Here is a 107,721-nt window from a genome sequence, read left to right on the forward strand (position 1 = left end):
CTCGGTCTGTCGGTCTCTCTCTCTCTCTCTCTCTCTCTCTCTCTCTCTCTCTCTCGGTCTGTCGGCGCCTCTCTCTCGGTCCTGTCGGCCTCTCTCTCTCGGTCTGTCGGCCTCTCCCTCTCTCGGTCTGTCGGCCTCTCCCTCTCGATCTGTCGCCTCTCTCTCTCTCTCGGTCTGTCGGCCTGTCTCTCTCGGTCTGTCGGCCTGTCTCTCTCTCGGTCTGTCGGCCTGTCTCTCTCGGTCTGTCGGCCTCTCTCTCTCGGTCTGTCGGCCTCTCTCTCTCGGTCTGTCGGCCTCTCTCTCTCGGTCTGTCGGCCTCTCTCTCTCGGTCTGTCGGCCTCTCTCTCTCGGTCTGTCGGCCTCTCTCTCTCGGTCTGTCGGCCTCTCTCTCTCGGTCTGTCGGCCTCTCTCTCTCGGTCTGTCGGCCTCTCTCTCTCGGTCTGTCGGCCTCTCTCTCTCGGTCTGTCGGCCTCTCTCTCTCGGTCTGTCGGCCTCTCTCTCTCGGTCTGTCGGCCTCTCTCTCTCGGTCTGTCGGCCTCTCTCTCTCGGTCTGTCGGCCTCTCTCTCTCGGTCTGTCGGCCTCTCTCTCTCGGTCTGTCGGCCTCTCTCTCTCGGTCTGTCGGCCTCTCTCTCTCGGTCTGTCGGCCTCTCTCTCTCGGTCTGTCGGCCTCTCTCTCTCGGTCTGTCGGCCTCTCTCTCTCGGTCTGTCGGCCTCTCTCTCTCGGTCTGTCGGCCTCTCTCTCTCGGTCTGTCGGCCTCTCTCTCTCGGTCTGTCGGCCTCTCTCTCTCGGTCTGTCGGCCTCTCTCTCTCGGTCTGTCGGCCTCTCTCTCTCGGTCTGTCGGCCTCTCTCTCTCGGTCTGTCGGCCTCTCTCTCTCGGTCTGTCGGCCTCTCTCTCTCGGTCTGTCGGCCTCTCTCTCTCGGTCTGTCGGCCTCTCTCTCTCGGTCTGTCGGCCTCTCTCTCTCGGTCTGTCGGCCTCTCTCTCTCGGTCTGTCGGCCTCTCTCTCTCGGTCTGTCGGCCTCTCTCTCTCGGTCTGTCGGCCTCTCTCTCTCGGTCTGTCGGCCTCTCTCTCTCGGTCTGTCGGCCTCTCTCTCTCGGTCTGTCGGCCTCTCTCTCTCGGTCTGTCGGCCTCTCTCTCTCGGTCTGTCGGCCTCTCTCTCTCGGTCTGTCGGCCTCTCTCTCTCGGTCTGTCGGCCTCTCTCTCTCGGTCTGTCGGCCTCTCTCTCTCGGTCTGTCGGCCTCTCTCTCTCGGTCTGTCGGCCTCTCTCTCTCGGTCTGTCGGCCTCTCTCTCTCGGTCTGTCGGCCTCTCTCTCTCGGTCTGTCGGCCTCTCTCGGTCTGTCGGCCTCTCTCTCTCTCGGTCTGTCGGCCTCTCTCTCTCTCTCGGTCTGTCGGCCTCTCTCTCTCTCTCTCGGTCTGTCGGTGTCTGTGTTTCTGGCGGGGGGGGGGGGGGGAGGGAAGAGGATGGGGGGGCAGGAGAGGAGGGAAGGGAGAAGAGGAGGTCAGGTCGGGGGGGAGCGAGGACGGGGAGGCTGAACGGGACCGGCCGACGAGAGGAAGCCGAGGACGTGGAGGGAGGGGAAAACGGCTGAACGGGAGGGAGGGGGAACGGGAGCGGACCTGAACCGGGTGTGGGGGGGCGGTGGGGAGCGGCAGCGGACCTGAATTGGTGGGGGGAGCGGTAGTGGATCTGAATTTGGCGGGGGGGAGCAGAAGATGAAGAGGAGGGGAGGCCAGAGTCCAATCTTCGCCGCCCCAGTGAGCCCCCCGCGTCGTGCTTTGGGCCCCTCCCAGGCAGCCTCGGCGGCCTGGTGCTACTGCATATGCGTGCACGCTCTAGCGCGTATGTGCAGAGGTCCTGGCACTATTTTCAGCGCCGGGACCTGGCTCCGCCCCCCTACAGCTTGTGCTGCGCCAAGGGCCTGCAACGTTCCAGCAGCGGCGCGGCTTTTCTTCACAACGCCGGCGCACCGCCGTTCTAAGCGGCGGGGAAAACTTGGGCCCGTTAGTTCTGGGATGCTGAGGCCAGTTATAGTGGCCCTACTACTGAAATCGGCTATTTAAGCATGAAGTAGGAATCCATCCTTACACCATTGAGTCTCTATGGCTCTGTATGGGCAGTGTCTTTAACCAGCTGGGCTGTCCAGGGAGCTGTGAAATCTCGTGTGTTAATTCTCGGCCTTTTCTTTTAAGCCTCGCAATTTAAGTTGCTATCACTGTTGAAGCTTAGTTTTAAGCACTGCATTTCATTTGTTGCAATGTGCCTGGCAAGATTTGAAAAAGTAGTGAAGGGGAGAGCAACAGTGAGCAAGGAAGAGAAGTAACTGTCCTTCAATTTGGGAGATATAATGGCCAGAAATTAACCCTAAAAATGTGTTCAACTCGGGGCTCCTGGTGATTCTGTGTGTATAATGTAATAGAATGCCTATTCTATAGTGGCTTGAAAGGTATATCAGGCAGCGTCGGCGGCAGTCGGGAGCAGCGTCGAGGAGGTGCGTGGAGAGGCCTTTTAAAGGCACAGCAGGGAGTCCGGGGCCCAGCGTCGGCGGCAGTTGGGAGCAGCGTCGAGGAGGTGCATGGAGAGGCCTATAAAAGGCACAGCAGGGAGTCCGGGGCCCAGCGTCGGCGGCAGTCGGGAGCAGCGTCGAGGAGGTGCGTGGAGAGTCCTTTTAAAGGCACAGCAGGGAGTCCGGGGCCCAGCGTCGGCGGCAGTTGGGAGCAGCGTCGAGGAGGTGCATGGAGAGGCCTATAAAAGGCACAGCAGGGAGTCCGGGGCCCAGCGTCGGCGGCAGTCGGGAGCAGCGTCGAGGAGGTGCGTGGTGAGGCCTATAAAAGGCGAGCCGGTGCAGCTACAGGGAGAAGGCAAGAAAGAAATCAAAAGGTGACATCACAGCCAAGAGGGTAAGTGATTGGCTGGATTGGTGAGTACTTTTTCTTTTTTCTCTTCTATATCAGTGAGTAACCTTTAACATTGTTGTTGCCAATTTAAGTGTATCTAAGGGTTAAGTCATGGCAGGAGAGCTCGGTCGGGTGTTATGCTCCTCCTGTACCATGTAGGAACTCGGGGACGACACCAGTGTCCCTGACGACTATATCTGCAGGAAGTGTATCCACCTCAAGCTCCTGACGGTCCGCGTTGCGGAGTTGGAGCTGAGGGTGGATTCACTCTGGAGCATCCACGATGCTGAGAATGACGTGAGTATCACGTGTAGCGAGTTGGTCGTACCGCAGGGAAAGGGTCCACAGCCAGATAGGGAATGGAAGACCAACAGGAAGAGCAGTGCAAGGAAGGTAGTGCAGGAGTCCCATGTGGTCATCCCCCTGCAAAACAGATACACTGCTTTGGGTACTGTTGAGGGGGATGACTCATCAGGGGAGGGCAGCAGCAGCCAAGTTCATGGCACCGTGGCTGGCTCTGCTGCACAGGAGGGCAGGAAAAAGAGTGGGAGAGCAATAGTGATTGGGGATTCAATGGTGAGGGGAAAAGATAGGCGTTTCTGCGGCCGCAACCGAGACTCCAGGATGGTATGTTGCCTCCCTGGTGCAAGGGTCAAGGATGTCTCGGAGCGGGTGCAGGACATTCTAAAAGAGGGAGAACAGCCAGTTGTCGTGGTGCACATTGGTACCAACGAAATAGGTAAAAAAAGGGATGAGGTCCCACGAAACGAATTTAAGGAGCGAGGAGCTAAATTAAAAAGTAGGACCTCAATAGTAGTAATCTCGGGATTGCTACCAGTGCCACGTGATAGTCAGAGTAGGAATCGCAGGATAGCGCAGATGAATACGTGGCTTGAGCAGTGGTGCAGCAGGGAGGGATTCAAATTCCTGGGGCATTGGAACCGGTTCTGGGGGAGGTGGGACCAGTACAAACCGGACGGTCTGCACCTGGGCAGGACCGGAACCAATGTCCGAGGGGGAGTGTTTGCTAGTGCTGTTGGGGAGGATTTAAACTAATATGGCAGGTGGATGGGAACCAATGCAGGGAGACAGAGGGAAACAAAAAGGAGGCAAAAGCAAAAGACAGAAAGGAGCTGAGGAAAAGTGGAGGGCAGAGAAACCCAAGGCAAAGAACAAAAAGGGCCACTGTACAGCAAAATTCTAAAAGGACAAAGGGTGTTAAAAAAACAAGCCTGAAGGCTTTGTGTCTTAATGCAAGGAGTATCCGCAATAAGGTGGATGAATTAACTGTGCAAATAGATGTTAACAAATATGATGTGATTGGGATTACGGAGACGTGGCTCCAGGATGATCAGGGCTGGGAACTCAACAATCAGGGGTATTCAACATTCAGGAAAGATAGAATAAAAGGAAAAGGAGGTGGGGTAGCATTGCTGGTTAAGGAGCAAATTAAGGCAATAGTTCGGAAGGACATTAGCTTGGATGATGTGGAATCTATATGGGTAGAGCTGCAGAATACCAAAGGGCAAAAAACGTTAGTGGGAGTTGTGTACAGACCTCCAAACAGTAGTAGTGATGTTGGGGAGGGCATCAAACATGAAATTAGGGGTGCGTGCAATAAAAGTGCAGCAGTTATAATGGGTGACTTTAATATGCACATAGATTGGGTTAACCAAACTGGAAGCAATACGGTGGAGGAGGATTTCCTGGAGTGCATAAGGGATGGTTTTTTAGACCAATATGTCGAGGAACCAACTAGGGGGGAGGCCATCTTAGACTGGGTGTTGTGTAATGAGAGAGGATTAATTAGCAATCTCGTTGTGCGAGGCCCCTTGGGGAAGAGTGACCATAATATGGTGGAATTCTGCATTAGGATGGAGAATGAAACAGTTAATTCAGAGACCATGGTCCAGAACTTAAAGAAGGGTAACTTTGAAGGTATGAGGCGTGAATTGGCTAGGATAGATTGGCGAATGATACTGAAGGGGTTGACTGTGGATGGGCAATGGCAGACATTTAGAGACCGCATGGATGAACTGCAACAATTGTACATTCCTGTCTGTCGTAAAAATAAAAAAGGGAAGGTGGCTCAACCGTGGCTATCAAGGGAAATCAGGGATAGCATTAAAGCCAAGGAAGTGGCATACAAATTGGCCAGAAATAGCAGAGAACCCGGGGACTGGGAGAAATTTAGAACTCAGCAGAGGAGGACAAAGGGTTTGATTAGGGCAGGGAAAATGGAGTACGAGAAGAAGCTTGCAGGGAACATTAAGACGGATTGCAAAAGTTTCTATAGATATGTAAAGAGAAAAAAGTTAGTAAAGACAAACGTAGGTCCCCTGCAGTCAGAATCAGGGGAAGTCATAACGGGGAACAAAGAAATGGCGGACCAATTGAACAAGTACTTTGGTTCGGTATTCACTGAGGAGGACACAAACAACCTTCCGGATATAAAAGGGGTCGGAGTGTCTAGTAAGGAGGAGGAACTGAGGGAAATCCTTATTAGTCGGGAAATTGTGTTAGGGAAATTGATGGGATTGAAGGCCGATAAATCCCCAGGGCCTGATGGACTGCATCCCAGAGTACTTAAGGAGGTGGCCTTGGAAATAGTGGATGCATTGACAGTCATTTTCCAACATTCCATTGACTCTGGATCAATTCCTATGGAGTGGAGGGTAGCCAATGTAACCCCACTTTTTAAAAAAGGAGGGAGAGAGAAAACAGGGAATTATAGACCAGTCAGCCTGACATCGGTAGTGGGTAAAATGATGGAATCAATTATTAAGGATGTCATAGCAGTGCATTTGGAAAGAGGTAATATGATAGGTCCAAGTTAGCATGGATTTGTGAAAGGGAAATCATGCTTGACAAATCTTCTGGAATTTTTTGAGGATGTTTCCAGTAGAGTGGACAAGGGAGAACCAGTTGATGTGGTGCATTTGGACTTTCAGAAGGCTTGAGACAAGGTCCCACACAAGAGATTAATGTGCAAAGTTAAAGCACATGGGCTTGGGGGTAGTGTGCTGACATGGATTGAGAACTGGTTGTCAGACAGGAAGCAAAGAGTAGGAGTAAATGGGGACTTTTCAGAATGGCAGGCAGTGACTAGTGGGGTACCGCAAGGTTCTGTGCTGGGGCCCCAGCTGTTTACACTGTACATTAATGATTTAGACGAGGGGATTAAATGTAGTATCTCCAAATTTGCGGATGACACTAAGTTGGGTGGCAGTGTGAGCTGCGAGGAGGATGCTATGAGGCTGCAGAGTGACTTGGATAGATTAGGTGAGTGGGCAAATGCATGGCAGATGAAGTATAATGTGGATAACTGTGAGGTTATCCACTTTGGTGGTAAAAATAGAGAGACAGACTATTATCTGAATGGTGACAGATTAGGAAAAGGGGAGGTGCAAAGAGACCTGGGTGTCATGGTACATCAGTCATTGAAGGTTGGCATGCAGGTACAGCAGGCGGTTAAGAAAGCAAATGGCATGTTGGCCTTCATAGCGAGGGGATTTGAGTACAGGGGCAGGGAGGTGTTGCGACAATTGTACAGGGCCTTGGTGAGGCCACACCTGGAGTATTGTGTACAGTTTTGGTCTCCTAACCTGAGGAAGGACATTCTTGCACTTGAGGGAGTGCAGCGAAGGTTCACCAGACTGATTCCCGGGATGGCGGGACTGACCTATCAAGAAAGACTGGATCAACTGGGCTTGTATTCACTGGAGTTCAGAAGAATGAGAGAGGACCTCATAGAAACGTTTAAAATTCTGACGGGGTTAGACAGGTTAGATGCAGGAAGAATGTTCACAATGTTGGGGAAGTCCAGAACCAGGGGACACAGTCTAAGGATAAGGGGGAAGCCATTTAGGACCGAGATGAGGAGGAATTTCTTCACCCAGAGAGTGGTGAACCTGTGGAATTCTCTACCACAGAAAGTTGTTGAGGCCAATTCACTAAATATATTCAAAAAGGAGTTAGATGAAGTCCTTACTACTAGGGGAATCAAGGGGTATGGTGAGAAAGCAGGAATGGGGTACTGAAGTTGCATGTTCAGCCATGAACTCGTTGAATGGCGGTGCAGGCTAGAAGGGCCGAATGGCCTACTCCTGCACCTATTTTCTAATTTTCTATGTTTCTATGTTCCTGTAAAAGAACACTCTGCACAAAAAACAATGAAGGAAGGGAATCTTAGTGGTATTGCATTGCTATCTCTATTGACCTAAGGTTAAGCAGAACAGTAAGTAAGTGGCGTTTAAGAACATAAGAAGATAAGAAATAGGAGCAGGAGTAGGCCATATGATCCCTTGAGCCTGTTCCGCCATTTAATAAGATCATAGCTGATCTGATCCTGGGCTCAGCTCCACTTCCCTACCCTTCACTCCCTTATTGCTCAAAAATCTATCTCCACTTTAAATATATTCAATGACCCAGCCTCCACAGCTCTCTGGGGCAGAGAATTCCACAGATCTACGATCCTATGAGAGAAGAAATTTCTCCTCATCTCAGTTCTAAATGGGTGACCCCTTGTTGTGAAACAATGCCCCCTAGTTCCAGATTCCCTCACGAGAGGAAACATCCTCTCCACATCTACCTTGTTGAGCCCCCTCAGTATCTTATATGTTTTAATAAGATCACCTCTCATTCTTCTAAACTCCAACGGGTATAGGCTCAACCTTTCTTCATAAGTCAACCCCTTCATCTCAGGAATCAACCTAGTGAACCTTCACTGAACTGCCTCTAATGCAAATATATCCCTCCTTAAATAAGGAGACCAAACCTGTACACAGTACTCTAGGTGTGGCCTCACCCATACCATGTACAGTTGTAGTAGGACTTCTCTGCTTTTATACTCTATCCCCCTTGCAATAAAGGCTAACATTCCATTTGCCTTCCTGATTACTTGCTGTACCGACATTCTAACTTTTTGTGTTTCATGCACAAGGACCCCACGGTCCCTCTGTACTACAGGATTTTGTAATTTCTCTCCATTTAAATAATAATTTGCTTTTTTATTTTTCCTGCCAAAGTGAACAACCTCACACTTTCCCACATTATACTTCATTTGCCAAATGTTTGCCCACTCACTTAGACTGTCTATATCCCTTTGCAGATTTTATGTGTCCTCCTCACAACTTGCTTTCCCACCCATCTTTGTATCATCAGAAAACTTGGCTACATTACACTCGGTCCCTTCATCCAAATCATTAATATAGATTGTAAATAGTTGAGGCCCCAGCACTGATCCCTGTGGCACCCCACTAGTTACCGTTTGCCAACCGGAAAATGAACCATTTATTCTGACTCTCTGTTTTCTGTTAGTAAGCCAATCCGCTAACCCCGTGAGCTTTTATCTTGTGCAGTAGCCTTTTATGTACCACCTTATCGAATGACTTCTGGAAATCCAAATACACCATATCCACTGATTCCCCCTTATCCACCCTGCTCGTTACATCCTCAAAGAACTCCAGAAAATTTGTCAAACATGATTTCCCTTTCATAAAACCATGCTGACTCTGCTTGACTGTATTATGTTTTTTCAAATGTCCTGCTACTGCTTCCTTAATAATGAACTCCAGCATTTTCCCAACGACAGATGTTAGGTTAACTGGTCTATAGTTTCCTGCTTTCTGTCTGCCTTTTTTAAATAGGGGCGTTACATTTGCGGTTTTCCAATCCACTGGGACCACTCCAGAATCCAGGGAATTTTGGTAAATTACAACCAATGCATCCACTATCTCTGCAGCCACTTCTTTTAAGACCCTAGGATGCAAGCTATCAGATCCAGGGGACTTGTCCACCTTTAGTCCCATTATTTTACCGAGTACTTGTTCTTTAGTGATTGTTTTAAGTACCTCCCTCCCTATTGCCCCTTGATTATCCTTTATTGGGATGTTTTTAGTGTCTTCTACCGTGAAGACCAATACAAAATATTTGTTCAAAGTCTCTGCCATTTCCCTGGTCCCCATTATTAATTCCCCAGTCTCATCCTATAAGGGACCAATGTTTACTTTAGCTACTCTCTTCCTTTTTATGTACCTGTAGAAGCTCTTACTGTTTTTATATTTGTTGCTTGTTTACTCTCATAATCTATCTTCCCTCTCTTTATTTTTTTAATCATTTGAACATTAATGGTGGTAATTTTGTGAAGTTGCATTACTGGCACAGGGTCAAGCAATAAGCAAGTACTGTAGCGGAGATGAGGCTACAAGTATGGTGGAAAATTGTGTGCCCCATTCATTGTTTTGCCTAATTCTGTGACTTAGTTTCAATTTTATTGAGAAATCCTGCCAGTTACTGTATCAGAATCTACTGGTAACTTTTACTTATCAAATTTCCAGTATTTTCACCGTGAGCATTGAGCGACTGATGCAGTTCTGTTCTCTACAAAGGTCCGCATTGAAAAAACAAAGGGCGAGATCCTTGGCCTTGTGATAGTGGAGTCGGGCTGGGGCTCAATCCTTCCCACAGTGGTGATCGCTAACCTCATGCACGGCGGGCCCACAGAACGGTCAGGAGAGTTGAACATCGGCGACCAGATCATTTCTGTGAATGGAACTAGTTTAGTGGGATTGCCGCTCGCAACCTGCCAGGGCATTATCAAGGTACTAAATTCCTGCTGCTCTGCAGTTTCTCAGCAATGCTCCATTTAAAAAAAAATCTCTTCTGCTTTAGGTACAGTTTCAAGGGCAGCAACGATCTTTGTTATCAATTATAGCTGGTCCCTCAGATCTAACTGAAATTATCCGAATGCAGCTTTGCCAAGTGCGTCTGTTGGTGGATTTCCTGCTGGGTGTGATACTGAGCCACACAGATCAGGAAGAAAGAAAGACTTACATTTATATAGCGCTTTTCACGACAGCAGATGTACTTTTGAAGTGTTGTAATGTGGGAAACGCAGCAGCCAATTTGCGCACAAACAAGCTCCCACAAACAGCCATGTGATAATGACCAGATAATCAGTTTTTTTGTTCTGTTGATTGAGGGATAAATATTGGTTAGGACACCGGGGATAACTCCCCTGCTCTTCTTCGAAATAGTGCCATGGGATCTTTTACATCCATTGAGAGAGCAGACCGGGCCTCGGTTTAATGTCTTATCCGAAAGACGCCACCTCCGACAGTGCAGCACTCCCTCAGCACTGTACTAGAGTGTCAGCCTAGATTTTTCTTTTTGCGCTCAAGTCCCTGGAGTGGGACTTGAATCCACAACCTTCTGACTCAGAGGCGAGAGTGCTACCCACTGAGTCACAGCTGACACTGCGAAGGTCTCGGGTTCAGTGTAAGTTCGGGTGACTGTAGGGGTACTACTATTGATGTTGGTACCCTCGAGCTAGGAATGGGCAATGAGCCACAGTTCCTGCTCTTGATCTGTATCCAGTGACCCACGCTGCTAAGTGCCGATGTCAGGCAAGGACAGGATTGTACTCATCAGATGCCTTCTGTGTTTGAATAATTAAATCCCATTCCATTGTCGAGGCTCGCAGATGAAAAATGTCCAATTGTGTGAGGTACTTGGAATGCATCTGGCACTTTTGGATTGTACTCTATCAAAAATCAATGCCCTAAGGAGGAGAGGAGAGAGAATTGAACAGACAAAAACTAAATAATCTGGGGAAAAAGTATCAAATTTTCAACAACTGCTTTAATGAAGATTCCAGATATGTTCTTCTGTGAAAGAAAAGTCTGAAAGACTGGTATTGAGTGTCAGGTTAAGTGGATCTGTGCAACTGTGAGGTGGCGTTTCAAATTGTTCACTTGACAAAACATGCTTGCACTCTTGGTTCACTTAGTCTTTATTTTGCGAGTGATATTGTTTACACAAATGGATGGAGTAAATATAGCTAGGGCGCATTTACACACAAAGGGTCATGAGAATGTGGAAACATAGAAAATAGGTGCAGGCCATTCGGCCCTTCGAGCCTGCACTGCCATTCAATGAGTTCATGGCTGAACATGCAACTTCAGTACCCCCTTCCTGCTTTCTCGCCATACCCCTTGATCCCCCTAGTAGTAAGGACTACATCTAACTCCTTTTTGAATATATTTAGTGAATTGGCCTCAACAACTTTCTGTGGTAGAGAATTCCACAGGTTCACCACTCTCTGGGTGAAGAAGTTTCTCCTCATCTCGGTCCTAAATGGCTTACCCCTTATCCTTCGACTGTGACCCCTGGTTCTGGACTTCCCCAACATTGGGAACATTCTTCCTGCATCTAACCTGTCTGAACCCATCAGAATTTTAAACGTTTTTATGAGATCCCCTCTCATTCTTCTGAACTCCAGTGAATACAAGCCCAGTTGATCCAGTCTGTCTTGATAGGTCAGTCCCGCCATCCCGGGAATCAGTCTGGTGACCCTTCGCTGCACTCCCTCAATAGCAAGAATGTCCTTCCTCAAGTTAGGAGACCAAAACGTACACAATACTCCAGGTGTGGCCTCACCAAAGCCCTGTACAACTGTAGCAACACCTCCCTGCCCCTGTACTCAAATCCCCTCGCTATGAAGGCCAACATGCCATTTGCTTTCTTAACCGCCTGCTGTACCTGCATGCCAACCTTCAATGACTGATGTACCATGACACCCAGGTCTCGTTGCACCTCCCCTTTTCCTAATCTGTCACCATTCAGATAATAGTTTGTCTCTCTGTTTTTACCACCAAAGTGGATAACCTCACATTTATCCACATTATACTTCATCTGCCATGCATTTGCCCACTCACCTAACCTATCCAAGTCACTCTGAAGCCTCATAGCAACCTCCTCGCAGCTCACACTGCCACCCAACTTAGTGTCATCCGCAAATTTGGAGATACTACATTTAATCCCCTTGTCTAAATCATTAATTACAGTGTAAACAGCTGGGGCCCCAGCACAGAACCTTGCGGTACCCCACTAGTCACTGCCTGCCATTCTGAAAAGTCCCCATTTACTCCTACTCTTTGCTTCCTGTCTGACAACCAGTTCTCAATCCATGTCAGCACACTACCCCCAATCCCAAGTGCTTTAACTTTGCACATTAATCTCTTGTGTGGGACCTTGTCTGAAGCCTTCTGAAAGTCCAAATATACCACATCAACTGGTTCTCCCTTGTCCACTCAACTGGAAACATCCTCAAAAAATTCCAGAAGATTTGTCAAGCATGATTTCCCTTTCACAAATCCATGCTGACTTGGACTTATCATGTCACCTCTTTTCAAATGCGCTGCTATGACATCCTTAATAATTGATTCCATCATTTTACCTACTACTGAGGTCAGGCTGACCGATCTATAATTCCCTGTTTTCTCTCTCCCTCCTTTTTTAAAAAGTGGGGTTACATTGGCTACCCTCCACTCGATAGGAACTGATCCAGAGTCAATGGAATGTTGAAAATGACTGTCAATGCATCCGCTATTTCCAAGGCCACCTCCTTAAGTACTCTGGGATGCAGTCCATCAGGCTCTGGGGATTTATCGGCCTTCAATCCCATCAATTTCCCCAACACAATTTCCCAACTAATAAGGATTTCCCTCAGTTCCTCCTCCTTACTCGACCCTCTGACCCCTTTAATATCTGGAAGGTTGTTTGTGTCCTCTTTAGTGAATACCAAACCAAAGCACTTGTTCAATTGGTCTGCCATTTCTTTGTACCCCGTTATGACTTCCCCTGATTCTGGCTGCAGGGGACCTACGTTTGTCTTTACTAACCTTTTTCTCTTTACATATCTATAAAAACTTTTGCAATCCGTCTTAATGTTCCATGCAAGCTTCTTCTCGTACTCCATTTTCCCTGCCCTAATCAAACCCTTTGTCCTCCTCTGCTGAGTTCTAAATTTCTCCCAGTCCCTGGGCTCGCTGCTATTTCTGGCCAATTTGTATGCCACTTTCTTGGCTTAAATACTATCCCAGATTTCCCTTGATAGCCACGGTTGAGCCACCTTCCCTTTTTTATTTTTACGCCAGACAGGAATGTACAATTGTTGTAGTTCATCCATGCGGTCTCTAAATGTCTGCCATTGCCCATCCACAGTCAACCTCTTAAGTATCATTCGCCAATCTATCCGAGCCAATTCACACCTCAAACCTTCAAAGTTTAACCTTTAAGTTCTGGACCATGGTCTCTGAATTAACTGTTTCATTCTCCATCCTAATGCAGAATTCCACCATATTATGGTCACTCTTCCCCAAGGGGCTTCGCACAACGAGATTGCTAATTAATCCTCTCTCATTACACAACACCCAGTCTAAGATGGCCTCCCCCTAGTTGGTTCCTCGACATATTGGTCTAGAAAACCATCCCTTATGCACTCCAGGAAATCCTCCTCCACCGTATTGCTTCCAGTTTGGTTAGCCCAATCTATGTGCATATTAAAGTCACCCATTATAACTGCTGCACCTTTATTGCATGCACCCCTAATTTCCTGTTTGATGCCCTCCCCAACATCACTATTACTGTTTGGAGGTCTGTACACAACTCCCACTAAAGTTTTTTGCCCTTTGGTGTTCTGCAGCTCTACCCATATAGATTCCACATCATCCAAGCTAATGTCCTTCCTAACTATTGCATTAATCTCCTCTTTAACCAGCAATGCTACCCCACCTCCTTTTCCTTTTATTCTATCCTTCCTGAATGTTGAATACCCCCGGATGTTGAGTTCCCAGCCCTGATCATCCTGGAGCCACGTCTCTGTAATCCCAATCACATCATATTTGTTAACATCTATTTGCACAGTTAATTCATCCACCTTATTACGGATAATCCTTGCATTAAGACACAAAGCCTTCAGGCTTTTTTTTTAACGCGCTTTGTCCTTTTAAAATTTTGCTGTACACTGGCCCTTTTTGTTCTTTGCCTTGGGTTTCTCTGCCCTCCACTTTTCCTCATCTCCTTTCTGTCTTTTGCTTTTGTCTCCTTTTTGTTTCCCTCTGTCTCCCTGCATTGGTTCCCATCGCCCTGCCATATTAGTTTAACTCCTCCCCAACTGTTGGCGAGAGGTGGGAGCAGCGTCGGAGCGGCCTATAAAGGCCAAGCGGGCGCTCGAGAGGCGTAGTTTATAGGCCCCCAAATAATAACTTCATGGTGGGGCGGGCAATAATCAAGGGAATAATGGAGGCATGTGAAAAAGGAACGGCAGTAGTTATAGGGGATTTTAACCTACATATCGATTGGTCAAATCAAATCGCAGGGGGTAGCCTGGAGGAGGAATTCATAGAATGCATACGGGATTGTTTCTTAGAACAGTATGTAACAGAACCTACAAGGGAGCAAGCCATTTTGGATCTGGTCCTGTGTACCGAGACAGGAAAAATAAACGATCTCCTCGTAAAAGATCCTCTCGGAATGAGTGATCACAATATGGTTGAATTTGTAATACAGATTGAGGATGAGGAAGTTGTGTCAGAAACGAGCGTACTATGCTTAAACAAAGGGGACTACAGTGGGATGAGGGCAGAGTTGGCTAAAGTAGACTGGAAACACGGACTAAATGGTAGCACAATTGAGGAACAGTGGAGGACTTTTAAGGAGCTCTTTCAAAATGCGCAACAAAAATATGTTCCAGTGAAAAAGAAGGGCAGCAAGAGAAGAGATAACCAGCCGTGGATAACCAAGGAAATAAAGGAAAGTATCAAATCAAAGACCAATGCGTATAAGGTGGCCAAGGTTAGTGGGAAAATAGAGGATTGGGAAGATTTTAAGCAACAGCAAAGAATGACTAAAAAAGCAATAAAGAAAGGGAAGATAGATTACGAAGGTAAACTTGCGCAAAACATAAAAACAGATAGTAAAAGCTTTTACAGATATATAAAACGGAAAAGAGTGACTAAAGTAAATGTTGGTCCCTTAGAAGATGAAAAGAGGGATTTAATAATGGGAAATGTGGAAATGGCTGAGACCTTAAACAATTATTTTGCTTCGGTCTTCACAGTGGAAGACACAAAAACCATGCCAAAAATTGCTGGTCATAGGAATGTGAGAAGGGAGGTCCTTGAGATGATCACGATCACTAGGGAGGTAGTGCTGGACAGACTAATGGGATTGAAGGTAGACAAGTCCCCCTGGTCCTGATGAAATGCATCCCAGGGTATTAAAAGAGATGGCGTAACTTATAGCAGATGCATTTGTTATAATCTACCAAAATTCTCTGGACTCTGGGGAGGTACCAGCGGATTGGAGAGCAGCTAATGTAACACCTTTGTTTAAAAAAGGGGGCAGGCAAAAGGCAGGTAACTATAGGCCGGTTAGTTTAACATCTGTAGTGGGGAAAATGCTTGAAACTATCATTAAGGAAGAAATAGCGGGACATCTGGATAGGAATAGTGCAATCAAGCAGACGCAGCATGGATTCATGAAAGGGAGGATTCATGAAAGGGAAATCATGTTTAACTAACTGACTGGAATTCTTTGAGGATATAACGAGCATGGTGGATAGAGGTGTACCGATGGATGTGGTGTATTTAGATTTCCAAAAGACATTTGATAAGGTGCCACACAAAAGGTTACTGCAGAAGATAAAGGTACGTGGAGTCAGAGGAAATGTATTAGCATGGATAGAGAATTGGCTGGCGAACAGAAAGCAGAGAGTCGGGATAAATGGGTCCTTTTCGGGTTGGAAATCAGTGGTTAGTGGTGTGCCACAGGGATCAACAACTGTTTACAATATACATAGATGACCGAGAGGAGGGGACAGAGTGTAGTGCAACAAAATTTGCAGATGACATTAAGATTAGTGGGAAAGCGGGTTGTGTAGAGGACTCAGAGAGCTGCAAGGAGATTTGGATAGGTTAAGCGAATGGGCTAAGGTTTGGCAGATGGAATACAATGTCGGGAAGTGTGAGGTCATCCACCTTGGGAAAAACAACAGTAAAAGGGAATATTATTTGAATGGGGAGAAATTACAACATGCTGTGGTGCAGAGGGACCTGGGGTTCCTTGTGCATGAATCCCAAAAGGTTAGTTTGCAGGTGCAGCAGGTAATCAGGAAGGCAAATGGAATGTTGGCCTTCATTGCGAAAGGGATGGAGTACAAAAGCAGGGAGGTGTTGCTGCAACTGTATAAGGTATTGGTAAGGCCGCACCTGGAGTACTGCGTGCAGTTTTGGTCACCTTACTTAAGGAAGGATATACTAGCTTTGGAAGGGGTACAGAGACGATTCACTAGGCTGATTCCGGAAATGAGGGGGTTACCTTATGATGATAGATTGAGTAGACTGGGTCTTTACTCCTTGGAGTTCAGAAGGATGAGGGGTGATCTTATAGAAACATTTAAAGTCATGAAAGGGATAGACAAGATAGAGGCAGAGAGGTTGTTTCCATTGGTGGGGGAGACTAGAACTAGGGGGCACAGCCTCAAAATACGGAGGAGCCAATTTAAAACCAAGTTGAGAAAGAATTTCTTCTCCCAGAGGGTTGTGAATCTGTGGAATTCTCTGCCCAAGGAAGCAGTTGAGGTTGGCTCATTGAATGTTTTCAAGTCAAAGATAGATAGATTTTTAAGCAATAAGGGAATTAAGGGTTATGGGGAGATTGTGGGTAAGTGGAGCTGAGTCCACGACCAGATCAGCCATGATCTTATTGAATGGCGGAGCAGGCTCGAGGGGCTAGATGGCCTACTCCTGTTCCTAATTCCTATGTTCCAACAGCACTAGCAAACACTCCCCCTAGGACATTGGTTCCGGTCCTGCCCAGGTGCAGACCGTCCAGTTTGTACTGGTCCCACCTCCCCCAGAACCGGTTCCAATGCCCCAGGAATTTGAATCCCTCCCTGCTGCACCACTGCTCAAGCCACGTATTCATCTGCGCTATCCTGCGATTCCTATTCTCCTAGCTCCTTAAATTCGTTTCGTAGGACCTCGTCCCTTTTTTTTTTACCTATGTCGTTGGTACCAATGTGCACCACGACAACTGGCTGTTCTCCCTCCCTTTTTAGAATGTCCTGCACCCGCTCCGAGACATCCTTGACCCTTGCACCAGAGAGGCAACATACCATCCTGGAATCTCGGTTGCGGCCGCAGAAACGCCTATCTATTCCCCTTACAATTGAATCCCCTATCACTATCGCTCTCCCACTCTTTGTTTTCCTGCCCTCCTGTGCAACAGAGCCAGCCACGGTGCCATGAACGTGCCTGTTGCTGCCCTCCCCTGATGAGTCATCCCCCCCCAACAGTACCCAAAGCAGTGTATCTGTTTTGCAGGGGGATGAGCACAGGGGACCCCTGCACTACCTTCCTTGCACTACTCTTCCTGCTGGTCTTCCATTCCCTAGCTGGCTGTGGACCCTTCACATGCGGTACGACCAACTCGCTACATGTGCTACTCATGAACATGCAACTTCAGTACCCCATTCCTGCTTTCTCGCCATACCCCTTGATCCCCCAAGTAGTAAGGACTACATCTAACTCCTTTTTGAATATATTTAGTGAATTGGCCTCAACAACTTTCTGTGGTAGAGAATTCCACAGGTTCACCACTCTCTGGGTGAAGAAGTTTCTCCTCATCTCGGTCCTAAATGGCTTCCCCCTTATCCTTCGACTGTGACCCCTGGTTCTGGGCTACCCCAACATTGGGAACATTCTTCCTGCATCCAACCTGTCTATAAACCCATCAGAATTTTAAACGTTTCTATGAGATCCCCTCTCATTCTTCTGAACTCCAGTGAGTACAAGCCCAGTTGATCCAGTCTTTCTTGATATGTCCGTCCCGCCATCCAGGGAAACAGTCTGGTGAACCTTCGCTGCACTCCCTCAATAGCAAGAATGTCCTTCCTCAAGATAGGAGACGACAACTGTACACAATACTCTAGGTGTGGCCTCACCAAGGCCCAGTACAATTGTAGTAACACCTCCCTGCCCCATACTCTCATCCCCTCGCTATGAAGGCCAACATGCCATTTGCTTTCTTAACTGCCTGCTGTACCTGCATGCCAACCTTCAATGACTGATGTACCATGACACCCAGGTCTCGTTGCACCTCCCCTTTTCCTAATCTGTTACCATTCAGATAATAGTCTGTCTCTCTGTTTTTGCCACCAAAGTGGATAACCTCACATTTATCCACATTATACTTCATCTGCCATGCATTTGCCCACTCACCTAACCTATCCAAGTCACTCTGCAGCCTCATAGCATCCTCCTCGCAGCTCACACTGCCACCCAACGTAGTGTCATCCGCAAATTTGGAGATACTACATTTAATCCCCTCGTCTAAATCATTAATGTACAATATAAACAGCTGGGGCCCCAGCACAGAACCTTGCGGTACCCCACTAGTCACTGCCTGCCATTCTGAAAAGTACCCATTTACTCTCCTACTCTTTGCTTCCTGTCTGACAACCAGTTCTCAATCCACGTCAGCACACTACCCCCAATCCCATGTGCTTTAACTTTGCACATTAATCTTTTGTGTGGGACCTTGTCGAAAGCCTTCTGAAAGTCCAAATACACCACATCAACTGGTTCTCCCTTGTCCACTCTACTGGAAACATCCTCAAAAAATTCCAGAACATTACCAGAAGTGAAGTCGAACCAATCAGAATATTTACACCAACAGCGATGTGCATTTATATGCCGAGGGTCGAATAGGATGTCAAAGCTGCAGAGGGTGTGGTTTAACCTGTATCAGGGACGGCTGGAATCAAATGGCAAAGGAACAGAGTTTATTGCAGGGGCCAAAGGCAATTCTTTGGTCTTCTCTGTGCTTAATTGGAGGAAATTCCAGCTGATCCTTGACCGAATGTTCGACAAGTAGTCTGACAGCACTGAGGTGGTGGAGAGGTCGAGCGAGGTGGTGGAGAGGTCGAGCGAGGTGGTGGAGAGGTCGAGCGAGGTGGTGGAGAGGTCGAGCGAGGTGGTGGAGAGGTCGAGCGAGGTGGTGGAGAGGTCGAGCGAGGTGGTGGAGAGGTCGAGCGAGGTGGTGGAGAGGTCGAGCGAGGTGGTGGAGAGGTCGAGCTGGGTGTATCAGTGTATATGTGGAAGTTGACTCCATGTCTTCGGATGATGTCGCCAAGGAGCAGCATGTAGAAGAGGAGAGCTCCAAGGGGGTGATCAGTTTTCTATCAGGTCATCTGATCTGTAGTGGTGTAAAGCTTTGGATGCTTGCTTGTGGTCTCTCTGAGCTATTTGAGAGGTACGTTTAGCTGTTCCACTTTGTAGATTACTATATAGCTGTCTGGAAGGCTCAGTTAAAAGGAGTGTGATGTTGAGCCATACAGATCAGAAAGTCCTAGATTTGATTAGATAATCTCAACTGGGTGAGCAGTTGGGGTGCTACAGATGTCCTATATACCCGAGTTAGGAAGAGAAAAATCAGCCAGAGATTTTTCATCACTACCCAGTGCTGCATTTGCTAAGTGTAGGTGTAACTGGAGGTCAGATAATGACACGACATCGTTTGGCTGTAACGCCCCCAACAATATAAAAAAAAAAAATCCTGTCATACAGTTCCTGCCTAGACTTGCATATGAAGAATGGATGCTATGCTGCATCCATGTAGTTGCACCTCAGTAAGTCAAATAAATCAGTTACTAAGCAAATGGTCAGTAGCTGCTGTAGGGTGCAAGGTTCTTCGGTTGAGTTGTGTGAGTCTTGATCTGTGTTTATCCTTGCTGATTATTCAGTGTGAATCCTGCTAAGGTAGGAATTATTAGCACTGCTGAGCGCCCTTTACATAATTTTTGTAGTGGCATTGCTACCAATTGGAAATCTTTCTGACGTGTGTATTTTAATGTATTGATTTTAAAGGACTTGAAATACCAGCCTGAAGTGAAGCTCAACATTGTGCGCTGCCCTCCAGTCACCACGGCGATTATCAAACGACCAGACCTGAAACACCAGCTCGGATTTAGTGTCCAGGATGGCGTTGTAAGTAAAATATTGTATATGGTTTTTAAACATGTTACGCGAAGTAGATTTTAACTCTTAAGCCCTAGGGAATTTCTAGTCTCCCAGGGCCTGCCATTTTGTAGAAAGAAGTTTTCAGTTTGCAGTGAAACAAGCACTAATATTACAGCAATCTCCTGATGTGAGAATCACTGTATTATTGTAAGTTTAACCATACTATAAAAATCATTTAAACTAAGCTTTTAAACACTTCTTACCTTGTCTTTCCTATTCCCATTCTCACTTCTCCTACTTTTATCATTTTAACTAAGTTGTCGCCTGAGACTTTAATTCTCCACTCCACTCCCACTCTGACCTCTCCGTCCTAGGCCTCCTACACTGTTCCAATGAAGCTCAACGCAAGCTTGAGGAACAGCACCTCATCTTTCGTTAGGCACTTTACAACCTTTCTGGACTCAACATCGAGTTCAACAACTTCAGACCCTAACCTCTGCCCATATTTGTTTTCCCTTTCCTCCTTTTCTTTTTACAATCCCCCCCTTTTTCTCTCTTTCCCATGGCAGCTGGTGATGATTCTGTCATTCACACCCCATCTAGATTCATCTTTTGTTTCCTAACTTGTGGCATTACCATCTCATTTTTGCCCATCATCCCTTTTGTCTCTTAAACCTCTCCTGACTTTCACCCTATCACAGACCTTCCCTTTAGTTCGTTCCTCCCCTCCCCCTTTCCCTGCCCCTGCATTTCCTTAAGAATTTGTTACATCTCGAACTTTTCCAGTTCTGACGAAGGGTCACAGTCCTGAAATGTTAACTCTGTTTCTCTCCACAGATGTTGCCTGACCTGCTGAGATTTCCAGCATTTTCTGTTTTTATTTCAGATTCCAGCATCTGCAGTATTTTGCTTTTGTATATGTTAATTAAACTTTTTTCAAAGCCTTTTTAAAGTTTAATATACTTATTTATTTGTTTTGGATGCTGGGTTCCACGGTTGGTGATAGAGCGGGGAGCATTGGATAGTGTCCGTCAGCTGAAAACTGGCACCAAGCAGAACCAGTTGTCATTGGTGCTGGCAATGACATTGTATTACATGGGGTAATTTGTCTGGGGTACAGAAAGGGTTAAGATTGATCTTCAGTTTGCAAATCAAATCTAATTTATCTGCATGATGTGTAACTTAGAATTCATCTGAATTCCCAAGGGAAATTAAGTGGCATTAACCTTTCTGTCTGCTGCATTGATAAGTTAAGATATCTCTGATTAGTTAAACCAGAAGTTTGATAACTCTGTTGAGTGTTTAGTTAAACCAACATCATTAAAACAGATTATTTGATCATTATCTCATTGCTCTTTGTGGGGCTTTACTGTGTGTAAATTGGCTGCTGTTTCCTACATTACAACAGTGACTCCACTTCGAAATAAGTACTTAATTGGCTGTAAAGCACTTTGGGATGTGGTCCTGAAAGGCGCTATGTAAATGTAAGGTCTTTTAAAGAGGAAACCTTGTGGGGTACGTCCTAGTTATGGTATGTACATGTCCCTGTGTGAATCCTAGAATATTACTTTAAAAGAAAATCTCCTGAATGTGTTCAGGCAGTATTAATTTTTCCAATCTCGAGCCATTTCCTTCCAGAAAATTACTACATGTACAATGAGTTACTTTACAGTAGCAGTGACTATTGTGTTGTCATTTTGTATTCAGCTAGGCCACATTAATTGCCATGAGATGAATGACCAGTTAATCTGTTTTTGGTGTTGGTTGAGGGTAGAATGTTAGCCAAGACAGGAGAGTGCCCTTCAGCTAGTGTCATGGGTATTTAACATCCACCTGAAGAGGCTGACAGAGCCTTGGTTCAATGTTTCATCTGAAGCACAGATCCTCTGACAATGCGACACTCTAGAAAAGAGTACTTTAACTTTTTTTTTAAATCTTGTACTCTTCACAGTCCATGATGGAAGTGGAGCGAACACTTTCCCATTTCGGATTCAGCAGCACCTTGAGCTTCATTACAGCACAGGTTAAATGCAGAGTAGGGCACTCTGCTCTACCATTTATTGTGCCTAACATTTTTTTTCCCATTTCTGACATCAGCTGGCTTCTCTCCGGTTACTAATGGGTGTTGAATTAAGGACAATTTTATGCTGTTAGTCCGTGCCCACTAGGAGCTGGATTGACACTGTCCAGACTCAATTCTTAAGACCGTTCGAGCAAGCAGTGTGTATCTTTGTCATTGGATACAGCCGGTTTAGATATCAGATGATTGCTGGGAGTGCGTTACAGGAATGTAACCCAATCCAGACATTGAGGTCAGCGCTGACATCATCCGAACCTGTCGATCAGTTCAGTCTTAAACTTACTCCTGAGTGACTTGTTTTATCGAATAGGCACTATTTTATTCAAAATTTCTGCCACCTGTTGCCCTAAATTATCGCTCATCTGCACCTTTGTTACCTCTGGACTTGACTATTCCAACGCACTCCTGACTGGCCTCCCACATTCTATCCTATGTAAACTTGAGGTGATCCAAAACTCGGCTGTCTGTGTCCTAACTTGTACCAAGTCTCGCTCACTCATCACCCCTGTGCTCACTGACCTTTACTGGCAGCGCTTCGATTTCAAAATTCTCATCTTTATTTTCAAATCTCTCCATGGCCTCGCTCCTCCCTATCTCTGTAATGAGATGTCTGCACTCCTCTAATTCTGCCCTCTTCAGCATCGCTGATTTATAATTGCTCAACCTTTGGTGCCTTCTGTTGCCTAGGCCCTAAGCTCTGGAATTCCCTGCCTAAACCTCTCCGCCTTCAAGACGCTCCTTAAAACATATCTCTTTGACCAAGCTTTTGGTCACCTGCGCTAATTTCTACTTATGCGGGTCGGTGTCACTATACTCCTGTGAAGCGCCTTGGGACGTTTCAAGTTGTTGCTGTTTGCAGTGACCAAGTTTACCCATGCTGGCTGCTGCTGAGTGAGCACATTTCCTGTTGTGACGCTCAAGAAGGAGCAGAGATTGACTCTGTGGCCATGACTCTTGTGGCTTTTGATTGGCTAATCAAAACATTTTTTTGTAAACTTGATTCCCGCTTTCGAAGGTGGCCCAGAGGAGGAAGAAAGATTATCAAAAGGTTTTTACATTTATTTTTGAGAAATAATGCATAGAAAAGTGTAGCCAGGTAAAAAGTAACTCACAAAGGACTTTAAAAATGGGAAGGGAGGAAACACAGGGAAGGGGCTACAAGGTGAGCAGAATTGGTGTGTAAAATAGTTTTCATATTAGAGGCACTAGGCTTGGCCTTGATGCAAAATCAGAAGAGCTAACCAGTTAATGTAGCTAAATATTCTCTTGGCTTCTTGACTTAGATCTGCAGCCTGATGAGAGGTGGGATTGCAGAACGAGGAGGAATTCGAGTCGGGCACTGCATCATTGAAATAAATGGACAAAGTGTTGTTGCAACTCCACATGAAAAGATTGTGCAAAGACTGTCGAATGCCATTGGTGAGGTAAGTGGGGAAAATACCGAGCAGTTTATTATAAAACAGCTGTATAATCTCTGCTTATTGAGAAGTACCCAGCTCACCGAGGTGGGTGACTGCATGCACAGCCTAGTGTGATACTGAGGCATACAGACCAGGTTCCATCTCCAGCCCCTACTGATCTCAACTGGATCAGTGTTAGGGTTGCTACAACTGTCCTTAACGCCTCTGGGTCAGGGGAGGCTTCCTGCTCATGGTCACTATCTAGTAGACCTGCTATAACCTGCACCTGTGTGGATATTGTGCAAGGACAGAGCTGATTTCAGCTGTGATTTTCCCTTCCACGGTTAAATAACCTGCCACTTGGGCAAGATATCGTGGAGCAGCTGGAGCCTGTGGAACTATGCCCTCGAAAGAAGCAGCATCTTCAGGAATGACAGGCAGCCAAAGAGCCTAATAAAATGATAGGTAATACATAATCGACTTATTACTGCTTCTTGGATGGAGTAGCTGGGATATTAGATGAGCAAAATACATAAGCCACTTGAAAGCATAATATTTGTATCGTACTTGTGTTCGTCCCTGTGCCAAGAGCATTGCTGCACCAAATGTTTAAGACCACTGTTTTAGAACTCTCAATTATCCTCCAATTTCCAATATTCACCAGAGGGCTTCCCATATGATGGATAGTTGCACTGCACTAACTGTTACAATCAGGTTTCTGTGTACTTTAAATTCTACAATTTAACATGTACCATTATTTTATTCAGTTTTAGTCTTCCTTTCAAAATATGCTCCCAAAGTCAAACTCCTGTGGAGGCACTTTCATTTCTCTACCTCTCCTTTCCCAAAAACACCAAGTGCCTTCTGGTTTCTTGCTCCAAGTGACATTCTTCATTAATGAGCCTGAACAGTGAGTGTTGGTCAGCTATTCAACTTCAGGGAGGCATCACAGTCCAATCTATACACAAAGATGCTGCTGCATTTGCATTTTCCAGCAGGGGTCACTGATGGCTGGTCTCTTCTCTTTCCCCCCCCCCCTCCTCCTAATCCTTAAGCAAGGGCACTGAGGCCAATTGTACTCCCCAATTGCTACCCTGGCTCACAGTGCAGCTGTACTCGACCCTGGGCCCTCTGCTTATTGCGGTCGTGATCAAACCTGAGCCCTCTGCTCTCTGGCTCAATACTGCCTGAGGCAGTGTCTTGTGTTTACATGAAGACAAGAGATTTGGAACCGTTATGGAGTATTTATGTCATGGTAACTGTTTTTCTTTTCTAGATACACATAAAGACGATGCCAGCTGCAACATACAGACTGCTAACAGGACAGGAGCAACCAATATACATATAAAGAAAGGATCATCGCCATTAGCCATTTCTGACATTATAGGGTGTATAGATTCCACATTAACACCGCCTGCCCCAACAGTATTACAACACCACTCTTCATCGGCACGTTCAAGCGATGACTTAGCACAGCCATTCTGCCCTGCACTAAATTGGCTGCCATCTAGGGGCTAAGAGTTGCAACAGCACAACAGGCCAGTGTGTGAGAGGGAGAAATAAGTCAACCTCCAGGGCAGGGAGGTCTGCGTGCTACATATGGAAGACTCTGCCACTGAGATGTGTGTTTCATGGAAAATAATTCACATCAGGCTTCGCCATATCACCAGCACAAGCTAGCTATCATGGCATCTGCAAGCAGCTTCACTGTTTTATTTAAGTAGAATCCCACGTGGATTTATTTTATCAATGATAAGGGCATGAGTTTGACACATATTTTAACCAAGTGATTTTTAAAAAAAAGCAAAGAGAAAGGAGGTCTTGTATTAAGCAGATCAGTGTGCCACATTGAATTTTTTAACACGCTCGGGATAATGGTATGTATACAGTCCCAGAGACCATGACATTACACGGCCCTGTCCCATGTTCTGGAAGCTGCTCAGTATTGTTTTTGTAATTGGTGCCTTTCCAACTACGTGGCTTCCGGGGATAAGGACTTCAGATTCAGCAGACATTCTCCAGTTTTGCTCTGGAGTTTTCGAAAAGCAGTTTACAACTTTCTGTTCTGTTCTTTAAAAATTCAGGACAAGATTACGGGTGGTAAAATTGGCCCTAGTACCTCTGAATAAGGAGACAGAAAATCAGCCTGGGTATCCTGATCAGGGATTCTTGCTGGAACATGCACGAGTAAAAGATGGGCGAGGGCAGGATTAGGTCAGTGGAATATCCTGCTGACCCTTATCGTCTAGTTTTACACAAATGTCCACTTTGATACGGTGCTGAAGGGCTGCTGGCACTCTTGGAACTGCATCCCAACAGAGTCAAGGCCCATGAAAGCACATCCCCAGCAGGGTCAAGGCCCATGAAAGCACATTCCCAGCCAGGGTCAAGGCCCATGAAAGTACTTCCCCAGCAGGGCCACGGCCCATGAAAGTACTTCCCCAGCAGGGTCAAGGCCCATGAAATCTCCTCCTCCCCTCACCCCCCGCCCCCGCCAGGGTCTGCACCCATGGAACTGCATCCCTGCAAGAGTCAAGATTAAGACCCATGAAACTGCACCCATGGGACCACACCTCCCTAATATAAAGTACTGGAGCCTGAATAATAAGGAATGATGTAATATGTATATTGTCCATATACACAGTTTAGATTTATACATGCTGGAGAGCTCTATTTTTGTTCACATTTATTCACATACACACTGGAATGTAAAGTATTACAGGGTATTTTAAAACAGCAAAGCTTTATCTAACTCTGAGGAGGAATTTGTGTCTCAAAAGTTTTCAAAAATTCTTGCTAAATGTTCCAAACTTTATAAATCACAATTCTGGTCCCTATCCAGTGCCTCCTGCTAGAACGTGTGTGGACATCAGATGGGAGCAGGGTTGGGAATGGCTGTGATGCTGGGCATGGTAGAATAGACTGCCGGCACTTACTGTCTAGGCTCACACATGAAGAATGACCACTTGGACGAAGTCCTGGAGGGTGATTAATACCCGTGGAAGTTAACCCTTGTGTCACTTGCTTCTTTCAGTAGAAAAGAGATAGAAAGTAGTGTTTGGAGGATGGGGGAATTAAGTGCATTGAAAAAGATTCTGAGAATACCTCACTTACAAATATTTGCCTTGTTGGTGCCTTGAAAAGCACCATTAAGCTAGCCGTAGTATTTGGCATGCTTAGGGTGCTGATTAGTGACTATTAACTCTGACTTGACAAATGCATACAGCAATGTTTGTAGTGTTTCATATATTCACAAAGACTTTACTGTTAACTGTTGAGAAAAGGCTACTCCGCTGGTAAATGCACCATCTGATGTGTAACTGATCCGTACAGTCCAGAAGGCCCCAGGTTCTGCCATTGCTCTGCTGAATTAGCAGATCTCAGCTGAGGACAGTTGTGGGGAATGTTACAATTGCCATCAGCGCCCATGGGCTAGGGAACGGCAAATAATAGCCCAGGGCTCCTACACCTTATCACTATCAAATGACTCCTGCTGGAAAATGCATGTGTGGGCCGTGAGTTAATATTGCCTGTTGTGGCACTCGCTGGGCGAGATTCCCGGATCTGTGGAACTGTACTCCAGCAAGAGTCCGTGTCTTCAGGCAAGGAGGAGAGGGAATTGAGGCCAAGGAAGTTCTGCAACTCTCAGTACATCTGGAACTAATCTCTAGAACTATATATTGCTTATATTAATTACATCGGAAGTTAATGACCGGTGTGGATAGCGAACTGCCGTGATCAGTGTTTGATCCATGTAGTGTTTAACCATACAAGTGTAAGCTGCCTTTTCTGCATGGGTCTCTCCTGAATTCTTCCAAAGGAATGTGCTATTGACATGTGATATTCAGGTGTTTGAAAATGAGAGAACCCGATTAAGTAACTAATACAGCGCTTCCTTCGTGTGGTGCTCATTTACACATTTCATTGCAATAAATAAAGTTATTGTGGCATAAATGCTTTACTTTTTTAGTAAAATGTGGGATGACACAGGTTTCCATCTGATGTTTTCTATTTAGCTGAATTCTAGCAAACACTTCATAAAATCACGAGCTTCATCTGAAAAAGAGCCTTCAGTCATGTGATCCCATCCTTCCAGAATACCAGCCCTACTGCATTCCAAACTACAGCATTAGCTGTTTCCTAAACAAGGCCAGTGTGCTGGCCTCAACCACACTTCCCAGTAGCCCACTCCACCATCTGCATTTAAAGAAGTACTTTTGGCATCTGTCCTAAAACTAATCCTTTTCAAGCCTGAAGCTGGGCCTGCTGTGTCTGAACATATTGTTCTAGTCTTAACAGAAAGTATCACAATTAACCTTTGCCTTCCTGTTAATGGAATGCATAGGTTGATGTGTGTGCGTATGGAATGGGTCAGAAAGTGTCAGTGATGCACATTGCGATTGGGAACAGTGTGCTACAATTAACGGTGTGCACACTGCATATCGACTCCATGTAGAATTGGGTTGTTGGGGAACCAGAATTTGATTAGTTCATCACTGAAAATCAAGAGGGAGAGTTGTCTAATCTGAACATTACATATAAGACACTATGGTATAGATTTGGAAAGTGAACCGAATAATAGAAGCTGCATACTCAAGTCCTTTAACTTGACGGAATGCTTTTCAACCCACTTTATACCAAGTGTCTGAACAGCAACATCAGAATTAGGCCAGGGAGAGGTGAGAGATCGAGTAAACTTGGCAAGTACTTTGGAAATAGCACGGAAAGTATTTGAATTCTGATGCAGTTCCGTCTGAATGGGAGCTTATTTTTTGGTGGGGGGGACTCTTTTGGTATCCAATCCTCCCTTCCTACCCATTTATATTAAACCATTTCTGATGGTTTTATTGCTTGGTAGCCTGTTGGGCTGTTGCCATGTTGGATAACTTTTTTTTTTAGCCGAATTAGCAGCTCCGCACCAGGCACAACCTCTAACTGTTGAGACCCAAAATGCGACTTCCTCCTTTCACCATCAATCCCTAAAGTAATCGGCCCTTGAAGGTGCTGACTTCAGCAGGGTTAGTATTAGATGTTGGTGACTGACAGATTTGCAGGTGGGTTAAGTAGTTCTCACTTCAGTTAGTTTGGGACATAGTGGAATTGAACTCAACAGCTGCAGATGAGCTTGTGGCCTTCAAATCTCACGTTGAATTCAGAGTGAAAGAGAGCGCCCCCTGCTGGCCCAGTAGATGAAGGCCCAAGCTGGTATATCAGAGGGAGGCCCAGGACTCCAGTGTTAATGGATCTTAAAAGGCAGCAGTCAGGGTGCTGTAATTTGGAGATGAAATTAAGCAGGGTTCCTGCTCCTGGTCATTATTATCTGACCCTGCTGGAAAGCGAATACAAATACATGGCATGAAAGGTTGTGAAAGGACATGGCCCTCGTCAGCTGAACAACAACTTGCACTTATACAGTGCCTGCAACGTCGTAAAACATCCCAAGGCGCTTCACAGGAGCGTTATTTAACAAACTTGACACTGAGCTGCATAAGAAGATATTAGGACAGGTGGTAGATTTCAAGGAGCATCTTAAAGGAGAGCAGAACAGTAGAGGTTAAGGGTCCAGGCAGCACACATTGTCCGAGAAAGGGATATTGGTGCTCTCTCTCTGCCCCACTCCCATTCTCTGTCCCTCTGCCCTCCCCGCTCTCTCTGCCCTCCCCCCTCTCTCTCTCATCCCTCCCCCCCCCACCCTCACTCTGCCCTTCCCCCCCCCCTCTCTCCCTCTGCCATCTGCCCCTCTCTCTTTGCCCCCTCCCCTCTCTCTGCCATCCCACCCCACTCTCTGCACCGTCTCTCTCACTTTGCGCTCCCCCCCCTTTGCGTGCTCTCTCTGCCCTCTCTCTCTCTCTGCCCCCTCTCTCTCTCTGCCCCCCCCCTCTCTCTCTGCCCCCTCTCTCTCTCTGCCCCCCCTCTCTCTCTGCCCTCTCTCTCTCAGCCCCCTCCTTCTCTCTCTCTCGGCCCCCTCCCTCCCTCTCTCTCGGCCCCCTCCCTCCCTCTCTCTCGGCCCCCTCCCTTTCTCTCTGCCGCCCTCTCTTTCTCTCTGCCGCCCTCTCTTTCTCTCTGTCGCCCTCTCTTTCTCTCTGCCCCCCTCTCTTTCTCTTTGCCCCCCTTTCTCTTTGCCCCCCTTTCTCTCTGCCCCTTCTTTCTCTGCCCCCTTTCTCTCTCTGCCCCCCTCTCTCTCTCACTCTGCCCCCCCTCTCTCTCTCTCTCTGTCCTCTCTCTCTCTCTCTCTCTGTCCTCTCTCTCTCTCTCTGTCCTCTCTCTCTCTCTGTCCTCTCTCTCTGTCCTCTCTCTTTCTCTCGCCCCCTCTCTTTCTCTCGACCCCCCGTCTCTTGCCTCCCCGTCTCTCTCTGCTCTCTCTCTCTCTCTGCCCCCCTCTCTCTCTTTCTGCCCCTCTCTCTCTCTCTTTCTGCCCCTCTATCTCTCTCTGCCCCCACTCTCTCCCTCTCTGCCCCCACTCTCTCTCTCTGTCCTCTCTCTCTCTCTCTGCCCCTCTCTCTTTCTCTCACCCCCCTCTCTCTTTCTCTCGCCCCCCTCTCTTTCTCTCGCCCCCCTCTCTCTTTCTCTCGCCCCCCTCTCTCTTTCTCTCGCCCCCCTCTCTCTTTCTCTCGCCCCCCTCTTTCTCTCGCCCCCCTCTCTCTCTCTCTCTCGCTCTGCCCTCTCTCTCTCTCTCTCTCTCTCGCTCTCGTTCTGCTCTCTGTGATCGAATGACAACTGTTGTTTCCTTGGATTTGGATCTACCATTTGTTTTATGAGGGCACATTTTATAATTTGTACAGTGCGCTCTGTCTGCACCATTCGATGCAGGATGGTATGATGGAACCTTGGTATGTTTCACAACATTTTTGCTCGTGAATTGTGCAAATTCTTCTGAATGAAATTGTGGTCCATTATCTGAAACAATTTCTTCAGGGAGGCCATCTGTAGAAAATAATTTTTGCAAAATGTCCAATGTTTTACTTCTTGTTATTTTCCACATTGGAAACACCTCAACACACTTCGAATGGCTATCAATCACTGAACAATTGTTGTCCTTCTAACTCAGCAAAATCAATATGTAGCCTTTGCCATACCCTGGGAGACCATTTCCATGGCTATAATGGTACTGGTGGTAGTTGCTTGCTTGCCGATTGACATGTCGTACACTGACTCACGATGTACTCTATATCTTTATCAAGACCTGGCTACCATAAATAACTGCGTGCAAAACTCTTGGTCAAGCACATTCCCAGGTGCTGGTCAGAGAGGTCTCCTGAATTTATTTGGTATAACCACTCTTGCACCCCACATGATACAATCTTTATCGACTGATAATTCATTCCTATGAATGAAGAATGGATGTTTATCTTTGTCTGTTACCTGGTTTGGCCATCCATTTGCAATATAATCATACACCTTTGACATCACTGGGTCACGTTTGGTTGTTCTACCAATCTCTTCAGCTGTGACTGGCAGTTCATCAATGTATCGGTTGTAACTTGCATCAGCATGACTGATCAGCTCATCGTCTGTATTCAATATCATATATATATGCTGACAAAATCAAAGCCCATCTCTGCATTCGGGCTGCAGCTAATGTTGGAACTGGGGACTTTGGATGGAGGATTGCTGTTAGGGGCTTATGGTCCGTAACAATTGTAAACTTACGACCATACAAGTACTTGTGAAACTTCTTGACCCCAAAAATTAATGCCAAAGCTTCTCTTTCAATTTGCGCATAATTACTCTCACTGGCACTGAGAGTGCGTGAAGCAAAAGCAATTGGTCTCTACTCCCCACTACTTAATACACGAGAGATTACTGCCCCAACTCAATACGGAGAGGCATCACATGCTTGCTTAATCTCCTTAGATATGTCAAAGTGAACTAACATGGTGCTCTCTACCAATTTGCTTTTGCACTCCTTGAATGCTGTATCGCATTCTTTTGACCACTTCTAATGGACCTGTTTTTTCAAAAGTTCATTCAGTGGATGTAATATTGTAGCCAAATTTGGTAGGAACTTCCCATAATAGTTCAAAAGACCCAAGAATGAACGAAGTTCACTGACATTCCTGGGAGTGGGTGCATTTCTGATCGCATCCAATTTTTCCATGGTTGGATGTAAACCATCCTTGTCTACTCTGTACCCTAAGTACTCCACTGAGTTTTTAAGTTACTCACACTTATGAGCAGACACTCGTACTCTGTGCTTCTTTAGCCGTTTGAGGACTTCATTTAATATGTTATGAATTTGCCTATTTGGTGCTGAAATTAGGATGTCATCCAAATAACATACTACCCCTTCAATACCTTGCAAAATCTGGTTCATCACCCCTTGGAATATGGCAGGGGCGGAAGACACTCCAAACGGTAGCCTATTAAATTGATATAGGCCTAGATGAGTATTTATAGTCAAACATGACTTGGACTCCTCATCTAGTTCAAGCTGTAAGTAGGCATTCGTAAGATCCAGTTTTGAGAAGATCTGACCACCTGTCAGTGTTGTGAACAGATCTTCTATATTCGGCAATGTATTGGGGACATTACCCTCTAGAACCTGGTTTACGGTTACTTTATAATCACCACACAATCTTACTTTACCATCAGACTTCGATACAACAACAATGGGTGTAGCCCAATTACATCGATCTATCTTACAAATAATGTTCCCAGTCTCTAGTCTTTTGAGTTCTTGCTCAACTTTCCCCTTGAGTGCATATGGTACGGAACGTGGCTTGTAGTAAACCGATCTAGCGTCCTTCTGTACCCTGACACTCGCCTTGAAGCCTTGGATCGGACTGCCCGTTTCGCAGAACACCTTCGGATACTTCTTGATAACCTCATCCGTTGATGAAAATCTCGCTTCCACACAGAAAATCTTACTCCAATCCAGCTTCAGTGAGCTCAACCAATTTCTTCCTAGTAAACTAGACTTGTCTCCTTTCACTACTATTAGAGGCAAGTTCTGAAATTGATCTTTATATTTCACCGGTATGGTGATATGACCTACCACAGGAATTTTCTCTCCCGAGTAGCCTTGCAGCTCTATCTTGGATTTCTCCAGTTGGAAATCATGCAATTTGTCGAGGTACAGTGACTCCGGTACTACACTCACAGATACACCCGTGTCAATTTCCATTGGTATCTTGAATACCGCAACATCTATGTGGATTTTGATGCTTTCCGAATCGCTGTCCGTTAACCTCGTGCTCCTGATGACGTGTAACTCTAACATCTCCTCGTCCTGTTGTTGTTCTTCATGCTATGTAGTCTCTTGGGATTTCTACTCATAGCTTTGAACGCTAGACTCATAGCTTTGGAAGCTGGTTTACCCTTCAGTCGGCATGCCTTCGCAAGATGCCCAGTCTTCCTGCAGAAGAAACATTCTGCCTTCACGTATGGACAACTTTAAGCAATGTGTTGTTCCAGGCACCTATAGCACGACTTTGACACTCTCTTAGAATTTCCAGTTTCTGAGACTTTGGGCCCCCACCGTCTTTTACTTTGAATCTGCAGGTGATTTACCTCGGTTGACTGCCGACTGTAATTATTATTTAATTCTCGGGAATATTGTTCGGCTATGCCCATCGACCTCGCTGTCTGACAAGCAATCTCAAAAGTCAAGTCATCTGTCGTCAATAACTTCCTTCTGATCGCATCATTTTTCACCCCACAAACAAAATGATCCCGTAATGCTTGGTTTTGAAAGTTTCCAAAATTACAGTGCATTGATAGCTTTTTTAATGCTACGATGTAATCACTGAAAGTTTCATCAGCCTTTTGATTCCGAATCCCGAAACGATAGCTTTCAGCAATTTCTAACAGTTTGGGGTTATAGTGCTGCTTCAGCTTCACTAAAATCTCTTTAAGCATTGTGTCCTTTGGCTCGTCAGGCACCAGCAGATTTACAAGGGTTTTGTACAATGCTGGACCCGCCTCCGATAAGAAGATCGCTTTTTTACGTTCCAACACAGTCCGGTTCTGGACTGCATTGTCTGGAACTTCGATTATGTTATTTGCAGTGAAATACATTTCTAGCTGATCCACATACACTTTAAAACGTTCCCGGTCATGTCTATATTCCCCCAAATGTCCCATTACACCTGCCATTTTAATCTCTAGCTGTTCACACCGTGTGCTGTATTTTATCTCGGATTTTTGTAGCTTTTTCCAAAGACACAAACTTCCAATGTCTCTCTGCCCCTCCTCTCTCACTCTCTCTCTCTCTGCCCTCTCTCCCTCGCTCTCTATGCCCTCTCTCTCGCTCTCTCTGTCCCCTCTCTCTCTCTGCCCCCTCCCTCCCTCTGCCCCTTCCCACTCTCTCCCCCTCCCTCTCTCTTTCTCTCCCCTGCACACTCTCTCTCCCCCCTACCCCCTCTCTCTCGCCTCCTCTCTCTCTCGCCCCCCCTCTCTCTTGCCCCCCTCTCACTCTCGCCCCCCCCTCTCTCTCTCTGCCCCTCCTCTCTCACTCTCTCTCCCTCGCTCTCTCTGCCCCCTCTCTCTCTCGCTCTCTCTGTCCCCTCCTTCTGCCCCTTCCCTCTCTCTCCCCCTCCCTCTCTCTCTCTCTCTCCCCTGCACACTCTCTCTCTTCCCCCCTAACCTCTCTCTCTCTCGCCCACCCTCTCTCTCTTGCCCCCCCCTCTCTCTCTCGCCCCCCCTCTCTCGCCTCCATCTCTCTCTCGCCCCCCCCTCTCTCTGCCCCTCCTCTCTCACTCTCTCTCTGCCCTCTCTCCCCCCCTCTCTCTGCCCCCCTCTCTCGCTCTCTCTGTCCCCTCCCTCTCTCTGCCCCCTCCCTCCCTCTGCCCCTTCCCTCTCTCTCCCCCTCCCTCTCTCTCTCTCTCCCCTGCACACTCTCTCTCTCCCCCTATCCCCTCTCTCTCGCCCCCCCTCTCTCTCTGTCCCCCCCCCCCCTCTCTCTCTCGGCCCAACCTCCGATTTCCTCTGTTTCTCAGAAGTCTGCGAAAATGTCCATATAGATAATCACAGCAATGACAGCAGCTCCAGGCTCTCCCCATTTCCGGTGCGCAAAAGTGGCGGGGTCCACTGCACACATGCGCAGAACAACACAAAACGTTCGTGCAGATAATCACTTTGTCAGAGTTACAGGTGAAACTATCTGGGTTTAAATGGATTAACTAGTTGATTGTTAGCACTTTTTCAGGCCTCCAGGTCAAAGGATCCATTATGATGAGGCACCTTGGGCATAAATTACAAATGGCCTTTTAATCAGGTAACAGTGGCACAATGAACTTCTGCTTGGGTGGGCTGATGGTGCCAGGGCAACCGAATCCCATTAAGAGTCAGCAACTTAAGGAGAGGAGGGGAAAAATGGAGAGACAAGCAGTTGGTTGTTTGCCTTGGTCCCAAGTCCTACAGCAGTGCAGCAGCCTGTGACTGGTGTGCCTCGACCTGATGCTGAACCCAGAAAACATTAGACTGGAGAACCTATGAAAACTGCTATGTGAAGGTTGTACAGAAATGGTAAATACCAGTAAGGGAATGAGTCCCATATCGTAAAAACATACATATTTTATTGAAATATATATATTGGTAATCTTACAAAAAAACAGTTGTTTAGCATAAGAAATTGTCAAGACAAGAAGTTCCTTTTATTACAGGGCCTCAAATACTGGCAGTATGTGATCCAACACCAGTCCCCTCCAGGCCAATTTGGAGTAATTAAAGTTGCAATTGGAATTCTGCTGTCCCCACCCTCCATTTACTGCACACAAGATATTACTGAGACAAAAGGTTAATCCTTATGCTGCTGGGCAGATGATATATATATATAACTTTAACATTGTGTTTGTGAATTTTGTGCTCAAGGCACTATGCAATGGAGCACGCTCCCATTTCAGACACCAAGTGTGAGTATCAACTTCTCCTGGCTCAGCTGAAGGGCAGAGTAAAGCTCCCTTTACACTGGCCCAACAATATACCTCAGCCCTAACCTCAGGAGTGTGCTCACTGTCTCAGAGACACTGAGGACCAATTGTGGTGTCCCAACTGTTGCACCCAGATCGATCCTGGGAACTATCCACCGTTAATTGCCACCAATTGGGCAGATGGTGTAGTCACAATTGTTAATACAATTTTTTTAAATGACCCATTCCTAAAACACATCCTTAACTGTGGGTAGGTACTTGCATCTGGCAAATGATTCAGTCTATCACCCCAACCATTTCACAATAACAAGTCCGTTTATCCAGCAGAAAGTTCACGACTTGGTGAAAAATACGATCACAAACACTCTGGAAAAAAACCTGGGCATTTAACAATATATATGAAAGGGATTGTGAAGCTGGTTCGAATGATCAGAGAGTGCCAGCTTCAATCCCTGGTCTGTGAAAGCGGCAGAGAAGGAAAGTGACATTCACACATACATTCACTTTCCAGCATTCCCCACACCAGCTGTCCTGTGGCCTCTGAAGAGTGAGAATGGTAGTTTAATGCTGTGGGCCTATGTCCACCAGTGAGAGAGGCCAAGCTTATTTCACATAAGCAGACTGTATCAGTAGAATTTCTGTACATTTTAAGATTATTTGTCCATTTTTGTTCTCAAAATGCAACGAAATATGTGCAAAATAACTTCAGCTATTGTAATTCAACACAAACCGCTCAATAGAAATACCACCGAGCAGAGACTAGTAACCCACATAGTGGGTGTTTGGAATGTTTCTGGTCTGGATGCTCAGTTACGTTGGCATACCTCACACTGTTTTCCTCCAATTGTCGCCCCTCCTCGCCTGAATGTATTTATTCCTGCTGGTGTTCAGTTCCATGGGCACGGTCTTCTGGTGTGAGCCTTGATAGTGCACGTAGACTGGTCAACAAGAAATACTTGTTTTACATCAGTGGTTCCTGGATAACGATGAGGAGCAGAACCCATGCTGGCTGTTCTCCCATCCCCAACCGCAGGGGTGCTAAAGACACCTGTAATAACCCACCTTCTCCTATGGTTAAATGAGCTAACGCGACACAATCATTATTGGTACTGAAGAGGGATAAAGCCACCAGGATATGACAGGCAGCTGATGGCATTGAACTTTCACCTTCCTTCTTTACAATGCTCCCAGAAATAAAAGGTTGCTATGCAATTGCCGTTGTCTGTAATTGCCCAGCTAAGTGTGGACCGAGCTCACTGGCTTGAACCCACTGAGCCTCAGCATACCTGGTGGCTCCTTGTTAGAGCTTAGAATGTAATGGCATCAAATTTCAGATCAAAGTGGACTGTCTTTGGTTGTTTTGGACAAAAAAGGTGTGCTAAATTTGGAAGCAGTAAGATAAAGCAAGACATTGTCTCATTTGTGCTCACCTACCTCACTTTACTGAATGAAATACACTGTGCATCATTAGCATTTAGAATTCATGATTTTTTTCCTGTCTCTAGTTTTCTCTTTTCTCCTAAATGGAGACTTGTTGGAGTACAGTTCCCTGGACACTGATTTACGTGTGTAAGTTTAGCCTGTGAATGTCAGCAGGCTGTTTAACTGTGAGAGTATCACTGCTGAACCCATTCCCTACAGTCACCTGACATGCCCTTTCCAGCAGAAGTTGCTGGATAGTGAGAGTCTGCCTAGCACCGAGACACTGAGGGCCAATTGTAGCGTTCTAACCATTGCGCCAGGATCAAACCTGTATCACCAATTGGACAGGTGGGGTAGTCACAATGTTTCGTATAATGGGGAGCTTTTGAAAAATTCCATTCCTAAAGAAAAGTCCTTAACATTAGATAAGATCTGCCCATCGACTCAATCTATTACTCCAACCATTTCACGGAAGCAAGTCCGTTTATCCAGCAGAAAGTTCCTACTTGGTGAAAAAACAATCACAAACCCTCAGAAAGAAAAACCTGGCCAGCAGTACTTGTGATTCTAGAGTTCATTTGTTTTTAATAAAAAATATATATGAAAGGTATTGTGAGGATGGGTCTAATAATAAACGCAGCAAGGGTCAGAGTCCCATCTTCAATTCCTGGTCTGTGAAATCGACAGAGGGCAAAAGTCATTCACACGTATAGGCACTTTCCAACAGGAGCTGCTGAATAACTACGGGTTCAGTGGGTGATACTCTTGCAGTCAAACAGCCTGCTGACATTAACAGGAATCCTCCCGATCCTGGGAGCCATGAAGCCAATTATAGCCCTAAAACCACCCCAATGATCAGTTCACTCCACACAGGCCAGGGATTGAATGAGGAACCTTGCAGGCATGTACCACACTGAATGATACATTGACCCATCAAGTCTTTCAGGAGGTAAGCTATCACACAGAGGCTTAATGCTAAAGCCCCTAGCACTTCACCTAATTACAGAGAAGTGAGAAGGGTTTACAATTAAGGTGTAACAATGTCATGTTTGCATTTATTTTAAAACAATCATTTATGAAGGAGTTAAAAACAAATTTGGTTACTGTTTGAGAGCAGCTAAACTGTCCTTTGATTGTTTGAACACTGTTCCATTGCAGGAGTGGTTGTTGTTGGCGCTCCGTTTACAGTTCAGTGGCTGGTCCATTCCAATCATCGTCATCCTCGTCTGAACTGTAGATTGGTTCTCGGCCGTACTTGACTGCAATGTGGTCCCGTTCATTTGGCCTATAAAAGGGATCAATAAAGAGAGAGTGCTGGTTCTAAAGTCGTATATGATCAACCACCATCTTGCCCGTCATCCAGTGAAAGGCAGGCTCGGTCTAACAGAGTTCGTAATGATGAAGCTGTGAAAGGTCATGAATCAGCAACATCTGACTCTTCATCCAGCATCTTATCTGAGACCAGATATATAGGTCAGTAGGTTTCCAAAGAACATCTAATATACCACCTCTTTCGAAAGAAGATGGAATGATTCCATAAAAAGAAGTGATTTAAGATGTGTCCAATCGTCACTGTTTCTAGCTTTTGTAAAGTTGGTTGTGCCTGTGTCCAACCTATGATTAGCATGGCTCGGGACATTAGAACTGGTTAATAGCTAGTTTATTTTTAAATGCTTGATTTATAAAAAGTGGAATTAATTTGTCTGTCTATGCTGTTTATCGATAAGAGTTTGTTACATTTTGCTTTCTGTACTGAAAATCTGGTGGAGTGCAAAAGCTTGAGTGGCGAGGTGTTCAGGCTGTACGGAGATCGTGTTTCCTCCTCAGTATTGAGAAGAGAAACACTTTGGGCTAGAAATTCGGTGGCGGAGGTGCGACAGATGAGGGCACGGAGCCCAGAAGAGCCAAGAGCCCAGGGACGCAGGGACCAGCCTACACTCCGATATGTGCGCACTAGGTCCGTGCAGCAGAGCAGGTCTCCAGTCATCCTGGTTAACCCTTGCCACTGGACCAAGACCTAGCTCTGTCAAGCCCGTGTGGTGAGTGGTGTGCAACGGCCACCACACGTTAAAATAATTCACGCACAGGCATCCTCCACCCCCTCAATTGGAGTTCAGGACTGGAACATCGGGTCCTTTATCGAAACACCTGTGAACTCGAGAGCAAGTCATCCTCGTTCGAGGGACCGCCTATGATGATGATGAAAGAAACAATATGCATTCACACACCATATTATCAGATCTCGGGCTACTCCCAATCATTTCACACCCAGTGAATTATTTTGAAGTGCGGAGACCATTGTGCAGCCATGATCTTATTGAATGGTGGTGCAGGCTCGAAGGGCCGAATGGCCTACTCCTGCACCTATTTTCTATGTTTTCTATGTTTCTAAAACTCGCCACAGCCAGTCTGTGCACAGCAAGGTCCAACAAATAAAAATTCGACGAATGACCAGTTAATCTGCTTTTCTTTTTGCCAGCTGTCACACTTCTGGAGTTTTTGACCCGTTTTCCACAGAAAGGAGTTGGAAAGCATGACTTTTCATGCTGGGTTTTTCAAAGCAATGTACATTCTCACAAATTAAAAAAAATAAACACCGAGATAAAAGGCGGTTAATGCGCTAAATGGAAGCTGCTGCTCCCAGAGATTAAACATTAACAACAGCAACAACTTGTACTTATATAGCGCCTTTAACGTAGTGCAACGTCCTAATTATTAGTTTGTGTATTGTGAGAGGCACCTCTCTCCATTGTGTTGGGAAACTCTGTTGATGTGTGAGGGGGACATACTTTTTGACACAGAGTAAAGGTTTTTCAGAACAGAACACAGATACCAAGGGAGGCAGTCGGGCCTTTTAGGAACAGGATGCTGCACAGGCAGGCAGCAGAAGGACAGGATATAGTCGGAGGGTGCTTCTGGCCTGGGCTGTAGGACAGGATGCAGAGGGGTTATTCTGTGTGAATTAAGTAAAACCACCCAGGTGTACTGTTGCCTATTCTTTATTTTGTGTTATTATGTGAACATAAGTTGCAGCAATTGAACTAAAGAACCCTGATCATACCTGCTGCTCTGTACCTTTCCTCTTACTGTGCAATAAAGCAGCTTACAATTCGGATCAAGCTTCACCTCATCCAGTGTTAGCTCAGCCTGCTTTCAGAGAGAGTGGAGAGATCCATGTGTTAAGACATAGATATCTGGGCCGGATTCTTGGTTACTCGACGCCTCAGTTAGCAGCCAGGGGGAGTTAATGGGAGTGGATGAGGTTACCGACCGGGAGCACAGCTTTTAGCGCCCCGACCGAAAATTCATTAGAGGCTCACAAGGAGCGCCTAGCTGCTGACAATCAGTGCGATCCTGACCTCAGTCCACGCTTGCAACCCGGTCGGTAAATTCAGTGCCGCCGCCTCATTGAGCGGCTGCCAAGAACAAAATCTGGAAAAACAGTGGGTCCAGGCTTGCAGAGTCGTTAACTGGTGGCTACTTAAAGGGATAAGGAAGCGTTTCCCTCGGAGGTCACAGTCAACGCAACATTTACACACAGCACGGTGCGTGAGCTTCCGAGTTTGCAGCGGCATACAGACATACAGTGCAGGTGGAAAACAAATGATTTTGAAAACTTTAATGGGTGCATTACTATGCCACGCCTTTAAGACTTGGCTTTTCCCGCGATCTGACTCAGAGTTCCACGCATGCGCAATGAGTCCGCCAAATTTACTGCCCAAACTTTCGTTATGCCGCCCCCCCACCATCCCCCCAGCTCTGGTGTGCAATTTATCGCCCCTGTCAGCTCTTCGGCCGATTCTGTCGAATTTCTGGGTGGGAGATGCAAGCTTTTTCAAGGTGCTAAAATTACCGCCCAGCCTGGGTTACCGCCCCAAATGAGGCACGACCGAATTTCCACCCCGTGCTCTAGATAATAAGGAGATCCTAGTTCTACATCCCAAGTTATGCTGCAGTACAAGTAGGTATAGGGCAGTATAAGTCAACTCCCATTAAAGGAAGACACTCAGACTCCTTAAGGGATTGGCTGATGCCACTGAACCCAAGAAGGTATCTACGGCAGACCTGAGGCAGAATTTAGGGAGCTAGGAGCTAAATTAAAAAGTAGGACCTCAAAAGTAGTAATCGCAGGATTGCTACCAGTGCCACGTGCTAGTCAGAATAGGAATCGCAGGATAGCTCAGATGAATACGTGGCTTGAGGAGTGGTGCAGAAGGGAGGGATTCAAATTCCTGGGACATTGGAACCGGTTCTGGGGGAGGTGGTACCAGTACAAACCAGATGGTCTGCACCTGAGCAGGACAGAAACCAATGTCCTAGGGGGAGTGTTTGCTAGTGCTGTTGGGGAGGGGTTAAACTAATATGGCAGGGAGATGGGAATGCATGCAGGGAGACAGAGGGAAGTAGAATGGGGGCAGAAGCAAAAGATAGAAAGAAGAAAAGTAAAAGTGGAGGGCAGAGAAACCCAAGGCAAAAAGCAAAAAGGGCCACATTACAGCAAAATTCTAAAGGGGCAAAGTGTGTTAAAAAGACAAGCCTGAAGGCTCTGTGCCTCAATGTGAGGAGTATTCATAATAAAGTGGATGAATTAACTGCGCAGATAGCTGTTAACGGATATGATGTAATTGGCATCACGGAGACATGGCTCCAGGGTGACCAAGGCTGGGAACTCAACATCCAGGGGTATTCAACATTCAGGAAGGATAGACAGAAAGGAAAAGGAGGTGGGGTGGCGTTGCTGGTTAAAGAAGAAATTAATGCAATAGTAAGGAAGGACATTAGCTTGGATGATGTGGAATCGGTATGGGTGGAGCTACGGAATACCAAAGTGCAGAAAACGTTACTGGGAGTTGTGTACAGACCACCAAACAGAAGTATTGAGATTGGGGACAGCATCAAATAAGAAATTAGGGATGCGTGCAATAAAGGTACAGCAGTTAACATAGGCGACTTTAATCTACATATTGATTGGGCTAACCAAACTGGTAGCAATGCGGTGGAGGAGGATTTCCTGGAGTGTATTAGGGATGGCTTTCTAGACCAATATGTCGAGGAACCAACTAGAGGGCTGGCCATTCTGGACTGGGTGATGTGTAATGAGAAAGGACTAATTAGCAATCTTGTTGTGCGAGACCCCTTGGGGAAGAGTGACCATAATATGGTAGAATTCTTTATTAAGATGGAGAGTGACACAGTTAATTCAGAGACTAGGGTCCTGAACTTAAGGAAAGGTAACTTCAATGGAATGAGATGTGAATTGGCTAGAATAGACTGGCGAGTGATACTTAAAGGGTTGACGGTGGATAGGCAATGGCAAACATTTAAAGATCACATGGATGAACTTCAACAATTGTATATCCCTGTCTGGAGCAAAAATAAAACGGGGAAGGTGGCTCAACCATGACTAACAAGGGAAATTAAGGGTAGTATTAAATCCAAGGAAGAGGCATATAAATTGGCCAGAAAAAGCAGCAAACCTGAGGACTGGGAGAATGTTATAATCCAGCAGAGGAGGAAAAAGGGTTTAATTAGGAGGGGGAAAATAGAGTACGAGAGTAAGCTTGCAGGGAACATAAAAACTGATTGCAAAAGCTTCTATAGATATGTGAAGAGAAAGAGATTAGTGAAGATAAACGTAGGTCCCTTGCAATCAGATTCAGGTGAATTTATAATGGGGAACAAAGAAATGGCAGACCAGTTAAACAAATACTTTGGTTCTGTCTTCACAAAGGAAGACACAAATAACCTTCCGGAAATACTAGGGGACCGAGGGTCAAGTGAGAAGGAGGAACTGAAGGAAATCCTTATTAGGCGGGAAATTGTGTTAGGGAAATTGATGGGATTGAAGGCTGATAAATCCCCGGGGCCTGATAGTCTTCATCCCAGAGTACTTAAGGAAGTGGCCCTAGAAATAGTGGATGCATTGGTAATTATTTTCCAACAGTCTATCGACTCTGAATCAGTTCCTATGGACTGGAAGGTAGCTAATGTAACACCACCTTTTAAGAAAGAAGGGAGAGAGAAAACGGGTAATTATAGACTGGTTAGCCTGACATAAGTAGTGGGGAAAATGTTGGAATCAATTATTAAAGATGAAATAGCAGCGCATTTGGAAAACAGTGACAGGATCGGTCCAAGCCAGCATGGATTTATGAAAGGGAAATCATGCTTGACAAATCTTCTAGAATTTTTTGAGGATGTAACTGGTAGAGTAGACAAGGGAGAACCAGTGGATGTGGTGTATTTGGACTTTCAAAAGGCTTTTGATAAGGTCCCACACAAGAGATTGGTGTGCAAAATTAAAGCACATGGTATTGGGGGTAATGTACTGATGTGGATAGAGAACTGGTTGGCAGACAGGAAGCAGAGAGTTGGGATAAACGGGTGCTTTTCAGAATGGCAGGCAGTGACTAGTGGGGGGCCGCAGGGCTCAGTGCTGGGACCCCAGCTATTTACAAATACATTAATGATTTAGATGAAGGAATTGAGAGTAATATCTCCAAGTTTGCAGATGACACTAAGCTGGATGGTGCTGTGAGGAGGATGCTAAGAGGCTGCAGGGTGACTTGGACAGGTTAGGTGAGTGGGCAAACGCATGGCAGATGCAGTATAATGTGGATAAATGTGAGGTTATCCACTTTGGTGGCAAAAACAGGAAGGCAAAATATTATCTGAATGGCGGCAGATTAGGAAAAGGGGAAGTGCAACGAGACCTGGGTGTCATGGTACATCAGTCATTGAAAGTTGGCATGCAGGTACAGCAGGCGGTGAAGAAAGCAAATGGTATGTTGGCTTTCATAGCTAGGGGATTTGAGTATAGGAGCAGGGAGGTCTTACTGCCGTTGTGCAGGGCCTTAGTTAGGCCTCACCTGGAATAATGTGTTCAGTTTTGGTCTCCTAATCTGAGGAAGGATGTTCTTGCTATTGAGGGAGTGAAGAGAAGGTTCACCAGACTGATTCCAGGGATGGCTGGACTGTCATATGAGAAAAGACTGGATCAACTGGGCCTGTATTCACTGGAGTTTAGAAGGATGAGATGGGACCTCATAGAAACATATAAAATTCTGACCTCATAGAAACATATAAAATTTGGACAGGTTAGATGCAGGAAGAATGTTCCCGATGTTGGGGAAGTCCAGAACCAGGGGACATAGTCTAAGGATAAGGGGTAAGCCATTTAGGACTGAGATGAGGAGAAACTTCTTCACTCAGAGAGTTGTTAACCTGTGGAATTCCCTCCCGCAGAGAGTTGTTGATGCCAGTTCATTGGATATATTCAAGAAGGAGTTAGATATGGCCCTTGCTGCTAAAGGGATCAAGGAGTATGGAGAGAAAGCAGGAAAGGGGTACTGAGGGAATGACCAGCCATGATCTTATTGAATGGTGGTGCAAGCTTGAATGGCCGAATGGCCTACTCCTGCACCTATTTTCTATGTTTCTATGAATTCATAACAGTAGCTACATTAGTTGAGTAATGTTTTGGTGGTTGGTTGAGGAAGAAGAACCCCCTGCCCCTCTTCAAATGGTGCCATGGAATCTTTAACATGCAGGAGCTCATTTTAACGTCTCGCCTGAAGGAGATGGTACCTTTGACAATGCAGTACCCGCTTAGTATTGCAATGCTGTTAGTTTAGATTATGTGCTGAAACCATGGAGTGGTGTTTGAACTCATAATCTTCTCATTCAGAGGCAAGGTTGCTCCAAGCTGACACCTGTAGTCACTGCACAGAATAGTATTTCCAGCCCCTTCCCCCACAACTGAAGCCACCTTCCTTCTCGTTAAAGTCAATAACCAATGCTGTGGGTGTGCCGGGGGAGTTACCCTCCAGCTCCATGCCCATTCTTCATGTGTGCACTTGGGAGTGTCAGGCTTGCCTGTATGTGCTTATGGTCAGTTTCAATAGATGCCTTGTTTTGAATTTGTGGATTAGGAAATCTTCAGTGGTTTGGATCATGGGTGGTCTGGGGTCTGGAGCCCAGTTGTAATGTTTAATTGCTAAGATGGAGCAGCGCTTCGCCAAAATTAACAACCCGCTAACAAATCACAGAAATATCCGAATGAGCACGAGTGATGAACAGTAAATCCTATGTTTCAAAGTTGCACATTCCCAGAATTTCATTAACTGTCAGTTACAGAAACCCCCCCAAAATTCCTCCCTTTTCTGTTATCATTTGAATGTCACCTGTTTCCCTTATAGAGAAATCTGGTGAGAGTTGTGATTTCACACTGGCTTAACCAAGGGTTTTGGTTTCATGGAGCAATTTGTTGGAATCTGCGTGCACAAGGTAATGAAGTGGCTTGGGAAAGGGATCCTGAAAATACTCACCTTGTGTATCGAGGATCCCTGTACTGACCCTGAGGCTGGACCTGTTGGAACAGACAAACAAACTGAAGTGGACCGATTGCACCAAATACAGCGACATAAGATAGGTTTACATTTAGTCCCTCTGTATCTTAAGTTATAGGGGAGTGAAGCACTTATGCCAAATCCGTGCATTCATTGTTAAAGCTGGCTCCGAGTTAGAGCCTTCTATTTGTCATTACCTCTTTGGAAGATAACTTCAGGGCCACATCAGTCATTGGTCAAGAACGTTGGCTACTGGAATGCAGACTTGCACCTACCACTGTACTCAACTGTAGGCTCCAATCCCCTTGCTGCACAGGTCTGATTGTTACTGCTAGTGCTATTCTGACAGTGTGGCCACACTGACCCCTGGTGCCACATCTGCAATGTTGTTTTCACTGGGACTAGATGGAGACTACAGACTTTAAATGAATAGATCCAGGAGGGCTGTTGTTACGATCTCTGTGCTAATATTTCCCAGTTTGTTGGTCAAGAAATTAAGTTGAAGCTTTTCATATTTGACTTTTCAAAACCAGAAATTGACCACCTTGAGCAATTACATGACTCCAACTATTCTTCGGTTACCGTCTCTGAAGTGGCCCCACCACCTTCTCAGGGCGCCTAGGGATGGGCAATAAATATAGCTTTGTCAAGAACAAATAATGAAAAGGTTGACATGGAATTCATTGATAACTCATCTAGTAAAAGGGCCTTTTCTTTAAATGCTCTCTTTGGCACCAGAAAACTTTCAGATTTTGCAGGGTGTAAAGACTATCATGGATTAGTTGTTTTTTTATAATACTTGTTTTAATATCTTATAATCATCAGTAATGGATTTATAATCGTATGTAAGAATTACATTTAAAAATCTGTAATCATCAATTGTATGCAATGATAACCTGAATTATATTTGACATGTAACCCTTTTGATTATAATTAAAAATCTGTGAGTAAGCTGTAACCAGTCAGCCTTGGGTGAGAAAAAAGGCTCCCATGGTCGAATAGAGTCAGCTAGCCTGGGAACCAAGGTTAAGTCCAGCTGCCACTGTGTTGGAATGTTATAACTGCAGTGAATTAAATATATAGGCCTCTCACAGCGAACAGCATGGACACCATGGGGACACCTTCCTTTTGTATTGCCATAACTACCCCAGATATGAGTCTTGATGCTCAACAAAAGATGATGTAAGGGTGTCATAAGACCAGAATCTGCGTAAGCCAAGGTGCTGCGGTTGTGGCATCTTTATGATTGGTGTTTGAGTTTTGGGTGTAAGCCAGTGATTGGTTCAGGAAGACACCATAGAATTTGAATGTGAGTAAGGGTATAAGAAGGGGGCCTTAACAGGCACAAATTGTAGAAGTTTTCAGGAGTAGAAGATTTTGGAAAGAGTAGAGGAAATATGAAGGAGACACGCAGGAGACAATGAGAGACAAGAGCTGCAGGGTACAGCTTACTCACGGTTGCGGCTTCTACCCAGAGTATAACGAGTAATATAAGCTTCAATTATACTCTGTAAATACTAGCGGGAATAGTGTAATGTATTAAGTCTTGCTTGTGCTGAATAAAATCAAATCAGTGTCCCCAATATGGGTAAACATTGAATCATTGGAACCAGGATCCCTCTGGCATCTTATAAGGGGGTTCCATTTGACTCAAGATTCCAGTTCCCTTTCGTTGGTTAAACTTTAACCATCCATCGCTTCGCATACCTGTGATTGTGAATAGGCCTTTGGTGCAGCATGGACTGCTGCCGAGGAGATTTGGGATGCTTCAGTCCTGATTGGTTCAGAGGATCTAGTGATTGCAGGCCCATCTAGCCTGTCATCCAGTTCATTATCTGTGTAAGCCCCACCTTCTCCATCTGTGTCCTCATAATCACTGTTTGCCCTGCTCTCATCACAGCTGAGATAATCCATGCTCACACTGGTCGATCGGTTCAGCAGCTCCAGGTCTTCAATTCCTACTTCTTCAGTCTGAAACATAAAGTACAGAATCAGAAAAGGCCACTTGGCCCATTCATCTTAGTCCAACCCCACCCATTTAATCTCCTTCTACAGCCCATGTATAATTTACCCTATCATAGACTCCAACCCACCCATCTAATTTCCTGCAACAGTCCATGTACAATTTACCTGATCACAGACTCTACCCTGTTCATTCGATCTCTTACAGTCCAGGTACAATCTACCCTGTCATAGATTCTACCCCACCCATTTAAACTTCTTCTACAGCTCATGTTCACTTTACCCTATCATGGACTCTACATGAATACTCATAGATTCCAACGGTAATCAAGCAAAACTCTATAGAATAGTTTTTCATCCTCACATCTCCATTATTCCTGCTGTTCCTGCAAGTAACATTTCATTGCTCTCCCTCCACCATTCAAAGGCCCAGCAGCAGGGGACCCATTGTGTCACAAAATGAAATAGGTTAAGAATAATGCAACAAAGTTTCTTTGATAGATTTTCTACAAAATCTTTTGAAAAAGACTCCACATAAAATCCTACAATTTTGGTGATGTTGCTTGAGCGAGGAATCTTAGCCAGGACACTCGGAGATCTCCCTGCTCTTCTTTGAACAGTGCTCCCAGCTGAGTCAAGCACACAAAAGAGTGCTGACAGGCTGTTCTTCATGGGTGGCATCACTGCAGATCCTGAAGTGCCCTCAATTGATGTCCACTTCCACGCACTTTCTAGTGATCAGGAGTCGGAATTGTTACTGATTTTCCCTTCTCCAACTCAAGATTACTGATGCCAATTGCAGAATGGCAGCTGCTGCTCTGGCTGGAGTCGGATAACTCAGCACAGAACCTGGGACCTTCCTGGTGTTTAGGCTCAGTACAGTTCAAGGTGCTCTTCTAACTGACTTATTGAGGAAGCTTAAGGTAAACCATCTGAAACGACATGCTCCACAAGAGTCGGAATATATTTTTACCGCTGGCATTTGGGCTTTGTTCCATGGAGTACAATCACTGCAAGTTTCAAAGAGGAAAAAGTACCTTTTCTTCAGGAAACCACACGGGTTGAGTCTGCTGCTCCTTGATTGTTGCTTTCAGGGCTTCATACCACGCACTAGAACCAGAATTCAGATTTATTTTACCTGTGAATAAAATCCATAAAATTAAAGAATGTATTTATTCAGAAATCTATTCAGAACAGACAAAGGTTCTATTTGGACTCATATCTGAACCAGAGTCGGAACAAACTGGGAATTTGCATAGATGTGGAAGGGCATTATAGAGGCCACCCTGTGAGGCTCCACTGATGGCACAGAATGGTGACCATGGGCCAGGGTTATGGCTGTAGCACTGCAGCCTAGACTCTCACCCACACTCACTGCTAGCGAGGCTGTCAACAGAGCTTTGCAAAATGATCCCTTATATTGTTATTTGAGAAACCCAGGAGAAGGGCTGACAGCCACAGTACAGGACGTCACTACGGCTAAAAGAGACAACAAGAATCAAGAAGAGATAAGTTGATGCCTAGTGATTATAGGAGGAAAGGAAGACAGTACTTGTATGCCCAGTCTTTATCTGTGCTATTTTAGTGCCGTGCTGCTGTGTTTAACCGATTGTAAGCTGGTCACGAGGCAAGCTCGGGAATCGCTACTATTCAGTCGGGCCCTCATGTATTTGAGGACCAGCTGCCAGCATTGCTGAGGCCATGTGCAAGATTGAGCGAAGCAGGCTCGAGGGGCCGTATGGCCTACTCCTGCTCCTATTTCTTATGTTCTTATCACACGATGAAGAAGGCCCTTCATCCTGTTTGATCTCATCCTTCCAGAAAACCAAGCTCCATTACAACATCCAACTGTTTCTTAAACGAGTGCAGTGTTGAAGGGTTCCCAAAAATTCCCATGAGTCCCTCTCCCTGAAAATTAAAGAAAAGCTCCTTTTGGACAGTTAAAAATGAGCTTTGGATTTTTCAAGTGGAGATCTAAGTTTTAAAAGGAAAAAGGCAAAAGGGGGCCAACCTCATGGAAACTCCCCCAGTGTTTGGACTTTTTGAAAAGAGAATTCAAAATGGACCTAAATTACAGAAGCCTGAGATCCCCTAAACATCGATGGGAAGGAGCATATCAATTTTAAGATTCTACAACATTTTGACTGCGAAAAAGAGTTACCGAATACAGGAAGTAGGGCTAACCTCTGTGAAGCAAATTTGTGTATTAAGGATCCCAGACTGTCTGGGGGAACTATGCAGCACCAATTCACCTCCTAAGAGATAATCAAATTACCAGCCATTATCTAAACTACAGAACTCAGCCAAAATATGCAAGAAGCCAATCAACCACAATGGAAATCATGGGCCCAACTAGATGGCCAGGAAACTGGACAATCCTAAAACAATGCAAAACCAGTGATAGCACATTATCACACCCTAATCGAGTTACTGCTGACTAGCCCACCAAAAACACTGACAAAGGAGACATTGAAAATCAATGGACAGAACAGTTTAAACAAAGCCCAAGAACTAATTTGGCTCGAAGATAAGGAAGCCTGTTTTAGTATAATTGAAGGCCTGTTCTGGCAGTTAGGGGTGCTTCTAGAGACACTATTAAGGTAGCAGTCTCGTTACACAAGTTTAACAACAGCCTCGAAAAGTGGGACCCTGAAACATCGGCGAAAAGAATCTCTAAAACCCAGAAGGACAACACCACGACAGCAAATAGGCTTTCAAAACGACTATCGGAAAGTTTTGGACCATCGCGCCCAATCAAACAGTCAACCGGAACCAACCCGACAAAACCGAAGAAAAACCGAAGATTTTTCCACTCTTCAAGCTGGTCCTACGCTACCAAGGGGTAAAACATTACCTAACGGAACTTTTAAGACTACCCTGACCAAGGAAAAGTGAATACTCACCCCACAAGTCCAATACGCACCTTACCGCATCAGCGGACTCAGCCCAACTGAAGAAGTGATGCAGGTTGAAGTCCCCAACGAGGTCCGGGCTACAGACTACAGAACCCGGACAACTAAGGCGAACCCCAGAGTTTGGAACAGGACCAGGTCAACTGAGGCGAACCCCGGAGTTGGAACTGTCAAAAGGGAATTGGTGAGCATGGTCCCTGAAACCCCAGAATTCTAACCTAGCTAGATAGTGGGTCTGGGAGGTTGGGTTTTTTCTTACTGTTCTGACCTGTTGATGTTCTTGTGTATTTTCCCCTTCCAGGTTTAGTGCATAAGTATTTTGGGAGATGGGAGGACTGTGTTCTTTTAATCTGTTATATGTGTTATGTGTTCTTCCCAAATATAGAGCATTTGAGTTGCCATTTCTCCCTATTTATACCTGATTACTGTGATTATTAAAAACGTGCCCTTTTACTCTGTTTGAACACAATAAAACCAATTTTGCATCCTACCCAACTGACTCTGTCTTAGTTTCTCACAACCCCCAAATCAGCCCACAGTCTAGAATCCAGGATGTGGGATGCCTCGAAAACACCAAGGAGTCAGGGAAACTTGACCAAAACACCACCCTCTACAGTGTCCTGACCTCAACCCCTTCCAGCTGTTGATTACCCTCGATGTAAAGAAATATTTCCTGACATCTGTTCAAAACTTGCTCTCCACAGCCCTGACCTTGTGCCCTCATGTCCTGCTGGCTTGGCATATCTTAACAGACTGTTCTGGGTTTACTTTCCCTAACCAGTTGAATAGCTTTTTTACACCTCTATAATGTACTCTGTGAGAACAGTCTTTGAGGCTGACGAGCCCCAGTTTATGTAGTCGTTCCTCATAGCTGTCTCGGGGGCCACCATGACTCTGATTGGAGGGGGCTGCAGACCATGAAACATAGCTCCCTAAAATAAATTACATTAGCTGAACAGGAGCCAGGGCCATACACATACAAATTATAGGGGTGGGGTAACTGAGTTCAACTAATGTCCCGCCCCCCAATTCTCAGATAGAAGATGTTTTCCTCCCCATCTCTCCTGAAGGTGCTCCTGCTGAGTTCAGTTTCACAGAGCTTGTGGCAAAGTACCTTACCCAAGTGTCTAAATTACATGGAATTACATTGAAAGTACAACACATTTGGCCCAACTGGTCTGTGCCAGTGTTTATGCTCCACACGAGCTTCCCCCCCCCCACTACTTCATCTCACCCTATCAGCATATCCTTCGATTCCTTTTTCCCTCACGTACTTTTCTACCTTCCCCTTGAACTTAAATTTAATTATTGTGGACTGTAGGTATTGACCGGTATTTTAACTGCCGTGTCCTAATATTAATGTGGGGATAGATCAGTTCTCAAGATGGCATTCCCATTAAACACAAAGTGGGTAAATTCAATCACCACATTATGTGCAATATGGAAATTAAGCCACAGATCAAATGTAGCCAACAAGTTAATTTTTTGAGGTGTCCAATAGGTTTGAGCTACCTTTATTGAAAACATTCCAGGAATTTAAGAGCTGCGGCAACAACAGATAATCATAAATCAATCAATGTAAGGATGCAGGTGAAGAATGACTGCACCGAAGTATCTCGTGTACTGGAAGCTGAAGCGTTTACCTGTGAAGAGGTGAGACCAGTACTTCCTCAGTTTTACAGCCTGGTTGTAGAGACTCTTGGAGCTTTTCCTTGACTGAGGGTAGAGGTGCTGACGCATGGCTTTAACTTCCTGTTTGTTCTCTGGGTTGAAGAACACCACAATCGGATACCACTTGACGTAGTTTAGTCGCTCTATGGCTGAAGGTGTGATGTCAAGCAGGCCATGTTTGTTCTGTGAATTGATTAACATTACATTTCACACCTTGTGTCATTTCGCAGAAAACTCCAGCATTTTGCCTCCTTAAAAAATTATTATTTTCCATTGCCTCCCCTCTCCTAAAGCTGTTAGGGTGCGCTTCTGCGCTTCTACGTGCCTTTGGTTATCCTCCAGTACCTTCCAAAAATGGCTCTTCTTTAAGTGTGAGCATAAATAGTGAGCGTGAGAAAGTTATTCAACCAAAGGGAAGTATTACAACCAAAACTGCGGCCCTTTGAGCCTGTTCCGCCATTCAATTAGATCATGGCTAATCTATGTCTTAACTCCATCTACCCGCCTTGGTTCGGTAACCTTTAATACCCTTGTCTAAAAAAAAACTATCAATCTCAGTTTTGAAATTTTCAATTGGCCGAGCCTCATCAGCTTGTTAAGGGAGAGTTCCAGATTTCCACTTCCCTTTGTGTGAAGAAATACTTCCTGACATCATCCCTGAACGGCCTGGCTATAATTTTAAGGTTAAGGCCCTTTGTTCTGGACTTCCCACGAGGAAATATTTTCTCTCCATCTATGCTCATTGATGTCCACATTTGCACATACAGGATTGGGTGCTGTGGCTGATTTTCTCCCTTTCTAATCCTGAGGCACTAAGACCAGTTGTATTGCCCCAACTGATCTATATCTTTTCTGGTCTATATCTTTGGAACAGAGGAGGCTGAAGGGAGACCTTATTGAGATGTATAAAATTATGAGGGGCCTAGATAGAGTGGACAGGAAGGATCAATTTCCCTTGGCAGAGGGGTCAACAACCAGGGGGCATGGATTTAAAGTAATTGGTAGGAGGATTAGAGGGGATTTGAGGGGGGATTTTTTTCACCCAGAGGGTGGTGAGGGTCTGGAACTCACTGCCTGAAAGAGTGGTAGAGGCAGAAACCCTCACCACATTTAAAAAGTACTTGGATATGCACTTGAAGTGCCGTAACCTGCAGGGCTATGGACCATAAGCTGGAAAGTGGGATTAGGTTGAATAACTCTTTGTCGGTCTGCCCAGACACGATGGGCCGAAATGACCTTCCATGCTGTAAAATTCTATGATTCGATATTGCTCAGGCCATGCATTTGCCCACTGAGCTATTGATGGGCTGCTTGTTAAGAAATGTGCACAAGGGATGATTAACTGTTACACAATCAGCAGACTTCGCCTCACCTTTTGAGAGATAAGCCGCACAGTTTCAAGTTTGATGATGGACGACGATCCCTCTTCTGTCATATCCCTCTGTACCGTTTCTAGAATGGACAGGTTGTAGGATTAGAGAGCGCCCAGTACATCCATGGTGATCATAATACAACCCAGGTGCAGCAGTGAATGCTAGCGGATAACCTGGCCATTGATCTCAAACACTGTTTGTGAGATCTTGCTGTGCACAAGATTTGCCTACATAACAACACTGACTACATTTAAAATGTAATTCATTGGATGCAAAGTGTTTTGGGACATCCTGAGAATGTGGTGAGGCATTATACAAATGCAAATTTTTTCTTTCTTATTCAGTGGCTATTTATGGGATATAATGGGCCCAAGTTTCGGGTGGAGTTGCTCCTAGTTTTTTGGAGCAACTAGTTTAGTTTGGAGTATGTTAGAAATTGCAATTCTCGGATATTAGTTTGCTCCCGTTCTAATGAGTTAGTTTAGGTTGGCTTTAGGTAAGGTACTTTTTTTTCAAAAAGGGGGTGTGTCCAGCCACTCAGGCCTGTTTTGCAAGTTTCGGCAGTGAAAACTTACTACAAACTAACTTAGGATGGAGTAAGTGTCCACTTTTGTAAGTTCTGAAAAACCTTACCTAGAGTTAAGTTTAGTGCAGGCACAGCCAGAGACAGCGGATGGGAAACATTAAACACAAAGGACATATCAACATCACCACAGGGCGGGGGGGAAGGGAAGTTAGAGGATTTTCCATAAACACCTTCACAACAACATTAAAGAAGCAAAGTACATTTAAAGCACTAAGCACTAAACAAAGCAGTATATTTAAAGCAACAAGCACTAAACGAAGCACAAAAAGTAATAAGCAATTAATTAATAAAAAGTAGAAGGAATCCTGCACCTAAAGCACCAAGACCAAAGTAATAAGCAATCAATCAATTAAAAATAGAAGTCCTACCTTTATGTGAAGGGAAGGTGTCTCTGTCAGTGTCTCTCTCTCTCTCTGTATCTGACAGTGAGGGGTGGGGGGGGTGATGTGTGTGTGTGTGGGGGGGCTGTGTATATGGGGGGACTGTGTGGGTGGGGGTGTGGGAGGGTGTGTGTGTGTGGGGGGCTGTGTGTGTGGGGGAGCTGTGTGTATGGGGGGACTGTGTGGGTGGGGGTGTGGGAGGGTGTGTGTGTGTGGGGGGGTGTGTGTGGAGTGGGGGTGGGTGTGAGGGGGGAGGCTGGAAGGAGGCACCTCTGCTCTCTCCTTCAATCATTTCGAGTGCCCACCAACCCACGCTCCTCCATCCCTTGCCATGCTCCCCCTCCCCATCCCTTGCCACGCTCCCCCCCCCTCCCCACCCCACCCCGGTACCCACGCCACCCCCCCTCCCCACCCCCCCACCCCGGTAGACACGCTCCCCCCCCTCCACATCCCTGTTGCCACACTCCCCCTCCACCCCGGTACCCACACTCCCCCCCTCCCCACTACCCACGCTCCCCCCCTCCCCACTACCCACGCTCCCCCCCCTCCCCACTACCCACGCTCCCCCCCCTCCCCACTACCCACGCTCCCCCCTCCCCACTACCCACGCTCCCCCCCTCCCCACTACCCACGCTCCCCCCCCTCCCCACTACCCACGCTCCCCCCCTCCCCACTACCCACGCTCCCCCCCCTCCCCACTACCCACGCTCCCCCCCTCCCCACTACCCACGCTCCCCCCCTCCCCACTACCCACGCTCCCCCCCTCCCCACTACCCACGCTCCCCGATCCATTGCGCAGGCGCGCATGCTCCAACGCGCCTGCGCAACGCTGCCGGCACTGACAAGAAGGCATGATCCCTAGCCCCGCCCCCCCCCTGCAGGCTGCGATCGGCTTGCTCCACCCCCGGGAGACTGCGCTGCGTCACGCCACGCTCCAGGAGGACCGGAGAATTGCTGAAGAAGATTCCGGCGCACCTTCGAGCCCAGGCAGGTCACATAAGTCTCAGAGGTGCGCCGTTTTCGCCAGAAGCAGAAGCTTGGGCCCATTATGTGGATTGGAATTAATCAGTACATTAAACTACGGCATGGTACTAAGTTCAAAGTACATTAGATTCCTTTGTGGAAAGAGGCTTGCTTTTGCAAACTAAAGCACAGGTTCAATGCACAAATTATGGATGTTCACACTGAGGAATATGTGCAAGTGTTAAGACTGTAGAGGAGTACAATCTTCTGCAAAAAGATTTAGATGCACTGGGGGAGTGGCAAATCTAGATAAATGCAATGTGATGTATGTAGGCAGGACAAACTTACCATTTACAGGGAACAATACTGAAATTGTTCGAGAGAGAAAAGGATCTAGGTGTTATTGTGCACAGATTACTTAAGTTTCACAGCCAATGCAGAGAAGCCATAGCCAATGCAAACAGGGTATTAGGTTGTATTAATAGAACCATTCAATACAAGTCACCATTCTGTCCTTGTGCAGGGTATTAGTTAGACCGCATCTAGAGCATTGTATCCAGTTCTGGTTCCCTCACATGCTGGGTGACATAGTGGCCTTGGAAAAGATTCAGAGGAGAGCCAGATGAATGATTCCCATCTTAAACATCCTAAATTACTCAGATAGGCTTAAAGAGCAGTGTAGACTTAGAGGTTACCTGATAGAAGTATATAAAATAATGAAAGGCTGGATTGTTTACCCATTGATGGATTATTTCAGTTTGACAGATTGGGGAGGACCAGAGATCAAATATTTAAACTATGCAAGAGTAGGAATAGGCTAGATGTTGGGCAGGTCTTCTTTTCCCAGAGAGCAGTGGTGATGTCATTGAAACATACAAAATTCTTACAGGGCTTGACAGGGTGGATGCAAGGAGGATTCCCTGGCTTGGGAATCGAGAGCCAGGTGTCACAGTCTCAGAATAAGGGGTCGTCCCTTTAGGACATAGAAACACAGAACCATAGACATCTACAGCGCAGAAGGAGGTCATTTTGGCCCATCGTGTCCGCGCCGGCCGACAAAGAGCCACATGGCCCTCAGTCAGCAGCCCTGAAGTTACATATAAACCTATGAACAATGAACAATGGCGGAAAAGTAAAGAGCATCCGGCCCAACCAGTCCACTCCACACAACTGCGACATCTGTTGCACCTAAACATTCTACACTCCACCCCAACCCGAGCCATGTGAGAGGCAAAAACCAGATAACAACCCAGGCCAATTGGGGAAAAAAATCTGGGAAAATTCCTTTCCAACCCATCCAGGCGATCAAAACTAGATCGAGATGAGAAGAAATTTCTTCACTCGGAGGGTAGTGAATCTTTGTAATTCTCTACCACAGAGGGCTGTGGAGACCCAGTCATTGAGTTTATTCAAGACAGAGATCGATAGAGTTTTGGATTTTAAGGGATATGAGGATAGTGCAGGAAAGTGGATTGAGGTGGATGATCAGCCATGATCTTATTGAATGGCGGAGCAGGCTCAAGGGGCTGAATGGACTACTCCTGTTCCTATTTCTTTGGCCTTTGGAATAAGCTGTCACTTGTGTGGTGTGTGTTGACTCTCTGCGCACCTTCAGAAGAGAGCTGGGTTGTGCTATAGCAGAGACACCTTATAAAATGTACACAATGTACCAGTTACCACAAGTATGGCCAATGTGTCCTGGATTAATTTTGATCGCCTGGGGCGTGGGGGGGGGGGGTGGGGGTGGTGTCGGAGAGGAATTTTCCAGATGTTTTACCCATTTTGGCCCTGGAGTTTGTTCCCTCTGTTTGATTTCCTCTCCCATGAGATTACGTGGCTGTGGGGAGATAGGAAGCATCTAGTCTTTATTCTCCAGGCAGCAGGAATGTGGGGAAGGGTTAATGGACCAGCTGAGCTTTATGTACCCGTCATTTTCTATATTTACATGAATTGAAAGAGAGAGAGGAATACCAGAGGGAGTTGATCTCTCTTGGGTAGGGAATGACTTTTGGTTGCAACCCTGATCCCTGTTGTATTTCCAAAACAACCAACACTTGGTTCTCATTTCATGTTTTGGAATGATGAAAGGCAAGAATGGGCCTGCTGGACTGAGCTAGTGAACTAACACCAACCGATCCATCACTGACCAAAAGCACCTCTATTTCCAGGATGGGTAACTGAAGTCACAGCAAGAAGAATACTCACGGGCAAGCTCGAACTGATCAGGCAGATCATTGGCCAGTTTCTGAGTAGCAATATCTGAGATTGGACCAAGAATCACAACAGGCCTTTTATAACTGGCTGTAACAAAGAAATTAAATAATGAATGCAAAATAAATATAGATTAATAAATACTACAATTTCTGGACTTCAGGGAAAATAAAATACATATTTTACCTGAAACATTAACGGTTTCTCTCACCACGGATGCTGCCTCCCTGCCTCTACTGTTCCCAGCATTTTCTGTTTTGTATCGGATTCCAGCAATCGCAGTATTTTGCTATTGTACTTATTTTATTTAGTGGATATAATATCCATTTAGAAGTGGGAGTTCACCTCAGGCAGGTTTGCCTCCCCGAGACTGAGGCAAAGTGGGGCTTTGTTAACATTAAATTCCCTGTCCTTCAGCTGGAACATCAAACTGAAGCCCTATCTGCCTTTTGCAATGGTTCAGATGGATGTTTAAGATCCCATGGTGCTATTCGAAGAAGGATAGAGGGTTTTCCTAGTCCTGGTCAACATTCCATCCTCATCCTACATCACCAAAAACAGATTAACTGGTCAGTCATCTCTTTGTTGTTTGTATGAAATGGCAGCGCTGTTTTCCTACATAACACCAGTGACCGCACTTCAGAGTAAATCCGTCTATCCAAAGTGCCCGGGACATTTCTGAGAGATGTGATAAGAAAGAAAGTACTTGCATTTTACACAGCGCTCGACACAACGTCAGGACATCCCAAAATGCTTCAAAATACTTTTGAAATGTAGTCACTGTTGTAATGGAGGGAAAGGCGGCAGCCAATTTGTGCACAGCAAGCTCCCACAAAGAGCAATTAGATAAATGATCTGATGATCTGTTTTAGTGATGTTGGTTGATGGATAAATGTTGGCCAGGACACCTGGAGAATTCTTTTGCTTGTCTTTGAATCTTTTGCATCCACCTGAGAGCAGATGGGGCTGTTAAACATCTCATCCAAGAGACAGCACCTCCAACAGTTCAGCACTTCCTCAGAACTGCCCCTCCGGCAGTGCAGCACTCCCTCAGTACTGCCCCTCCGACAATGCAACACTCCCTCAGTACTGCCCCTCCGACACTGCGGCGCTCCCTCAGTACTGCCCCTCTGACAGTGCAGCAGTCCCTCAGTACTGTCCCTCCAACAGTACAGCACTCCCTCAATACTGCCCCTCCGACACTGCGGCGCTCCCTCAGTACTGCCCCTCTGACAGTGCAGCATTCCCTCAGTACTGCCCCTCAGTGTTGCACTAAAGTGTTATCCAAGATTATGATTTCAAGTCTCTGACTGAGAGCTGAAAGTATTACCACTGAGCCAAGGCCAATAAAGTGCTGGATTAATGTAAGCCTATCTTGAAGAAAAACTCAACACCTTCCCTGAATCAGCAAATGCAGTTGAGTAAAGCAACAGCCAGGTGTGAGTCCCACACAGCACTTCCAGGCACCACCGCCAATTCCATCCTTTCAAAAAACTGTAGGTTGAGTGTTGCACAAAACTACACTTATAGCAGCAGAATGGGCGGCGAGGGTTAAACCAGTCCGGGATCCGAGACTGAGGGATCCGAGACTGAGAGGGATCTGGGACTGAGAGGGATCTGGGACTGAAAAGGATTTGGGACTGAAGGGGATCTGGGACCGAGGGATCTGGGACTGAGGGAGATCTGGGACTGAAAAGGATCTGGGACTGAGGGGGATCTGAGACTGAGGGGGATCTGGGACTGAGGGATCTGGGACTGAGGGGGATCTGGGACTGAAAAGGATCTGGGACTGAAAAGGATCTGAGACTGAGGGGATCTGGGACTGAGGGGGATCTGGGAGAGAGGGATCTGGGACTGAGGGATCTGGGACAGAGAGTGATCTGGGACTGAAAGGGATCTGGGACTGAAAGGGATCTGGGACTGAGGGGGATCTGGGACTGGGGGATCTGGGACTGAGGGGGATCTGGGACTGAGGGATCTGGGACGGCGAGGGATCTGGGACGGAGAGATCTGGGATGGAGGGATCGGGGACAGAGGGATCTGAGACTGAGAGGGATCTGATTTTATATGGTGTTCCTAGAATCATACTGCAGAGAAAGAGGCCATTTGGCCCATTGTGCCTGAGCGGCTCTTGGAACGAGCAATCCAATTAATCCCATGCTCCTGTTCTTTCCCCACAGTCCGACAGATTTTTTTCCTTTTCAAGTATCTATTCAATTCCATTGTGGAAGTTACTATTGAATCTGCTTCCACCACTCTTTCAGGCAGCGCATTCCAGATCATAACAACTCACCGCGTAAAAAAATGCTCCTCATTCATCTCCCCTCTGGTTCTTTGGCCAATTATGTTAAACGTGTGTCCTCTGGCTACCTACCTTTCTGCTATTGGAAACAATTTCTCATTATTTACTCCAAAAGACTTTCTGATTTAGAACATCTCTATTAAATCTCCCTTAACCTTCTCTGCTCTAATGAGAACAATTCCAGCTTCTCCAGTCTCTCCACATTATTGAAGCTCCTCATATCATTGTGATAAATCCCCTCTGCACCCTCTCCAAGGCTTCAACATCGTTCCTAAAGTGCCGTGCCTAGAATTGGACACAATACCCCAGCTGGGGCCTAACCATGGATTTATAAAGGTTGAGCATAACTTCCGTCCCTTTGTGCTCTATGCCTCTATTTATAAAGCCAAGGGTCCTCTATGCTTTTTAAACAGCCTTATCATCTTGTCCTGTCACCTTCAAAGATTTGTGTATGTTGGTTGTACAGGTACAACATCCCGAATCCGGAATTCCAAAAAATGGACATTTTTGCAGCAGCCAAGATGGCGACATCGGGCGGCGAGGGACGAGGAAACCGGTAAAAGTTACAGCGCTGGGGGGCCGCGGGCGGTGGGAATCGGCGGGCAGCGAGGAGCGGAGGATCGGCGCGCGGAGAAGTGGTGGGAATTATCGGGTGGCGAGGAGCGCCAACAGCGAAGTCTGAAATCCGGCAAAACCCAAAAACCGGCATGGACTCGGTCCCGAGGTTGCCGGATTTTAGATGTACCTGTACTATATTTCCAACTCCCTTTTCCCCCCAAAATTGTATAGTTTATACATTTCAGATCTCTCTATCTTGCTTTCTTTTTTCTCAATCTTTCTCTGTGTGTCTCTCTTGCTGTCTCTTCCAGTCTTATTCTCCCTCCCTGTCTATTTGAAACATAGAAACATAGAAACATGGAAAATAGGTGCAGGAATAGGCCATTCGGCCCTTCGAGCCTGCACCGCCATTCAATGAGTTCATGGCTGAACATGCAACTTCAGTACCCCATTCCTGCTTTCTCGCCATACCCCTTGATCCCCCTAGTAGTAAGGACTTCATCTAACTCCTTTTTGAATATATTTAGTGAATTGGCCTCAACAACTTTCTGTGGTAGAGAATTCCACAGGTTCACCACTCTCTGGGTGAAAAAGTTTCTCTTCATCTCGGTCCTAAATGGCTTACCCCTTATCCTTCGACTGTGACCCCTGGTTCTGGACTTCCCCAACATTGGGAACATTTTTCCTACATCTAACCTGTCTGAACCCATCAGAATTTTAAACGTTTCTATGAGGTCCCCTCTCATTCTTCTGAACTCCAGTGAATACAAGCCCAGTTGATCCAGTCTTTCTTGATAGGTCAGTCCCGCCATCCCGGGAATCAGTCTGGTGAACCTTCGCTGCACTCCCTCAATAGCAAAAATGTCCTTCCTCAAGTTAGGAGACCAAAACTGTACACAATACTCCTGGTGTGGCCTCACCAAGGTCCTGTACAACTGTAGTAACACCTCCCTGCCCCTGTACTCAAATCTCCTCGCTATGAAGGCCAACATGCCATTTGCTTTCTTAACCGCCTGCTGTACCTGCATGCCAACCTTCAATGACTGATGTACCATGACATCCAGGTCTCGTTGCACCTCCCTTTTTCCTGATCTGTCACCATTCAGATAGTAGTCTGTCTCTGTGTTTTTGCCACCAAAGTGGATAACCTCACATTTAGCCACATTATATTTCATCTGCCATGCATTTGCCCACTCACCTAACCTATCCAAGTCACTCTGCAGCCTCATAGCATCCTCCTCGCAGCTCACACTGCCACCCAACTTAGTGTCATCCGCAAATTTGGAGATACTACATTTAATCCCCTCGTCTAAATCATGAATGTACAATGTAAACAGCTGGGGCCCCAGCACAGAACCTTGCGGTACCCCACTAGTCACTGCCTGCCATTTTGCTCTCCCTTTCCCTGTTCTGCTGTCTCTCTCTCCTGCTCTTCTGTTTCAGTTACACTGTACTCTCTTTTTTGCTGTCCCTATATCTGTGTGTGTCTCTCTCTCAATCACAGACACACACTTCCCCCCCATCTCCACTCTTTTCAACCTGTCTTCATGAGGTCTCTGAAGCCGATGCAAGTGCCGTGACTTAGTCATGCCCATGGCACTCAGGTTTATGATTCCCCTTCTACTTGGTGATTTAAATGACTGAATCCACCACATCCTTACTCTTGATACATGTCAAACCATGCAAATAGAATTAAATCTTGTTCTGACAACATTCTCTATATTGTACCTTCTCTCAGAATGACCTTTTCGTATGGGGGAAATTTGCCCTGAATAGTCAAAGCTGAAAGGTCGTCTCTGCTCTTCCGTAAGATTTTCTTGGCACCTCTCAGGCCGCGCATTTTCCAGAACTCTGCCCGTGCTCCGGCCGATGAACTGGATGTGACCTTCTGAGTGATTTCAACTTTGGCAATCTGTTCAGCTCTATAAGGAAACGAACAGCACACGATGGGTCCCAGTTAGCCTTCCTGCAAGTAAAAGCACCACAGCCCACATTACTGCCCCCAACTCTGTTGCACAGGGGTACAGTACCGTAGTGGTTATGCTATTGAAGTAGTAATCCCGGGGCCTGGTCCAATAATACAGTTACTGTAAAATCAAATCCCACCGTGGCAGTTTGAGAATTTGAACTCCGTTTTTTAAAAATCTGCAATAAATAGAAGTGACCACGTTGCCAGAATTTAATAAAAGCCCAACTGGTTCACGAATGCACTTTAGGGAACCTTACCTGGTCTGGTCCTGTATGACTCCAGTCCCATGCTAATCTGGTTGTCTCATAACTGACCTCTGAAGTGGCCTAGCAAGCCACTCAATATCAAACCACTATTTTAATAAGAAGGTCCACCACCACGTTATCAGGAAAATGAATAAAAAGTAACTCTGTTATAAAGTCGGAAATTCTACTAAATTTTAAAGTCAGTTTAACAATCTGCTTTTAATGTCCCAAATTACAGCTCTCCCTGACTCAGCTGGTTAAGCCAGCGAGTATTGAAGGTACGAAGATCCCAGGCTGGGTCCCTGGTTTATGCTGGTCTCAGACAGGATAACCGTACAGACACAATTAACATCAGTGACCTTGGGCTAGGAAAGGTGTGTGATGTTCAGGGGAATTGGCCAGGGTTCCCACTCCTGATCACGATCCAGTGACCCAGACTTATGTGCCCATGTTTTGTGTCAGGTGGGGATAGGATCAAGCTCATGTGTGATGCTCTCACTCTCCTGGCTCACACAGGACAAAAGGCCACCTGAAGCCATTACCAGGTGGAGGCCTGTACCTCTGGTTCTCTGCACTGCAGAGATTATCGAAGGAAATTAAGGTGGGAGAGGATTCATCCGGTGAGTTGCTGCACCATATAGAGCAGAAGGCTCGCTCCCTGGTTCGATTCCTGGCTTGGTCTAAGTTCGCTGCCGCAGCCAAGGCAGCAGTTAGGATGCTACCATTGGAATCAAGGAGTCAGTGCCTTAAAGAGTGGAGGGGAGCAAGATGTATTTAATTTGGTGCATTTGATCAAATAAATCTATTATTTCAGAACAGGAATGATTTGACATTCCTGAGCCAGATTGAAATGAAACTACATCGACTACACATCCTTTAGCCTGCGTTCTTTACAGAATCCCAGTCAGACTGCAGACCTGTTCTTGTTGGGGATGGTGCCTTTGTCCTGCTCCTTGAAGTCTCGAGCGATTCGCACAGCGTACCATGCTCCCAGCTTCCCCTTGTACATGGTGTCAACAACACGGAAAACCTCTCCTCTCCTGAAGCTTAGTTCATGCGGCCCTTCTACCTCGTAGTCAAAGTGCGTTCGCACATGGAAAGAGTCCCCAACGTTTGAGTTGATCATCTTTTTATAAACTGAAAGAAAGGGACCTTTGTGTTATTTTCTGTTTATAAATAGTGTCGTCAATCAGAACATGAAACTGGGCAAGAAAACAAAGATTCAGAATTCTAATTTCCAATAATTAACGTTCTTTTAGTTTAAAAATAACAGGTGATATAGAAATGCGAATTCTGGAAATCTGTTATATGCATTATATAACTAAATATAAAAGCTTGGGGGGTGAAATTTCCCCTCACCCGATTGGGGGCGATAACCCACGACGGACTGTCGGACTACACGAGGGTCTGCCGGGCTGCACAATGGTGGCCCAGTCCACACTAGGGCCGCCATGTTTGAGCCAACCCAAGAATTGTCCGACCAATAAAGATGGCGGCCCGGGACGCCCCGGTAGCGGATGTCCGCCAGCCTTGCGGCCTGCGGGGCAATTTTCCCCGTGGGGCAGTGAGGGGTTGGCGCGGGGCCAGTTGTCATCGCCAGTTGCGCACCGCCCGGAGGCACTAACGGGGCTATAAAAAGGGGTAGTTTCGCCCCTTGGTGTCCAATGCCTATCTGTCACACCTCAGATGTCACAATTCAAAGCGTCCAAAGCATTAAAGAGAGAAAGCCAATCATTTGCTGATGTTTGCTGACTGTGATAACCCAGCCTCTCCCAAGGCCACAATCTGGGGATTTATAGCAGATGCCAACTAACTGGAATGTCCCTCAGCAACTAGCTCTATATGAGCTTAGGCTGTGACATTTAGACAATTTACCCACAGGGCATATCTGAACAGTGACATTGAAGGGACAGGTCAAATACAGCCCTGCCTTAGCAGCTGAACATCACAACTGTGCTCCCCTCTGTGAGCAATGCCATGAAGATCAGCTCATGTAAATAAATGAGGAAGAGCAGCTCTGGAGAAGGATCGCACCCAAAATGCCAAACCGTCTTTCTCTTTCAGACATTGGCCAACCTGTTGTGTATTTCCAGTGTTGTTAGTTTTACTTTTGGCACCCACCTGCTATCCTTTTCTTTGAAGTAAAGGCAGCCTGTGACTATCTTCCTGGGCATGAGGGAAAGTAGGTGAGGCCTCTTTGGGATCAAAGTGCCTCGAAGATGTCCCATCTGGTGATGCAAGTTTGGAAACAAATCTGTCCTCTGTGGCAGGCTTGGTAATTTAGGCAGGTCCACAGGGCACTGTTGATAATTGACCAACCTGCCTGGCTCGCTAATAGAACGTAGGGGGGTAGACCTGTCACCGGGGGCTGGGATTCTTCCCACCCAGCTCCAGATAATCCTGCTGGCCGATGGCCAAAATGGGCACAAGCTGCGTAGATGTAGCTGGTTAAACTCCAGGGTACCTCTACGCCCACTTCGGGGCCCATACAAACCAACACCTTAAGTTCTCTGGACTGGTAGGTTGGGTGCGTCTCTATGGGGACACGTGCACACACTAATTCTGCAGGTGTAGATTTCTTAATAGTTTGGTTTTGGGACTCTTAAACATGATGCTGTGTTTCCACATGTGTTAGGCACCCAGCTGACCAAAAAAAGCCATGGAACTGAAAGGTGAAAGGTGTATTACAGATACCGTACCAACACAGTTACTTGACCTCAGTTAAAGCAACAGTGACCTTGGGTTAAGGAGGGGAAGATCAGTCCAAGTTCCTGTTCCTGATCATTATCCACTGACTCACGTGTGCAATGGGCATTGAGTGAGGACAGGGTCAGCCTCCGTCTTTGTTGGTAAAATGGTCGACTGAGACTCAAGCTGAGTGCACACATGACAAGAGGCCGCTTTGGTGAGGTACTGGGGGCACTCTGGGAATTTGCAGTCATACCCCAGCAAGAGTCAGCCTTCGGGAGAATGATTTGCCAAAGAACATGAAATATATATACAACAGGTAGGGATTTACACCGCAGGTTATACTCACTGTCCTCCTTCCGCTGAGCTCGAATCTCCACTTGCTGACCTTTGGGAATATCCAACATGAGCAGCACTGCCTCTTCACGCGTCAGGTTTTGGAAGTTGACATTATTCACCTATTCAGGTAAAACAAATGAACAGCTGAGCTTTACAGTGAAAACTCAAGTCTTCAACTTTGTTCTGAAAGCATCCAAGGGACCATTATTTTTGTGTGAGCCTCGACAGTGATTCTTCACAGGGTGGGATCACAGTCAAATCCAGCCCTGCCTCACCCGACATCTATTCACGCACTTCCAACAGGAGTTGCTGGATCGTGATTAGGAGTGGCATCACTGCAAGGGTAATGAGGGCAGTTGTAGCACCTCCACGGCCAAACTCAGCCAACTCATCAAAGACCGGACATTCCTGGTCTGTATGGATCAGTAGCGGGTAGTGCAGTTATCTGCTGAGCCATGGGGAGTGTTGTTGACCTTTGTTTTAATTTGACACATGGTCAGTCTGTTGCTGTCTTTGTACAATCACAAGCCAAGTGGTAGACACAGCCTCTGCTAAGTGCAGGGTCTCAGGGGAATACTCAGGAGTATCTGCCTCTCTAAGCTTGGGCATGTGTTTTATCACATCAAAGGTCAACCTCATTGCATCCATCTTAGTCAGAAGCCTGGCTCTCTAGCACTGGCAGAATAACAGAATGAGCCAGCGCAAAAATAGGCAAATTAGCTGTGCCAGTGTTTTACCACAAGCAACCGGGTTTCATCCTGCTCCCCTGCTCCCACATCGTATCCTTTAATACTCCTCTTTTCCAAGCAAATTCCCTTTTAAAACGAATCTATGTTTCCTGCACCAGCAGCAATTGACGGAGGCTTCCACATTCTAACCAGTTAACAAAATCCAGACTAATCCCATTCCCCCGTCATTTTCTTGTATCCGTTTATATTCTTCCTTTCCAAATATTTATCCCATTCTCTTTAAAATGATGCTTTAGTCTCTTCCACAGCAGGGATTTGTGGTAAATTGTTCCACATTATAATAACCCTCTGTGTGGGAAAAAAAATTTCAACTTCCCTCTTTATCTTCTCGTGGTCATCCTGAGTCTATGCCCCTTGTTCACTGTTGTCAGTGTATTTGCCTGGACACCTTTGGGTGAACCAAGTTAAGTGACTCTGTATTGTGGGGGTGGATCTAGGGTTTATTGAACACGGATCCTTGAAACTTTTGCCCAGATAAATTCTTCACCTTGATGAGCAAAAAATTCAGCCCCTAAAAAATCACATAGAAATAAATTTCAAGAGGACAACATTTTGAAGCTTTGGGATGTCAACGACAACAATTGAGAGTGAGCATTCTTTTACCTTCAGAATCTGGTCTCCTTTCTGGATTCCCTGTTTGGCTGCGGGACTGTCTTCTAGAACTCGAGATACAAATATTCCGACATCATTGCCGCCGGCCAGCTGCAGCCCAACACTGGCATCCTTGACAAACCTCGCCACTTTCATGTCTGGACTGTAGCTAAATATTGAAATATCCAGTTAGTGAGCACATATTGGGGGTTAAATTGGATAGCCCTGAAAACGGGCAGGGGGCGATTGCAATGCGCGATTACCCCGCGCCCGTTCAATGTAATGCAGGCAGCATGCCAACTTCATGCTGTCTACTGATTGCTGTGTGCAGCCAGCGCTGACCATGCTGTTCATTGGCTGCATGCATCAGCAGGGGGTCCCAATATTGTTACTCACTGACACTACTTGAAGCTTGCCTGCACTGCTTAAAGCTAGCCTGCACCTCTTAAAGGGAAGGTGTACGGTGGCTGTTGGAGGTGCTGCCATCATTTGGAATAGTGCTGTGCGACAAAGAACAATAGCTGACCATGGGGGAGTGAGTCAACAACTAGACACGATGAATGTTTGATTGAAGGCCAATGATCGAGATATGTTAGAGGGAAAGTCCTGCAGTCTGTGTTGTCATTGGTCTGGTTTTCAGGAGCTAAATGAAAGTTCAGGAGGTGTTGAGAGTGCTGTAATGGGGTGACTAGGTTTCGGTGGATGGGCCAAATGGCTACTCTGATTTCTACTTATCTTTATGATTTTTTTAAAGGATATAACTTAAGCTCTGGATTTCCCTGAAGTTTTCTCTTGTGGTTAATACATTTCAGAGTAAATCCCAGCTTTATTACTCCCTCCTGGGTGCCATTGTTGCTAGCTGTAGCCCAGAGGGCACAGAAGGTGCCAAGTAGTCCTCAGGGCTGGTTCTGAAGTGAGCTACATTCTTCAAATGCTTCCTAAATAAATGTCGGTTGTGTTGCTGTTGATGATGACATTGACTTGTGCAGGATGTAATGGGACAAACATAAACATCAATTGGATCAGACATATAAAATGAGAACCTGAGATATACAGAACTGAAGGTAAAAGCCGAAATCACACAAAGTATAAACTTCATGTCCAGGACCGTTTGTTGAGTCTTCTGGAGGAGACCTCAGTTTATTTCATTCCTATCATTACATTAACAGCTGCGATCAACAGGTTTATTCCTGACTCTAAGACCGCCCTAAGTGGAGGAAGTACATCCGGGAGGGCGCTGAGCACCTCAAGTCTCATCGTCGAGAGCATGCAGAATCAAGCGCAGGCAGTGGAAGGAGCGTGCGGCAAACCTGTCCTACCCACCCTTTCCCTCAACAAATGTCTGTCCCACCTGTGACAGAGACTGTGGTTCTCGTATTGGACTGTTCAGCCATCTAAGGACTCATTTTAAGAGTGGAAGCAAGTCTTCCTCGATTCCGAGGGACTGTCTATGATGATGATGTTCCTGAATTTACAATAAGGAACATCATATTTTGCTCTCCCCTGTGCTGAAAGTGCTGGCAGGTCCACTGGCTCCGGCCACCCTCTGGTACCTTGTGCAACAGGCCTTTCTTCAAGGCCGAGCCAATGAGCATCAGCAAGCATGCAGCAGGGTACGTGACGCTCATGGAAAGGTACTCCGAGCATCAGTCAGCACCTTCAGGAGAGGAGAGGGCGAAATAACAGTTGAATGAATCAAGCTCCACTGCTCTTGCCAAAATTGCAATTGCCTGGGCTGCACAGGGTATTGGTGAATCAGGTTTGCATCATTGTTCAATAATGCTCATATTACCCCCCCCCCCCCCCACCCCCGTTCATTGTCTGCTGGAACTTACCCAACATTATATTCATCCTGTGGCCTTGTATTTGAAGTCCTTATAGGGGCAGCATATGTTGACTCCTCAATAACTGTGTTTGGAAAAGTGAAATCAAAGATTTATGTTAAACAACCATTCAGGAGTCAACAAAAGAAAGTTCCTGCACTGTACACCCAGCGTCTCACTGTACACCCAGCGTCTCACTGTACACCCAGCGTCTCACTGCACTGTACACCCAGCATCTCACTGTACACCCAGCGTCTCACTGTACACCCAGCGTCTCACTGCACTGTACACCCAGCATCACACTGTACACCCAGCGTCTCACTGCACTGTACAACCAGCATCTCACTTTACACCCAGCGTCTCACTGTACACCCAGCATCTCACTGCACTGTACACCCAGTGTCTCACTGTACACCCAGCATCTCACTGCACTGTACACCCAGTGTCTCACTGTACACCCAGCATCTCACTGCACTGTACACCCAGTGTCTCACTGTACACCCAGCATCTCACTGCACACCCAGCATCTCACTGCACACCCAGCATCTTGCTGTACACCCAGCATCTCACTGCACTGTACACCCAGCATCTCACTGTACTGTACACCCAGCACATCACTGTACTGTACGCCCAGCGTCTCACTGTACACCCAGCGTCTTGCTGTACACCCAGCACCTCACTGCACTGTACGCCCAGCGTCTCACTGTACTGTACACCCAGCGTCTCACTGTACTGTACACCCAGCACCTCACTGCACTGTACGCCCAGCGTCTCACTGTATGCCCAGCATCTCACTGTACACCCAGCGTCTTGCTGTACACCCAGCGTCTCACTGTACACCCAGCGTCTCACTGCACTGTACACCCAGCATCTCACTGTACACCCAGCATCTCACTGTACACCCAGCATCTCACTGCACTGTACACCCAGCGTCTCACTGTACACCCAGTGTCTCACTGCACTGTACACCCAGCGTCTCACTGTATGCCCAGTGGCTCACTGCACTGTACAGCCAGGCCTCTCACTATTATTAGGGATCAGTTACTGATGTCTGAATTCTCATACTCATCAATTAATGCTGACTTTGGGCTGTGGAGGAAAGAATCAGCCAGGATTCCTGATGCTGATCACTATCCAGCTATTCCTGCTGGGAAGTGGGTGTATGTGGAGGTCTGTGGAGACCAGATTGGGTTGGGCTTTATTGCCCGCCTCCAGGGTTCGAATAGCTTGGTAACACTCACTGAAGATTGGTCACCAAGCTGAGGCAACAGAGGGGCAGCTGTGGCACTGGGTAACCCAGCAAAGAGGCAATGCCTTCAGTTGAGGAGGGAAAGTTGGAATGAAATGAACGTTGCCTTTATACATGTTGGAAGGAGAAGGATTCCATGGTACACGAGGCTGCTGGAGTTGAGGAATTTGTCTCCTTTGCATTGTGGGTTAAGAGTCCTCACTTCTGGCAACGATATACAAACATAGAAGTCACAACACAGAAACAGGCTTTTCAGCCGAACCGGTGCATGTCAGCGCTTACCCTCCACACAAGCAAATCATTCAAATCACCTTTACACATCACGTTCCCATATCCCTTCAACCCCTTTTCTCTTCATCCACCTATCCAATCTAATCTTGAATGCTGACACAGTTTCTGCCTCAACCACTAACCGTGGCAGTGAATTCCACAGCCTCACAACTCTGTGTGAAGAGGTTTCTTCTGCCCTCTGCTCTAAATCTCTTACATTCAATCCACTACCTTTGTCCCCTTGTTACTGACCTCTCGACAACCAGACATGATGGCAATAAGTCGTGGCAGGCTCGGTCAGAGCCAATGTTGATGTTGCTGGCTCTGGAGACAGTTACAGACACGGTCTCTTGGATCCCTTGGAGTGGGCAGCACCGTCAAATTTACTTTACAGCACTGGGCCCAGGTTAGGGCTTCTGTCAGCGACTGACCAATCAGATACATGATGTATTAAAACCCATTCACAAACAACAACCTGCCCTATGCTAACCCAAATCCATTCACTGCTGTGAAGTATGATTGTTTGGACCAATCAGTGAACACCAAGACAGCTTAGCTGGGTTCCAACTTCAGAACTCGCACACGAGTAACAGGCTGGTCATCCATTGGTACTCACCATAAGGGAGTTTGGAGGCGGCGGGTCTGACCTCCATCTCTGACACCGGCTTTCTGCCTGGTTTTAAGCTGGAAAAAGTGAGAAACATGGGTCATCTCTGGCCAGCAGTAACCCAGCCCTGAACAGAAGCAAAACAGAAGGATTGGGGTTCTGCGCCAGTTCTACCCAGGGCACACATCACAATGTGTGCACAGTAGCAGTGGAATGCTGACCATGCTCCTATACAATTCACTTAGTTCAGGAGGAGTTAATTCATTTGAAATGGGTTAGTGCCTTAGGTATAAGAGCAAACAAACTATGTACAGATCAGTTAAGCGTTTCCACGTTATTTTTCACTGGCTCTAGTGTTGTTGTCTATCAACCAGTCTGGCTGACAATAGCTGGTTCTGTTTACACTTACACACTGGAGAAGTGTTCACCCAATGCTGAGTGGCCCTTGGCCCTTGCACTTTGAGTTCTCAGTGATAAGATATAGCAGCCACGGTCTCGGTATTGGAAAGGGATATAACTAGAAATGGCCACTGCTCAGTAAAGTGGCCTCTACCACCCAGTGCTGTGCTGTGTAAAGCACGCACCGTCCAGTGCTGTGTAAAACACTCACCGTCCAGTGCTGTGTAAAACACTCACTGTCCAGTGCTGTGTAAAACACTCACCGTCCAGTGCTGTGTAAAACACTCACCCTCCAGTGCTGTGTAAAACACTCACAGTCCAGTGCTGTGTAAAACACTCACCGTCCAGTGCTGTGTAAAACACTCACCGTCCAGTGCTGTGTAGAACACTCACCTTCCAGTGCTGTGTAAAACACTCACCGTCCAGTGCTGTGTAAAACACTCACCGTCCAGTGCTGTGTAAAGCACTCACCGTCCAGTGCTGTGTAAAACACTCACCGTCCAGTGCTGTGTAAAACACTCACCGTCCAGTGCTGTGTGAAACACTCACCTTCCAGTGCTGTGTAAAACACTCACCGCCCAGTGCTGTGTAAAACACTCACCGCCCAGTGCTGTGTAAAACACTCACCGCCCAGTGCTGTGTAAAACACTCACCGTCCAGTGCTGTGTAAAACACTCACCGTCCAGTGCTGTGTAAAACACTCACCTTCCAGTGCTGTGTAAAACACTCACCGTCCAGTGCTGTGTAAAACACTCACCTTCCAGTGCTGTGTAAAACACTCACCGTCCAGTGCTGTGTAAAACACTCACCGCCCAGTGCTGTGTAAAACACTCACCTTCCAGTGCTGTGTAAAACACTCACCGTCCAGTGCTGTGTAAAACACTCACCTTCCAGTGCTGTGTAAAACACTCACCGTCCAGTGCTGTGTAAAACACTCACCGCCCAGTGCTGTGTAAAACACTCACCTTCCAGTGCTGTGTAAAACACTCACCGTCCAGTGCTGTGTAAAACACTCACCTTCCAGTGCTGTGTAAAACACTCACCGTCCAGTGCTGTGTAAAACACTCACCGTCCAGTGCTGTGTAAAACACTCACCGTCCAGTGCTGTGTAAAACACTCACCGTCCAGTGCTGTGTAAAACACTCACCTTCCAGTGCTGTGTATAACACACACTGTCCAGTGCTGTGTAAAATACTCACCGTCCAGTGCTGTGTAAAACACTCACCGTCCAGTGCTGTGTAAAACACTCACCGTCCAGTGCTGTGTAAAGCGCTCACCTTCCAGTGCTCTTCATTATGTTGGTAGGATACGCCGCAATGTCTTTTGACAGACTCTCACTGGGTGAATCTAAACGTTCGGGCTCCATGTTTGAAATATCTGTGCAAAAAATACACATAATCAGAACTATTTGAAACTAGAGCTTTATTTTCGATCTCTTTTGGGGAAACAAAGCCACATTTCTGTCCGACGGGATATGGGGCAGGCAATGTGGTTTTTAACTGGACTAGCCAGAAATTCTAGAAAATAATAATTGACATCAAAAGCCTGTGTTTATAGTTTTCCTTTTACTGCTCTGTCTTGTGGAGGAGTCAGCTGGAACCAAACACATAGCAGCACTCAAACCTTGATCCCGCTGACCCCCCCACCTTCCCCCACCTTTGAATTCTGCCCATGTCCAGTTTGTACCTGGCACAAGGTAACACCTCCCATTTTTAAAGATGAAAAAGATATCCGACTGGAAATGACTGTCTGTGATGTTAAGGTATGTTTATCGATCATTCCTCCGCTCAATATTTTAGTGGTGTTGTCGGCTCATTTATTTTAGATGGGGCAGGAATGTCCTCCAAATATATTAACCATCTGCATGCTAATATCGGCAATTTCATTTCAAGGTTTTAGTATAGTTCGTAATAGGATCTAACTGAGAGAGAAATGAAAAGAAGAGAAGACAGAGACAATGAGATAAATGGAGGACAGAGTGAGCAGAATGTAAACTTTGGTGGAAAATCAGCAGAAACCCTGTAGAAATGGAGTAAACAGTCGTTTACATTGTTGTTCAGGGGCTTCCAATGACTTTCTGCCACAGTTACAGTGAGAGATTGGGGAACCCCCAAGGGAATTCTATCATAGCTTTATGTTACAGTAGATTTATTACTGTAATATTAGTGTGTATTTCCATGCCACAGTGTGTGAAATGAAAACTTTTAAAACATGGAAACCGGGTTTTCTCTGGACCTGCTGGCTGTTGAAGGGTTAAAATTCAAACATGGTATAACAGTAATGTGTTTGTGGTTTACTCACTTACCGTCTAGGCCAGAGTTGTTTTCCTCACTGTCTGCCATATCAGGAACATTGATCAGAAACTGTTCATTATCCCGAAGAACCATCAACCTCAGCTCCCCCTCCGACTTCTCAATTAGTGTCCTCGTATCTTCCAGCGATATATTCTCAGTCACTATACCATTAATCTAGACAGACAGAGAAAATGGTCCATCACTGTCACCTCCTCCACAAATCATCTGTTAAGAACATGAAGCTATTTAGAATAGGCCATTAGGTCCAACAAGGCTGTCCCTATTTAGATTAGTCTCAACTCTACCAACTGACCGTCTCACATATTGCTCAATCCCTTCTCTCTCCAGATCAGCATCTAATATTTTTCAAACCCCATTTACACTTTCCACTTTAATGCCTTTTCTTAGTAATTAATTCCTAAAATATTTCCCTGACTTCCTTTCTTACTCTTTACTTCCTCATTTTGCGTTCCTGGTATGTGAGCCCTTTGCCCACCCTCTATTTGCTAGTGTCCCAGCAAGATCAGGGAAGATGAAGTTAATGTCTTTTCTGTCATGTACAGGTTGTGTAATTTGGAAATCCCATTAATGGGTTGAAGGCACTGGGCAACGACTGGACTGAGATGTAAGGGGTTGAACAAATTGATTTTTATTATATTTCTCTTTGCACCACCGTCCTCCAGCAACCCCTGCTCTGCAATAGCTGCAGTAGGTAATTCCTTCACTGGAAATCCATGGTGATCTTGAGCTAAATAGGGAGTCGAAGCCATTGGACAATGGCTCTGGAGGATTGATCCCACAATGCCAGTAGAAAACAGTGCTTGCAGGGAGCACAGGTCATGGAATTAATGCTACACTGTTGTAATTCTGACCTGGACCCATTTGCTCTGTGATTCTCAGATCCACGCTCTTTGCAAGTGCTGCTTGCACTGATAATGTGGCATCGCAGAATCACTTCATTGCTGGGCTGGGACCCCCTCCTGGGGATCTGCAAATACAATCTATTATCTTAATTAATGAATAGCTCTCTGACCGTTGAAAATGGATATTTTACCTTCAGTATGATGTCTCCCTCCTGTAAGACCCCTTCCTTTGAGGCAAGGCCATTCGATGACATGTGTTTAATGAAAATTTGACTCCCCAACCTCAAGCCGTATTCTGTGGGATAAAATGATGCACAAAGGTAGTTCGGAAGTCAGGTTCGGAAATGCTGATAACCCATTGGCATTAACAAAACTTCAACCCCATTTCCCTGCTCTTGTATTCTGATTTAAAACGGGACCTATGCAGCCCAATTTATTCTTTTAGAGAGAAGTTTATTAAAAGCAAAACGATCATATAGCAACATAAATATGTGACTGCACTCTGCACCTCGGTGAGCAAGGCCCTGTTTTTTTGCAGGACAAATTGGTGCATAATGCCTACCAAAGCTAGCCCACCGGAGGGACGGGGGTTCCCAGCTTTAAACCCCTCACCCCTTTCGAGGAAAAGGAAAAGGCCGTGGAGTTAGTTGCCACACACTCGGCTTTTGCTATGGAGATGGTGATGTCAGTGACACCTTGTCTGTGCTAGCTAGTGACTGAGTACCTACACCGTCCCCTACAGTCACATCCAAAGGTCATCACTTTTCCAAACATGTTTACCCTGAAGATGATTCAGAGTGAGCAGCCCTCGGTGATTCACAGCGAGCAACACGAGAAATGCTTCCACACTTTGGATTCTGGTTTTCCGTTGACAGAAATCTCTCTCACCTTCGTTTGTATTATTTTTGATAAGGAAACTCTTAATGGGTTTCTTTACGGCAGGGTCACTGTGGCTGTTGGGGTGCTCAAACTCATCACGGTGATTGCCAACTGAGCTGTATTTTCGTCTGTACTCCCTATCATTGTAATCTTGGTTGTTGTAGCCCCTGGAAAGGCTGGGACTTCTATCGTAGCTGCGGGCAGGGCTGGGAGTTCGATCGTAGCTGCGGGCAGGACTGGGAGTTCGATCGTAGCTGCGGGCAGGGCTGGGAGTTTGATCATAGCTCCTTGAGGGACTGGGAGTTCTATCGTAGCTGTGGTTTCTGCCAGAGTTCTGGTCATAGTCATTACTGTCATGGTACAGATTTTGGTTCTGAATCCTTCGTAGCCTCCTGCCAACTGGATCGTAGTCCTCATCCTCATCGGAGGCATCGTTGTGTGCATAGTCCGATCGATTTGAACGGTTGGAATAGAAGGATCCTGTTGGTGGTGCTGCGTTCGTCACAGGAAGCTGTATTTTACGAGGCCTCTTCACTGTCTGAAAAGAAGGGGCATAACCATTAGTCAGCATGAGATCACCCAGCACCCGATTCAAGCAACTGCACATCGAAACTGGTAATATCCAAAACTACACACAGGCAAACCTCGCTGGTTAGCGATGAGGAAGTTTGGAGTCAGATTGGAGGTTGGCCAAAACCTTCTCACCCAAAGCATTACAGAAGTGTAGCATAAGTTACCAGGGAAGGTGATTGAAGTGTACAGTATAACTAGGATCACGGGACAATTAGATGTGTTTCTAGAGCGAGATGGGAGGCTAAATCCCACGATCCAGCATTCCCAGTGGGGATCAGGGCTTCCAGGAAGTGTGGGCTGGAGAATCGGTGCTGCAACATTACAGCCCCAACTCCGACCCACATTCCGGGTGGGTATCCGCACTCCGGGGGATTCACGGAATTATTGAATGGTGAGAAGGGCAGTAGGTGAGGTTGATCTCTGAAAAGAGATTGCTCTGTCGGGCCTGATAGGCTTTTCCTGTTCCTATAAAATTCTTAAGTTCTTCTGAAACTTAAGTAGAGCCTAAGAAAAGGAAAGCTCCCACATTTGGTTAAAATGTCACAGGGGAGAAATTGTAGTTTTTTATTGATGCTGTACATCTGGCAGTAAGTTTACAAAAGAAGCCTCAGGAGGTTTATAGTGCAGTGAATCGCAATATCTTTTTAAGAAATTTGACTTCTCATTCCATTAGTGAGTTACTTAAAAAAAGAATAGATTTCCTTTTTATTGGACAAAAGCTAAAAGATTTAGTGGAAACCTGGCAAGAACTAGCAGCATCCTGTCCCTTTTTGGTTCTTTGTACTGAGTTCCTCTTGTTATTTTTCTCCTCTCCCCACCTCATGACTCTGACTCTTGCGAGGGACTGGGTTCATGGGCACCATCGATCCTCCACCACAGTCCCCATTTGGCCATCCATCATGTGGGATCCTAAACAGTGAAGCTTTTTCTGATCACTGTAATTTTAAACTGTTTAAATTAAATCATCAGTACAGTATAAAATAATGCTAATCAGAAAATCTAGACTTGAGTGTTGGTAGGCTGATTGACCATGACAGATCTCACAACTGAGCCCATATCCACACACACTTTCCAGCAAGTGTGGCTGGATAGTGATCAGGAGAAGGAATTTTGACCCATTGTTCCCTCCCTAACCAGGAGCACTGTGATAAGTGCATGAGATGCGCTTCTCGGCCTTTTGGCTAAGATCAAGTGTAGTATCTGTTCTTATCAGTTTAATATCCCCTATGGGGACATGATATTGAATTGATTTTTGGACAGGGAGCTGGATCAGGGGCTTGCCCCGTCCACTCCATGCACCGACCTGATATTGCAATATTTCCAGGAACGGTGCAACTTCGCCTCTCGGCCTTTTGGCCTAAGATCAAATATATTGGCGCAAAGTGATCTTTGGCATTAGAGTTGATCTGGAAAGAAATTGGATTAAAAAAAATGAGATGCGCAACCGTTGCATTATTCTAATAATACTTATAAAAACAGTGCTACTAATGTGTCAGCCTTGACTCAGTGATAGCACTATCACCTCATGGGCTCAAGCCCCACTCCAGATTTGAGTATAAAATCTCAGCTGACACTTCACTGCAGTACTGCGAGAGGTGTCATTTTTTGGATTAAACTAAGTCCCTCTCATAAAAGATCACATGGCTCTATTCAAAGAAGAACAGGACAGTTTGGGTGTAATTTCTCCCTCAGTCAGCATCATGAAAGCAGCAGAATTGGTCATCTATTTCATTGCTGTTTGTGCCCTCTTGCTGTGTGCAAATTGACTGCTGCATTACAATAGTGGCTACACTTCAAAATTACATTGTTGGCTGTGAAGCACTTTAGGACATGTGAGATCGTGGAAGGTGCTATATACATGCAAGCAACGTTCCCGCTAAGGTGCACGCGTGCATGACTGTGCAGTAATCTGAAAAATCCCAACAGGCCGTTCACCGGCTTTTACACTGTAAATACTGCGTATGCGCAGAAAGTTAATGGGACCGTATAGTAAAAGAAACAGGCTGCCGGAACAAAGTGCAGATTCCAGGGAACACTGCATGTGATTCTTTCTTTCTCTTCTATTAAACCTTTAAAAACATTTGTTCTTACAATGTGGCCAAAACTGACAAGCCAGTATTTATTACCCATGCTTGTTTGCCCTGAGGGTATTAAGGTAACCATGTAGTGAGAATGGGGTCACAAATAGGCCAGACCAGCTAAGCAGTGGCAGATCTCTCCCTGAGGGAAGTTACTAAATCAGTTGGGTTCTTCTCACAGCCCGGCAGCTTGTGTGGTGTTTTATTCTGGTACTGGTCCAAAAATGACCAGATTTATTGAATTAAATTCTGCAATTTGCCATGTGGGATTTGAACTCACGACCTCTGGGTTGTTAGTCCAATACTATTGTAACCCAGAGCAAACTGATACAGTAGATATTTCAGAGTAAAAGGAATCTTTGCCTCGGGTCTGCACAGAGCCCTTTGACACTCACAATATTAGCAGATTTTCCAGAACTCTTTAGACACTGGATGGCAAACGAAGAGGGCACATTTTCCATGGAAGCGCCATTCACCATAACAATCCTGTCCTTTATCCTGAAAAGGGAGAACCATTCAAATTAAAGTGGGAAACATTTCAACAGCACAACATTTCTTATCACGAGATAAACTTTGTGCCAAATGTCTCCTCTCCTCTCCGGATGGCACTGATGTGGTACTCGAGCTGGTTGATGCGGGAGTCCAGATACAGACTGTTGCCAGAGTATTCCACCCGAGACGGTATTGTAAGGCTATCTTGCTCTTTTCGCTTTGTTGCTTTAAACATCGAATTACGCACAAACTCAGTTGTAGTAAAGGCAGGATCGGGTCTTTTATTTAAACCTTCATACTAAACAAACCCAGTATGGAAGTTACTGAGATACTTCACAAAGACAGCTCTAGCTTGCTCCGAGTTCCGTGGCTGCTTGTGATTCCGAGATTTCGGGGTCTGTCTGGGCAGTCCAATGTCAAACTCATCTTTATACTGAAAAAGCCTTTGAACTCTTATTTCTTTGCATAGTACATTTAGACAATTGACATGCAGACGATGTAGAATTGTTCTGAAATCACGGCTAACTGCTTTCTGAATTACTATTCTGAACTGCTAACTGAGTTACCAGATACTTTCCTCACATAGTAATAAATGGTACATTCAAATAATTAACATACAGACGATGTGAATTACTGTACACAAACCAGGTGATCGGCATGCATAGATAGTATCGATGATACATACAAATAATTAACATACAGATGTCATCAAATCTTAACATCGTTTAGTCATGAATTACTATTATTCCCACCATAGCAAGGTACTCAAATATTTAACATCGTTTAGTTCCAAGGTACTCAAATATTTAACATCCAGACAATGACCAGTTACTCATTTCAATGGCTGAAATCATCATCATCATAGGCAGTCCCTCAGAATCGAGGAAGACTTGCTTCCACTCCTGAAGTGAGTTCTTAGGTCGCTGTACAGTCCAATACGAGAGCCACAGACTCTGTCACAGGTGGGACAGATAGTCGTTGAGGGAAAGGGTGGGTGGGACAGGTTTGCCGCACGCTCCTTCCGCTGCCTGCGCTTGATTTCTGCATGCTCTCGGCGTTGAGACTCGAGGTGCTCAGCGCCCTCACGGATGCACTTCCTCCACTTAGGGCGGTCTTGGTCCAGGGACTCCCAGGTGTCAGTGGGGCTGTCGCACTTTATCAGGAAGGCTTTGAGGGTGTCCTTGTAGCGTTTCCGCTACCCACCTTTGGCTCATTTGCCATGAAGGAGTTCTGAGTAGAGCACTTGCTTTGGGAGTCTCGTGTCTGGCATACGGACTATGTGGCCTGCCAGGCGGAGCTGATCGAGCGTGGTGAGTGCTTCAATGCTGGGGATGTTAGCCTGAATGAGGACGCTGATGTTGGTGCACCTGTCCTCCCAGGGGATTTGTAGAATCTTGCGGAGACATCGCTGGTGGTATTTCTCCAGCAACTTGAGGTGCCTACTGTACATGGTCCATGTCTCTGAGCCATACAAGAGGGCAGGTATTACTACAGCCCTGTAGACCATGAGCTTGGTGGCAGTTTGGATGGCCTAGTCTTCAAACACTCTTTTCATCAAAAAGAGTGTTTGAAGACCAGGCCCTCAAAACTGCCACCAATGGCTGAAAGGCACCACATTGTCTAACAGTCTCTTTCGATCCAAACTTCCAATCTTCCTGTTTTCTTAATCCAAATTTCAGACCGCGTGCTGAAGCAAAGAGTTCAGAAATGTGGGACTGTGCTCCCACAGACGGCATTACACCAAAGCCCAATCCTGTCCTCGCTCAGTGAGGTTGAAATTGAACACGGGTGGAGTCGCATTTGCTGCCCATTATACAACAAGCCCAATAATCCGTTCTATTGAAGTGAGTGGAACTAAATACTGGGCGGAGCGTGAAACAGCGACCAACGGCTCACCGCCTGCTCTGTGTCACCCGCAAGGTCCAACTCCGCACCCCCCCACCCCCCCCCACCCCATCCTCTACACACACACACATACACTTGTGAGCAGGAACCCAGTGTGATTTCCCCTCTCCTGAAGGTAATAGTGTGGAGGTAAATACTGCTGTACAACTGCTGCTCAGGCTGAGATCAGACAGACAGAGACTTGAATCTGGGACCATCCTGTCCTCGGTGTCTCAGTTCATTATTGGATAAAGTTAATTCAACTTCTTTCTGTGCATGGTTTGGAGTTTGAAGTTTTTTGTTAGTGTGGGTCAGTTCACCCTCCACCTGGAAAAGGGGAGGTGCCAGATTAGGAAAAGGGGAGGTGTCAGATTAGGAAAAGGGGAGGTGCAGATTAGGAAAAGGGGAGATGCAACAAGACCTGGGTGTCATGGTTCATCAGCCATTGAAAGTTGGCATGCAGGTGCAGCAGGCGGTGAAGAAGGCAAATGGCATGTTGGCCTTCATAGCTAGGGGATTTGAGTATAGGAGCAGGGAGGTCTTACTGCAGTTGTACAGGGCCTTGGTGAGGCCTCACCTTGAATATTGTGTTCAGTTTTGGTCTCCTAATCTGAGGAAGGATGTTCTTGCTATTGAGGGAGTGCAGCGAAGGTTCACCAGACTGATTCCAGGGATGGCTGGACTGACATATGAGGAGAGACTGGATCAACTGGACCTTTATACACTGGAGTTTAGAAGGATGAGAGGGGATCTCATAGAAACGTATAAGATTCTGACGGGACGGGACAGGTTAGATGCAGGAAGAATGTTCCCGATGTTGGGGACGTCCAGAACCAAGGGACACAGTCTTAGGATAATGGGTAGGCCATTTAGGACTGAGATGAAGAGAAACTTCTTCACTCAGAGAGTTGTTAACCTGTGGAATTCCCTGCCGCAGAGAGTCATTGATGCCAGTTCATTGGATATATTCAAGAGGGAGTTAGATGTGGCCCTTATGGCTAAAGGGATCAAGGGGTATGGAGAGAAAGCAGGAAAGGGGTACTGAGGTGAATGATCAGCCATGATCATATTGAATGGTGGTGCAGGCTTGAAGGGCCGAATGGCCTACTCCTGCACCTATTTTCTATGTTTCTATGTTTCTATGCCCCCTAGATACCTTAGTAGGTAAAGGCACTGTCCTGTTCCAACTGTCTCAGGTGTGGTTTATGTTCTGTGCTAAGTTAGCTGATCTTAGCTGGGGTGGCAATGAGCGAGCGCTGTTCCTGGCCTCTAACAAGTGAGGAAGGTATCAGCCATGTTTCCTGCTTCTGATCACCAGCCCGTCACCCCTGCGGATGTTGAATCAGGCCCCCTCACATGGTGTGTGCTGGAAAAATGCCATACTGGCTCGGAAGGGGGCATTCTTATGGAGTTGAGGTTGTATTGATACGACAGTGTAGAGGGAGCTTTACTCTGTATCTAACCTGTGCTGTGCATGACCCGGGAGTGCTTGATGGGGCAGTGTAGAGGAAGCTTTATTTTGTATCTAATCCGTACTATACCTGACTTGGGAGCACTGAATGGAGCATTGTAGAAGGAACTTTACTCTGCGTCTAACCTGTGCTGTATCTGACCTGGTAATGTTTGAACAGGGAGTGTAGCGGGAGCGGAATTGAAAAAGTAGTTTGATTCTCCACCACCGACATCCGTCACCTCAATTAGCACAAAAATGATCAAGAAATCTCTTGGATTCTTATTGACTGTGCAGGGATGTAAGAGGGATCATTTGTATCCTGCGTTGAGCTCACGTTAAAGCAAGTGAATTGAAGATGGCTGGATTTTGACAGCACAGTATTTTACAACCTTTGAGTGTGGCTAAGGGTTGCTCTCACGATGCTCTGGAATTCGAGTCCCCTATCTCAGCTAAATGGAGGGACAATCATTCTCGGTCACTGGCTACTTAGCAACGGGATGCAGAGGTCTGGGAGTAGATTGTCTGGCTGCCCTTATGGGCCAAGATGGTTACAGGATGAGGAGAGCCAACAAAAGAAATGGAAGAAGCGGCCTTTACAGGAGTTTTTTTTATTGCCAAAAAGCTAGTTATTCTCATAATCATTAACGTTCTCTGAGAAGGAGCCTGAATCATTTCAGTCACAACTCCTCCTGCTCTTTCTCTGTCCTTCCAGCCACTGTTGTGAAGTTCTGTAGTTAGGATGTCTGTTTATTTTAAGCTGCACTTAGAGCCTGCTGATTGTTTCATATCCAGGTTTAGCCCAGATGAACCACAAGGAAATGAATGGTTGTGATGACCAGGAGTACAATGTGATGAGTTACTGATGAGCTATAATGAGCCATTCTTTGCGCTGCTTTGCTCCAGAATTAAGAGTCGCTTCAACTGAAAGAGACCACAACCTTAAACATTTACTCCCTCCACCACCAGAGCACCGTGGCTGCAGTGTGCACCATCTACAATACGCACTGCAGCAACTCATCAAGGCTTCTTCGACAGCACTTCTCAAACCCGTGACCTCTGCCACCTAGAAGGACAAGGGAAGCAGGTGCATGGGAACACCATCACTTGCCCTCAAGTTCCCCTCCAAGTTACACACCACCCTGACTTGGAAATATATCGCCGTTCCTTCAGCGTCACTGGGTCAAAATCCTGGAATCCCTCCCTGACAGCACTGTGGGAGTACCTTCACCACACGGACTGCAGCAGTTCAAGGCGGCTCACCACCACCTTCTCCAGGGCAACTAGGGATGGGCAATAAATGCTGGCCTTGCCAGCGACACCCACATCCCAGCAACAAATTTTTTTTAACTGTTATGTTTGAATAAACACTCAAGTTGGTGTAACAATGTAATGCCTACTTTAATTTCAGAATCTCCGGAACATCCCATTTCGACATAACCAACAATAATTGTACGGGTAATTGCTACAATATACTTACTCCCATTAGGGGGCATTCTAGTGTTCAATTAACAACATACAGGTACAACACATATCGAGAACTATTCCCAACATCTCTGCCTCTTTAACTTGTGGATCGAAGAACCCTGACTGAGGGATCTTTTTACTCACAGGATCTTCCCTTCAGCTGGTCCCGACCGAACGACATCCGAAACCAGAATGGCAGTTTCTCCAGTGCTGCTGTTGGGTTTGTCCGTCCCTCCGGATATTGCGATGCCAAATCCTATCTTTGAATCCTGCAGAAAACGAAAAATTACTACAGCCAGATAGTTGGTGTGGGGAATGAAATGAATGCCGAATGGATGCAGTAAGAGGTGCTTTGCTGAGGTTGGGGCTGAGGCAGTGTTGGGGAGAATGTAGAGGGACCTTTACCTTGCACTTCATTGTTCTATAATTGACATAATGGGGGTGGAACTCTACTTGAGCAGTAGCACAGAACGGCTGATAGTGCCTCGGCAGCCCATTTTACACTGAGCCAATGGAAATGGGGTTCTCCTGCCTGATGGAAGTGATCCATTAACATTTCTGTCTGTGAGCTGCCCGGGCCTCTTTAGCAGCTTGCTGAGCAAAGGGGGGGAGAAATCCGGTGATCCACTGTGGAACCCAGCTAGTGCCGGTAAGGGTTGGGGAGGGGGCAGTGATCCTGGGGAGAGCTGCAGTGGGTTGGGTATCGAGGGTGGGGAGCTTTGTGAGACCAGGTGGGGAATTATTGCTGCTCCTGGTCCTACAGAAATCATTTACAAACCTCTTATACCCGGTTTGGTAAAAATAATTTCCAAACCTTTTTTTTTAAAGCACTTTATTTGAGTGACCAGTTGCGGTCCCTTTAAGATCGCTGGTTAGGCCACCCGGTGGTGAGGATTGATGGGCAGAGCATGCCCGGCATACGTTCAGCCCATTGGTACTTCCAAAGTACACCGTGATCCCATTGACATCACTGCCTCGACTTGCACGTGCGATTGAGGTTCCACCTATACTCGGTGGGTGGCTGGGTCGCCCATTTCAACATCCTCCCCAAAATGGTGGGGGCCCCAGATATTGGTGGGAGGGAGGGTCACTGAGCACAGTGCTGCTGCTTTAATCACAGTAAAGCTAAATCTGGCTCACTTATCCTGGGAGCAGTTCTTTGTGCTGTATGAGTCTATTCCTGGGATAAGGGAGCCGGGTTTAGCCGTGCAAACCCTGGGAACAAGTCTTCTGGAATTTGAACTAAAACAACAATGAATGTAAACGTGACTTAAAACACCCTTGTTTACTCCCGCTGCATCCTTTCCTTTTTTAAGAGGTGAGTTTGTCTTCTTTACACACCATCTGTAACAATAATCAAATCAGTGGGGGGGGGTGGATTGATCGTTCACTGGCTCCTCCCACTGGGGATCAGGGAATATTGAGAACAGAATATTCCCTTCAGGAATTAAATGAGTTGGGTATGGTCCATGATATACAGAGTGTACAGGGACTGTGGATGGACATTGAGCAGGTGAGGTAGAGTCCGGGATAGGATAGATTGTAAGTGGTCTGCGGCAAGAGTAGGATTGGTGGGCTGAATGGAAAGACTAAAGAATGTGATTTACCCGCTGTATTGCCACGGTGTGCTGCTCCCATATCAGAGTTTCCTCCATCTCCCTGAGCTGTGAAGATAATACAGATTATTATTAAATTAAAGTTACAATGAAGCAACCTTTTTACTGCTCTTTTTCCCACTTCCCCATTGAGGACGATGAATCCTCCTCGGCTGGGGTATGGTTCCCCTGGGGCTGTCTCTTCCTGGGGTACAGTCCAGGCACTGACTTTTGCTGGGTACTAACCTTTGCTAGGGTATGGTACAATGGGTTCTAGGTGCCCTCCTTTATGCCGCTCAATTGCATATTCTTAATGTCTGAGCGTATATAGTTAGTGGGTGTTGGCAGGCTCCTCAGCCATCACAGCTGTGCCTCACCTGAGGCCCAGACAAACGCACTTTCCAGCAGGACTCAGTATATATAATCAGTAGTGGCTGTCTTGGCTGACTTCCTTCCCCTGATCCTGAAATACCGCAATTGCCACCCCTGCTGATGGAACCTGAATCTTTCTTGCCTGTGTTGCTCAGTTTAACATTGACAGCAAATTTTCCAACTGAATCACAGCGGCTGGAATATTTTACTACAACACAAAGCCTTCATTACACAGTTGAGCATTTGCTATATAACTTTCTTTGGTAGCACCTCAGAATCACAAAGGTCGTGGGTTCAAATTCCACTCCCAGACTTGAGTATATAATCCAGGCAGACACGGCAGTGTGGAACTGAAGGAATACTGCATTGTCAGCGGTTAAATTGAGGCCTATTCTGCTGGTTGAAGTGGATATTAAAGATCCATGGCACAAAAAGCAGGGAATGACCCCATGTTCCAGATAACATTCCTCTACCAAGCACAAATGAACTGGTAATTTATGTAATTGTTTGTGGGATCGGCTATAGAACAACAGTCACTGCCTTGCAAAAAGTAATTTGCTAAAGTGAATCAGTTTGAAATTAAATATACGATGCTATATCAATAAAGTATTTCATTCTTTCTAATACCCTCAAGTATATAGAGATAGAGAAAGATATTCTCCTCTGACCACAAAGTTAATAGAACAGCAAACTCCAGAGAGCAATCTTATCCTCCAATCAACATTATACAACCAGAAGCCAGTGCATTCCAGGAATGTCAGACCCATTGTTCCAGCAAGGTTGAAACTATAACTTCCTGTGCAGTAGCAATGTCTTTATTTAACCCACTCAGCTTCAGTACTTTTCCCAAGTGACTCTAACATCAGTTCCTCAGCACGGGCACAACAAACACCAACTACCTACCAAACTGGGTGGGGTTGAGGGGGGGAGGGGAAAGAGAGAGGAATATTTCCAGCCTCACTTCAAATTTGTTCAAGTATCAGCTCGGCTCAGTTGGTAGCACTCCTACCTCTAAATCAGACGGTCGTGGGTTCAAGACACACTCCAGAGCTTGAGCATATCCAGAACTACACTGACATTGCAGTGCAGTGCTGAGGGAGTCCTGCCTTGTCGGATCTGCAATCTTTCAGATGAGACCTTGAACCCGTCTGCCTCTTGGGGTGGATGTGAAAGATCCCATGGCATTATTCGAAGAGGAGTAGCGATTTCCCCTGGAATCCTGGCCAACAATTGTCGCTCAACCAGCACCACCAAAACAGATTCATTGGTCATTTATCTCACTGCTGCGAGTGGCATCTTGCTGTGCACAAATTGCTGGGTTTGCCTAGAAAACAGTGACTGCAGTTTAAAGGTCATTCATCAACTATGAAGCATTTTGGGATGCCCTGAGAATGTGAAAGCGTTTCCTTCTAACCTGCTCCCTCAGTGGCTCAGTGGGTAAGTGTAGCACCTGGTGGAGTCTGAGCCATACAGGTCAGAAGGCCAGAGGTCTGTGTTCAATTACTTGATCTCAGGAAGCAGTTCAGATGCTTCAATTAGCCACATTGTCGTGGGCAAGGAGAGGACAAATCATCCAGGGTTCCTGCTCCTGATCATTGTTCGGTGATCCCTGTTGGAATCTTTCCTCTCCTGTCCACACATGGCCACCTACTCCATTTATCCTGGCCAGTGGTGAAGGAAATCTGCCGTCCTTACCCGGTCTGGCCTATACGTGACTCCAGAACCACAACGTGGTTGACGCTTAACTGCCCTCTGAAATGGCCTAGCAAGCCACTCAGTTGTATGCAAGAAGGCGGCTCACCACCTACTCGAGGGCAGTACGGGATGGGCAATAAATGCTGGCCTTACCGGCAATGTCCACATTCCCTGACTGAATTTTAAAAAAAGTACTCCCAACTTGTGCTGCCAGCCTTAACTAAATATGACAGGTTTATCTTTGGTGCTGTGCCGACTGAGTGATTTCTGTGCCTGGGGCTGTAGCCAATATAAAAATGGCTAGAAACATTTTCTTTGAAGCTGGGAAGCTGTTGTGCAGCACAGAATTGGTCAACAATCTGGAAAACAGAATCTTGCCCCAGGCGAGACTCTTGGTATAACACAGCAGCAATGCAATAACAAAATCTAATGAGAATTTCTGGTCGATTACTTGTGGTTGTCGAGATTATAATTGGAGATAATCAAATCAGTTTTGTTGGGCCATGTGCTGCAAGGATGGTGCAGCTATTGCCAACCAGCAAGCTGTTCTTACACCCAAAGAAATGGAAGTTCAGATAGCTAGGCCTCCATTCAGAGTTCACTGTGATGGCTCAGGCATGAAATACACTGCCACGTGTGGTACTAGAAACATTGAAACATAGAAATTAGCTGCAGGAGCGGGCCATTCGGCCCTTCGAGCCTGTACCGCCATTCAATAAGATCATGGCTGATCATTCCCTCAATACCCCTTTCCTGCTTTCTCTCCATACCCCTTGATCCCTTTGGCTGTAACGGCCATATCTAACTCCCTTTTGAATATATCTAACGAACTGGCCTCAACAACTTTCTGTGGTAGAGAATTCCACAGGTTAACCACTCTCTGAGTGAAGAAGTTTCTCCTCATCTCGGTTCTAGATGGCTTACCCCTTATTCTTAGACTGTGACCCCTGGTTCTGGAACTCCCCAGCAACGGGAACATTCTTCCTGCCTCTAACCTGTCCAAACCCGTCAGAATTTGTCTAATCCCATCAGAATTTGTCCAATCCCGTCAGAATTTGCCCAATCCCGTCAGAATTTGCCCAATCCCGTCAGAATTTGTCCAATCCCGTCAGAATTATCCTGGGCCGTGCAGAGTAGTCCCGGGTTCACTCCTTGTTCTGTGGTGGGTCAGCTGATCTCAAATGGGGCAGCAATTGGGCCACGACAATTGGGCTCAGTGCCCTGGTCTACGGTGGGAGAGGAGTAATTATACATGAGATGTAAGTCCTAGGCAGGTTAAAACGGCTCAAAACAAATACATCCCCAGAGATAGAAGGTATTTGTCCCAGAGTGCTGAGGAGATCTGTGAGGTACTTGTTATATATGCAGACTATTGATATACTCTCTGTGTAGTCACTGTATAGTTGCATAAGATGGAGACTTGTTTACCTGATGTACTATCAATAAGGTTTACACTGTGTATATACATGCTGGCACCATTAGAGGGTGCAACTGGTGGAGGCCGGGGTTTCCTGTCCTGCCCTGGTGGCAGGGGCTGTATAAAAGGGGAGCCACCATACGGCTGCCTCACTCTGGAGTTAGGAATAAAGGACCAAGGTCACTACAGTTTGAGTACAACACATTGCCTCATGGAGTCATTCATAAGTACATTACAGACATAATAGTACTGACAATCATTACGGGGGAGTCAATGGACATTGGGGAGCTGCCAATAGATTGGAAACAGGCTAATGTGTTGCCCGTATTCAAAAGAGTGACAAAAGATACAGGAAACTACAGGCGCATTACTCTTACTTCCTTCTCTGTAAAACAACGGGATCAGTTATCAGGAGCAAGGTCCCTGTAAGATGCACTTCGTTCTGAGTGGCCTGTTTTAATGCACAGGCCCTTTAAATTTACATGTACATGCAGTATTTACAGCCAGTGAGTGACCTGCCCGGGGCTTTGTCCATTAATGCATGGCCACACAGCTGCGCAGCTTAGACGGAACATTTATCAGGAGTAAATTTGAGGATTATCTGTACAACAATAATCTGGTTAACAGCAGAAAGTCCTGCCTGACGAACCTCCTTTGAGGAAGTCACAACCCAAGTTGACTGTTGTAAGCCCCATGACGTGGCAAAACCCGAAACTCCAAAAGGATTTTGATAAAGTTCCACACGAAAGGCTATTAGTTAAACTCTAAGCTGTCGGGATTCAGAGATGGATGGACACAGATGGGCCGAATGGCCTTCCTCATCCTTAATTATCCTGTGATTTTGTGGTTTGTACTTCTGATCACTAACAGTGATCTCTGCTGTTCATGTGTGTACATGTCAGGTGATACAGAATTGGGCTTGGCTTTGATGCCTTCCTCAGTTGAAGAGTCACTGTCTAGGTTCTCACATGAAGAGAACAGCTGGCACCCAGAGTACCATACACCAGAAAAAAATTGCACCATCAGGAGAGAAGCAGACAGAACGGGGAAGAGAAAATTGGTGTTTAGGCCATGATTTTTCAGTACAGTGCCGGAAGCTATATTCCAAGAGCTAGCTGTCCTGAGTGAAAGGCTAGCTGTCTGACTGATGAAGTATCTGTGCTAACAGCATGCTAAACTTAGGCAACAGACTTTAATCATTGTTTTTTTCAAAGCAGTGTTCTGTACCAGCCTTGGGTGGCTGGAGTTGGATAGAAAATGACAGCGGCACTGAACTCCAACTCAAACCCTCCATTATTACCATTTGTGAGACAGTTCTAAATCTTTATAAGAACATAAGAATTAGGAGCGGGAGTAGGCCATTTGAGCTTCGAGCCTGCTCCGTCATTCAATAAGATCATGGCTGATCTTCTATCTCAATTCCACTTTCCTGCATTATCCCCTTGAATCCCAAAAATCTATCGATCTCGGCCTTGAATATACTCAATGACTGAGCATCCACAGCCCTATGGGGTAGAGAATTCCAAAGATTCACAACCCTTTGAGTGAAGAAATTTCTCCTCATCTCAGTCCTAAATGGCCGAGCCCTTATTCTGAGACTGTGACCCCCAAATTCTAGACTCCCCAGCCTCTACCCTGCATCTACCCTGTCAAGCCTTGTAAGAATTTGATAGCATTTTATAGATTAGCGAAAGCTTGTGGTGTGATAGATGATCCCTCTCACTTTTAGCCTTTGTCTCTCTCTGTCACAATCGTTCTTGTCTCTCTATTTTATCAATGCTACTATGGTCAGTATGCCTCTGAACTTTCCTCTCTTGTTGCTCTTAAGCTCCAAATACCCTGCCCTATCTATACTCTCTTCACTGTGCTGAAATCAAGACTCACCTTTTATTCTTTCCCAGGACCTGACACTGGACCTCCTTGTCTCAATCAATCTTTCCTTCCTTCTACAATCTAGAGGCTTTTAAACACCAAGCTCACTGGCACATTTATATATGCACCTGTGAGTATGCTCACAGGTTTGTAGAGCTGTTGTTACAACAAAATAGTTGTAGAGTTGTTGCTACCTCCGAGTCAGGGTGTCCCTGAAAATGGAGCACGCAGTGTCCACCAGTACGCTCGCGGCCTTCCGCAAGAGGTGGGCGCCGGAGGGACTGGAATGCATCATCACACCCGGCAATCAAATTTTAACTTGATTTTATATGTTTTAAAGTTTAATTTGTTTTTATTGACGTTTTCAGTGTCCCCCACCTTTTAATCAGGGGCACTTGTAACATTTGTGTTTCTAGTGCCCAAAATAAACCCAAACAAACAAAAAAAAATCACCCAAAGAAAAAGGGCACTTGAAAAGTGTTTGGAGTGTCCCCCAGATCAGGGGGTACTTGATTTAACTGTTTAATTTTGTTTACAACAAAAAAAGAGTTGTAGAGCTGTTGCTACAAGAAAATAGTTGTAGAGTTGTTGCTACATCCGAGCCAGGGTGTCCCTGAAAATGGAGCATGCGGTGTCCACCAGTACGCTCGCGGCCTTTTGCAAGAGGTGGGCACCGGAGGGACTGGAGTGCATCATCACCCCGGCAACCAAATTTTAATTTGATTTATTTTAATGTCCAAAGTTTAATTTGTTTAATGTGTCAGTTTTAGTACCCCTTTAATAAGGGGGCACTTGTATTAATGTTTCAACTTAAAATAGTTGCAGTGCTGTTGCGCGCTGTCCACCGGTACGCTCATGGCCTTCCGCTAGAGGGGGGCACCGGAGGGACTGGAGTGCATCATTACTCCCGGCAACCAAATTTTAATTTGATCTAAGTTTCCTTTAACGTTTTATTTAAAAATTTGTGGGTTCTAGTGCCCTTACCAAAAGGGGCACTTGATTTAAAGTTATATTTAAAATAGTTGTAGAGATGTTGCATTCTGAGTGGCTTAGCCAGTCACGTGATGTTCACAAGACTCAATAAAACCCCAGTCAGTTGGGTCTAGGTCATCTACGTTGAGGTATGCAGTTCTGAGCCTAGTGGATGAACTGGTAATGCGCTGAGTCTCGTCGCCGAGAGCATGCAGAAAACAAGCGCAGGCAATGGAAGGAGCGTGCGGCAAACCAGACTTCCAACCCACCCTTTCCTTCAACGACTGTCTGTCCCACCTGTGACAGAGACTGTAATTCCCGTATTGGACTGTTCAGTCATCTAAGAATTCACTTTTAGAGTGGACGCAAGTCTTCCACGATTTCGAGGGACTGCCTATGATAATGATGATGCAGTTGATGAACTGGTAATGTGTACTGTGATTGTTAAACCTTTGTTAATAAACCAACTAATTCTTAATAGCAAAGAACCCATGATGCAAATACATTACAACAGGTTATTCAACTGATTAATGTCCTCTCTGTGCTTGGAGTATCTCCCCACCCCTTTCCTCACCCTATTAAAATGTTTGCTTGGGATTTGTTTTCCTGTTATGAAGAAAGGGATTGGCCCAAAATGTTAATCTGTCTTTTCTCTTCACGGGTGCCGACTGACCTTGTATGCACTTCCAGCACTTTCTATTTCTGGCTGTGATTTTCCAATTGATTTACCTTGTGATCTCTCTGGCTGTTTTCACCCTAGGTGGGGTCCTGTACCTGTGGGACCTGGGCTGAAACCTAGATCTATTGATTAAGGTGCTCAGCCCAAAGGTGAATTGAACGGATTTACAGCTTTACTTAAGTCTTTTGTAGGAATTGAATAATTGACAGTCTCTAGCATCTGTGCAGCTTGAATAAGAAATTATTACCCAGAATTTAACCCTTTGAGTCGGGCAGGTCAATGGAAATGCCACTCCCCCGGTTTTCTTCCAGTTTTCAGCTCACAATCCAACAAAATACAAACACTAATGTAAAACAGTAATAAATAGCAGCAACAGCCTTATCAAAGGCACAGAAATACAGAATGCACTGCTTGAAAGGGTGGTGGAAGCAGATTCAATAGTAAACTTCAAAAGGGAATTGGACATGCACTTGAAAAGGAAAAATTTGCATGGCTATGGGGAAGAGCGGGGGAACTAATTGGATAGCTCTTTCAAAGAGCCGGTATAGGCCTCTGTCGCTTCTGTAAAATTCTATGATTCGAATAAAAAAGTAAATGAACTCATGGCAACAATAAGGGTGCAAGAGGAGGCTGGGCTCACAACATATGTATGAGCACCATCGATGGCTCCATGAGTTTAATAAGTTATTAGTTGTGTCACACAGGTCAGAAAGGTGCTAGGGCGATCTGTGCTGAGTTATAAATCTCATCTGGAACAGCAACTGGGGTGCAGAAATTCACTGTCCAGGCTCACACATAAAGAATGGTCTTTTTGACAAGTACGGAAGGGCTGCTGGAACCTGTGGAACTGGACCCGAGTGAAAGCCAACCCCTTCAGGAGAGCAGGGAGAAAGACAGAAAGAACATAGGGGGAGAAATTCGGTCGCGCCTCTGTTGCGGCGTTAATCCAGGCGAAGCGCTACTTTTAGCGCCTTGAAAAGGTTTGCGCCTCCCGCCCAGAAATTCATCAGAATTTGACAGGGGTGATAAGTCAGCCATTGCACACCAGAGCTGGGTGGGGGTGGGGGGGCGATAGCGCTAGTTTGGTCGGTACATTTTGCAGGCCCATTGCGCATGTGCGGAACTCCAAATCAGATCCCGGGAAAAGCCGAGTCTTAAAGGTGCAGCATAATAATGCACCCCCTAAAGTTTTCAAAATCACTTGTTTTCAAACTGTATGTTATGTGTGTCTGCCGCTGCAAACTAAGAGGCTCACTGTGTTGCACTGACTGTGACTGAGACTAGCGCACCGTGCTGTGTGTAAACGTTGCACTGACTGTGACTGAGACTCGCGCACCATGCTGTGTGTAAACGTTGCACTGACTGTGACTGAGACTCGCGCACCGTGCTGTGTGTAAACGTTGCACTGACTGTGACTGAGACTCGCGCACCATGCTGTGTGTAAACGTTGCACTGACTGTGACTGAGACTCGCGCACTGTGCTGTGTGTAAACGTTGCACTGACTGTGACTGAGACTCGCGCACCGTGCTGTGTGTAAACGTTGCACTGACTGTGACTGAGACTCGCGCACCGTGCTGTGTGTAAACGTTGCACTGACTGTGACCTCCGAGGGAAGCGCTTCCTCATCCCTTTAATAAGCCACAAGTTAACGACTCTGCAAGCCTGGACCCACTGTTTTTCCAGACGTTGTTACTGGCGGGCTTTCAATGAGGCACAAGCACCGAATTTACCGACCAGGGCGCAAACATGAACGTTGCACCAGGACTGATGCCAGGATCGGAGTGATCGTCAGCAGCTGGGCGCTAATGGTTTGCGCCCCCGGTGAGCCTTGAATGAATTTTCCGTCGGGGCGCTAAAAGCTGTACTCCCGGTCGCTGAGCGCATCGCTCCCATTAACGCTCGTCTGGCCGCTAACTGAGGCTATAGACAACTGAAAATCCAACCCATACATTTATATGTCGAGAAACAAAATGAAATGTATTTGAAAAGGTTTAAAACCTCTTCATTTCCCGTTCTCTTCCTCCTGACTCCTACATTTACCATGTAGGAAGAACTTTCAAAACAACAACAGCCATGAAGGATGATTTTTCAGACAAAGGCCTTGATTGTAAATAACTTGCATTTGTACAAAAAGCTTCAATGGAGCAAAAATTGGTGAGGCACTTCATGGCGGAGGTGGGGGGAGGTGGGTGGTGTCGGGGGAATGGGCAATGAGTAGCAGGAGGCAGAGAGTTAGGGGAGGTGAACAATGACATGGTCAAACAGTTCCTTTCAAAATCCTAAAAACCTCCATTAAATCACACCTGAACCTTCGATATTCCAGGAATACAGACCAACCACACATGTATTGTTATTCAGCAACTTTCATAAACTCACAGCCAGTGAAGTATTATTGACGTGTAGTCACTGTTGTAATGTTGGAAATGCGGCAGATGTTTTTCACACAGCAAGATCCCATAAACAGCAAAGTGATGATGTCAAATGAATCTGTTTTTAGCAAAGTCGAGTGTGGTTTAAATGCTGGCCTGGGACACTGGAGAGCATTTTCCTGCTCTTCAAATAGTGGCCGTGGGATTTTTTACGCCCACCCGAAAGAGCAGACAAGGCGTCGGTTTGAAGATTCATTGGAAAGACAGCACCTCCGACCATGCTACACTCCTCGGCACTGGCACTGTGCGTCTCGGCCTAAATATGCGCTCGAATCTCTGGAGTGGGAATTGAACCCATGACTCAGGGGCGAGAGTGCTACCAGTGAGCAAGGCTGACAAAATCTATTCCCTTTCCCCATTACACTAGACTGCTTTTGTTATTACACAGGGCCCAGTAGAGGCGAGGGCCCTGGGGCAGCACGAGCCAGCCCACACTGCGATCTCTGGATAGTAGGAGCATGTGTGCACACTAGGCCCGTGCAGCAGAACTGGCCTCCAGTCGTCTTGGTTATCCCTTGCCACTGGATCAAGACCTAGCTCTGTCAAACCCGTGTGGTGGCTGGTGTGCAACGGCCAACCCACGTTAAAAGAATCCACGCACAGGCATCTTCAATATGTAGTTCGGGGCCTGGAATTTCAGGTTTCTCATTGAAACACCTGTGAACTCATCCCTTTTTGGTGTGGAAGTGGGTCATCCTCGACACGCGGGACCGCCTAATACTATACTAGGTCAAAGAGAAAGACTTTCAGGAGGGTTTGAAAGGTGAGAATAGGGAGGAAGCAAGGGGGAGGGGCTATAGCAGACCGTAGCAGGGAATATGGCCATGACGGAAAGGCTGTGCAATGGCTAATGGAGCAGGAGGAGGAGGTGCAGCCAGCCAAAATCGGTAAAATGGAGTTTCGAGCAGGGACATAGAGGTGCTGGAGGTAGGGTGGGACGAGGGTGAGACCATGGAGGGATTTGTAGACATAGAAAGAGTTTGAAGTTGATGTGTTGCAGGGAAGAGAACCAGTGAATGTTAATGGGGTCAGGGGTAACAGGTGAGTGAGGCTGAGTTCGAGATGGGATACAGGTGGTGGAGCTTTGGCTGAATTTGAGCTTTGGAGTTCCCAAGCCTGGGTATCACAATGGAGTGGATTAGGGTTTCATTGCCAATGTCAATGAGGTAAAGGCAGAAGATAGAAGATTGGGAAAATTTTAAACGACAGCAAAGAATGACTAAGAAAGCAATAAAGAAAGGAAAGATAGATTATGAAAGTAAACTTGCGCAAAACATAAAAACAGATAGGAAAAGCTTTTACAGATATATAAAACGGAAAAGAATGACTAAAGTAAATGTTGGTCCCTTAGAAGATGAGAAGGGGGATTTAATAATGGGAAATGTGGAAATGGCTGAGACCTTAAACAATTATTTTGCATCGGTCTTCACAGTGGAAGACACAAAAACCATGCCAAAAATTGCTGGTCACGGAAATGTGGGAAGGGAGGACCTTGAGACAATCACTATTACTAGGGAGGTAGTGCTAGACAGGCTAATGGGACTCAAGGTATACAAGTCCCCTGGTCCTGATGAAATGCATCCCAGGGTATTAAAAGAGATGGCGGAAGTTATAGCAGATGCATTCGTTATAATCTACCAAAATTCTCTGGACTCTGGGGAGGTACCAGCGGATTGGAAAGCAGCTAATATAACGCCTCTGTTTAAAAAAGGGGGCAGACAAAAGGCAGGTAACTATAGGCCGGTTAGTTTATCATCTGTAGTGGGGAAAATGCTTGAAACTATCATTAAGGAAGAAATAGCAGGACATCTAGATAGGAATAGTGCAATCAAGCAGACGCAGCATGGATTCATGAAGGGGAAATCATGTTTAACTAATTTACTGGAATTCTTTGAGGATATAACGAGCATGGTGGATAGAGGTGTACCGATGGATGTGGTGTATTTGGATTTCCAAAAGGCATTTGATAAGGTGCCACACAAAAGGTTACTGCAGAAGATAAAGGTACGTGGAGTCAGAGGAAATGTATTAGCATGGATAGAGAATTGGCTCGCTAACAGAAAGCAGAGAGTCGGGATAAATGTGTCCTTTTCGGGTTGGAAATCGATGGTTAGTGGTGTGCCACAGGGATCGGTGCTGGGACCACAACTGTTTACAATATACATAGATGACCTGGAAGAGGGGACAGAGTGTAGTGTAACAAAATTTGCAGATGACACAAAGATTAGTGGGAAAGCGGGTTGTGTAGAGGACACAGAGAGGCTGCAAAGAGATTTGGATAGGTTAAGCGAATGGGCTAAGGTTTGGCAGATGGAATACAATGTCGGAAAATGTGAGGTCATCCACCTTGGAAAAAAAAACAGTAAAAGGGTATATTATTTGAATGGGGAGAAATTACAACATGCTGCGGTGCAGAGGGACCTGGGGGTTCTTGTGCATGAATCCCAAAAAGTTAGTTTGCAGGTGCAGCAGGTAATCAGGAAGGCAAATGGAATGTTAGCCTTCATTGCGAGAGGGATGGAGTACAAAAGCAGGGAGGTCCTGCTACAACTGTACAGGGTATTGGTGAGGCCGCACCTGGAGTACTGCGTGCAGTTTTGGTCACCTTACTTAAGGAAGGATATACTAGCTTTGGAGGGGGTACAGAGACGATTCACTAGGCTGATTCCGGAAATGTGGGGTTACCTTATGATGATAGATTGAGTAGACTGGGTCTTTACTCGTTGGAGTTCAGAAGGATGAGGGGTGATCTTATAGAAACATTTAAAATAATGAAAGGGATAGACAAGATGGAGGCAGTGAGGTTGTTTCCACTGGTCGGGGAGACTAGAACTAGGGGGCACAGCCTCAAAATACGGGGGAGCCAATTTAAAACTGAGTTGAGAAGGAATTTCTTCTCCTAGAGGGTTGTGAATCTGTGGAATTCTCTGCCCAAGGAAGCAGTTGAGGTTGGCTCATTGAATGTTTTCAAGTCAAAGATAGATAGATTTTTAACCAATAAGGGAATTAAGGGTTATGGGGAGCAGGCGGGTAAGTGAAGCTGAGTCCACGGCCAGATCAGCCATGACCTTGTTGAATGGCGGAGCAGGCTCGAGGGGCTAGATGGCCTACTCCTGTTCCTAATTCTTATGTTCTTATGTTCTTATATTATATTCAGGGTAGTATGAGATGGGCAATGATCTCTGGCCCGTCGGTTATACTCACCGATGACACTTTGAGCACCTAGGTGAGTAAGGGTTAAAAATGGACTGACTTCAATTGGGGGTGATGTGCTAGTGATAACAGAATACAAATAGGAGGCTGTTGAAGTGTCAGGCAGTACAGCTGGTCTGCTCGCTTTATGTAAGTGCACAGTTATTAAGCACATGATACTGCACAGTCACTCCACACAGATGGCGTGTACATTGTTTTCAGTTCCGTTGCCATGGATGAAGAGAGTACTTGTAAATTTTGTTAATTATCTGGATTGTGTTTATCATTTTAAATGCCACTGACCTTTTAGCATCTCATTGCTGCTACGTATTACACTGTTCCTTTGTACTGAATTGGATAAGATTTTTCATCTGTTCTTATCTTCTATTTGTGATTTTTTTTTGCATGGGAAAGAACAATACACTATAATTTTAAAATTTAGGGAGCCAAAATTGCCCTCTGCCTGTTTGGGGCGGATAATTAGAATTAGATCATGATTTACCGCCCCAATCGATGGGACGGGCAATAGAGAGAAATTGCCCTCCTTTCTTCCAAAAAGTCAATGGGGCAGTGTTTGGGGCGGCAGAGGGATGGAAGCGAGACGGGAATGGGGCAGAAGGCAAGCGGTGTCATCAGCGCCGTGCTGAGCACGTCAGCATGACATGGACATGCCACGTCGCGCTGACGCATAGCAACATCGCTCCCCTTCGCTTAACGGGGAGGGAGGCTGCAAGGCCTACTTGGTACCCACTGAGCCACCAGGGAGGGTTTCGGCCAGGCCCAAGAGAGGGTGCCCGGCTGCCCGTTGATGGCACAGCCGTACCTGTGGCTGCCATTGTCGGGCCGATTGCAGAGTTGGCCGACAATTAAAATAAAATGGCGGCTGCGGCGATGCGCCCTCCGCTTTAAGGACGGACGTGCAAAGCTGTCGGGGGCAACGACAAGTGGTTGGTCGACTATTTGAGGGCAATGTCGCTTCCGGGCGGGAGACCAGGCAGAGTGCACGCTAATGACATCACTACAGCCATTCGCACAGGAGCGGGGCGCATACCTTCGCCGCCTCAAAAAATCAAGAGGGCAATGTCCCGTTCATCAGAGAGTCTGTCCCGACTGGGCAGAAACTCATTTCTGCCCCATTACCGACTCTTTGAAGCAGTAACTGCTCTTAACAAAAGGCAATTTCGGCCCCCAGATCTTTTTTTGTAATCATCAAGTTGAAGTCGGTCAGTGCTGGGGGAGGGAATGCCCCGAATCAGGTACCCAGATTCCCATCAAATACGCCAGGTCAGGTGCAGCATGGATTAGATGCAGAGTAAAGCTCTTTCTGCCCTGTTCCTACAGTGGGGCTCGGCCCCAATCTCAGCGTGTGGCCCTTACTGTACCAGTGTGACAATTTTCCATTTTTCTCACTTTCCATTCTATGACCTCTATGAATCTGCCAAACTGATGGCCATTTTCTGCTCTGGATCAATTCTCACTGATGACTGGATTGAGATTCTTCAAAATCACTTGACACCAGGAGGCACTTTCACCCATCAGTCTGGGCTGGTATGAATACATAAATAAAAGGCCAGTGTCTCACCCACTGCACCAACCTATTGCTTCGCCGAATATCTGAACCACTGTACCATTCGGTGTCTGTCACCCTGGATCACTGTGGGTCTGGGTTTCTGCACCGTTTGTGCCTGATACCCATTTCCTGGGGCCTACCAGGTGGGTTGGGAGAAACAGGCCGGAGCATTTAAATGCAGGCATGTGACAAGGATGTGATGTCATAGCACTTCCTGTTGCATTTTTCAGGGATTCTTCTGGGCATCCACTCGGCCTGAAGGCCACCCATGCAGATCAAGCGGCAGAAATTCCAGGGGCTGTCGCTTCCTATTGGAGGATCTTTTGCTTCATTTGTTCTCAGGATGTGGCCAATGCTGGTAAAGCTGCAATTATTGCCCGTCAGAAAGTGGTGTGTGACTTGGAGGTGAGGGTGTTCCCATGACATTGCTGCTCTTGTCCATCTCAGTGGTAGAGCTCATGGGGCTGGGGAGTGCTGTGGAAATAAACTCACTGAGGTGCTGCTGTGTTTCTTTAGATAGTACGTACTGCAACAACAATTCACCGGTGGTAGAGATGCAGCTATTGAGTCTAGTGGCAGGGGCACTCTGAGCCGGTGTTGTTGCAGCGGCACCCATCCAGGCAAGTGGTGAGTATTCCCAGATACGACTTGTTAGCACGACTATGTCAGGCTGTTGCTCGACTAGTCTGTGTGACAGTTCTCCCAACTTGGACACAAGTCCTCTGATTATAGTGAAAAGGATTTTGCCGGGTCGAGTGCGCTCGGATTGCCTGAGATTTTTTATGTTCTAATGCTTAGGTTGTTGCCAATAGTTTAGTCCGAGTTTAGGTGGAGAAAGTGCATTCGGGAGGGTGTTGAGCTCTTCGAATCTCAACGCCGAGAGCATGAAGAGGTCAAGCGCAGACAGCGGAAGGAGCGTGCGGCAAACCAGTCCCACCCACCCCTTCCGTCGCCGAATGTCTGTCCCACCTGTGACAGAGTCTGTGGCTCTCATATTGGATTGTTCAGCCACCAAAGAACTCACTTCAGGAGTGAAAGCAAGTCTTCCTCGATTCCGAGGGACCGCCTATGATGATGATGATGAGTCCGATATTACACGATATCCTGTTTTGGACCAATTGTTCACAACTGAGGGGCTTGCTGGGCCATTTCAGAGGGTATAACAGTCAACCACATATCACGGGACTGGAGGCAAGTGGGGTTTTTGCAACAATCTGGGAGTCTTGATGACTGTTTTTCTTGGTACAAGCCCGTCACTTACGAGATTTATTGAATTCGGTTTCACAATTTGCCTTGGTGGGATTTGAACTAATGAACTCTAGCTTGCCAGGTAGCCTGGTGACACTTGGACTGATATCTGTCCCAGCGTAAGTCATGTGGTATGATTATGAACGCGTCATACTTGACACCTGTGGAACCCAGCAGTTTTCTGCTGTCAGCTAATCGGCTGGACGGGACATAAGAAGATAAGAACTAGGAGCAGGAGTAGGCCAGTCGGCCCCTCGAGCATGCTCCACCATTCAATAAGATCATGGCTGATCTTCTACCTCAACTCCACTTTCCTGCACTGTCTCCAGATCCCTTGATTTCCTTAATATGCAAAAATCTATCGATCTTGGCCTTGAATATACTCAACGACTGAGCTTCCACAGCCCTCTGGGGTAGAGAATTCCAAAGATTCACCACCCTCTGAGTGAAGAAATTTCTCCTCATCTCAGTTCTAAATGGCCAACCCCTTATTCTGAGACTGTGACCCCTGGTTCTAGACTCCTCAGCCTGGGGGAAACATTCTCCCTGCATCTACCCTGTCGAGTCCTGTAAGAATTTTGTATGTTTCAATGAGATCACCTCTCAGCGTGAAGAGGTGCATGGAGAGGCCTATAAAAGGCACAGCAGGGAGTCCGGAGCCCAGCGTCGGCGGCAGTCGGGAGCAGCGTCGAGGAGGTGCGTGGAGAGGCCTATAAAAGGCGTACTTATGCAGCTACAGGGAGAAGGCAAAAAAGAAGTAGAAAGAAACAGAAAGGTGACGTCACAGCCAAGGGGGTAAGTGATTGGCTGGATTGGTGAGTAGTTTTTCTTTTTTTTCTCCTATAACAGTAAGTAACTTGTTAACATTGTTGTTGCCAATTTAAGTGTATCTAAGGGTTAAGTCATGGCAGGAGAGCTCGGTCACGTGATATGTTCCTCCTGTACCATGTGGACTTCCAGTGTCCCTGACGACTACGTGTGCGGGAAGTGTGTCCGCCTCCAGCTCCTGATGGCCCGCGTTGTGGAATTGGAGCTGAGGGTGGATTCACTCTGGAGCATCCACGATGCTGAGAATGGCGTGAGTAGCACATGTAGCGAGCTGGTCTTACCACAGGTGAAGGGTCCACAGCCAGCTAGGGAATGGAAGACCAGCAGGAAGAGCAGTGCAAGGAAGGTAGTGCAGGGGTACCCTGCGGTCATCCCCCTGCAAAACAGATATACCGTTTTGAGTACTGTTGAGGGGGATGACTCATCAAGGGAGGGCAGCAGCAGCCAAGTTCATGGCACTGTGGCTGGCTCTGCTGCACAGGAGGGCACGAAAAAAAGTGGGAGAGCGATAGTGATAGGGGATTCGATTGTAAGGGGAATAGATAGGCGTTTCTGCGGCTGCAACTGAGACTCCAGGATGGTATGTTGCCTCCCTGGTGCAAGGGTCAAGGATGTCTCGGAGTGGGTGCAGGACATTCTAAAAAGGGTGGGAGAACAGCCAGTTGTCGTGGTGCACATTGGTGCCAACGAGATAGGTAAAAAAAGGGATGAGGTCCTACGAGACAAATTTAAGGAGCTAGGAGCTAAATTAAAAAGTAGGACCTCAAAAGTAGTAATCTCGGGATTGCTACCAGTGCCACGTGCTAGTCAGAGTAGGAATCGCAGGATAGCTCAGATGAATACGTGGCTTGAGCAGTGGTGCAGCAGGGAGGGATTCAAATTCCTGGGGCATTGCAACAGGTTCTGGGGGAGGTGGGACCAGTACAAAGCGGACGGTCTGCACCTGGGCAGGACCAGAACCAATGTCCTAGGGTGAGTGTTTGCTAGTGCTGTTGGGGAGAAGTTAAACTAATATGGCAGGGGGATGGGAACCAATGCAGGGAGACAGAGGGAAACAAAAAGGAGACAAAAGCAAAAGACAGAAAGGAGATGAGTAAAAGTGGAGGGCAGAGAAACCCAAGGCAAAAAACAAAAAGGGCCACTGAATATAAAGGGGCTGCAGGAGGGGTCAAAACTAAAAATCATGGTTTAAAAACTAGGATTAAAACACTCTCCCTTAACGCACGCAGCATTCGAAATAAAGTAAATAAGTTGACGGCACAAATTATTACAAATGGGTATGATTTGTGGGCCATTACAGAAATGTGGTTGCAGGGGGGCCAAGACTGGGAATTAAACATACAGGGGTATCTGACGATTCGGAAAGATAGACAAGAAGGGAAAGGAGGTGGGGTAGCTCTGTTAATAAAGGATGATATCAGGGCAGTTGTGAGAGATGATATTGGCTCTAATGAACAAAATGTTGAATCATTGTGGGTGGAGATAGAGATAGTAAGGGGAAAAAGTCACTGGTGGGCGTAGTTTATAGGCCTCCAAATAATAACTTCAGGGTGGGGCGGGCAATAATCAAGGGAATAATGGAGGCATGTAAAAAAGGAACGGCAGTAGTCATGGGAGATTTTAACCTACATATTGATTGGTCAACTCAAATCGCACGGGGTAGCCTGGAGGAGGAATTCATAGAATACATACGGGATTGTTTCTTAGAACAGTATGTTACAGAACCTACAAGGGAGCAAGCTATCTTAGATCTGGTCCTGTGTAATGAGACAGGAAAAATAAACGATCTCCTAGTAAAAGATCCTCTCGGAATGAGTGATCACAGTATGGTTGAATTTGTAATACAGATTGAGGGTGAGGAAGTTGTGTCAGAAACGAGCATACTATGCTTAAACAAAGGGGACTACAGTGGGATGAGGGCAGAGTTGGCTCAAGTAGAGTGGAAACACAGACTAAACGGTGGCACAATTGAGGAACAGTGGAGGACTTTTAAGGAGCTCTTTCATAGTGCGCAACAAAAATATATTCCAGTGAAAAAGAAGGGTGGTAAGAGAAGGGATAACCAGCCATGGATAACCAAGGAAATAAAGGAGAGTATCAAATCAAAGAACAATGCGTATAAGATGGCCAAGGTTAGTGGGAAACTACAAGATTGGGAAAATTTTAAACAACAGCAAAGAATGACTAAAAAAGCAATAAAGAAAGGAAAGATAGATTACGAAGGTAAACTTGCGCAAAACATAAAAACAGATAGTAAAAGCTTTTACAGATATATAAAACGGAAAAGAGTGACGAAAGTAAATGTTGGTCCCTTAGAAGATGAGAAGGGGGATTTAATAATGGGAAATGTGGAAATGGCTGAGACCTTAAACAATTATTTTGCTTCGGTCTTCACAGTGGAAGACACAAAAACCATGCCAAAAATTGCTGGTCATAGGAATGTGGGAAGGGAGGACCTTGAGACAATCACTATCACTAGGGGGGTAGTGCTGGACAGGCTAATGGGACTCAAGGTAGACAAGTCCCCTGGTCCTGATGAAATGCATCCCAGGGTATTAAAAGAGATGGCGGAAGTTATAGCAGATGCATTCGTTATAATCTACCAAAATTCTCTGGACTCTGGGGAGGTACCAGCGGATTGGAAAGCAGCTAATATAACGCCTCTGTTTAAAAAAGGGGGCAGACAAAAGGCAGGTAACTATAGGCCGGTTAGTTTATCATCTGTCGTGGGGAAAATGCTTGAAACTATCATTAAGGAAGAAATAGCAGGACATCTAGATAGGAATAGTGCAATCAAGCAGACGCAGCATGGATTCATGAAGGGGAAATCATGTTTAACTAATTTACTGGAATTCTTTGTTCCCCGTTATGACTTCCCCTGATTCTGACTGCAGGGGACCTACGTTTGTCTTTACTAACCTTTTTCTCTTTACATACCTATAGAAACTTTTGCAATCCGCCTTAATGCTCCCTGCAAGCTTCTTCTCGTACTCCATTTTCCCTGCCCTAATCAAACCCTTTGTCCTCCTCTGCTGAGTTCTAAATTTCTCCCAGTCCCCGGGTTCGCTGCTATTTCTGGCCAATTTGTATGCCACTTCCTTGGCTTTAATACTATCCCTAATTTCCCTAAATCGCCACGGTTGAGCCACCTTCCCTTTTTTATTTTTACGCCAGACAGGAATGTACAATTGTTGTAATTCATCCATGCGGTCTCTAAATGTCTGCCATTGCCCATCCACAGTCAACCTCTTAAGTATCATTCACCAATCTATCCTAGCCAATTCACGCCTCATATCTTCAAAGTTACCCTTCTTTAAGTTCTGGACCATGGTCTCTGAATTAACTGTTTCATTCTCCATCCTAATGCAGAATTCCACCATATTATGGTCACTCTTCCCCAAGGGGCCTCGCACAATGAGATTGCTAATTAATCCTCTCTCATTACACAACACCCAGTCTAAGATGGCCTCCCCCCAAGTTGGTTCCTCGACGTATTGGTCTAGAAAACCATCCCTTATGCACTCCAGGAAATCCTCCTCCACCGTATTGCTTCCAGTTTGGCTAGCCCAATCTATGTGCATATTAAAGTCACCCATTATAACTGCTGCACCTTTATTGCATGCACCCCTAATTTCCTGTTTGATGCCCTTCCCAACATCACTACTACTGTTTGGAGGTCTGTACACAACTCCCACTAACGTTTTTTGCCCTTTGGTATTCTGCAGCTCTACCCATATAGATTCCACATCATCCAAGCTAATGTCTTTCCGAACTATTGCATTAATCTCCTCTTTAACCAGCAATGCTACCCCACCTCCTTTTCCTTTTATTCTATCCTTCCTGAATGTTGAATACCCCTGGATGTTGAGTTCCCAGCCCTGATCATCCTGGAGCCACGTCTCCGTAATCCCAATCACATCATATTTGTTAACATCTATTTGCACAGTTAATTCATCCACCTTATTGCGGATACTCCTTGCATTAAGACTGCATCCCAGAGTACTTAAGGAGGTGGCCTTGGAAATAGCGGATGCATTGACAGTCATTTTCCAACATTCCATTGACTCTGGATCAGTTCCTATCGAGTGGAGGGTAGCCAATGTAACCCCACTTTTTAAAAAAGGAGGGAGAGAGAAAACAGGGAATTATAGATCGGTCAGCCTGACCTCAGTAGTGGGTAAAATGATGGAATCAATTATTAAGGATGTCATAGCAGCACATTTGGAAAATGGTGACATGATAGGTTCAAGTCAGCATGGATTTGTGAAAGGGAAATCATGCTTGACAAATCTTCTGGAATTTTTTGAGGATGTTTCCAGTAAAGTGGACAAAGGAGAACCAGTTGATGTGGTGCATTTGGACTTTCAGAAGGCTTTCGACAAGGTCCCACACAAGAGATTAATGTGCAAAGTTAAAGCACATGGGATTAGGGGTAGTGTGCTGACGTGGATTGAGAACTGGTTGGCAGACAGGAAGCAAAGAGTAGGAGTAAATAGGGACTTTTCAGAATGGCAGGCAGTGACTAGTGGGGTACCGCAAGGTTCTGTGCTGGGGCCCCAGCTGTTTACATTGTACATTAATGATTTAGACGAGGGGATTAAATGTAGTATCTCCAAATTTGCGGATGACACTAAGTTGGGTGGCATTGTGAGCTGCGAGGAGGATGCTATGAGGCTGCAGAGTGACTTGGATAGGTTGGGTGAGTGGGCAAATGAATGGCAGATGAAGTATAATGTGGATAAATGTGAGGTTATCCACTTTGGTGGTAAAAACAGAGAGACAGACTATTATCTGAATGGTGACAGATTAGGAAAAGGGAAGGTGCAAAGAGACCTGGGTGTCATGGTACGTCAGTCATTGAAGGTTGGCATGCAGGTACAGCAGGCGGTTAAGAAAGCAAATGGCATGTTGGCCTTCATAGCGAGGGGATTTGAGTACAGGGGCAGGGAGGTGTTGCTACAGTTGTACAGGGCCTTGGTGAGGCCACACCTGGAGTATTGTGTAGACTTTTGGTCTCCTAACTTGAGGAAGGACATTCTTGCTATTGAGGGAATGCAGCGAAGATTCACCAGACTGATTCCCGGGATGGTGGGACTGACCTATCAAGAAAGACTGGATCAACTGGGCTAGTATTCACTGGAGTTCAGAAGAATGAGAGGGGACCTCATAGAAACGTTTAAAATTCTGACGGGTTTAGACAGGTTAGATGCAGGAAGAATGTTCCCAATATTGGGGAAGTCCAGAACCAGGGGTCACAGTCTAAGGATAAGGGGTAAGCAATTTAGGACCGAGATGAGGAGAAACTTCTTCACCCAGAGAGTGGTGAACCTGTGGAATTCTCTACCACAGAAAGTAGTTGAGGCCAATTCACTAAATATATTCAAAAAGGAGTTAGATGAATTCCTTACTACTCGGGGGATCAAGGGGTATGGCAAGAAAGCAGGAAGGGGGTACTGAAGTTTCATGTTCAGCCATGAACTCATTGAATGGCGGTGCAGGCTAGAAGGGCTGAATGGCCTGCTCCTGCACCTATTTTCTATGTTTCTATGTTTCTATAACGAGCATGGTGGATAGAGGTGTACCGATGGATGTGGTGTATTTAGATTTCCAAAAGGCATTCGATAAGGTGCCACACAAAAGGTTACTGCAGAAGATAAAGGTATGTGGAGTCAGAGGAAATGTATTAGCATAGATAGAGAATTGGCTGGCGAACAGAAAGCAGAGAGTCGGGATAAATGGGTCCTTTTCGGGTTGGAAATCGGTGGTTAGTGGTGTGCCACAGGGATCGGTGCTGGGACCACAACTGTTTACAATATACATAGATGACCTGGAAGAGAGGACAGAGTGTAGTGTAACAAAATTTGCAGATGACACAAAGATTAGTGGGAAAGCGGGTTGTGTAGAGGACACAGAGAGGCTGCAAAGAGATTTCGATAGGTTAAGCGAATGGGCTAAGGTTTGGCAGATGGAATACAATGTCGGGAAGTGTGAGGTCATCCACCTTGGGAAAAAAAACAGTAAAAGGGAATATTATTTAAATGGGGAGAAATTACAACATGCTGAGGTGCAGAGGGACTTGGGGGTCCTTGTGCATGAATCCCAAAAAGTTAGTTTGCAGGTGCAGCAGGTAATCAGGAAGGCGAATGGAATGTTGGCCTTCATTGCGAGAGGGATGGAGTACAAAAGCAGGGAGGTCCTGCTGCAACTGTATCGGGTATTGGTAAGGCCGCACCTGGAGTACTGCATGCAGTTTTGGTCACCTTACTTAAGGAAGGATATACTGGCTTTGGAGCGGGTACAGAGACGATTCACTAGGCTGATTCCGGAGATGAGGGGGTTACCTTATGATGATAGATTGAGTAGACTGGGTCTTTACTCGTTGGAGTTCAGAAGGATGAGGGGTGATCTTATAGAAACATTTAAAATAATGAAAGGGATAGACAAGATAGAGGCAGAAAGGCTGTTTCCACTGGTCGGGGAGACTAGAACTAGGGGGCACAGCCTCAAACTACGGGGGAGCCAATTTAAAACCGAGTTGAGAAGGAATTTCTTCTCCCAGAGGGTTGTGAATCTGTGGAATTCTCTGCCCAAGGAAGCAGTTGAGGCTAGCTCATTGAATTTATTCAAGTCACAGATAGATAGATTTTTAACCAATAAGGGAATTAAGGGTTATGGGGAGCGGGCGGGTAAGTGGAGCTGAGTCCACGGCCAGATCAGCCATGATCTTATTGAATGGCGGAGCAGGCTCGAGGGGCTGGATGGCCTACTCCTGTTCCTAATTCTTATGTTATTATGTTCTCATTCTTCTCAACTCTCGAGAATATAGGCCTAGTCTACTCAATCTCTCTTCAGAGGACAATCCCCCCATCCCAGGAATCAGTCTGGTGAGCTTTTGTTGCACTCCCTCTATGACAAGTATATCCTTCCTTAGTTAAGGAGACCAGAACTGTACACAATACTCCAGGTGCGGTCTCACTAGCGCGCTGTATAATTGCAGTAAGATGTATTTATTCTTATACTTAAATCCTCTTTAATAAAGGCCAACATACCATTTGCTTTCTTAATTGCTTGCCGTACCTGCATGTTAATTTTCAGTGATTCGTGTACAAGGACACCCAGGTATCTCTGAACACCAATATTTCCAAATCTCTCACCATTTAAAAAATACTCTGCTTTTCTATTTTTTCCAACCAAATGACCA

General features: G+C 46.1%; 2 protein-coding genes and 1 pseudogene across 3 annotated transcripts in view; 2 read left to right on the forward strand and 1 right to left on the reverse strand.

The window, feature by feature from the left end:
- Positions 1-27,137, forward strand: part of LOC139228667 (amyloid-beta A4 precursor protein-binding family A member 1) — an 81,003-nt gene extending 53,866 nt beyond the window's left edge. Inside the window, exons 7-10 of one of the 2 annotated variants that reach the window (XM_070859896.1) lie at positions 9,288-9,500; positions 19,611-19,730; positions 23,067-23,207; positions 24,460-27,137. In XM_070859896.1, the coding sequence (XP_070715997.1) occupies positions 9,288-9,500; positions 19,611-19,730; positions 23,067-23,207; positions 24,460-24,531 (546 nt within the window). In that variant the 3' untranslated portion in view covers positions 24,532-27,137. Of the gene's footprint in view, positions 1-2,436; positions 3,246-9,287; positions 9,501-19,610; positions 19,731-23,066; positions 23,208-24,459 lie in introns of those variants that run through there. The other variant, XM_070859897.1, reaches the window with a different exon arrangement.
- A 9,996-nt stretch (positions 27,138-37,133) lies between these two features.
- Positions 37,134-84,309, reverse strand: LOC139229206 (tight junction protein ZO-3-like). Its single transcript, XM_070860862.1, has 20 exons — positions 84,258-84,309; positions 82,795-82,919; positions 77,753-77,855; positions 74,716-75,244; positions 74,019-74,122; positions 72,976-73,138; positions 71,948-72,047; positions 70,281-70,348; positions 68,158-68,230; positions 66,335-66,491; positions 64,993-65,101; positions 62,873-63,092; positions 61,470-61,663; positions 56,876-56,971; positions 52,741-52,820; positions 51,341-51,551; positions 47,823-47,923; positions 46,531-46,794; positions 44,803-44,843; positions 37,134-37,760 (listed from the first exon to the last, which is right to left on the reverse strand). The coding sequence occupies exons 1-20, from the start codon at positions 84,303-84,305 to the stop codon at positions 37,658-37,660; spliced, it is 2,889 nt and encodes a 962-aa protein (XP_070716963.1). The 5' UTR covers positions 84,306-84,309; the 3' UTR covers positions 37,134-37,657.
- Positions 76,441-76,619, forward strand: LOC139229406 (U2 spliceosomal RNA; annotated as a pseudogene).
- Positions 84,310-107,721: the final 23,412 nt, after the last annotated feature.

The sequence above is a fragment of the Pristiophorus japonicus genome, chromosome 18 (genome assembly GCF_044704955.1).
Source record: "Pristiophorus japonicus isolate sPriJap1 chromosome 18, sPriJap1.hap1, whole genome shotgun sequence".
In the NCBI taxonomy this organism is placed as follows: domain Eukaryota; kingdom Metazoa; phylum Chordata; class Chondrichthyes; family Pristiophoridae; genus Pristiophorus; species Pristiophorus japonicus.

What these genes read in the sequence shown, in the direction of transcription:
- LOC139229206 (XM_070860862.1), bottom strand. Translation starts at nt 84,305, where the DNA reads ATGGAGGAAACTCTGATATGGGAGCAGCACACCGTGGCAATACAGCGG. An exon ending in ATAATGAAGAGCACTGGAAG is followed by an intron (nt 70,349 to 71,947) that starts GTGAGCGCTTTA and finishes CACTTTTTCCAG; the next exon opens with CTTAAAACCAGGCAGAAAGC. An exon ending in AAGGAGACCAGATTCTGAAG is followed by an intron (nt 65,102 to 66,334) that starts GTAAAAGAATGC and finishes TTACCTGAATAG; the next exon opens with GTGAATAATGTCAACTTCCA.